The sequence below is a fragment of the Capra hircus genome, chromosome 6, assembly GCF_001704415.2.
Source record: "Capra hircus breed San Clemente chromosome 6, ASM170441v1, whole genome shotgun sequence".
Taxonomy (NCBI): Eukaryota; Metazoa; Chordata; class Mammalia; order Artiodactyla; family Bovidae; genus Capra; species Capra hircus.
Window position 1 is genome coordinate 26,135,641 of NC_030813.1, and position 136,345 is coordinate 26,271,985.

The following is a 136,345-nucleotide window of genomic DNA, read 5'->3' on the forward strand; positions in this document are numbered from 1 at the left end:
CTCAGTTGTGTCCAACTCTTTGCGACCCCATGAACTGTAGCCCACCAGGCTCCTTTGTCCATGGGATTCTCCAGGCAAGAACAGTGGAGTGGGTTGCTATGCCCTCCTCCAGGGGATCTTCCCAACCCAGCGATCAAACCCAGGTCTCCTGCATTGCAGGCGGAGCCTTTACCATCTGAGCCACCACTTTCCTGCTGCTGCTGAGTCGCTTCAGTCATGTCTGACTCTGTGTGACCCCATAGACAGCCCACCAGGCTCCCCCATCCCTGGGATTCTCCAAGCAAGAACACTGGAGTGGGTTGCCATTTCCTTCTCCAGCGCATAAAAGTGAAAAGTGAAAGTGAAGTTGCTCAGTAGTGTCCAACTCTTAGCAACTCCATGGACTGCAGCCTAGCAACTCCATGGACTGCAGCCTACCAGGCTCCTCTGTCCATGGGATTTTCCAGGCAAGAGTACTGGAGTGGGGTGCCATCGCCTTCTCCGCTTTCCTGCTGCTGCTGCTGCTGCTGCTAAGTCGCTTCAGTAATGTCCGACTCTGTGCGACCCCATAGACGGCAGCCCACCAGGCTCCCCCGTCCCTGGGATTCTGCAGGCAAGAACACTGGAGTGGGTTGCCATTTCCTTCTCCAGTGAATGAAAGTGAAGAGTGAAAAGTGAAAGTGAAGTCGCTCAGTCCTGTCTGACTCAGCGACCCCATGGACTGCAGCCCACAAGGCTCCTCTGTCCATGGGATTTTCCAGGCAAGAGTACTGGAGTGGGCTGCCATTGCCTTCTCGGTCTCCACTTTCCTAGGAGGGAGGAAATCTTCCTAGAAGCCCTCTAGTGGACAAGCCTTAATGTTACATTGACCAAGTTTGGAAAACCTTCCCAGTCTGAAACCTAACACTGGAAAATGAATAGCTTAGACCAGTGGTTCTCAGGCTTCCCAGGTGGCTCAGCAGTGGAGAATCCACCTGCCAGTGCAGGAGACGCAGGAGACAAGGGTTTGATCTCTGCGTTGGGAAGATCCCCAGGAGTTAGAAATGGCAGCCCATTCCAGTATGCTTGCTTGAAGCGTTCTGTGGACGGAGGAGCCTGGCGAGCTACAGTCCATGGGGTCACACAGAGTTGGACGTGACTGAGCGCACACGCACCACCCCTGTTTCTCAACCCAGGGTAATTTTGCCTTCCAGGGGGCATTCAGCAATATCTGGAGATATTCTAGTCACACCTGGAGAAAGGGCGCTACTCACATCTTTAGGGTAGAAGCAAACGACACTGCTAAACGTCCTAGAACACACTCGAACAGTCCACCATGACCAAAAATTACGTGACCCCAATGCTTGTGCACTGTTGGTGGGAACGTAGATTGATGCAGTCACTGTGGAAAACAGTATGAAGTCACCTCAAAAAATTAAAAATAGGTCCAGCAATTCCAGTTTTGAATATATGTCCAAAGGAAAAGAAATCACCATGTCTTTTGGAAGATATCTGCACCCCCTTATCTGTGTATATATCTTCCGACAGAGATAGACCCATATATGTGGTCGTAAATGGCAGGATTTCCTTCTTTTTCTTCTTTTTGTGACTAAATAGTATTCCACTATATATAGAAGAGGACAGAAGAGCCTGGAGCACTTCAGTCCATGGGGTCACAAAGAGTTGGACACAACTTTGTGACTGAAAAACAACATACATATATATATATATATATATATATATGGAGGATGTACTGTCAGAAGATATCTGCACCCCCGCACCTCTATTTGTGTGTGCATGTATGTATATTTCTTGCATCTAGCTTTGTATACACACATAGGAGTGCATATACCTTCCGACAGTATATCTTCTCTGTATATATACACGTATATGGGTGTATGTCTGTGTCTGCTCCACAGCAAGAGAAGCCATTGCAATGAGAAGCCCACACTCAGCAGTTAGAGAGTGGCTCCTGCTCACCACAATTGACAAAAAGCCAGAGCAGCAATGAAGACCCAAAGTAGCCAAAAATAAATAAATAAAATTTTTTTAAAAGGAATTGGGAATACCTGATGGCTTTCTAGATGTAGAAAACGGGAGAGAGACTGTCATTGGAGGGATGTTAAGATTTATAGAAAAGACTAACTGGAAAGTGATTTTACTATTAACCAGAATAGAAAATTCAGGAAAAGAAACATGTGTGGTGAGGTCAAGGGAGATTAAGTGCTGTTTTAGGCTCGGCTTGCCTTTGTCAGCATTCCTCTGGAAAGCAATTATCAGGATTAATTTTATAGGGCTGTTTTTGAGTGTTATATACTATTCAATACTATGTGTCAACAATTTTGTAAGCCTGATACAGGGTGGTTCTTGGCTGGCAAGTCAGCTACCCTATTGTGTTCCTGGGCCCTGAATTTGCAAACAATACCCAGTCAAATTTATCTTTCTGGACTTTGCTTTTAATGATGACTGAGAGGCCACTACCAACTCCCACTCCTTTGTTGAATCACAGCAGTTGTTGTTCAGGCAGGATCTATTGCAACTACTTGGTTCTAAGTTTCTCGGTCAAAATCACAGTACAGTTGTGCCTCTCTAATTATACCTAAGCCATCTTGATTGATTTTGGTAATTTCTACTCAGTATTGAGGAAATAGGCTTTGTTTGGGCATTTTCCTCTGACTTATTAAAAAATACTTTGAAACTTACTGAGTCCAAGGAGACCTGTTCTTTTTTTATTTTTTTCAGAATTTTTCTATTTAGTTTTCTTCTGATGTATAGTTGATTTACAATGTTGTCTTAGTTTCATGTGTACATCACAGTGATTCAGTTTCATATCTGTATTGTTTTTCAGATTCTTTTCCCTTGTAGTTTATTACAAAGCATTGAGTATCGTTTCCTGTGCTATACAGTAGGTCCTTGCTGGTTATCTGTTCTATATTTCAGTCGTGTCCAAATCTTTGTGACCCCATGCGCTGTAGCCCACCAGGCTTCTCTGTCCATGGGATTTTTCAGGCAAGAAAAACTGGAATGGGTTGCATTTCCTTCACCAAGGGATCTTCCCAGCCCAGGAATCAAACCCGTGTCTCCTGTGTCTCCTGCACTGCAGTCAGATCCCTTACCCACTGAACCCTCTAGTGTCTAGGTTAATCCCAAACTCGCCAAGGGGGCATGTCCTAATTCCAAACTGTTTAGCTACTGAAGAAGAATTAGAGAAATGGCCCAGTTCACTAACAGTTGTAGTTCAAGGGTGTTATTTTGTCTACTAACAGCAATGATAATCTTGATGGTCTAAATGGAGACAAAATACCTTCTGTGTAGGCCCCAAAGCTATAGCATTTTAACTTATATTTGGGAATACATCCTCCAAAACAAGTGAAAGGTAAAGGGGTAAGGGGGAAAGATTCCTGGGGAGCCACACACTATGCCATGTAGGGCTTGGTTCCTATCCGCAGATGCCCCTTTTCTTCATGGCTAATTTCTGGTGTCCTTCACTGCCAGGGCATCAGTTGAGACAGGCTCAATCCATTAAATAGATGGTAATAAATTGGAATAGTAAAACAGGAGAGGTCAAGGTCTTGGTTCCTTTCTACCCAGGAGACTCCTTTTGCTTTCTATGGAAATTTGCATATGAAGAGGCATTAGGAAGGGCAGGCTTTATCAAGCCACAAAATAAAGGGTAAAGGGTGCCTATATTCTTATATTTACATAACTGAGAGCAGTCACTCCAGCAGTTCCTCTCAGAAAAAGATATGCTCTAAAGGGAAATTCTGTGTTCACACAGAGTAGCAGCTGGCCAATTTTTAATTTTTTTTTTTTTTTTGAAAAAAAAAATCAAGTTCTACCTAATCAGGCAACATGCTATTCTTCCTCATTCCGTTCTCTCATCATTGATGAGCAAACTTATCATTTCACAGCATTCCTTGCTTTTAGATCTTTGAACCACCTACATGTACCCCTTACCCCGTTTTGTTATGTTTTAAATTATTGGTTACAGTTCTACCTTAACAATCTAGGTCTTAGAAATATTTGAACTAGTCCTTACCAACTTTCTCTTGCCTCAGATTCCTCTAATTATTTATTTTTCTTTCTTACCTATCTAGAATCCAGATCACTTAGTGACCTTCTATCAGTATCTTGCTCTTCCCAGGTGGTGAAGAACCCACCTGCCAATGCAGGACGTAAGAGGCGTGTGTTTGATCCCTGAGTCAGGAAGATCCCCTGGAGGAAGGCATGGCAACCCACTCCAGTATCCTTGCCTGGAGGATCTCATGGACAGAGGAGCCTGGTGGGCTACAGTCTGTAAGGACACAACTGAACAACTTAGGACATCAGTATGCTATCAACTGCGTCAGTTTGGATTTCATTTCTCTTGCAGATGTTCTTCTCGCAGAGAGTAAACGTCTATTCTTTCTTCATTTCAAATCTACGGAATCAGTTTCTCTTACAGTCTATGGATTCTTTTTTTTTTTTTTTTAATCACAGATGGCACCTCTTTTAGTTTCTGAGTATTTATCATTCCCCTATTTCTGTTGCTTAAAGGACTTTTAAGGAATCTTAGGTCTTCTCTCTTTTCTCTATATTCAAAAGTTTTGGTACACTACAAATGTAGTCACATTTATAAAAAATTTCAAACACCGTTTAAGTTAGAAAGTCCTCCCGCAACCTTGATCCCTTCCCCTTGCACATTCTCCAGAAATAACCACTGTTAATATAGTGATATATATCCCTCTAGATATTTTCAAATTATCTTTCTTTCAAAATACGCTTTAGTTTTTACTCTTTTATTAGAGATTATGCATTCTATAAGCCTGTTTTGGTTAACCTGGATAATTATTCATCTTTGTATGATATTAAGCTCTTGTCTTGATTTCTTCTATACTAAACACTCTCTTCTTGGTAGCACGTCACTCCTTCCTCTTTTCTGTAACCAACTCTTCCCACTGCTCCAACTCTCTGGCTCACACAGTCATCACATTGTTACACATCCTACCCCTTCCTCTAGGCAGAGTTGACTGGCCCAAGAGTGACTTTATAACCCAAGTTAGAATACCCCCGCACTGCTGAACTTTGTTTGATTGTCAAATGTGGGCACCTGACTTAAAGCTTACAAGCTTTCACACAGCAAAGGATACCATTTTAAAAACTGAAAGACAACCTATGGAATGGGAGAAAATATTTGCAAATTATGTGACTGACAAGGGCTTAGTCTCCAAAATATAAAAACAGCTCATATAACTCAACAAAAAAACAACCAACTCAAGCAAAAAAATGAGCTGAAGACCTTAAAAGACATTTCTCCAAAGAAGACCTGCAGATGGCCAGTAGGCACATGAAAAGATGATCAACATCCCTAATTATTAGAGAAATGCAAATCAAAACTATAATGAGGTACCACCTCATACCAGTCAGAATGGCCGTCATCAAAAAGTATATAAATAACAAATGCTGCAAAGGGTGTGGAGAAATGGGAAGTCTGTTGGTGGGAATGTAAATTTGTGCAGCCACGATAGAAAACAGTATGGAGGTTCCTTAGAAAACTAAAAGAATTCCCTGGTAGTCCAGTGGTTAAGATTCCAGGCTTTCACTGCCAAGAGCATGGGTTAGATCCCGATTGGAGAACTAAGATCCTGCAAGCCAAAGATTGTGGCAAGAAGGAAAGGAAGGGAGGAAGAAAGAAAGCTAAAATAGAATTACCATATGATCCAGCAATCCCACTCTGAGGCATATATTTGAACAAAACTCTAATTCAAAGAGACACATACACCCATATGTTCATAGCAGCATTGTTCACAACAGCCAAAACATGAAGACAGCCTAAACGTCCACTGATAGATTAATGGATAAAGAAGATGTGGACATACATATAATGGAACACTACTCAGCCATAAAAAAGAATGAAATAATGCCATTTGCAGCAACATGGATGCAGCTAGAGGTTATCATACTCTGTGAAGTCATAAGTGTTAGTTGCTCAGTTGTGTCCTACTCTTTGCAACCCCATGTAGCCCATCAGGCTCCACTGTCTATGGGATTCTCCAGACAAGAATACTGGAGTTGGATGCCATGCCCTTCTCTAGGGGATCTTCCTGACTCAGGAATCAAACCTGGGTCTCCTGCATTGCAGGCAGATTCTTTACTGTCTGAGCCACCAGGGAAGTCATAAAGAGAAAAGCAAATATCATGTGGTATCACTTATAAAGAGAATCTAAAGTGGCACAAATGAACACATTTATTAGATAGACGTATACTCACAGACATAGAGATCAGACTTGTGATTGCCAGAGTGATGGAGGGTAGGGAGAAGGATGGACTGGGAGTTTGGAGTTGGTATAAATGCAAACTGTTACATTTAGAATGGATAAATGTAACAACAAAGTTCTACTGTACTGTAAATAGAGGGGAACTATATTCAGTCTCCTGGGATAAACCATAATGGAAAAGAATATTTTTTAAAATGTATATATGTGTATAACTGAGTCACTTTGCTGTACAACAGAGATTGGCACAACATTGTAAATCAACTATACTTCAAATAAAAAAAAAAATTCGTGTGCCCCTTGACTAGGCTAAAGAATTCCTAGATAGCTGGTAAAACATTATTTCTAGAAATGTCTGTGCGGGTGTTTCTGGAAGAGATTAGTGTTTGAATGGTATACCCATTTACGTGGGTGGGCGTCATCCAATCTGCTCAGGGGCTGAACAGAACAAAAAAGTAGAGGAAGGGTGAATTTGCTCTTTATTTGCTTTGAGACATCCATCTTCTGCAGCCTTTGCACTAGGACCCAGACTTAACATCAACTTCTCAATTCTTGGACCTTTGGACGTGGACTGGAACACACAACATTTGCTGCTCTGGTTCTTAGGCCTTCAGAGTAAGAGTGAATTACTCCAGTGGCTTTCCTAATTTTTCAGCTTGCAGACCACAGATTGTGGATCTTCTTGGCCTACATAACTGTGTGAGCTGATTCCTATTTTATATATATATATATATATAAATCCCACTCCAATATTCTTGCCTGGAAAATTCCCATGGACAGAGGAGCCTGGCCGGCTATGGTCCATAGAATCGCAGAGTCAGACATGACTGAAGTGACTGAGTATGTATATATATTCCTGTTTGTATCTCCTATTGATTCTATTTCTCTGGAGAACCCTGACTAATAATCACATAATGTCACTTAGTGGGAAGGTCTGGCCTTCCAGGGTCCAGAATTTGGTGTTGAGGATTGGAGACTATAAGATCAGTTTGTTTAAATGCTGAATTTTTACCAAGCAAAAATAGCAGGGACATTAGAAATAACATTTCAGGATTTTAGCATTTCTAAATATAGATGTAAGTAAGGTATCTATCTAAGTATAATAACATTCAGCCACATTCTCAAACTGTATTATCCTAAATGGCAATAGTAATCCTTCAGGTCATGACATGGATTATTTACAAGCAATTTCTAAAAAATATGTAAATCACAACTTAAGTTTCCAGATGTGTCATTTTGCAAGTTAATACTTTTCATCTTCATTTACATATTCAGCTTAATATATGTACTCAGAGTGTTATGACAAATTATGCCATTATATCTTTTCTAATTCATTCATAAATTATAACAAATTATAAACTTCTCCAAATCAATTCAAATGCTAGTACATGTTCTTTTAAGTTTTTTAAAAATATGCTAAATATAGGTGTTCTTCTATACCTGTGTTTCAAACTATAATTATTCAAAATTTCAAACTGTCATCTATGTATATTGATTGTTACTGGTTGGGTTCCCTGGGAAACAGACTCTGACACAGAGCTTGCGGCAACAAGCCATTCATTAAGTTGAACCTTGGTGGCTCACCATTATGTTGACAGCAGTTTAACCCTTGTGCTGCTTAGATCCACTTCTTCTCATACATTCTGGAACACCTCCTCCCGGATCCAGTAGACCTATTTTTTAGGAGAAGTTTAGAAGTGGAAAGAATTACAGCCCTGATGTCAGGGCCGTGACTGAGTTCATCTTGCCTCTCCTCCGCTATCTGCTGAAGATTCTTGTCATTCTCTGAGAATACCTTTGCTGGTCTCGGCAGTTTGCCTCCTGGTTTGGCTCAGGTCCTTATACTACAAGTCTGATTCCCAGGGAAACACATCTTCTTTGGTACATAATAATTTGTATACTTGTCCATTTGCCATCACAATTGGGCAGGATGTATCAAGAGGTACCCAAGTGGATTTTCTTGGACACCAAGCATATCTGCCCTTCCGGGTTGGTCATCAGAGTCAGTAATTTCTGACAGAATGATGATTCCTCTCTTTGTCTACTAAGTTGGATTTTGCCGATGATGGAGAAGAAAATGGCAACCCACTCCAGTGTTCTTGCCTGGAGAATCCCAGGGACGGCAGAGCCTGGTGGGCTGCCGTCTGTGGGGTCGCACAGAGTTGGATACGACTGAAGCGACTTAGCAACAGCAGCAGCAGCAGTAGATGGATCAGCCTTGGTAAGTGAAATTCATCTTTTTGGGTCCATGTGCAGCCACCATGCATATTCTATTCAAGCACCCACTGGTCAAACACTGAAGTGGCTGATGACAGAGGCTGACTACTATCAAGTGGCCAAGTCGTTTAGTTTCTTAGTTGCTTACGTTTCTTCCATGATGGATACTGTCTGGTGGAGAATAACATAGGATACAAAGATCCTCATATTTTGTGTACACGCTCATCTGTTTATCCATTCTACCCTAGACCTACTCTATTCTAATTTTGTAATCTTCCTTCACATCTCTGCCCAGTTGGCCAAGCCATTCACCATTGACATGAGTTTATATATGTTCTAACCGTGGGCCACTTATCTTTCCACACAAAGTAAAGGAGCCAGGACACAATGTACCCTTGGGGAGGAAATTCACTCAACACCTTTTTTTTTTATTGAGGCCACACTTACGTGGGGCTATAGTGACTCTTCTCTTTTCAGCTTGCATCCACATATTAAGTTAACCCAGCCATGGTTCAAGCTTGAATCTTTCTCCTCCATAAGCTCTTCCTGGGAAATTCCCCATATAGCCATAGTGAAAACGGAAGGAAAGATGCTGGTGCAACCTGCTTGTGCCCATTGGTCCTATTTATGCTGAATCCTAATGTACCACTTTCATCTTGTAATGAATCATTGCTAGCCTGCCTAAGCTTGGACTTGGTGAAGTAGGTCTCACAGAACCCACCTCACCAGGGTAGTTATAAACATATGGTTACTTGGTGTCCAGTAACCATGAGTAAGCCCCTTTTGGGACTTCCCTGGTTGTCCAGTGCACTCTGAACTCTCAATGCAGGGGCACAGGTTTGATCCCTGGTTGAGAATCTAAGATTCCTCATACCGGACGGTGCAGCCTAAAAAAGCAATAACAAGCAAAATAGACCCCTTACTTCTACCAGGGTCTTATAACAGGCCAGAATTTTTTTTCAAGAGTAAAATTTTCTGCTGAAAATGTTGTGGCCTTGCTCTAGAACCCTGGAGGCCTGCATTGTGATTATTCCACTGGGGTTTGAAAAAAGTCCGCATACTTTCACCACCATTGACACATCTAACATCATATGTCTTCCAGGCAGTATAGCCCAAGGCCTGATTGCACCATAGTCTGGTACTACTTCAAAGTCCTTTCTCCTCTGGGCCCTACTCAAAGCTAGCAGCCTTTCTTATCTCTCCCACATGTAGAATATGCTGCCTTTAAAGCCTGAAGAGACATATTTGATGTTGGGCTTCTTTTTTCACTGTGGGGGAATGTGAGATACCATGATTGATCCTTTAGTTTGGAACGCATATCCTGACATACCCTTGACTAAATAATTGTATTTTCATGTTTGATAGAAAACAACAAAATTCTGTAAAGCAATTACCCTTCAGTTAAAAAATAAATAAGTTTTTAAAAAGTTATATTTTCAGGGACTCACCTGGTGGTCCAGTGGCTGAGACTCTCTGTGCAGGGAGGGGATGGAGGTGGAGCCTGGATTTGACCCCTGGTCAGGAAACTAGGGAGAAGGCAATGGCAACCCACTCCAGTACTCTTGCCTGGCAAATCCCATGGACAGAAGAGCCTGGTAGGCTGCAGTCCATTGGGGTCGCTAGGAGTCAGACACGACTGAGCGACTTCACTTTCACTTTTCATTTTCATGCATTGGAGAAGGAAATGGCAACCCACTCCAGTGTTCTTGCCTGGAGAAACCCAGGGACGGGGGAGCCTGGTGGGCTGCTGTCTATGGGGTCACACAGAGTCGGACACAACTAAAACGACTTAGCAGCAGCAGCAGCAGGGAACTAGATCCCATGTGCCACAACCTAAGACTCGGCACAGCCTAAATAAATATATGTATTTTAAAAAACTGTACTTTCATAGCAGGCTCCTGAATCTTAGTACATTTTATTCTCCACTCTTTGATTGCACATATGTCCTGTCAAAGTCTCCAATATTGTAGCCCTTTCGTGCTTAACCAGTTTGATTAGAATGATGTCATTGATACAGTGGGTCAATATGATGTTTGCAGGATTTTCAGACATTCAAAACCTCACTGGGGGAATTCCCTGGTTGTCTAGTGGTTATGACTCTGTGCTTTCACTGCCAGGGCCCAGGTTCGTTCCCTGGTCCGGGAAGATTGCACAAGCTGTACAGTGTGGCCAAAAAACAAACAAAACACCTCATGGGATTATACTAATGCTGTTTTTTGTTGTTGTTGTACAGTCACTAAATTGTGTCCCACTCTTTGCAACTTCGTGGACTGCAGAAGGCCAAGTTTTCCTGTCTTTCACTATCTCCCGGAGGTTGCTGAAACTCATGTCCGTTGAGTCAGTGGTGCCATCCACTCGTCTCATCCTCTGTCACCCCGTTCTCCTCCTGCCCTCAGTCTTTCCCAGCATCAGAGTCTTTTCCAATGAGTTGGCTCTTTACATCAGGTGGCCAAAGTATTGGAGCTTTAGCTTCAGCATCAGTCCTTCCAGTGAATACTCAGGGTTGATTTCCTTTAGCATTGACTGGTTTGACCTCCTTGCAGTCCAAGGGACTCTCAATAGTCTTTTCCAGCACCACAATTCAAGAGCACCAATTCTATGATGTTTGTTATATTGTATTTAAAATGAAACTATTATAAGATTAAATGCATTTTAAAAAGTTACCAAGGGGTAAAAAAGAAAAAAATAATCACCAAGCTGAAAAACAGTACAAAATAAAACAATAAAAATAAAATAATTGTTTAAAGAGTTTTTTTAGTGTGGACCATTTTTAAAGTCTTTATTGAATTTGTTATAATATTGCTTCTGTTTTATGTTTTGGCCCAGAAACAACTGGGATCTTAGCTACCTTGCCCAGGGATGGAACCCACACCCTCCTGCATTGGAAGGGGACGACCTAACCACTGGACTGCCAGGGAAGTAATAAAATAACTTTTTAAATTCCAGTTTTACTCCAAAATTCCTTAATTTTTTTTTTCCTTGGCCATGTGTCTTCAGGGCCCTTAGTTCCTCAACCAGAAATCAAACCTGGGCCTTTGGCAGTGGAAGCAGGAGTCCTAACCACTGGAAAGCCAGGGAATTCCTTCCTTAAACATTTTGAAGGACAAAAGTTTAATTTATAGATTCAAGCCAATTTAAGCTGTTGTCCCATCCCAGCTTCAAATTAAAAAGCAAGTAGAAACATTCCCCTCTGGAAGTAGGTGTGATTTTTTTTTTTTAATGAAGCTAAGCACCAGACGTAGACCTACAAGACCTTCTAGAACTAAGACCAAAAAAAAAGATGTCATGTTCATCATAGGGATTGAAATTCCAAAGTAGAAGTCAAGAGATATCTCGAGTAACAGGCAAGCTTGGTTTTGGAGTACAAAATGAAGCAGGGCAAAGGCTAACAGTTTCACCAAGAGAACGCACTGGTCATAGCAAACACTCTCATCCAATAACACAAGAGATGACTCTACACATGGACAACACCAGACGGTCAATACTGAAATCATATCGATTATATTCTTTGCAGCCGAAAATGGAGACACTATATACAGTCAGCAAAAACAAGACTGGGAGTTGACTGTGGCTCAGATCATGAACTCCTTATACAAAATTCAGACTTAAATTGAAGAAAGTAGGAAAATCCCCTAGGCCATTTGGGTATGACCTAAATAAAACCCCTTACGATTATGCACTGGAGGTGACAAATAGATTCAAGGGATTCGATCTGATAGAGTGCCTGAAGGAACTATGGACAGAGGTTCACAACATTGTACAGGAGGTGGTGATCAAAACCGTTCCCAAGAAAAAGAAATGCAAAAAGGCAAGATGGTTGTCTGAGGAGGCCTTACAAATAGCTGAGAAAAGAAGAGATGCTAAAGGCAAAGGAGAAAAGGAAAGATAGATATACCCGTTTGAATGCAGAGTTCCAAAGAATAGCAAGAAAAGATAAGAAAGACTTCCTAAGTGAACAATGCAAAGAAATAGAAGAAAACAATAGAATGGGAAAGACTAGAGAACTTTTCACAGAGAAAGAAATGGCAACCCACTCCAGTGTTCTTGCCTGGAGAATCCCAGGGACGGGGGAGCCTGGTGGGCTGCCATCTATGGGGTTGCACAGAGTCGGACATGACTGACATGACTTAGCAGCAGCAGCAGAGAACTTTTCAAGAAAATTAGAGATACCAATGGAACATTTCATGCAAAGATTGGCACAATAAAGGACAGAAATGGTATGAACCTAACAGAAGCAGAAAATACTAAGAAAAGGTGGCAAGAATACACAGAAGAACTATTTAGAAAGAAGTCTTAATGACCCGGATAACCATGATGGTGTGATCACTCACCTAGAGCAGACATCCTGGAATGTGAGGTCAAGTGGGCCTTAGGAAGCATCACTAGGAACAAAGCTAGTGGAGGTGATGGAATTCCAGCTGAGCTATTTCAGATCCTGAAAGATGGTGCTTTTGAAGTGTTGCGCTCAAAATGCCAGCAATTTGAAAAACTCATCAGTGACCACAGGACTGAGAAAGGTATTTTCATTCCAATCCCAAAGAATGGCAGTGCCAAAGGATGTTCAAACTACTGCACAGTTGCACTCATTTCACATGCTAGCAAGGTAATGCTCAAAATCCTTCAAGCTAAGCTTCAACAGTACGTGAACAAAGAACTTCCAGATGTGTAATTTGGATTTAGAAAAGGCAGAGGAGCCAGAGATCAAATTGCCATCATCTGTTGGATCATAGAAAAAGCAAGGGAATTTCAGAGAAATATCTACTTCTGTTTCACTGACTATGCTAAAGCCTTTGACTGTGTGGATCACAACAAACAAGGGGAAATTCTTAAAGAGATGGGAATACCAGACTACCTTACCTGCCTCCTGAGAAATCTGTATTCAGGTCAAGAAGCAGCAGTTATAACTGGACATGGAACAACAGACTGGTTCCAAATTGGGAAGGAGTACATCAAGGCTATATATTGCCACCCTGCTTATTTAACTTATATGCAGAGTACCTCATGCAAAATGCTGGGCTGGATGAAGCTCAAGCTGGAGAAATATCAATAACCTTGGATATGCCACCACCCTAATGGCAGAAGGTGAAGAGGAACTAAAGAGCCTCTTGATGAAGGTGAAAGAGCAGAGTGAAAAAGCTGACTTTAAAGTCACTATTCAAAAAACTAAGATCATGGCATCAAGTCCTGTCACTTCGTGACAAATCAATGGGGAAATGATGGAAACAGTGATAGACTATATTTTATTGGGCTCCACAATCACTGCAGATAGAGACTGCAGCCCTGACATTAAAAGATCCTTGCTCCTTGAAGGAAAAGCTATGGAAAACCTAGACAGCATATTAAAAAGCAGAGACATCCGTTTGCCCACAAAGATCTACATAAGTCAAAGCTGTGGTTTTTCCAGTAGTCATGTGTGAATGTGAGAACTGGACTATAAAGAAGGCAGAGTGCCAAAGAATTAATGCTTTTGAACTGTGGTGTTGAAAAAGACTCTTGAGTGTCCTTTGGATGGCAAGGAGATCAAATCAGTCAATATTACAGGAAATCAACCCTGAATATTCATTGGAAGGACTGAAGCTGAAGCTCCAATACTTTGGCCACCTGATGTAAAGAAAGAGCCGACTCATTTAAAAAGACTCTGATGCTGGGAAAAATGGAAGGCAGGAGGAGAAAGGGAGGACATAGGATGAGATGGTTGGATGGCATCACCAACTCAATGGACATGAGTTTGAGCAAACTCTAAGAGACAGTGAAGGACAGGGAAGCCTAGGAGTCCATGGGCTCATTGCAAAAAGTTGGACATGATTTAGCAACTGAGCAGCAATGTCTTCTATCAGATATGTGATTTAATCTCCCAAAATAATAATATAGTTAAGCTGTAGTGTGGTACAGTTGACATATAATATAACATTGCTTTTTAAGACAAAAAAATGTTATTGAGTCACATTTAAATGTTTTCACTCAAATATTTTCAGTCAAGTACTATTGATTGATTTGCTCTTGAAGTATTAATTACATTTAGCTAATCTTTTTTTTGTTACCTGACAAAACAGTAGTTCCCCTTTAGTTTTTCAGTTTCAACAATGACTGCTGACGTTTTCCTGTATATTTCTAAAATATATTTCAGAATGTAAAAATTAAGCTCTAATAAAGGAATAAGATCATGTTTACTTGCCATCTTATTTTATTGAAAAATGAAATAGATATCCCATTTGACTATGACTATCATATGAACCTATTTTCTTACCTTTCAGGAGGGAAAAACATATAGACATAAATGGAAAAATTTTTAAGCAAGGTCAGATTTTTTTTAAGGTTCCATCTCCATAAATTGCCTCACAATTAAACTAACAGGTTTCATAAATCTGCCTCGCATGGTATTTTTTTTTTTTTTCATTTCCCAGAAGTCACTTTTTGTAAACTAAGTACATCCAGAGGAAAAGACCCTGATCCTGGAAAAGACTGAAGGCAAAAGGAGAAGAGAGTGGCAGAGGATGATTGGATAGCATTACCAACTCAACGGACATGAACTTGGGAAAACTCCAGGAGATAGTCAGGGACAGGGAGTCCTGGTATGCCGCAGTCCATAGAGTCAAAAAGAGTCGGACACGTCTTAGTGACTGAACAGCAACAACAGCAACATCCAGTCTGCTAATATGCATATCAGGGTCAAATCCTTTTCCCTTTCTTAAGACCTGGTAATCTCAGGCACTGATGTGAGAAAGCATGGGCCTTTGTTTCCCAGCTTTCCGTTTCAGAGCTGTGAATGCTGTCACAGTTGTACTGAATGCATCCACAGACCTGACAAATGCCCTCCCCAAATACCAAGTCTTTAATAGTGGTTTCTCACTTTTTTAAAAAAGATATAAATGGCTTTCTGGGAGTATAATTATGATTATTTTATTTATTTTTACAAAACAGTAATCACGGTTTTCTGTTAGCTACTTGAAACATATAGGGTAATATCTGAGAATTTCTAGTACATCCCCTGTTTTTAAGAATTTAGAGGCAGATGAATTTAAAAATTTGTAATTCACAAGTCTCCAAAGATGCTGTTGGAGAAGAACACTTGACAAGCCCTAGGGAGGGTAGCCATCCAGACAGTTCCTGTAGATTGGCACTTCAACAGAGAATCATCACAGTCTGAGGACACATAGAAAATCCAGTCCAGACCCTGTATGCAAGACAGGAAAAAAGACACAGATGTGTATAACGGACTTTTGGACTCAGAGGGAGAGGGGGAGGGTGGGATGATTTGGGAGAATGGGAATTCTAACATGTATACTATCATGTAAGAATTGAATCGCCAGTCCATGTCCGACGTAGGGTGCAGCATGCTTGGGGCTGGTGCATGGGGATGACCCAGAGAGATGTTGTGGGGAGGGAGGTGGGAGGGGGGTTCATGTTTGGGAACGCATGTAAGAATTAAAGATTTTAAAATTTAAAAAATTTAAAAAAATAAAATAAAATAAAAAAAGAAAATCCAGTCCACAGGGGTAGTTTTGTTTTAGCCAAGCTACTAGACCATAAGTAAAACAAGCTAAAAAACTTAATGCTATTTTTATTTATTTATTTATTTATTTTTTATATTATAAAATACTTTATTAGATTCTCTCATTTCTAGAAGTGGCTGGGGCAAGAATAAGGATGGAAATGGGGAAGTGACAAGAGAAGGAACCTGGGAAGTAGAAATTAATGATGGTGAGGAAAGAAATATCAAAAAGGAAGCTCCCTGGGGCTTCCCTGGTGGTCCAGTGGTTAAGATGTCACGTTTCCACTGCATGGGGCACAGGTTCGACCCCTGCTCAGGGAGCTAAGATTCTGTGTCACACAACATGGCCAAAAAATAGAAGAGGGGGTGGGGGGAGGAAGCTTCCTAACATTTTTAATGCTATTTTTAAATTGGACTCTGAGCAATGTAACTATTGTGGCCTAGACATTCATGTATCCATATCAACCCTACATATATACAAATCAATACCAGAAGATATGTTTATCATATGGTTGCTTGATAAACCTGGAATCAAAACAAGGCAATTGTATAGTTGTGGTGTCCCCAAGAAACCATTCCCATTGGGGGCCAATGGACCAGAGTTCATATTTTTGTGCCAGGGTACTCTGTCCCCTCAACCCTGAATATTCATTGAAAGGACTGATGCTGAAGCTGAAGCTGAAGCTCCAATACTCTGGCCACCTGATGCGAAAAACTGACTCATTGGAAAAGACCCCGATGCTGGGAAAAATTAAGGGCAAGAGGAGAAGGGGGCAACAGAGGGTGAGATGGTTGGATGGCATCACTGACTCAATGGACATGAGTTTGAGGAAACTCAGAGAGAGAGTGATGGACTGAGAAGCCTGGCATGCTGTAGTTCACAGGGTAGCAAAGAGTCAGACAGGATTTAGCGACTGAACAACAACAACTACTCCATCCCCAGAACAATGCTAGATCATCAAATTTTGTTATCCTGGATTCTTCTGTTACACATGGCAAGCAGATCAACTTCCACCCATTAATACATTTCTTTCTCTAGACAAGTTCAGTGTAAGCAGTTAACTCAGGTATGTAGCAATGAAAATGCAGTCATGGATTTTCAGAAAATCCTCTCTGACGTTCCACCCAAATTTCTGAATTTTGGGTGTTTACAATCATGTGGGTTATTTCTATAGACTACTGATTGCATCCCATACATTTAAATTTTTTTCTAATTTCAATTTTAAAAGGTACATTAAGTGTATTTATAGTAATTATTGGTACTAAACATGAATTTTTCACATCCTCTTTGCAGGTTATTTCTCATTGTTTCCGGTGTCTGACTTTCGTATTAGGCAGTCCAATTACAATCTAGTCAATATCATATATTGTTAAGAGCCCTGAAGGCAGAGCTGTGTTTCTGGGAAAGTTATTTAACCTCAGTTTCATTATCTCAGAAAGTTCTTTTGAAGATAAAATGAGGTATCATCAACACATGTAAACTGCTTAACATGATGCCTGGACATAGAAATTTTTTCTATTGCATTATTAGTCCTGAGGCCAGACTTTGGTGAAGTTTTAAAAATCAGACTTGGGTTTTTCCCAAATATTGATTAGCAATCTACCTGTAAATCATCAAGGAGCTAATATTTTGCTAGTGGAGACAACAGACAATTAAATAATATTTAGTATAATATTGGGTTTAAAGCAAGGGTTACAAAGTGGTCTGATAAAGCAGTGCAAGGGGATAAATAGTAATATACTTCCTTCAGGGGACAGCACTGGAACAGAGATCTGAATGCAATAAGGGAAGAAGCCAAGTGACTGTCTGTATCATTACGTGAATGAGTGTTTATTATGCTGCTTGTTAGCTGCACCCTTTCGGTTCTTAGTCACACTTCTTTATATGGGTAGTGAACTATTTATATACCCATGACTTAGGATGGCAAACAGATTTTACAGGCCAGAAAGGAAGTGCCTGGGCGTCCCATGTCCTTTCAATATCCTTTGAATATTACACATTTCCCATTACTAACATAGTACTTCTTGAATTGTCAAGTTTTGTAATTGAACTTAATATTAAAAGTTCTTCAAAGAGACCTAGGCATTTTGGAAGACCCTGTTGGAGGAAAGCAGCTCTGGTATGGAGGAAAGAATATCTTAGAGTCGAGAGAACTGGGTTTGGATTCCGGCTCACCATTGCCTGGGTGGACTTGCCTGTGTCCTCTAACTGTACTGAGTCTGTCTGTCTATAAGATGGAGGTGATAATGTTTAATTATGCTTAAAGACAGTGAGTGGGGGTTGGTTCTCTGCATAGAATAATTTTTAAGCATATTATACTATACAAAAAGTAGAAATAAGAAATTTATATTCATGTGATATTTTATCATGGTAATTATAGTTAACATAGAGTGCTTACTATGTTCTAAGAACTATTCTAAGCATGTTAATGGGTTAATTTATTTCTCACACTGATAATGCAAGGTAAGTACTATTATTGCCCCATCTAACTCATGACAAAAAATGAGGCAGAAAGAGACAGATATCTCCATATGGTCACACAGTAAATGGTAGAATGAGAATTATGAACCAAGAAAATTTGACATTGGAGCTCATGCTCACAAATACTAAATTGATTGTAATTTAAAAGATTATTCATCATGTTAGAAGCCATCATTTTAGGTCCTTCCTAAAGTAATATCATTGTAGAAAGTGATAGTAGCGATTTAAAAAATAGACTGTCAAGTATACCAAGTTTGAGAGTGAAAAAAGTGAAAAAAAAAAGTGAAATGGTTTTTTAAAAAGTGTTAACTAGAGGTTGATTTAGATTATCTCTAAAATTAATACCAAACATTAAAATATTAAGAATCATTTACTTTATTATGGAATTTCATATCTTCAATCTCAAAACCTACTCATTTTAAGACAAATGATTGCTTTGTACTAGTCAGAGTCTAAGAAAGGGATCTAATTTAAATAGACTGTCTAAAATTCCAAGGCCTATTTAAAAAAATTTCTAGACCGTGTTGCAGTAATATTTTTGAGGGATTGATCATGGTAGATGTGATTAGTTTGAACCAGAGTTAAACAGTGCCCAGTAAAACAATGACTTTGGTTATCTAGAAAATCTAAATAAAATTTGAATGACAAAATACATGATAAAAATGATGTGGTTTTTATTATGTATTTTATTAAATTATTTAAAGTCTTTTTACCAAGAGTTAAATCTATAAAGACTAGTAATGTATCAGGTTCAGGAATATACTATGCAAAGAAAAGATCATGACTAATTACAGATGTTAAATGATAACCAATTATTCCAGGCTTTTAAAACAATAGTTTCACTTCACTTCACCATGATACTGTGCTGGGTCATTAGTTATGTATTAATTATATAACCCCAATAAGTATAAAAGTATTTTAATACCATATCCCATAATAAATATCCTGTTATTACGCTTTAAGTACAAGCACAAAAATGTACATTTTCTGTGGATTAAAAGATAAAGTATAAAATTTCTGCTCTCTGTATTTCAGGTTGCTAAAACAAAACAACCATATATATACATAGATTAAAAACCTAATCACCAAGTCTTTGACATGGCAGAATCTGATGGTAATATTAGGCAAAGACATATGAATGTGCCATAAAACACATGCAACAAAGCTCATACAAAATAGAAATTAGCTGCAAAGAATAGAAGTATATACACATATATTGTAGAAGCACTAAGATGATTGATAAAAGTGAGGTGTGTTTTATCAAGAGCAAAGCTCATAAAATGGAAGCTATCATTAAACACAAGTTTTAAAAACATCACTGGTTTTCGATCCCACATGGGGACTAAAAGCTCTTTAAATTTTAAATCTCTTTTGTTCTGTTATCTTGTAGCACTGGGAAAATAATACATCTATACTATATAGTCAGAGCGGGGAACAGGATACTAATTTTAAACAACAGAAAGTAAGACTGAGATCGACTGTAATTACTTTGCATAGGCTAAAAGTAGATAGTCTCTGTAAATAGAAATCCATATTATCCATTTATTTTTTCAGAATTCTACTTTAAACCTACCAAAGCTAAACTGACTGGTCAGAAGCTTTCATTGTCTCTGACATCCAGGTAAACCAAAGCATATGAACAGGCCATGGTTTTTGAGTTCTTATTACAGCCTCAATTATGTGTTAGTCAACTCAAGCAACCATTATGCACTCAATAATAGGTATGACACAGTTAAGAACATCAGCAACACAGCAAGCAGGCAGGCACAGGCAACCTGCTTTTACTTATTTTTCTGGTGTGAACATTCTTAAAAAGCATGGAAAGTATCATTAAACCTTAGAGTAGCACTCTACTAGATATCTTTACCTCTATTTATAACCGTGCAGAGTAACACTGTCTTGAGAAATGACAGCACAGTATCCTACATGGAAAGGAAATGTAGGATGCCATAGTGGGGATGAATTTCTAATTGCCAGTGATTATTGTGAATATAACAATATTTTCCTGAACATTAAAGTCTCTGTGGAGGGTAGCTACAGTTAAAAAGTGGTGGGGGGGGGGGGTCTTGTCTTGAAACTTTAAAATTGCGTTGGTGTATATGATAATGAAACAAAATACACAAAAGAAAAAAATTTTAATTGTTTAAAAAAAAAACATTAAGGGAAGCCGCTGATCCTTAGGAAGACACGAGGTTGCTTATAGTGAAGCATTTATAGAGTCCGATGCATCTTCAAAACTGGTTACAATCACTAGCACAGCAAACCCTTGTGAGGTAAGTGTATTATTATCTGTGGTTCATAAATGAAAAAGCTGAGGCACTGACTAAGTCGCTTGCCTAACGAGAATGAGTCAACGTCAAGAGTCATAGTTGACCTAGCCTAACGACTCCTGACGGTCAGTCCAGGGCTTAGTCAGCGGGGGCCGGAGTGGCTTCCCTGGCTGGCACCTGGACTTGGGCTGTTTCCGTTCACGCTAAAGCAGAACAGTGGAAGCGAGAGGACACAACTTGCAAATCATTTTTACTTCCACTCAAGATTTAACCCTGAAGTCTTAATTTCAGGAGTTGAAACAGGAAAAGCTGTCGGGTGCATTCCCCCTCCCCCAACCTGTGGCAAGTGGGTACTGTGGGCGGTTCCGCCACCCCCTTTTCGCAGTGATGGCAATGAGTGACCACCAGTGTTAGCGGAGCCAAGCGACCGGGGAGGGTTGAATAATAGTTGCTCAAACAACTATTCTCCATCACCAGCTCTTTTTAAAACTAAGAGAAAATGGTGAGAAGTCAAAAGAAAATTAAATAAACACACAGGCAACTCGTCCTAGGACCTCAACTAAGCAAATGAAGCCTTATTGAGCGTGCTGAGCCTTCGGTTCTCAACCTTCCGGGGAAGATGGGAGGACAGGGCGACAAAGGGCACAGTAGGCATGCTTGGCAGTAAGTGCGACAGCATCTATCCAGGCGGAAGACCAGAGGACTAAAAACCACCCTGCAGAACGCAAGTGTCCGCCGCTCCGAGAACCGCGAACCGTACCCATCGACCACGTGAACAGTTCTTCTTTCTTTTTTTTTTAACTTCTTTGCCTTAAAAAAAAAAAAAAAAAAAAAAAAAAGGAGGGAGCGTGAGAGACTTCACTTCCCAGAAGCCTCTCGTTAAACACGCAGCCGCAGTCTTGCGCAGGCGCCGCCAGGGCCAAACGGATACGTCCGTCACGTGAACAGTAGCCGGCCAATCCGGTTTGAATCTCCTTTTTTTCCTCTCACCCCCCTCCCCCTTCAGGAGCGGTTGTGCGATCAGATCGATCTAAGATGGCGACTGTGGAACCGGTGAGTATTGCCTTTCGCCCCCACCCCCACCGGTCCCCGCGCTCCGTCTCCCTTCGGACTGGGGGACCCCGCGGGACGGCGTTCCCGGCGCGCATGCTACCCCTTGCTGCCCCCTCCCCCTCTTCTTGGGCCTGACCTCCCCGCGGACAACTGGGGGCGCCCCGGAGGTTGGCCGCTACGGCGTGTGGAGCACACGTTCTGATGGGGGCCCGAGAGCTCGGGGAGAGGAGTGGGGGAGGGGCGGCGCGGCGCCTCCGGCGGAGCCTTGAGGGGGCCGCGAGGATGGAGGGTGTTCAGGGCTCTGGGCTAGGGTTGTGGGAATTGTGTTTTCGGGATAGGAGGGCGCGGAGCCGGCTCCGAGCAGGCGTCGGGATCCGCAGGGAGGGTGGGCGGCGAGCCGGCCTGGAATGAGATGGAGGAGGGCGCCCCGGGGCAGCCTTTCCCTCTCTCCCTCCCGAGCCTCTCTCTAGCCCAGGGACTCGGGTGCGGCGCGCGTGCCGGGGTTCATTAGACCGGTGGGCCGGGAGGCCGGTGGGCTCGCGTTGCCAGAGGGTGGGTTGGGCGGGAGTGGTGCCGCGGCACGCGCGGAGAAGCTTCGACCTCGCCGAGGGGAGCCGAGAGGGGCGAGCGCATGTTACTCCAGCGCGTCGGAGAGTTGCCGGGGTTGGCGGCAGGGGAGGCGAGAAAGGTTTGGAGTGGGGAGGCGAACCCCGTGCTGCGCGGTAAACCTCTGAGAGGAGGATGAAAGTTGGGGGGTGGTTAGAAGGGGGACCACATTGTCCTCGCCCCTCCGTGCTCGAGACCGGGCTGTCATGGAGGAGGGAAGGGGGAGGAGCGAGGCCTACGGAGAGCTGCTGCCGGTCTGGTTGCCGGCCGGACCGGCTGCATTTCACACGCGCCTGTCTTCCATTCATTCATCCTTCCGCGCTGTGCGCACGCCTCAGAGAATGTGACTGGGTCTAGATCCGTCTGTTCTTCGAGTCTTTATCGTCTGGAAGATATCACAGAGCAGTTTATTGGAAATAGAAACTTAACTTTTCGAGTTAATTTTCCATTTGATTTTCTCTTTATCCGTTCTACTGGTTTCCCTCCCAATTTAGGTACCATCTTAAACTTCTCTGAAGCAAGTTGATCCCAGAGTACAAAGTTACCGCTCAAAGGAGAGAGTATCTTTGTCATAGTTTGGTTTTGCCTGCACTGGCTCACTAAAACTTCCAGGCTTATGTTGCCGTTTTAGGAATGTCGCCATCTAAGTGATAATTTAGAGGCGTAATACATTCACCAGAAAACCTTTGATATCTGGAACTAATTCCAGACCTTCGTTGCCAGATGTTTTCGTATATCTTAAATGACAGTTTGTGATTTTGATAATGGCTTCCCAATTTGCTTTGACTCTTTAAAGACTTCTATAACTACTTTGAAAACGAGGTATAGAAAGGTCTGTAGAATACAAAAATGCTTATTTTTCATTACATTGATGTGAACTATCCTTAGCTTCCTGCCAGAGTTCAAGGCAGAAAGCTTGATTATTTCTTCTTTTATTGGTACCAGTATGCGTTTATTTTCCTGGAAATTAGATTGACTACAAAACTCTTAAGTTGCTGATACAATTAACTGATTTTTAGAACACTGATGTTAAATAGCTAAACGATAAATATGTAAAACTTTAAACTTAAAACCTTTTAATGGGTTATGGTATTACTTACAACTCTTTTGCCCTCTGTACTAGCATCAGTTAAAAGCTTACAGCTGGTAATAAGGGCAAGGCTAAACCCTCTAAACAAAACAGTAATGTATTCTCTGAAGTTTCAGTAATATTTATTTAGGTCCTTTGGGTTTTGCAAATCTATGCTATTTTGTTTCAACAGCAGGGAGCAAAACTACAAAGTGTTGAAGGAGTGTTTTCAGTCAGTAAATATTTATAGCCCCTGATATGTTTAGGAGTTTGTACCAGGTGCTCTTGAAGATACAAATTATACAAAATGGGATTCTATACCTTGTTCAGTGTAAACTTTTAGAAGCTTAATTTCTAGTGATCCTGGTCAGTGATGCAGTATAGTATTCCTTCTAGTTGCTGACCCTTGGGAGATTTGAACACTGCATTTAAATTTGGGGAGTAGGGAACATAAAAATCTGGTTTGTGAAAGTCGAGAGCCAGATTGAAACTATAGCAGTTTGAGGATGCTTGTAAAATACTTTAAAGGGTTCATTTTTAGTGTAAAAGCGGTTTTTTTTTTGTTTTGTTTTTAGTATTTTTAATGTACCCTTGTCCACAGATTAGTCGTTTAGAATTCTTTTTGGCAGTTTTAAATAGTGGGATTTTTTTTTTTTCAAGCAACTGAATAGTGTTTGTTGCAATTGAAGTATCCCTGTAAAAGCCTACAAAAAAGTGTGTTTATTCATTGCTATTTCAGTTAGCTTGTGAGTTTCCTTATTCCTTTTTTGCTGGGCATAATCATAAGCACCTAAAGACTCATAGGTTTTTCCTGCTTGTCCCACCTTGGTTGGCATTTGGGGAATTTTTGTTTCTGAAAGTTATGTAAAATATCAGTCATTGTCAATTTGATATTATGTGATTATCAAGTGTGTGTATGTGAGATCAGTTAAATGAAGATGTGTCTTAATGAATCTAAAAAACATGATAAAAATGAACTTACTTTCAAAACAGGAATGGACTCGCAGACATAGAAAACAAATTTTTGGTTACCAAAGGAGAAAGGGAGGAGGATGGGATAAATTTGGGATTAACAGAAACACACCATGATATATAAAATAGAGCACAGGGACCTGCTTTATAACGCAGGGAACTATATTCGGTGCCTTGTAATAACTATAACGAAAAAGAAGGTAAATGTATAAATGTGTGTGTGTGTATAGATTTAAAACTTTGCCAGTATACCTCAAATTAGCACAACTTTGTAAATCAACTATACTTAAAAAAAAACACCCACGACAGAACACAGTTCAGTTCAGTTGCTCAGTCGTTTTGGACTCTTTGCCAGCCCATGAATCGCAGCACCTCAGGCCTCCCTGTCCATCACCAACTCCCGGAGTTCACTCAGACTCCCATCCATCGAGTCAGTGATGCCATCCAGCTATGTCATCCTCGGTCGTCCCCTCCTGCCCCCAGTCCCTCCCAGCATCAGAGACTTTTCCAATGAGTCAACTCTTTGCATGAGGTGGCCAAAGTACTGGAGTTTCAGCTTTAGCATCATTCCTTCCAAAGAAATCCCAGGGCTGATCTCCTTCAGAAAGGACTGGTTGGATCTCCTTGCAGTCCAAGGGACTCTCAAGAGACTTCTCCAACACCACAGTTCAAAAGCACAACAGAACACAGGGACACACGAAAGGATACTGAATGATAATAAATTTGTTAAGAAGGTTGATAGGCAAATTAAAGGAACCATTTATCTTAACAGGTACTGTGGTAAAACTTTGAACAATACTCTCCTGTTACTCTGTTGGCATTTGAATTGTGGCCAGGTCAGAATTAGAGCTTGTGAGTAGATCAAAGTTAGATTTAATATCAGTTGATAAAAATGGCAGGCCATCTTGCCTCCAGTGGGACATTGTTTTGGTAGCTTTTATCTTCATTCTGTTTTCTTCATTATTGGGTTGTTTTTTGACTTGTAATTCTTTTAAAGATAAGATATTTTTATTTCTTTAGTTAAACTGAAGGTATATAATTTTACTTGCTTTTACATTGTATCTTTTTAATTTTTTTAAACTATACCTTTGTTTCATAGGTGGAATCCACTTGGACAGTCAGCTAATCTAATGTTTCCTTTTTATCCCTTAGAAACATGTTTTGCAGAGTTTATAAAAAGTAAATCTTAAATTCATGCAGCAAATATGTTATATAAGGTGATGTTTTTTGCTAAACAAAGACTATTGACAAGCAGATCTTGCATATTAATATGGGTGTTTTTGTTTTAAGAAAACGTAGTGTTATCAGAGTTCATTCATCAGTCAAAGAAACTTGGTTCTAGTGTTTATATTTTACATTTTACTTTGTTTTTTACTCTGAATTAATATTATGCCTAATTATTTGACTTAGAGAAGTCCAGCTTAGAAACAGACATAGTTTGCACTCCAAAGTTGCAGAGAATAAGATGTTTAATGAATTATGTAACCATAATCCAGTTTGGATAGAAAACTCTACACACAAAAAAAGTGTTTGTTAAGTATTCTATTTAATTTATATAAGATTAAGAATATAGAAGTACCTGCAGTCCTGGATGTAACAAGGAACCTGTGAAGTAGTAGTTACAGCAGTGGTAATTTTTTCCTCTCCTTCTCTGCTTCTATTGGAAATTTTCTTGCTGTTTTGGAGTTGCTCCATCTTTGTCATAGAGAATTTTTTGAGAAGTGGAAATGAGCCTGAATTTATAGTCTAATTTTAATATCTATGTGACCTTGAAATTTCTAAGGCTAGCTGAAAAATGGGAATATAAGATAGTGATTTTGATTTTCAAATACAATACTCAGAGATGACAGTTCGTCAGTTACGAAGAACTAGATGAAGTTAATATTCCATCGATGTGCTGCATGCAGGTGTGTTCATGCATGGGTATGCTTACCTTTTCATCTCTACTACGAGATTCGCGGAGCTGACTTTATTTTTCTTTTCTTTGCCATTATTCAGAAATACAAAACTTATTACCCATTCAGTATCTTTTCTTTACAGTAAAAATCAGCAGTGTTCTCTTTAAAAGTTCCTATATGTGTCTGGAGAAAAAAGATGACTTTTGTCTCTTAAGTACTATGTAGTCATTTCTAGTCTCTTACTTCTAGAACCTGAGAATGTGATCAGAAAAATAAGATTTTTTTTTCCCCCAGTTGGAGCTTTTGATACATCTTTCATAGAAACAGTGGGAAGCTGTAGTTTTTGCTCACTGTGTTCACTAAGAGTCTGTGGAATTACAACAGATCTAACCAGCTTTGCATTTCCAGGGCTACAGATTTAAAGTTCTAAGCAACTGACTTAATAGAAATGTTCTTTTAAATAATAGTCTGTAATAGTGAACTTTAACTTAAGCAATCTTTATAGCTTAATAGTTAACACAGCACTTACTGTATGTCAGGCACCTTACTAAGTGCTTTACATATATTCATTTAATTTTTTAGCAGCCTTATGAGGTAGGTATTATTCTTATTTCTCAGATAAGGAAACCAAGGCACGGAGAGATGAAGTAACTTTGTGTGACTAACTTCCCCAAGATCGCTCAGCTAAATGAGTGGTGGGGTGGAGTTCAAACTAAAGCAGCCAAGTTCCAGAGTGTGTTAAACGTGACACTGTCTTTCCAACAGGCAGATAATGCGTGTTCCTTGGGTGACTTGGAATGATTAATTTGATAAACTTAATAGATATTTTGCTACAGCTCTAAAAGAAAATATGTGGACGTTTGTTTTTAGTTTCTGTTGTACCACAGTGTTTGCTGATATCCAAAGTATAGAATCTTAAGGAAATAGCAACGTGTCCAAAGTCTGAGGACTAAACAAGTTAGTTATACTGTTCATTCTTCAGTAAATGGTCTAGGACTTTGTGGGTTGATTTCTAAAGAAAGGGAATGATCTCTTCCCTTCTCCCCCTTCTGATTTGATTTCTGGACCTTGTCAATTCAGATGATTTGATAGGTGAAATATTTTGCTAGTTGAAACAGTATAGTAAAATTTTTTTTTAATTTGCAAATATGAAATCTGTTCTCAGCTACCTTTGTACTTTTAGTAATTTTGGTGAAAGGTCTGGCAAAGAGTTAAGCAGTTGTTTTGAAAAAGGTTCAGTTATAATATGTTACTCATCTTAAAAGCTGAATTATTTGGAGGAGGTGGTAGTAATATGGCTAAGATTTCTCTGAGTAATCTTTGCAGCAAATTCTTTGCAGTAATCTATAAAGCTAAAATTTCATTAGTTATGTATTTTAAACTTGTTACTGTAAAATGCTGTGCTTATTACAGTCAATAAGAATTTAATATTTATGTGAACTAAAAAATTGTTATAAAAAATTCTTATGGGGTTTTCCATGGGTCATCTTAGGATAACAGTTTATATAACCACAAAGTCTGATAACTTAAAGTATTAACTAAGGCAAGAAATACTTAAGTAGAGAGAAAATATACACCTTTTTCTTATAGTTTTTAAAAAATTTTAATATGTGGATAAATACTTTTTATTGGTGAGATATTCACATTTCAAGTAACTAAAAAAAAAAATTTCTGCCAGGGTCACATAGTTCCTAAGTGAGAGTGCTGGAACTCAAACCCAGGTTCTGTCTACAAGCTGTATTACTACACTTAGAAAAAACAAACTAAAATTCAACCAACACTCAGAAGTCCAACTCTTTACCTTCAGGAAAAACTCCTACCTTAATGATAGAATTGATTCATAGGTCGCACACAAATAAACATAAAATCAAATCTGAAAGGATGTATGGGTGGTGGCATGATGGGATTATGAGTGATACAGTTTATTTTTTTGTTTTGAACTTGTACAACTTGTATTTTCAACCAGTATTAGTAAAATCACCCTTGGATCTTGATTTATAGTTAATGTTATTTTAGCTTTTTTAATTACTTTTTCCTTAAAGGTGATGGATCCTTTTAGCAGTCTGCTGGAGCCTGTGACCTCATTATCAGAGTATTGTTTTTAAATGCATTAAATAAAATATTAATGCTTAGGATTACAAAGGAAAATAATTGAAGTACAGTAAGGGTTAAAAGCGTTAACATGAAACATTAAGGATGTGCCTGGCACAGGCCAAGTCCTGTCTTACTGGTGTGGAAAACCTATCTCCTATTCTTTCCAACCACCTAGTTCTCTCCAAAGCATTCAGATGTTAACTGGCTTTTTTGAAGATTCTTCTGAAAAAATGCTGTCCAGGAGAATTTTCTGTGATGATCAAAGATTCTATATTTGTGCTTCCAATACAGTAGCCACTAGCTGCACTGTTCAGTCCTTGAAATAAAACTAATCCAACAAAGAAATGATTTTTAAACTTTAAATGTAATTTTTAAATTAAATGTAATTTAATTCCATATGTAGTAAATGGATACTGAATTGGACAGTGGCTCTGGAATCTAGATATATCCTGGTTTATACAAGGATATATTGTATTACATATTGTATTACAACTTTGTAAGGAATAACGATACAACAAATGTCAGTTTCGTTGGGCAAGTTATTGTTTAATTTTATTCTAGGAAGACATCTTTCTAATTTTTCTTCTATATTCAACTTGCAAAGATAATTATTTGGTCTTGACAAAATTGTCAGATGACCTTGTTTTGCTGTTTAAGAAAATATGTGTGTGAATAGCCAGTTGTTGTTTACATTGTCCACAAATCAATTTTTGTACAAAAGAGTACGCAATGAGGTTTGTTCAGGCTGTTCCCATCCAGATGGATCACTTCTAGGGGCAACCAGCAAGGTCAGTTCATATCTTTCTGTAGAGATTTGTATATTCAGTGTCTCTCCCACCCTCACCCCAGATTTCCATCCAAGGATCCAATCAACTGGTCATATTTTGGAGGGCTCTCTGCTTTGCCATTTTATTTAAGGGACTTGAACATCTGTAGATTTTGGTATCTTAGAGGGTCCTGGAACCTATCTGCCACAGATACTGAAGGATATATATATATATATACACACATACTATATTATATATATACACAAGCAAATGTGATATTGACCCTTGAACAACCTGGATTGGAAATGTGGGGCTTCACTTATGTATGGATTTTTTTATTTCACTAAATGCTTTCTATGATACTACATGATCTGCAGTTGAGTCTGCAAATGCCAGGTTTTGGCTGAGAAGAGCTGACTGTAAAGTTGTGTGTGGATTTTTGACTGTATGGGGTCAGTACCCCTACATTGTTGAAGGGTCAGCTGTATATCCTTTACAAAAAATAAGTGATAGCCAACTCCATACACTATTCTGGCCTTTTGTGTTTTTAACTTGCTATGTCTTTTAGAGCATTTCATATCAACAATCAAGTTTTCATTTTTTTTTTTTCTGATGATATAACATGGTTTGATGTTAAAACATTATATTGAGGAACACTTCTTGGGGTCCAGTTAAGGCATATAAGTATATCAAAGTATATAATCCTGAATTGATTATAAGAGGGAATGTGATTGTTAATTTGGGGATGAATTATAGTACCATTTGTGTTTATTGGGCTGTGTTATCCATACCAGGTAAACTGAGGACTAGGTGATAAATTGAATAGTTAGAAAGGTCGGGGAAGTGAAGTGAAGTCGCTTAGTCGTGTCTAACTCTTTGCGACCCCATGGACTGTAGCCTACCATGCTTCTCTGTCCATGGGATTTTTCACTGGGTCTCCCGCATTGTAGGCAGACGCTTTAGCATCTGAGCCACCAGGGTAACTACTGTGATTATTTGAGAAAGGCAATATAAAATTCAAAGGTGTGGAAGATTGTTAGAGTTATGCCCCCTAAAGAATCATACCTCCCTGTATCTGTGTAATCATACTTTTGAGTAGTCTACAGCTCCCCTCCTGTCATACACACACATCCCTTACCTCTCACCCTAATTCTATCCCCAGTTTAGCCATGTAACTTACTTTGGAATTCCAACCATTTGCTAGTTAAGTGCTGTGATGAATAACTCTTACCTGTATTATTCTATACATGAGGTAGTATATCTGTAGAGTGAATGTTTTGGCAACATAAAGCACTTCTATTACTGTAGTTGGCTATCAGGGTACATTTTTTTTCTTTTTAGAACTCCTTTCTAACTGAGATACTTACGTGTAGAAAAATATACACGTCTGTAAGTTTTAGAGTAATGAACTGAAGACCCATCATGTAAGACATCATCAGTGCTTCAGCTTCCCTACTCCATGGTCACATTTCATTTCTCTACCTACTCACTATCCTGACTTTCATGTTAATCATTTCCTTGATTTTTTTGAACAGTCTAATTATCTTTAGAGTTTAATATTCAGTCTGTGTATCTTTCAGCTGTTTTAATTTTGAAAAACTAAAGACTTAGATGATGTATCAGGAAAGCACAGTATTGCTACTGTAGTTGAATACACCTTCTGGGTTATAGCTTGGTTTCAACTTACTGAAATTTCTACTAGAGTTCCTTTTGGGAATACCAATGGGTAAAATTATGTTCTGGGAAACACAGGACTCTATAGTTACCTGGTGGGGCTGTGAAATGGGCCAGGCAGAGAACCTTCAGTTAAGAAAGAGGTCTCTTGGAATGAGTTGTTCTGTATTTAAGAGTAGGTTAACTTTGGTGTCAAATCTTTAGCTGTTCCAGGGAGCAGGGCACAAAAGAAGGGGAGAAGGAGCTTTGTTAGCCTGTGTTTTGAGTTAAGTGTGTATAGACACCCAGGCCAGACACATGTCAATCTGTTTTTTAATAGAAGGTAGCATAGTAAGTAAGCCCTTTGGTCATAACAGATGCAAGATGAATGTAGCCTGAATCCCACTGCTCCAGTCTAGACTGTTGTTCTCTATATCTGGTGCACACCTGTCTTGCTTGGATCCCTTTTGACTACGTTCTTGATTTGTTCTCATGACTTCTGTGTTGCACCCCTCTGTTTGCCGAATCTCTTTGCTTCCTTGGATTATGGTTGCTTGTTTCACTATGGTGGATCACATCTTCCAGAAAATTTTTCAGAAAAGGTGCATGAGAAAGATTTTGAAACCATGCATATTGAACATGTAGTTTGGCTGGGTGTAGTCTTTTCTTTAGAATTTTTAAGTCCCATGGTCATTTTCTCTTATAATTGTTAATTCAGGAATTATTCTGATGACTTTTTTTTTTTACCGTGACCAGTTCCCTTTCCGTTCACCAAAAATTTGTCGAGTTTCCTTGTCCCCATTTCACAGTGACATACTTTAGTATGAATATTATCTGTTGTGCTGGGTACTCATTGAACTTTTTAAATATAGCAACTCATATCCATCTCTTCTGAGAGATCTATTGGTGATTTTCCTATGCCCTTTTTCTCTTTGAAAGAGTAAATTATATATTGGAGTCACTGAGTCGTTCATGTCTGCATGCTCGTGTGTGCTCTCTAAATTAAATCTAAATTTTGCTCTCATTTCCCATCTCTTTTTGTTTTGTTTTCTGTGTGTGCTTAGTCGCTCAGTCGTGTCCAACTCTTTGCGACCCCACCAGGCTCCTCTGTCTATGGGATTCTCCGGGCAAGAATGCTGGACTGGGTTGCCATTTCCTTCTCCAGGCGATCATCCCGACCCAGGGATCAAAGCCCAGTCTCCTGCATTGCATGTGGATTCTTTACCATCTTAGCCACCAGGGAAGCCCTGAAATGGAAGTAGAGGCATAAAACATAAGAGACTCTCATCCTTACTCATAAGTGAAATCGGAATTAAAACTACCTTGAGATACCATTTTTCTATCATTAAATGGGGAAACTCTGAAATATAATTTTTATTGTACCCATATATCCAGTCCAGTGATAGTGGGTTGCCATGCCTCTCCTCCAAGGGATCTCCCCAGTCTAGCAATTGGAACTGCATCTGTTGTGTCTCCTGCATTGGCAGGCAGGGTCTTTACCACTTCCAACCTTTTCTGTCTCAATTTAAATTTCCAGATGTTCTCTCTCTCTCTGATCTTCTGAATGCTCATTTTTAGCTTCCTGGAATAATTGTATGCGTGCACAATCTTAACTTTTGGAGGACGTATATAGGTACATATTTTTAAAGGCATGATCTATCTATCCCTGGCTATTTTCTCCGAGTTGCTTTTTTTCTTTTTATTCAACTCACGGCCACAATCCTAGGGACTTGGAGTGGTTGGGTGGGGCTGGGGATGGAGAGACCTAGTTATTTCAGAAACAGCTTTCACTGGATTCTTTTTATTTATTTTTGGCTATGCTGGGTCTTTGTTGCTGCACATGGGCTTTCTCTAGTTGCAGTAAGTGGGGGCTGCTCTTTGTTGTGGGGTGCAGGCTACTCATTGATATGACTTCTCTTGTGGAGCACAGGTTCTGGGCCCACAAACTTCAGTAGTTGGGGTACATGGTTGCCACGTGGCATGTGGGATCTCCCCGGACCAGGGATTGAACCGGTGTTCATTCGTTGCAAGGCAGATTCTTAACCATTGGACCACCAGGGAAGCCCTCACCAAATTCTTTTTAATTTACTCCCTTCACTCCAACTTATAAAGGTGCTGCCAGGAGACTTTAAGGTGTATATTGATAGTTATCACTTGTCCATCTGTATTCCACTTTCCTTTTTTTTTTTTTCCGATGTTCTCCCCGTGATTGTGGACCTTTTTTTTTTTTTTTTTTAATTCACTGTAGTTTTAGTGCAGTTTTGACTGGGAACAAAATTAGAATCATTTATTTATTCAAACATTTAAGTGCCTATATGTGCCACGCACTCTTGAGTGCTTAACTCAGCTCTCCCTTAACCTACGAGATACTGGATTACTGAATAGAAAAGAAATAACTAATACTTACTATGACATTTAAAAAGTAACTTGTTGCATTCTGATTATAGAATATAATATTAACTATTTTTCTATATAACTGGGCCAAAAATGCCAGGGATAATAACAAACCTAGGAAGTTCTTTGCAGCAATCATATGCTCAAATACCGGAGTCTTTAAGTGCCTAGAAATTATAAATCCTAACAGTTTGCAGGATTCATAAATAAAGTGAGAAATACAGTAGAGGACTTTAATAAGTGAAGAATCATAATTTTTTTTTCAAAGAGTTACTGTTGGAAAGATGTTATTTTTTCCTAAAGTTAATGTGTACATTCCGTATAAACTGAATGAAAATATTTGCTAGTGCAGTGGAAGCTACACTTGATGCTGGGGTTCACAAGCTCGCCTTAGGGCTGCTTTCTTGTGTGGCCTGCTAACTAAGAATGGTTTTTATTTCACAAGATTGTAAAACAAAACAATGAATAAGTGATCAGATTCCCAGCCTAAAATATTTACTCTCCGGCCATTTAAAGAAAAAGTTTGTAAGTTTATTTGAAAGAATAAACAAATGAAAATGGCAGTAAATTTTTGAAAAAGAGGAGAAAGGGGGAAAGAAGAATGTCCCCTGCAAGGAGAAAAAAACATTCAACAAAGGTACTTTTAAAAATGTGATGTTGGTGCAAATGGGGAACTGACATCTCTGGAGCAGACTGAGCAGTCCAGAAGTAGACACTGTATGTATTTGGGCTTCAGTATTAATTTTGTCATAATAAATTTGGAACATTTAGATATGTATGAAGAAAAAAATCGTCTGTAATCCTAACAATATGTTCTCTGGTTTACTTGTTTGTGGGCTCTCCCCACCCCCCATCCCCATCATGGCTCTCTTTGTGCCTTTTCCTATTCCTTTGACTTTTTTTTTAGAGCAATTTTAAGTTCACTACAAAATTGAAAGGAATGTCCAAAGGGTTCTGACATATCTTCTGCCCCAACATGCAGTCTCCCCTGCAGTCCGCGTTCCACACCAGAGTGGTACATTTGTTAACATTGAATGAACCTACATTGACATATCATTAGTACCTGAAGACTGTAGTTGACATCAGGATTCACTCTTATTGTTGCACATTCTGTAGGTTTGGACACTTGACATAACCCATTTACTTTATAGTTTCATACAGATTGTTTCACTGCCCAAAAGTCTTCTGTTTATCCCTCCCTCCTCCACAACCCTTACCAACTACAAATCTTTTTACTATCCTTTGTCTTTCGCAGAAATATAGTAGTTATCATATAGTTGTTAAACAGTATGTACCCTTTAAGGATCCTTTCATTTAATAATATGCATTTAAGATTCCTCCATGTCTTTTCACAGCTTGGTATCTTATTTTCATATTGTAGAATAATATTCTATTATCTGAAGGTATCACAGTGTATTTGGGACTTGTTAAATTTAAACAGTGGCTCCCAGCCCCCTAAAAGTAAAATTCTGTTTATCCAGTCCTGAAATCTTTTTCCGCATTTATGTTAGCATAAATTTTATATATGTTAGCATTTTAAAGTGATTTTTCCAAACTAGTATCATATCATATCATAAACACTGTGATTTATCTGTTACCTTTGGTTGTATCTTTTTTGGCTCTACTTTTGCTTACTAATATATATAAAGCTCCTATTATCCTGAGAGTTCCTTTGAATAAATACAGAATTAAAAGTATGACTGGGTTAAAGATTATAGATGTTTTTATATTTGGAAGTTTGGGTGGTTCATGAAGTGGAAGGATATAACCAAACTCTAACCTGGGAACATTTGAAACAGTGACTACAAAAAAAAAAAAAAAAGAAACAGTGACTACAGTACCTGGTTTTTTAATTTTTAAAGAAATACAGGTTACTTCTTTGGAAGGATGATTCAGATACTCAGAATAAAAGGATAAATCTAATACTCTTATTAAAACCATAGTTTTAGTAAGGAATTTTAACGTTGAAATTTAAAATTTTACCATTTAGCATTCAGTTCAGTCGCTCAGTCATGTCCGACTCTTTGCGACTCCATGGACTGCAGCATGCCAGGCCTCCCTGTCCATCACCAGCTCCTGGAGTTTACACAAAGCTATATCCCCTTGCTATTTAGCATTATAGAACTTAAAATTAACGCATGGAATTTAAAAAGAATTCAACTGCTTGTTTAACTATGACATGTTAAAATTGATTATTTAAACTAACATTTAATCAGTATTGTTACATTTGAGTAACGCTTTTCAAATTAAAAGAAATAAACTTTTTAAAAAATCTTTTTACTTATTTTTTGCTGTGCTGGATCTTCATTGCTGTGTGCGGGCTTCCTCTAGTTGCAACTTGTGAGGGCTCCTTTCCAGTTGCAGTGCTCAGGCTTCTCCTTGCAGTGGCTACTCTTATTCTAGGGCGTGCATATGCAGGCTCAGTAGTTGTAGCTCATGGTCTCTAGAGCACGGGCTCTCAGTTGTGGCACATGGGCTTAGTTGCCCCATGAGATGTGAACTCTCCCTAGACTAGAGATAGAACCTGTGTCTACTGTCTTGGCAGGTGGATCCCCAGGGATGTCCAGGAATAAAGTTTAAAAGAAGCAGCAGTTAAATTCTTTATACTGTTTGCCTTTCAAATTATAATTTAAAAACTTTAAAGAATGAATGAAATATAAATTATTACATTACTGGAACCAGTATAATTTTGTGCCGTGTAGGTGCATGTCCTAACATTTTAATATTAGTGATTTATTTGAAGCACTAATTTTTACTTTTATATGATGTTCAACTTACATAAATTTCTCCATAGCTATTTTTAAGTTTGTCTTGAATTGGAAGATTGGTATACTACTATGGTATACTACTATGTATAAACTAGATAACTAGTGAAAACCTACTGGATAGAACAGGAAATTCATTGCTCTTTGACAACTTGATTGGAAAATCCAAAAGAGAGAGGATATATATGTATATGTATAGCTGGTTCTGCTTATACATATATCCCTTCTTTTTTAGACAGATTTTATTTTCCTGGGCTCCAAAATCACTGTGGATGGTGACTGCAGCCATAAAATTAAAAGATGCTTGCTGTTTGGAAGGAAAGCTATAACAAACCTAGAGAGCGTATTAAAAAGCAGAGACACCACTTTGCTTTTAGATTTGTGTATAGTCAAAGCCATGGTTTTCCCAGTAGTCATGTATGGATATGAGACTTGGATCATAGTGAAGGCTGGAAGTGAAAGTCTCTCAGTCACGTCCAGCTCTTTTTGACAGTCATGGAATTCTCCATGCCAGAATACTGGGGTGGGTAGCTGTTTCCTTCTCCAGGAGAGCTTCCCAACCCAGTGATCAAACCCAGGTCTCCTGCATTGCAGGCAGGTTCTTTACCAGCTGACCTCCAGGGAAGCCCTGAAGGCTGAGCGCTGAGGAATTGATGCTTTTGAATTGTGCTGGAGAAGACTCTTGAGAGTCCTTTAGACTGCAAGGAGATCAAATCAGTCAGTCCTAAGAGAAATCAACCCTGAATATTGAAAGGACTGATGCTGAAGCTGAAGCTTCAATACTTCGGCCACCTGATGTATAGAGCTGACTCATTTGGAAAAGATCCTGATGCTAGGAAAGATTGAAGGCAAAAAAAAGAAGAGAGAGACAAAGGATGAAATGGTTAGATGGCATCACTGATTCAATGGACATGAGTTTGAACAAACTCAAGGAGATCATGAACGACAAGGAAGCCTGGCATGCTGCAGTTCATGGGGTTGCAAAAAATCAGACATGACTTAGCGACTGAACAACGCAACTATAGTTGATTAACTTTGCTTTACAGCAGAAATTAACACAACATTGTTTTATATTCCAGTAAAACCTAAAAAGAATATATGAGTCTTCTGGTTGCCTTTGGTTTAAGTAGCATTAACATTTAAATTTTATTATTAACCTTATTCTAGATCATACATGTTTGTTATTTCTTTAGTCTCTACCACACTTTCTGAATTGGTAGACTTGTCCAAGATGTGCAGAATAATTTGGTTGACAAATATTAATGATATTTTAAGAATTAGTTTATTTTAAATGCCTACAAGTCTTTCTAGTTTTAAAAATTAAGTTCTAGAAGATCAGAAATTCAAGTATGACCTATAGGAATTATTTTATGTAAGTGAAATGTCATTAGATATAGCTTGCTGACTATCCAGAAATACTTATTTTTAGCTATAGCACAGCAAATTGAACTCAAAAATCTAGTGCTAATCTTCAATTTTAGATATTATAACTTGAACAGTTATTAAATTTTACAGTAATTTTGGGACACAATACAGTTTGTGCAGATGGTCACAGCTCTTCCCTCTATCCCTCAATTTTCAATTTTTTTCATTGTTTAGGTGTCAAATTAGTTTAAAAGAACATTAAAAAGTACTGTTTGGAATCAGAGATAATATATAGGATCTCACAGTCCTTTACATGAAAAAATTATCTGAGCAGTGTTTTAAACCGTAGAAGATTTGTATTTTGCTAAATCAATATTTATTGTTTATCTTTTCTTAGCTTTTTAGTTTGTGGCACAAAGGTATCACCAATTTGATCCTTTGATACAGACAGGAAATACTTGCAAAATCCATAGCTATACTTTTCCTGATAAGTGATGCCAGGTTAGCAGATATTCCTTTACTATGGATAATGTAGTTGAAAACTAACACCCAAAAGTAGTTGGTTTAATTATTTGTGGCAGTTTTTACTGTTTATACCAGATTTTTCATTCCTCATAAGGCAGGTGAGGCTATTTGTTTTTGTGTACTAGTTAATTATACTAACTTACATATGGGAGGGTCTGTGGGAAATGCATCTTTGCAAAAAAGAGACCTGGGAACTGAATGTTGGGATAATAAAAGGAAGAGTAAAAGAATCATGAAGTCTATTTACATATGTTGCTGCTGCTAAGTCGCGTCAGTCGTGTCCGACTCTGTGCAGCCCCATAGATGGCAGCCCACCAGGCTTCCCCGTCCCTGGGATTCTCCAGGCAAGAACACTGGAGTGGGTTGCCATTTCCTTCTCCAATGCATGAAAGTGAAAAGTGAAAGTGAAGTCGCTCAGTCGTGTCTGACTCTTAGCAACCCCATGGACCGCAGCCCACCAGGCTCCTCCATCGATGGGATTTTCCAGGCACGAGTACTGGAGTGGGGTGCCATTGCCTTCTCCAATTTACATATGTTATTTATATCAAATAATAATATTCTTAGAGTTAATTATTTGTGTCCATAAAAGAGAGCTTTTATTTATGTTTACCTGTAGCTCTAAGCTATTTTGATCATATAGGTATTTAGTATACTATCTTGCATAATATAAAATCCCTATAATTAATCATTGGCATTTACATAGTTTTTCCTAGTGGAGTGTGTATGTGTGTGTGTTTGTGTGTTGGAAGAGTGAAATGTACTATTCGTGTCTTTTTTGTGGCATGCACTTGGAAGAGAGTGAAGGTGTGGAACCCGAGGCTATGGTATAAAGCATGGTATTAATATATACTGTAGGGTTATACCGCCTGGAACGAGTGTCTTGGTAACCATTCTGGACACTTGGGAGAGTGAATAAGGCCTCTAGTAGTAATAATTACAACAAACAGGTAAAACTTGGAGACATGGTATCCCTATTTGTGAATCTTGACAGTCCTGCTATTTATATATATAGACAGTACATGTTAGTGTCCACGGCTTAAGTTTGAAGAGCAGAGAATAATAGTTTCACAGTATTCTGAAGATTGAATATATTAAGATGAAAGTGAAAGTCGCTTAGTCGTGTCTGACTCTTTGTGACCCCACGGACTATATACAGTCCATGGGATTCTCCAGGCCAGAATACTGGAGTGGGTAGCCATTCCCTTCTCCAGGGGATCTTCCCAACCCAGGGATTGAACCCAGGTCTCCTGCATTGCAGGCAGATTCTTTACCAGCTGAGCCACAAGGGAAGCCCTATAGGCTTCCCTATATTGAGATAATGTATATAAATGTAGCCTATTGCTTGTTAGTAACTGCTTAGTAAGTTACTAAAGCATCTGCCTACAACAGGGGAGACCCGGGTTTGATCCCTGTGTTGGGAAGATCCTCTGCAGAAGGAAATGGCAGCCCACTCCAGTATTCTTGCCTGGAAAATCCCATGGACAGAGGAGCCTGACAGGCTGCAGTCCATGGGGTCGCAGAGAGTCGGACACGACTGAGCGACTTACATATACGTATAACTACTTAGTAAATGTTACCTATCATGTAAAAAAACTCACGGATTGGTGTTACCACTTGAAAAATCATGAAGCACTGCTGTCCTTTTCTGTTCTTTGCTTACCCTTCTGTTCATTATTTCATACCTTTAATATGTAGTGCTTTCAGTTTACTGAAGTACTGGGTTAATAAGCTGAGAGTTGTTGTTCAGTCACTAAGTTGTGTCCGACTCTTTGTGACCCAGTGGACTGCAGCACAGCAGGCTTCCCTGTCCTTCATTATCTCCTGGAGTTTGCTCAACTTGTGTCCGTTGAGTCAAATGATAAATTTGTAATACTATACATTAAATTTTTAAAAATTGAAGTATAGTTAATTTACAACGTCCTGTTTCTGGTGTACAGCCTAGTGATTCAGTTTATTAATATATGTATGTATATGCATATAATGTTATATATTAATATATGTATGTATGTATGTTTGTATATACTTCTCTGCATTCCACTATAGGTTATTGCAAGATATTAAATATAGCTTCATGTACTGTATAGTAGGACCTTGTTTATATTATGTATAGTAGTTTGTATATCTGTTAATTGAAAGCTCTTTCCCTCTCCATTTTTTTTTTTAATTACTTATTTTTGGCTATGCTGGGTCTTTGTTGCTGTGTGCAGGCTTTCTCTAGTTGTGGCGAGCAGTGCACAGGCTTCTCATTGCGGTGGCTTCTCTTGATTCAGGGCACAGGGCTCAAGGGTGTGAGGGCTTCCGTAGTTGGGGCTCGTGAGCTCTAGAGCACGGCGTCTGTAGTTACGGTGCTTGGGCCTAGCTACCCTGCGGCATGTAGGATCTTCCTGGACCAAGGATTGAATCTGAGTCTCCTGCATTGGCAGGTGGATTCCTAACCGCTGGTCCACCAGAGAAGCCCTCTTCTTCAAATATTTTTATTTGAATATCATAAACTCAGCAAATCCAAAACCAGGTTTAATAACTTGTTCTTAAACTGCTTGTCTCTTCTATTCCCTTACTTGTTAGTTGTATTTAATAAATTTGACCTGTCAATTACTGGCTTCCTGAGGCGTTTTACAGTCTTGCTCCAGTGTACTCTTCTAACTCTATCTTTGGTTTCATGAACGCTTACTTTGGACTCCCTGCTTCCTTACTATCTCTAGAGAAAACTCTGTACCATCTCACGGCTTTATTCACCTTTCTACCCACCTGAAATGTGTTATACAGTGGTTTTTCACTTGCAGATTGTCTTTTAGGTTGAAATTGTATTTGATTACTTTGAGAGTAGCCATGGTCTTTAAAATGAGCCTTTCCTGGTTTGTCTGGATAGTTTCTGGATATTTAAAATGTAATTTTCAGTGAAATTTCCTTCTGTGGGGTGACCACCAAGCTGGGTGGTCACCAAGCTGGAGGGATGTTGCAGGACATTGCAGTAGAGAATTCTGTTTGTAAATTGGATGTAGGAAATGCCTTGGCTGTCCAGTCTCTTGGACCGGGGATTGAACCTGGGCCGTGACAGTGAAAGCACTGAGTCCTAACCACTGGACTGCCAGGAAATTCCCCCTTTCAGGGTTCTTTTGAAATATGTTACTTCATTGTTTTTTGTTATATGTCTGTAATTAATTTGGCATATGTCTAAGATTGAAGGCAAAAGGAGAAAAGGGTGGCAGAGGATGAGATGTTTAGCATCACCGACTCAATGGACAAGAATTTGAGCAAACTCTGGGAGATAGTGGAGGACAGTGGAGCCTGGTGTGCTGTATAGTCCATGGGGTCACAAGGAGTCGGATATGACTTAGCAACTGAACAACAACTATAACTGTAAACTAATTTTTGATCAAAGAATTTAATAATACAGCATGGCCATCATTCTGGACATTACTTCTCATTATATGTACTACCACAGATTTAAAAGGTATGGGAGGGACTTCCCTGGTGGTCCAGTGGCTGAGATTCTGCATTCCCAGTTCTGGGGGTCTAAGTTTGATGCTTGGTCAAGGAACTAGATCCCACATGCTGCAGCTAAGACGTGGTCTAGCCAAAAAAAAAAAAAGGATGTTGGAGCTTCCCCGTAGAACAGACCACTGCCATGGAATTAATCATAAAGGTTAAAATAACATCGAACATGGCTACACTTTGGTGTGTTTTCTTGCTTTATCTAAGTTGAAAAAATGCATCCTGGTTATTTTTATCAAAGTTAAGAGATTTTAACGAGAAAATAAAACAGGAAATTGAAAGAATGAACAGAAAATGATTTTACGATGGGCCTGTCTCAGTAGTCTCAAACAAAAATATTTTCCTTTGCAATAATTTACAACATAGTTGTAGAATCAAGAAGCTTTCAGGGTGAAGGATTGATTGTAAGCTTTTTAAAGCTTTGAATTGTTGTGATAAGTAGATGGCCATAGCACAACATGACCTGAGAAAATTTGTACTGAGAAAATACATCCTTATAATATTAATGTTTTCATAAGTCATTTCCATCATGAAAATATTCTTACTAGATTTGGTCTGTGACATATTTTTGTAGAATATTTGAGTAATTTTTATTGTGTCATGGAAACAATTGGCTATTAATCATCTATTAGGATTTGAGAAATTCAAATAAACTTAAAAATTTGAACATCTATCAGACTCTAGATAGTAGCTTAAAAGGCTAAAAAAGACAGGAATTCCCTGGTGGTCCGGTGGTTAGGACTCTGCACTTCCATTGCAAGGGGCACAGCTTCCATCCCTGGTCAGTGTCGCCAAGGAGGGGAAAAGGCTTATATTACAAAACATGTCAAATACTGAAAAGATTGTCTGCAGTTAATAAACATTTTTTCAAAGCATTTTAGAGTGTTTGTCTTAAAACCTAGCTTGTTTGTGTAAAACTGAAAGCAAAGATGAAAGATTTTAAAATAGTGTACTTATTCACACCTACACACATTTATTTAAAGATTAGTAGCTATTTTTATTTCAGTTATAGGAAAACTCCAAAATTGAATATTCTTAATGTAAAGATAAAATTTCAATTAAAATAGAACTTTCAATTTAAAGGAACATTTTTTAAGGAAGTGAGCGTATTTGGTTTTTGTTCTTAAATGTCGAGAGACTTGATACATCTAAGTTTTCCATCATTCTCCTAATGGTGAAGAGAGCAGAATAGGAGAAAAGAATGTACTTGCTTAGGAACTGGCATTATGTATCCTCTGAAACTTGTTATTACTCCTAGTGTAATTCATTGTTTTTTAATGTGCTGCTGAGGTATTGATAAAAGATGTAAACACTGTGGAATTGTACAATTGTGGATTGTAATGAGGATTTTGAATTCATGAGTACATTTTACTAATCATTGTCCTTAGGTAAATAAGAGAATTTGCAGTATTCCTTAACTTTGAGAGGAAGAGTATCTTTTTTAAAAAAAAGTTATTTGCCATGCTGTATGCATGTGGGATCACAGTTCCTCAACCAGGGAATGGCAACCCACTCTAGTATTCTTGCTTGGGGAATCTCATGGACAGAGGAGCCTGGTGGGCTGCAGTCCATGGGGTCACAAGAGAGTCAGACGCAACAACTAAACAAAGTCAAGACTGTCTGCTAGCCCTGTTATCTGGATCATGTGTATGTTATCTAGGTCTCTTTCTATAGACAGTTAAATCTCTTGATCATCAGTTGCTATAGAAGTTTTTTTTTGCATTGTTCCATTGTTTGCTGTGTATTGTTGATAATAATCATAGAGGCTCAGACTTTTCCTGTGAAGAATAGAGTTCAGTCCTTGTGGGGCAGTTAATTTATCAGATTACCTTGATCCTGTCAGGGATTACTTTTAGAATTTGCTAGGCATATAGATTTCTTCTGAAAACAAAGGATTTTCAACCATCCACTCTGGCTGGATCTGAACTTGGTCTTCCAAATGCTGTTCAGCCTCTGAAGTCTTGGCTCAGCTGTTCTCATCTAGGCCACCCGGAGTTGTACTCTGAACATCTCAGTTTAGGAGTCCCAGCCAAGGATTTGAGACATTTATACATAGATTTTTGAGTCTCACTCCTGCAGCTCCCTTTTCTCTGGTACGCTGTTCCTGAAACCCACCTGCCTTATCAGTCCCTAATTGTTTCCTAGTTTCTCTGTTCACTCAGACTGCCCGTGTTTGGAGGCCATCATTAATTTTAAGCTAGTGAAGAATGGCATTTGGTAATGATCATCTATTTGAAGATTTAAATGTGTTGTGATGAGAAAATGCTGGTAAAAATGGTGATATTAAGGCATTGGCTACTATATGTAAATTTTAGGGCCTTAACTACTCTGTAAACATTTAAAATTTAAGGAATCAAGCCAGTAAGTTTCTGTTAGGTGTAGCATTGTCATCATTGGCATTACAATTGTGAGCAGAATCGAGATAAAGCCCTTGCTATGAGTAACTTCATAGGCTAGTAAAAAGTAGTTCCTGGAGGTGTCTTTTTGATTAGAAAAATGAATTTTATTTTGTAAAATATGTGTCATCTGTCTGCTTTGAAATCTTTTAGATCATACATCTCTGATTTAGAAAATGTTAATGTGAATATGTATCTTTATTGTTTTTCTGGTTCAGTTTAAATCTGATATTCAGACACTTGTTGCAGTGCCCTCTTCTTTTATATCAACTTGTTTCAGCTTCTGGTCCCTTTTCTTAGCTATCTTTTTGTTGGTGCCAATTTACAGTAGGGTGAAGAGTTGCATAGGTTAATGTGGGGAATATGCATTATTCTCAGGCTCCATTTTTCCATGACATTTTTAAATGATGATGATAACTATGTTTCAGTTCAGTTCAGTAGGTCAGTTGTGTCCAACTTTTTGCGACCCCATGGACTGCAGCACGCCAGGCCTCTGTGTCCATCACCAACTCCCGGAGTCTACTCAGACTCATGTCCATTGAGTCGGTGATGCCGTCCAACCATTTCATCCTCTGTCATCCCCTTCTCCCGCCTTCAACCTTTCCCAGCATTAGGGTCTTTTCAACTGAGTCAGTTCTCGACATCAGGTGGCCAAAGTATTGGAGTTTCAGCTTCAGCATCAGTCCTTCCAGTGAATATTCAGGACTGATCTCCTTTAGGATGGACTGGTTGGATCTCCTTGCAGTCCAAGGGACTCTCAAGTCTTCTCCAGCAGTTCAAAAGCATCAGTTCTTTGGCGCTCAGCTTTCTTTATAGTCCAACTCTCACATCCATACATGACCACTGGAAAAACAATAGCCTTGACTAGACGGACCTTTGTTGGCAAAGGAATGTCTTTGCTTTTTAATATGCTGTCTAGGTTGGTCATAACTTCTCTTTCAAGGAGCAAGCATCTTTTAATTTCATGGCTGCAGTCACCATCTGCAGTGATTTTGGAGCCCAGAAAAATAAAGCTTCTCGCTGTTTCCACATCTGTTTGCCATGAAGTGATGGGACTGGATGCCATGACCTTATTTTTCTGAATGTTGAGTTTTAAGCCAACTTTCAAACTCTCCTCTTTCACTTTCATCAAGAGGCTCTTTAGTTCTTCACTTTCTGCCATAAGGGTGGTGTCATCTGCATATCTGAAGTTACTGATATTTCTCCCAGCAATCTTGATTCCAGCTGTACTTTATCCAGCCCGGCGTTTCTCATGATGTACTCTGCATATAAGTTAAATAAGCAAGATGGCAATATACAGCCTTGATGTACACCTTTCCCGATTTAGAAGATTTCAATTCAAGCTGGTATCCAGCTTTTTTCCTTAGGATCATTTGAAAATGACAGAAGTTGCTCAACTTTATAAAGTTACCATATATCATAACAGTGTGACATGAAGGCAAGGATCTGTGTAGTATTGCCTTACTCATTTTATAAAGATTTTGTGTGTGTCATGTAATATAGTTAATTATGCTCTCCAAACTTTAGTTGAACTGGCCCTTCCCACTAACCACCCCTGCCATGCACAGCACTTTAATGGGATGTTAAAGATACTTCATTCTCCTATTTTGCATGGTGTCTAACAATCTTATGTTAAATGTGTAAGTGGAAGATAACAATATATATTTTAAATTTGAGAAACATTTTGCTCTTAATGAAGAGATGCTAGAAGAGTCTGGTGCTTTTCTTAGAGTTTGGCTAGTGGTCTACTTTATCAAATGCTTCTCCTATAATTCATTCTTTAAAAAAATGTTATGGACAGTATTGGTTCAGATTTATTTAGAGTATTGCTGTCATAAAGATTAAGTTTTCACAACATTGTAAATTAACTATATTTCAATAAAAATGTACAAATAAATTTCTTAATGTTATTTCTTCATGTTAAGAAGTTTATAATGTTTAATTATTTTTCACTAGGAAACCACCCCTACTCCAAATCCCCCGCCTACAGAAGAAGAGAAAACAGAATCCAATCAGGAGGTTGCTAACCCAGAACACTATATTAAACACCCTTTACAGAACAGGTAAGCTTTCTGACACATAGATTTTTTTGACTTGGGCAACAACATAAATGGTGAATGGGACAGGTTTGGAGGGGAAGGTTAGAATAGACTGGTTTTAGGTATGTTAGGTTGAGGATTCCATTTTCACTTTGATGACCCACATCTGGCAAGCAGTTTTATGTGTGAATCTTGTGCTCAGGAAGTGTAACTTTGAATGGTAGTTGAAACCATAGGAGTAAATGAGTTCTCTTAAGTGAATCTGACTCACAACAGAGGCTTGGAATATTAGCACATGGGGATGTTTTTTGGGTAAGAATGACTATGAAGATAACAGACGTGGTGCAAAGAGAGAGGGGGTTGGGCAGGGATGAACTGGTAGTTTGGAGTTAACAGATGCAAATTATTATATATAGAGAGTGGATAAACAACAAGGTCCTACTGTATAGCCCAGAGAACTATATAGTTAATATCCTATGATAAACCATAATGGAGAAGAATATGAAAATATATATACATATGTATAGCTAAGTCACTTTGCTGTACAGCAGAAATTACCATAACATTGTAAATCAACTGTACTTTAATAAAATTTTTTAAGAATGCCTGTGGAAGAGTATAGACATATATACTGCATAAACTAGGGCAGAGTGTTAGTCATGGAAACCAAGAAAATGGTTTAAGGACAAGGTACAGCATATATGCCCCCAAAAGGTCAAATATTCATTGGATTGAACAATAAGTCTTTGCTAACACTGGAGAAAGTTAGTAGAGTAGATGATAGAAAAAGATTGGTGTAGTTTGAAGAGTGAATAGAAATATACAAATGTATAGAGCAGGAATAGACAATTTGAAGGAGAAAGTTGAGATGGTCTGTGAAGGAGAAAGAACCTAGGGTATGTGGAGTCTGAATATTGGTTGGTTTGTATTTTAAGAGAAGTTTAGAAGAGGAAAAGAGAGTTTAGGATGAGTTAAGTTTTCATAGTTGCAATGTAGTAGTTTAATACTTCAGTATATGTTTTTTCCTATCTCCACCCTACCACTTCCCAGTATGTGCTTTTACTTAATTACCTTTCTGGTTTATCTGATAAAACTTAACTTTAATTCACTGAGAGCTGATGGTGGGAACACTTAGAAACATTGTAAGAGTCTGGAGGAAAGTAAATTGGATAAATTAACTTTCAAGGATCTGTAATTCCTTTCATTCCCCCTCTCCCAGACCCTACTAGTCTATAATTAGGTTTCATTTATCTGAAAAGTGTGTTGTTCCTTTATGTCCTTTTTTTTTCTTCATTATCATTGTAGACCTTCTGAAGTAATAGTCCAAATATGCTTTAGTAGTTTTTTCATAGAAGGTGGGTGATTCAGCGTACCCTCCAGGGAGGAACAAGTCAGTTCTCTAGGTACTGTGGATTGTCAGCCAATGTGTGAAATACCGAAGGTAGAATAGTTGATAAAAGGAAAAAATTCTTCCTCAGGAAAGATTGTGCCAAACTAATACTAAGTTGGACAATTGATGAGTGGCAGTTTTATACAGTTCATCCTAGCAGCAGTACTAAAACCTTTAAAGTATTTTCCCCCCATCTTTTCAGTGGTATCATATAAAAAGCTCACTGTCTTCTCTCTGTGAACACAGTTCTTCATGTTGCTGTTATTGTGGGAGATCAAGGCATATATCCGTCATAGCTTAAGATGAAATCTGAGATTCCTGAAAGGTGCCCTTATCAGTGAACAAACTGATTAAATCCTAAAATGAACTCTGAAGATTTTAATTTCTCTATAATTTCTTATTTCTTGTGTAAAATAATATCACATTGAAAACTGTTCTAAGACATTTTTGGTTCTGATTTTGGTGATTTCTTCATTTACTTTTTGTAAATAATTTTGTAAGGAATTATGTTTTCTTTAAAATAAAAACCGATATAGTAGTATAAGAACGATTAAATCATTGAGGCTCTAAGTATACAAAGTTTTAAATTCTCTGTATTTCTCTGATACCTTCTTCCTCATTTTGTTTTGCTCCACTCCCCAAAATAGTCTGTTAAAAATTTGGTTTGTATTTTTCCAAAACCTTTCAATGTACATATATATACTTTTTTAATCTATACAGATTGCAGATTGCCATACTATTAAGTCTTTATTTTAATCCACAGCTTTGTTTTAAATGAATATATAGTCATATTTTATCAGGCTTACATTAATGAGTATGCAGAGTTTTAAATTTACAAACAGTACTAATGTATGCATCCTTTTTTTTTTTTTTTTCTTTTTGCACTTGTGTGAATATAGTGGTATATCTATATGGTAAAATTTCCGAGTTCTTAGATTTAAGACTGCTCATTATCTACCTTTGTAGACAATGCCAAATTATCCTCCTTTATCTGCTTAGACTTACTGATTTCTACATCCTTGCCAACTGGTACCGTCAGTCTTTTAAATTTAATTGCCTGTCAGGTTGGTTCTAGCCTAATTTGCGAAAACAATGTCTTATTGTTTTGAATGTGCATTTCTTCTATTGAAGTTTCAAACAGTTTTGTTCAAGACAATTGCTTATTTGTGTTTTTACCTGTGAGAAGTCTGTTCAGTTCTTATTGTCTGTTATTTTCTTTTTGGTTATCTTTTCAAGTTTATTTCTAAGCATTGTACATTAGGGATGCTAACCGATCCAAGGGGGGATTAGGTTGAAATACACTTGCAAATCATTTGTCTTTTAACATTGTCTAAAGAGTTGTGTTATTTTAAAGGTTTTTTATTTTCATATAATCAAATGCCAACTTTCCTCCATGGTTTCTGGGTTTCATGTCAGTCTTAAGAGAATTTTACCCACATACTTATCCTTTTTTTTTTTTAACCCACACAATTAACACATTTAATAGTGGCCTAGAAGTCTTCTTGCATGTATATATTATGTTTATTATATTTTTAAAATTATTTATTGTAATTATTTAAATCTCACTTCTTTGGGCTCATGACCCCTTTACATTCTTAAAAATTATTGAGGATTCCACAGTGTTTTACAGGTTATGTAGATTTTCATCTATTTTCATTTGCTATATTAGAAAATAAATCTCAAAAAATATAAAATTACATATGTACTTAACCCATTGCATTTTAATGTAAATGATTTTTATGGAAAAAATTTATTCAAAATAAAAAATAAATAATGAGAAGAACAGCGTTTTTGTGAATATGTTTAATTGCCTGGCTTAATAGAAATCAGCTAGGTTTTCATAGCTGGTTCTGCATTTTCAAGTCTTTGGAGATACGTTGTTTCAGAGGAAGTTTAAGGATAAAATATGACCTCAAATATACCATGGTTGGAAAAGGAAAAATTTTAATGGCCTTTTATAATTATGAATATCTCCTTCCTTTGATACTAGGTTTCTTGCAGGTTAGTTGCAATATAGAATCTGAAACCACATCTAAGAACTTTTTTCTACTCTGTTACTTTAAAATCCATTGATCTGTCTTGCATTTGAAATATATATATCCTTCTTCACTCATGAATACCACTGGTCATTTAGAAAATACTGGTTCAGTGAGTTTGTATTGGCATTTATCATTATTTTCATTATATGAAATTTTTCATTATATGATGTCAAAACAATAACATTATCATTACTAAATGCCTCAGAAATATACCCAAGTTTTGTTAAATTGTCATGCTCAGTGACACCTGCAGGCTTTCCAAAATTCTGATTTTTCTCCTGAAAGCTTAAATTTTAGCTACATGCTCACTCTTCATTTTTCAAGAAGTAACCATGATTGATCAGCCTATTCTTCCAAGTAAAAGTGGTGTTCTTTGAGAAAGCGACTAGTTCTCCTCACAACTCAATGCCTAAGCATTGTCTTTGGTATGCAGAAGTATTTTTTATGCAGAAAAAACATGTACACAGATTGAAATTTAATAAAACAAGTATTTTATTACTGCTTCATCAGTGGCATTCTTACAGGAAACTGGCAGTTACTCTTCTGAGAGTTGATTATAATACAGGAACAGTGACAAATGGTAGACATGGGTGCCACTGTATGATTCTTGTTATGTACATCACTGCTAGGTTTACTGTTGTTTTTGCATCATCAGTGAAAATGTTAACACAGTGAAAAATAAAATATCTTAGGATTTTTATGAAATAGTTTTTACTCATCAGTGCTCCGGAAAGGGTCTTAAGATGCCTAAGGGGATTTATAAACCACATTCTAGAACTGTTGATAGGCGCTTATGATGTTTCCAGTTTTCCAAATTTAAGAACGTTATTGTACAGATATTTTTGCTTAGTCATCCAGTCATTTTCTAGAATAAATCTTTAATGGCTGCAATTTTTTTTAATGGAATGGAATTTTATTATTTTCAGTTGAAGTGTAACAATTTCAAATGTACAGCACAGTGATTCAGTATTTGTATGTATTGTGAAATCATAATCAACATCTATCACAATACATACTTATAATATATTTTTTTATAATGAGCGCTTTTAAGATTTAGGCTCTTCACAACTTTCACATTTGCAGTGCAGTGTTATGAACTGTATTTACTTGGTTGTACGTTGCATCCCCATGATTTATTTTATAACTGGAAGTTTGTTCCACTTGACCCCCTTCATGCATTTCCTCACCCCTTTGCCTCTGGGAACCACCAGTCTGTTCTCTGTATCAGTGAGCTTGGGGTGGGTTTTTCTCCTTTTTTAAAGTTTTTTTTAGATTTCATGTATAAGCAAAATCATATAGTATTTGCTTTTCCTGTCTAGTGTGTGATTTATTTAACTTGTTACAAAGTCCTATGGTCCATCCATGTTGGAAATAGCAAAATTTCCTTCTCTTTTATGACTGAATAATCCATTGAATATACACATTCATACATACATACATATTTTCTTTTTTCACTCCTTGATGAACATTTAAGTTGTTTCTGTATCTTAAGCTCTTGTAAAGCTGTACTAATCATGGGAATTCATATATCTTTTTCAAGTTAGTATTTTCATTTTTTCAGATAATATCCAGAAGTGAAATTGCTGGATCAAATGGTAGTTCTGTTTTTTTATTTTTTCAGGAAAGACTGAATTAGTTTTAGAAATCCAGGGTACAGTACTTGATACTGTATGTTTAGTAGTTTTTCTGCCTTTGCTTTTTCAAAATATTTTTTTCCTTGATCACAGGTTGGCAAATACAAATTACCAGGTAGGTGTTGAAATGCATCTCATTTTATATGTCTGAAATTATCAAGCATTAATCATGAAGTTGTAAAATATATGTCTACTTGGAAAACTCTTCAGACAACATTTTTATTAATAAGTGAACTCACTGCTGCTTTGAACATGGATGTAAAACTTCTGTTGACACTTTCTGTTTTTTAGATGGGCACTCTGGTTTTTTAAAAATGATAAAAGCAAAACTTGGCAAGCAAACCTTCGATTGATCTCTAAGTTTGATACTGTTGAAGACTTTTGGGCGTAAGTAACCATTTTAGGATGTTTGTTTTATTGTGTACATTTTTATTTTAAGTTGTATTCGCAAAAAGAAGGGTAAGGTGAACAGTTGATATTTACTTTTTTGCTTGTTCGTCTCACAACTGTTAGAATTGGTGATTATTTCTCAACAGTTTTAGAAAGCTTCCATCTTGTCATCATTTAGCTCTGCCTATTCTCTATTCCTTGTCCTAAGATATCATTCATTGAGAATCCTTTATTGTCACTGGAACTTCTGACAACTTTTAGGACCTTGTCCCCTTTCTTGGTTACCTAGGCAAATTTGCTCTATTTTTTTTCCAGAGCTTTCTTAGGAAAAGAATGCTTTTCTTAGCATTTCTGCAGATTCTTTTTTGTATAAACTGTGGATTTCCTGTGATAAAGATTCTGAGATTTCAAAGGCTGAACTGCTCATAAATCAGGGTTTGTCAAAGAATGACAGTATCTGTGATGATAGATAATTTTATTGCACTTTGTAAATAAAACTTAAGAATACTTGAAATATTTTTGAGATTTTGTTTCAGATTTAGCTATATAATTTAATTTAGAGCTATAAAGTTCTGTGCAAGAAGTTTTAGAATATTGATTCTTTAAAACAGTTTATTTAGTTATGTCTTATTTGCTTGAAAAATATTTAGGGAGAAACTGTTGGAGAACATGAAAGATACAGCTTATTAAAAACATGTTTAAGAGCTGTAAATTATCTAGCAGTTATCTAAGTATTCTAATTTGTTCAGTTCGTGTATTTTGGATCATATCAGTGATGTGATTCCTGTGTTTTAATGTTAATACTTGGGTGTATCACACAGATAGATTATGGTTAGAAAATTATAAATTAATAGATTATGATTTAAAATTTTATACATATGTATACTTCCAGCATATTAGGCATTTAGTGTGCATTTGAATCACTGAAAACAAAGCATAGAATAATTAAAGAAAACTATGTTGAGATCACTTTGGTAAGAAAACTATGTTGAGATCACTTTGGTCACTTTTAATTGAACTTACGGGTTTTTTTTTTTTTTATTTAGTGAAAACATTTTTAAAAAATGAACTACATTTGAAACTCCTAGTAATTCATAGGCCTAGTTAAATTATGGTTCTGTTTTGCCCTTCATCAAAACATTGAGTGTTTTTCTTCTCTAATTGTATTTATTCAAGAGTTTTCTGAAGCATAATAGTCTCCAGTATCCTGTGGAGGAGGGGAGAGCAAGAGTTCTGAGCCATTCTCCCAGTGAATAAGATTTGCATTTATCTAAGTTTGTTTGGCTGTCACCAGTTTTACATAATTATATATTTAAGTGACCTCTAATTAGAACATGACGCCACAGTTTTTAGGTATGTTGTAAGCAATATTATTGCTGAGTGGATTTTTATGCCATAATTGAAAGATAAACCCTTAAGCTTTCTGTCTTTGTCACTTAGTTTCTCCCTTTTGGGGGACAAATTTAATGAAACAGCTATTGAGGTTTATTTTTTTTTAAATCTAGTCTTGTCTGTAGCATTAGGATTCTATTTAAGTGTGCCATTAACAGATTCTAATTGTAAACTTAGTAAGAGACCTTAGAGCATGATTAAGGAGAAAGAAGACAGCAGAAAGAATCGTTGGTCTTTTTTACTTTGAACGCCATTGAAGAATGTCCCTTCCACACTAGACATTAATTGCATAGAAATGGTGGTTCTAATTCTGTAGTTACTGTTAGTATCCATGTCTCTCTTCTTGCCTAGTGGAATCTTGTCAGTGATAATCTAGTTTGGAAAGAGTTACTACTAGATAGAATAACCCAACAAGCTGTATGCTGTCTTAATGCTCTCTCATTCAAATTGGATTTGTTGTTAAACTGTGAGATGTCATCCAAAGAATCCTTGACTCTTTCTTAAAACTCTACTTGAAATACTCACAGACTAGGTTAAAATAGCAGTAAGAAAATCTTAATAAGGGAAATAACCATCCGTGTGGTATTATTGCTAGTTGTATAAGATCATCACTTCGGATCCAATCTAGCATTCTGCCTTCAGGCTAGTGGAATACCTAATTCATCCAAAGTGTTAATCTGTTACATTGCTATTTGGGAAATAGTTTAGAAATACACATTCTGTGGTTCCAGCCTGTATTTAAGGAATTAAAATTCTAAGAAGTAGGATGTAGAACTATTCTGTCTTTAAAAGTTCCCCCAAAGATTATTGTGCTTGCTGACTTAAACTAGTAATGGTGTGTAGTGTTTGGGGACTGTTGATCTTTTCCACTCTTTGGTACTTTCACAGATAATAGTAATGTTGACTTAGTTTAGTCATGCAATACTGATGATCAGGGAGTTTTGTCTTACTTTCTCTAGATTTGTCTTTTTGTGTGTTTAAAATGGCTTATTAGCCTCCTGGATTCTTTCATTTACTTAAAGGCATCTGGTACCTCTCTTCTCAGTTTCTTGTAATAATGTGTATATATTAAGTTAACTAATACACCAAAATTGTCAGGATAAAATCACTGAATATATTTCTAAAAATCATCAGATGTTGATTCTTAAAGCTGACTGTTATTAAGATCTGTTTGGTCTGTTTCAGAAATTGACTCCATAGTGGGAAAAAAGTAAATGAGTTTTTATCTTGTTTATTTTTATCATATTCTCTGAATGTACATATAAACACCTAAACTCTACACTACATTTTCTATGTTTATAACTGTTCTTTTCTTTTACCTAGTCTGTACAACCATATCCAGTTGTCTAGTAATTTAATGCCTGGCTGTGACTACTCACTTTTTAAGGTATGCTTAATTGGTGACTTCATATATTTTTTATAAGACTGGACCATTCAGGTATTCATTAAAATCTTACCATGTAGAAATAGTTAATGTTGTGATGCTTGGAGAATAATTGTATTAGCTTTACCATATTTTAGCATAAGTATATTTTGGCTTCTTTTAGTATAAATAATTGAAATTAAGTGAGAATTTGGCTGTATGGACACATACTATGATTGATTTTGAGGAGAGCTTTGATTATCCACTCTTATTTCTTCTTTATATACTTGAGTAGACCGAAGTGCAGTTTGTCAGGAGTATGTGCGTCCTTGAGATACTTAAACGAGTTTTGTCAGCTGTTAGTGGGTGGGACAGTCATTAGCTCTCTGAAGTGGTATAGCTTTCATATGTATTTTTTAGATGTAGAAATGTGTATGGCTTCTAAAAGGTGTCTGTTACTCAGAACCTCCAAAGTATATTACTTTAGAACCTCCAAATTAAGTCAAACCCCAGATTTGATAGCTATTAAGTGCCCTAGTCAAGGCTCTGTTTTTGTAATCCCATGCCTCTGGCTTTAAGTTTTGTGTGCTTTCGCACTACCTCAATAACAGTTTTATGAGTATAAAGTAAACAATTAACACAGTTGTTGCTTACTGTTTTTAGTCATTATCTTAAGTTAAACTAACAATATTGTCTCATATTGTTGTACCCCTAACCTTGTAGGATGGTATTGAGCCTATGTGGGAAGATGAGAAAAACAAACGAGGAGGACGATGGCTAATTACACTGAACAAACAGCAGAGACGAAGTGACCTCGATCGTTTTTGGCTAGAGACAGTAAGGTTTTAAAATTATAAAGCTGTTTTTGAATACTAAAACTTTATTGTTGTTGTTCAGTTCAGTTCAGTCGCGTCCGACTGTATGCGACCCCATGAATCGCAGCACGCCAGGCCTCCCTGTCCATCACCAACTCCCGGAGTTCACTCAGACTCATGTCCATCAAGTCAATGATGCCATCCAGCCATCTCATCCTCTGTCGTCCCCTTCTCCTTGTGCTCCCAATCCCTCCCAGCATCAGTCTTTTCCAGTGAGTCAGCTCTTTGCATGAGGTGGCCAAAGTACTGGAGTTTCAGCTTCAGCATCATTCCTTCCAAAGAAAGCCCAGGGTTGATCTTCAGAATGGATTGGTTGGATCTCCTTGCAGTCCAAGGGACTCTCAAGAGTCTTCTCCAACACCACAGTTCAAAAGCATCAATTCTTCGGCACTCAGCTTTCTTCACAGTCCAACTCGCACATCCATACATGACCACAGGAAAAACCATAGCCTTGACTAGATGGACCTTAGTTGGCAAAGTAATGTCTCTGCTCTTGAATATGCTGTCTAGGTTGGTCATAACTTTTCTTCCAAGTTGTTGTTGTTATTCAGTTGCTAAGTTGTGTCTGACTCTGTGACCCCATGAACTACAGCACTCTAGGCTTCCCTGTCCTTCACTATCTCCCATAGTTTGTTCAAACTCGTGTCCATTGAGTCAGTGACACCATCCAACCATTTCATCCTCTGTTGCCCTCTTCTCCTCTTGCCTTTAATTTTTCCCATCATCAGGGTCTTCTATAATGAGTCAGCTTTTTGCATCATGTATCCAAAGTATTGGCGCCTCAGCAGCAGTCCTTTCAGTGAATATTCAGGGTTGGTTTCCTTTAGGATTGATTGGCATGATCTCCTTGCTGTCCACAGGACTCTCTTCAAGAGTCTTCTGTAGCACCACAAGAGTCTTCTCCAGCACCGCAGTTGGAAAGCATCAATTCTTCGGTGCTCACCCTTCTTTATAGTCCACCTCTAACATCCATACATGACCACTGGATAAACTATAGCTTTGATTATACGGACCTTTGTCCGCAAAGTGATGTCTCTGCTTTTTAATATGTTGTCTAGGTTTGTCTAGGTTTGTCAGGTTGTCTAGGTTTGCCTAGGTTTGTCTAGGTTTCCCAGGAGCAAGTGTCTTTTAATTTCGTGGCTGCAGTGACCGTCCACAGTGATTATGGAGCCCTAGAAAATGAAATCTGACTCTTGTTTCCCACATTTTCCCCATCTGTTTGCCATGAAGTGATAGGACCAGATGTCATTATTTTCGTTTTTCTGAATGTTGAGCTTTAAGCCAGCTTTTTCACTGTCCTCTTTAACCTTCATCAAGAGGCTCTTCCTCTTCACCTTCTGCCATTGAAGTGGTAGAAAACTTTGTTCCTTTTTCGTTGGTTACTCAAAGAGAAGATAAGGATACCCACTCTAGAAATATAGACCAGCACTTAATTTTGTTCTACCATGTGAATGAATCTTGTGTACTTTTTACATACTAATACAGTAAAATGCCCTGCTACATATTACAAATCCAGAAAATGATTGGCAGTTGACTGACTTTACACGATAAGGTCATCCTTGTCATTTCATTAAGTTCAGAATTGTGGTAACTTTCACATTTTGTATGATACAAGTTTTTACAGTCCTTAGAGTATTGCTTTGTGTACTAAACTTTTTAGATTTGTGAAGGAAATAGTGAAATTGTAGCTTGATATCATTCAGCTTATATGCTGTGATATAATTTGGAACTTTTGGCTTCACACGACATTTATTAAATTGAGATAATAGACGTTTTCTCTAGTGAAAGGTTTTAAACCCCAGGCTTTTAAGATCAGGGATTATAGTCTTTTTGTATCTTGAACACTGGTCTGGTCTGTAGTTAGCATATTAAGCGTGCCACATGGCATGCACAGTCTTAGTTCCCTGACCAGGGACCCAACCTGAGCCCCCTGCCGTGGAGGCTTGGAGTCTTAACCACTGGACCACCAGGGAAGTTCCTGGTTAGCACTTACTAAATTGAGCAATAATAAATATTTCAGTAAATGGCTTTTATTGAGGAAAAACTTAATTTTCTTTTGGGAGAGATTATCAGTAAATACCATTTTAGAACTCTTTATTAAGTCATTTCAGTTTTGCAAGATGACAAAAGTTGTGGAGACGGATGGTGGTACTGAATATACTTAATGTCACTAAGCCTCAAAAATGGTTAAAATGGTAAATTTTATGTTATGTATTTACCATATATATATTTTTTAATTAGGGAAAGTTCATGAAAAGCAACAGGAACAGGAGGCATTTCATCCATGAGCAGCTTTTTCATTTATTCCATTAAAACTTGTTTACTGGCAAGTGTAGCAGCAGAGCAAATGAATATTAATAATAATTCACCTTTTTTGTGCCCTGACATCAGTTGCCCAGTTTACTGGAAAAGTTAGCAAAACTGTTAATGTTTTTGGTATTAAAGAATCAAATTAACAATTTTTTAAAGGCAGGAGGACAAAAAATTATATATATATAAAACCCTTCATTTTAAAAACTTTCTTAGCTTTGTATATAAATATATGAGACATTTTGCAACTTAAAGAAGCTGTTTATAATCTGTTGAATATAATTTGAAATTGAGTTTTTTCTTTTAAGCTGCTGTGCCTTATTGGAGAATCTTTTGATGACTACAGTGATGATGTATGTGGAGCTGTTGTTAATGTTAGAGCTAAAGGTGATAAAATAGCAATATGGACTACTGAATGTGAAAACAGAGAAGCTGTTACACATATAGGGTAAGTTTTGCTGTTTTTTACTTTTAAAATAGATAACTAAGAGCAGAACTACTTTTTTAAAAATATGTTTATGTAGATCATTATTTTTCTTGTTTTCATGAACACTTTTATAACCTTGAACAGCTGTATTGATATTCTATGTCTGGTTCGTCCTTTTTCATTTCTGTAAAATTTCTTTTTCCTATCAATGGAGTATAGAATCACTGGAACACTGTTTTAGCACGTCACATTTTATTTATCAAATGAGAATGTCTCTTTTCCTTAATGTACTTTAAAAACCACAGTACGTATGTATAATACTCAATATGTTGGTGAATATTGGCAAATGGTATATGTGTATTTTGCCACATATGTGTACACTTACATGAAAGTTCCATTGAGATATAAGTGACAGTAGCTTGGTTTTGTCCATGCTTAAAACCTACATGTATATATTTTAAAACTTTTTGGCAAATATTACTATTTGCAAAAATTGCTTATCATTTTTTCCCCCTCAAATGTCAGTCAGTGTTAATTTTTACTAAATTTAAGTTAGTAAAATTGAACTTTAAATTTTATATTGAAATTAAGTGTACAGGTCATAGGTCTCAATATGTTTGATTTGCCCCTTTGTATGTTGATTTTTCCAACAGTATGAATTCTGTGAACATAATTCCTTTCTGTATTAAAAGGTGTGGGGATTTTCCAGGTTTCATTTTCCAGAGGGTTTCTATAAGAGAAAATTGATAATTGATTGTCATCATATTCCTGATCTTTTTGTCAGCATTGAATCTTATCGATTGTGAGGATCTCATATTTCTTTGAAAATGCATTAAAGGAATTAGATATGAATTTCTTTCCTTGGGAAGATTTTTAATTGTGTCAGTGTTAACAATTTTTGAAATCTTTATTTAAACATTTGGCTTCAGTTTTTCAAGGAAGGATATTTTTCCGCCCGTTTAAGCTGCATGGCTCTTGCTTTCTGGCATTTTTAGTGATTAAGTATAATTGAAGGTACATTGCATCCTAATGTCAACTTGATATTAATTGTAATTTTAGTTATCACAAAATTATTTTTAAATACCTTATTCTAGGGAAGGTACTGAAATCTTCTGGAGGATACAGTATGAATAAATTTTCCTAGTATACTGGAGGATTCAGTTCCATGAAAATATATATATATCTTTATTTTTGTTTCATTTGGTGCTTATTTTAAAATTTTGCTATTCTCAGATACCAGATTTCTAGCCTGACCTATGATGTTCTCAGATTATATGGTGATCTGTGCCCAGTTTTACCTTGTCAGCCTTATCTCTCATATTTACTTTTCTTGCTAGCTGTAGCCACTGAGCTTTATTGTTATTTCTCAGCCTTCAGATGTGCTTAATTAATTCTCTTAGCATTATACTTTTGACCTCATACATTTTAAAGGGGAGATTTCTTTGATTTCCAGGAGATTAGATCCTTCTTGTTAATGATATTGCAGCCCCTGTACTTACCCTCCTTGATACTCATCATATTTGACTTAAAATAGAATCACATATGATTTGAAAATATTACAAATTGCCTTCGAACTGTTTAATTTTTGAATGTGCTTTCTTGTCAGTAATAGATAAGGTAAATGTAATTGCAGTAACATAAAATATATACTAAAGTTTATATGTACAATATAATTGAAGCATGTTAGATCAAAAAATTAAAATATGTGCATGTAATTGATTATATACAAATTAATTTTGCATGTGATATAGCTCCACCATATATATTTGTGATTATTTGTTTGGAAATAATCAAATACTCTAAACTATAAATACCATAACCCCAGGGACTGTCCCTGCTTTGCTTATTATTAATTTATTGATAATTAAATTTAGCAACATTTACCACAGTACCTGGTACATAGATTCTCAAATATTGGTTAAGTGATTAACCAAGATTGTAGTGAAAAGGAAGAGTATTTTGTTAAAAGGAAAATGTGCAGTTTCTTATTTCACTCTCCAGTTGTTGTTTTTTTTTTTTTTTAATAAACAATAGTATTGCTGGATTTGGGATGTATGTTTGAATAAAAATTAATGGCTACTTTTCTTTTTCTTCCTATAGGAGGGTATACAAGGAAAGGTTAGGACTTCCTCCAAAGATAGTGATTGGTTATCAGTCCCATGCAGACACAGCTACTAAGAGCGGCTCCACCACTAAAAATAGGTTTGTTGTTTAAGAAGACACCTTCTGAGTATTCTCATAGGAGACTGCGTCAAGCAATCGAGATTTGGGAGCTGAACCAAAGCCTCTTCAAAAGCAGAGTGGACTGCATTTAAATTTGATTTCCATCTAAATGTTGCTAAGATATAAGAGAAGTCTCATTCGCCTTTGTCTTGTACTTCTGTGTTCATATTTTCTTTTTTTTTTTTGGCTAGAGTGTCCATTATCTCAATCAAAGAATTACAGTACACATCATCCCCAGAATCCATAAATGTGTTCCTGGCCCACTCTGTAATAGCTTAATAGAAATAACCATTACAAACACATTTGACCCATCTACAATATTAAAAAAAAAGAACTTGCATTTCTGTACCTTACAAGAGAATGATTTTGTTTACGTTCCATTGTATGCAGGAGCATATTTTGCTGGTTTGAAAGAGTATGATGCATACAGTTTTCTGGCAATTTTCTTTGATTCTTTTTACAGCATTATCTGTGCTGTACTCTTGCTGATGGCTGCTAGATTTTAATTTATTTGTTTCCCTACTTGATAACATTAGTGATTCTGATTTCAGTTTTTCATTTGTTTTGCTTTAGTTTTTCTTTCTCATGTAACATTGGTGAAGGATCCAGGAATATGACACAAAGGTGGAATAAACATTAATTTTGTGCATTCTTTGGTAATTTTTTTTTAACTTAAAATTACAATGCTTTGCTACAAATTTATGCATTTCATTCAAATCAGTGATCTATGTTTGTGTGATTTCCTAAACTTAATTGTGGATTATAAAAAATGTAACATCATAATTACATTCCTAATTAGAATTAGTATGTCTGTTTTTGTATCTTTATGCTGTATTTTAACACTTTGTATTACTTAGGTTATTTTGCTTTGGTTAAAAAATTGGCTCAAGTAGAAAAGCGGTCCCATTCATATTGAGACAGTGTACAAAACTGTAAATAAAATGTGTACAGTGAATTGTCTTTTAGACAACTAGAATTGTCCTTTTATTTCTCCATCTATGTAGAAGGAATTTGTATTTCTTATTGCAAGGCAGTCTCTATTGTGTCTTCTCTTGTAGTGTCTTCCACATGAATAGCATAAGTTTGGAGCATTAGTTTGGTTATTTTGTTTATTTTAATTTTTAATAAATTGAATAGGTAGCATCATATATATGAAATTAAATTGATGTGGCTTTTTTTTTTTAATAAGGCGCAGTCCTTTAGGCTTAGGTAAATAATGTACTCTTAATATCTTAAAACTCATGAAAATTGGAACCTTGATGCATCACCATTTGATTGGTAGGGATAGTAGTTACAAAACTTGGTTGTTAAGATGATGTTCTTTAAGTGTCAAAATAATAACATAGGGAAAGACTTGTAGGTGATGGGGGTGTATGCATTAAGAATTTTGTTAGTGTTGCTGTCTAAAGAGAATTGGAATAAACAGGTTATGAAGACTCATATTTTTAATGATAAACTGGTGTATGGCTTTATGTAAAATTGAAAACTTGATCTACTCTTTGAGCAAATTTGAAAACAGCTTGTTTGTAATGCATAATTGTATATTTCAGATTCGATAAAATGAAATATAACTATTGTAGACAGAAGAGTGTGCTGAACTGTAGGTAGAATAACCATTAGTTGAGAGGAAATTTTGTCTCTAGATGGTGATTATGAATTAATCATTTAAAACTGGTAAGTTTGACAAAAATCCTGTGTAAAATAAACGTGAAATTAATTATACTGATTTTATTGAAGAATTTAAAACAGTTTAAAGGGTACCACAAGCTACCATCTGAGTATTCTCAATACCACAAACACCCCTTGTTCAGTATTCTATAAATACTGTGTCTTTTATATTTATAATCTCAATATATGTACCTAATAATATCTTGTTTAAATTTGGGTGATTGGTTAAGGTGACTTATTGTCTTTTGGTATATGTAGTTTGTGAGCACTTCAAGAGCTTGCTTAAAAGTAACAGTGGTAGTATTAGTATGTTGGCAGTGGGTGGCATTGGAGGAATGCATCAGAAATCAGTGCTTTATTAATTCTAGCATGCAGTCCATTTTAAGAAGTATCAGCCTATGAGAGTTGAGAAATAATGCATTAAATGTACACAGTTCTAAATTGTTAAGAATCCTAATTTATGGCATTTTATTATCCTCCTCATTATCAGCTGAGAATCACAATTGGTTTTAAGTCTTTTTTTCCAGTGTGTGTGGAATGATTCTGAGTGTCTTTTGGCAAATATCACTTAAATATCACAATAACTTGCAAATATTTATAACTATTAGCATCTTTTCTAAATATAAGATTAGATTGTACATGATTTTCTAATTTACTTTTTCCTTTCTGTTCAACAGGATATTATAGCTTAAATATATTTTCATAATAGATTAATAAAATAACCTTTAATGGATAATTAGTATTTCATCATAAGGATATGCCATATTTCATTTAACCAATTTAATTGTTAAAATTATAGTTCTTCAGAAGGATTTGAGTTATACTATGAAAGAATCAAAAAGTTAAAATCCTTACTTAGTACTTACTGTATGCCAGGCAGTGTTCTAAGCACTTCACATGCACTTTAACCTGCACAATAATCCTTTGATGTAGGTGCTCTTATCCCCTTTTTACAGATGAAGAAAGAGAAACAGTGAGGATTTAAGTCACTTAGTATGGATTTGAGTCCTAGAAGTTTTGTTCCAGAAATTCTGTAAAGCACATGAAACAGTCTCAGAGGTGTGGAGCCTACCTCATGGGCTACAGTAAATTGTACCAGATTGTAGTCAGTGTATATAGGTCAGAACATTTTAAATTTTGCTTCCTTTGATAATGAAACGTATAAGAGATAGGGAATCCCCTGAGGGTACTCTGTTCACACTCAGTTAATCATTTGGCTTTTTTTCCTGAGAACATGGAAACAAAGGTACAGGAGTTTAGAGATACGTAGATCAAGTGAATATTTTCATATCCGGTTTTAAGTATCTGTGTCCTGTTATCTTCTAAGATAAATGGCAAAATAAAGTGAAGCTTTCAAGTTGAGATTCTTAAATGCTGAAGTTTGCATTCAAAAGGACAATTTTAATTTACTAAGGTAGTGTGATAATGTGATGTTTTACATTTTAAAATTAAAACAAGTTAATGACAAGTCTCTGTGCTACTTTTTATCTGATTGTTGGATTGGATTGTCTTCATTTACTGAGTAGAAGGGGAAAAGACCTGAATTTTCTCACTCAAGAGTTAGACCCGGATAAATGCAAGGTTTCAGATCCAACTGACGTTAAGAAACAAAACCCTAGGTAGTGCTAGCAGGTGTCTCTCTAGACCAGTATAGAAGCTGAGTATCTAGAAACGTCTACAGAAATCAGATATTGCTGTGACATTGTGTGTGTGGAAGTTGCTTCAGTTGTATCTGACTGTAGCCTACCAGGCTCCTCTGTCTGTGGAATTCTCCAAGCAAGAAGACTGACTGGAAATGGGTTGCCATGCCCTCCTCCAGGGGGTCTTCCGACCCACGAATCACACCTATGTCTCATGTCTCCTGCATTGGCAAGTGGGTTCTTCACCTCTAGCACCACTCGGGAAGAAGTATGTGATATATATATATCAGTCGCTAAAAACAACCAGCTTGTTATCTCTACTTTTCGTTTCAGCCCCAGTCTGTAGCATCTTTCAATAATACTTTTTTATATCTTGCTTACTGTAAATTTCAAAGTAGACATGAGGTAGTCATCCTAACACCTTGGATAGTTTCATGTTTTAATATTCATGTGATTATTTTACTGCCAGAAGCAAAAAAACTGAAACTGGGTGTGAGATGAAATATGCTATGCCTTTCCCAATTCACAGGAACCAGATTCCATGTTTTTAATCTTGCCCCCTTTTACTTCTGAGCTTATAAATTCTTAATAGTTTTGCACAGAAGTTATGTCCCTACTTTGTCTCCAAAAAATGCATTTTGAGTACCTCAGTTTATTGTGCTGTAGATGCTGGATGTACAGAAGAAAACAAAATAGACTGGTCCTTGCTCTAAACTTCTAAAAGCAGGTATCTATCAAAAATAATTCTGCATTTCCATGGTTTCTGCAAATAGCTTGTATTATTGTAAAAGAACTAGTTTCTGTTACTAGGGATTAGTCTAGAGGTAAATATAAAACACCCTTTCAACACTAACTTACAGCAAGTCTAAATGGATCACACTACATAGGACTCGACCAAACCCTCATGTGTAAATTACAGCTTTTGCAAGACTTCTGCTTTACATTGCTGAAATCTGTATGACTGTCCAAGTAGTTTTGTGGATGTGGCTCTTTTTCAGTTATGAAATTTTGCTTTTAAAAAGCTTCGTTGTTTTAGCATACTTTTGAATTTGTTGAAGCATTTTCAGTGTGATTGTGTCTGCTTTGGTATGGTTTTGTAGATAACAGTTCTCCGTTCAGCCTGTTTTGTTTTTTTTTTCAATGTTTGACCAGACATAACACATAACCTATTTTGACTACAGAAAGGTAGTCTTTCTACAGAAGGTGACAATTTCCTACCTTCTTCAATCCTACTTTTCTTTTTCAAGGTACCACTCAAATTTCTTATATATGTCTAAGAATTTTCAGTGCATACACCAGGTACGTGTGCCCTTTTTTTGGACCCAGATCGTTCAGCATTGCTTTCTCATTTAATAATCTTGGAAAGTTCAGTTTTACATGTCATAACATAAACTTTTATATTCTAGTGATTATATGAATGTATGCCTTGCTGGAGGACTGACTTCCTTCCTTGCTTGCTTGTAATTTTTGCATTCACAGTTTCCCAGTGTAAATTGTAGTCTTATCTTTGCATAGTATTTTTTTGATATGTGCAAAAAAAGCAGTTTCCTTTTTGTTGTTGTTTAGTTGCTAAGTCGTGTCCAGCCCTTTGCAAGTCTGGGCTGAAGCCAGCCAGGCCCCTCTGTCTGTGGGATTTCCCAGGCAAGAATACTGCAGTGGGTTCCCATTTCCTACTCCAGGGGTCTTCCAAAACCAGGGATCGAACCTGCGTCTCGTGGTCAGGTAGATTCTCTACCACTAAGCGACTTGGGAATCCCTTTTCTTTAGCACTCACCAGATGGCCCTTAGTCTCTATGCATTCCAAACCCAGACTGTTCTAACGTACATAAAAGGATCATCTTCAGTGTTGTAGTTTTGTTCTACAGAATGCCGCTTAGCAAGTTTTTCAGTTTTGGTCCTCATGATATTTTTATGATCAATACTGTTTTATTTTCTTCTAATGAGCCAGTATTGTTTTAAAATAGAAGTAAAATAGTTCTCTAGATTGAACTTCTTCCAAAGGATAAGCATTAAGTTGTTAAATCTGTTTTAGGCCTATAAACATTTAAAAAGCTTGAATCAGCACTGATAAGAGGACCGAGTTTTGTTTTGAAGCCTCAGATTGAATTTAACTTTGCAGTTTTTTTAAATTGAGAACATTTCCCAGATTCATCTTTATATTGTTATAAAAAGTTTCTTTCAGCACTTGTTCTGATTTTAAGAATGTTTGTTTTTCATAAGTTCCCATTTTGCACATTTTTTCTCCTTTCAGAAAATCATTATTTACCTTCTCCATGCTTTTTTCAAGTGTTGCTATTTTATAAGAATTCTGTCTTTAAATGTTCATATCTTCCATCTTTACTATTCTTAGGTCATGCGTACTGTCACTTTGTGACAGTAGCTTCCAAATCTCTGTCTTTAGCCACGACCTTCCTCTTGTGTTTCAGATCCATGTTTCCTCGTGCCTACTGAACCTCTTGTCAGGGCAGCAAACTATACCTCATAGGTCATATTTGGCACGCGTTCTGTTTTGTAATTGCTGTAAAGTTTTATTAAAACGTGCACTTGCCCATTTGTTCACGTCTTTTTTTTTTTTTTTTTTCCCTCTTTGATGTGTGTTCTATAATGACAGTTGACTAGTGTGACTAAGACAGGCATACAAAGTGTAAGGTAGTGCTATCGGGACCTTTGTAGAAGTTTGCTGATCCTTACTCTAAACGTATTTTGGTGACTGTCAGTAAATGTAAATGTCTTAACCTGTTTCATTTCCTTTTCACTTCCAGCAGGCCCCTAACCCCATTCCCACCTGATGACTGCATTAATCCAGTCAACAAAGTGTGATTTGCCTCGATATCTAGTTTTTTCCTCTCTGCTTGTCCTTGAGTCCATTGCAGTTTCTCTTGATTGTCCGTGGTATTGTCTGGCTTCTTAGCTTAAAGACATGCCACTGAGCCCTGTTTTACGTTTTCCATGTCCTCAAATGCTCATTGTTTATCTGTATGTTAAGATTTCTTTTACTTTCTGAAAAGCAGCCAAGGTAACCAGAGGTCTGTAACTGGGAAATACTGGAGCTTATGTACTTGTTCTAGAATGATGATAATTGGGATTTTAACTATAAAAGTGATTACACAGTAGTTTCTTCATTTAGCAAAGCTTTAGGACTGTCTTAATAATACATTTTTTTGTGTTACCTAAAGCAGCATGTGGTATGCTTTTCTTGCTTTATTATAGAGGTGAAAAAATAAAGATAGAATGTTAGAAGAAATTAAGCCAGAAGTGAGGTTAGCATGCAAAATGCATTCCATAAAGCCCATTCTAATCAAATAAAATGGAGAAGCAAGTCCTTCAATGATGCTGTCATGCTTGGGCAGTTGCCTTTTGTGGGACACAATTTTTGTGTTAAGTATCTAGCTGGCTAGATGGTCGAAGACAGGAAGTCAGTAGATGCTCCACAGTAAAGGTGAAGACTGCGTGGCAACCTGCTCTGGAAAAGTACACACATGCTTTGGTGTCCGATAGCCTCACTTCACATTCTAGTTCTGCAGTCTATTTGATGTATGAACCTAGTCAAGTTAGTTGAGATTTCTAAGCCAGTTTTTGTCATCTCTGAAATGAGGAGTGATACCTATATCAGAGGGCAGTCATGAGACGAGATTGGTTGTATATAGTTCAGTGCTTCAGCTCAGTTCAGTTGTTCAGTCGTGTCCGACTCTTTGCAACCCCATGAATCGCAGCACGCCAGGCCTCCCTGTCCATCACCAACTCCTGGAGTTCACTCAGACTCAGGTCCATCGAGTCTGTGATGCCATCCAGCCATTTCATCTTCTGTCATCCCCTTCTCGTGCCCCCAATCCCTCCCAGCATCAGAGTCTTTTCCAATGAGTCAACTCTTTGCATGAGGTGGCCAAAGTACTGGAGTTTCAGTTTTAGCATCATTCCTTCCAAAGAAATCCCAGGGTTGATCTTCAGAATGGACTGGTTGGGTCTCCTTGCAATCCAAGGGACTCTCAAGAGTCTTCTCCAACACCACAGTTCAAAAGCATCAATTCTTTGGTGCTCAGCTTTTTTCACAGTCTAACTCACATCCACACTTGACCACTGGAAAAACCTCAGCCTTGACTAGACTAACGTTTGTTGGCAATGTCTGCTTTTCAACATGCTATCTAGGTTGGTCATAATTTTTCTTCCAAGGAGCAAGCGTCTTTTAATTTCATGGCTGCAGTCACCATCTGCAGTGATTTTGGAGCCCCCAAGAATAAAGTCTGACACTGTTTCCACTGTGTCCCCATCTATTTCCCATGAAGAGATGGGACCAGATTCCATGGTCTTTGTTTTCTGAATGTTGAGCTTTAAGCCAACTTTTCCACTCTCCACTTTCACTTTCATCAAGAGGCTCTTTAGTTCCTCTTCACTTTCTGCCATAAGGGTGGTGTCTTCTGCATATCTGAGGTTATTGATATTTTTCCCAGCAGTCTTGATTCTAGCTTCCAGCCCAGCATTTCTCATGATATACTCTGCATATAAGTTAAATAAGCAGGGTGACAATATACAGTCTTGACGTACTCCTTTTCTTATTTGGAACCAGTCTGTTCCATGTCCAGTTCTAATAATTGCTTCCTGACCTGCATACAGATTTCTCAAGAGGCAGGTCAGGTGGTCTGGTATTCCCATCTCTTTCAGAATTTTCCACAGTTTATTGTGATCTGCACAGTCAAAGGCTTTAGATAGTCAATAAAGCAGAAATAGATGTTTTTCGGGAATTCTCTTGCTTTTTCGATGATCCAGCAGATGTTGGCAATTTGATCTTTGGTTCCTGTCTTTTCGAAAACCAACTTGAACATCTGAAAGTTCACGGTTCACGAATTGCTGAAGCCTGGCTTGGAGAATTTTGAGCATTACTTTACTAGCATGTGAGATGAGTGCAATTGTGCGGTAGTTTGAGCATTCTTTGGCATTACCTTTCTTTGGGATTGGAATGAAAACTGACCTTTTCCAGTCCTGTGGCCACTGCTGAGTTTTCCAAATTTGCTGGCATATTGAGTGCAGCACTTTCACAGCATCATCATTCAGGATTTGAAATAGCTCAACTGGAATTTCATCACCTCCACTAGCTTTGTTTTAGTGATGCTTTCTAAGGCCCACTTCACATTCCAGGATGTCTGGCTCTAGGTGAGTGATCACACCATCATGATTATCTTGGTCGTGAAGATCTTTTTTGTACAGTTCTGTGTATTCTTGCCACCTCTTCTTAATATCTTCTGCTTCTGTTAGGTCCAGACCATTTCTGTCCTTTATCAAGCCCATCTTTGCATGAAATATTGCCTTGGTATCTCTAATTTTCTTGAAGAGATCTCTAGTCTCCCATTCTGTTTGCCTCTATTTCTTTGCATTGATCGCTGAGGAAGGCTGTCTTATCTCTTGCTATTCTTTCGAACTCCGCATTCAAATGCTTATATCTTTCCTTTTCTCCTTTGCTTTTCACTTCTCTTCTTTTCACAGCTGTTTGTAAGGCCTCCTCAGACAGCCATTTTGCTTTTTTGCATTTCTTTTCCATGGGGATGGTCTTGATCCCTATCTCCTGTACAATGTTACGAACCTCCGTCCATAATTCAACAGGCACTCTATCAGATCTAGTCCCTTAAATCTATTTCTCACTTCCACTGTATAATCATAAGGGATTTGAATGATGCTAAAGCTGAAACTCCAGTGCTTTGGCCACCTCATGCAAAGAGTTGACTCATTGAAAAAGACTCCGACAGAGGATGAGATGGCTAGATGGCATGACTGACTCGATGGACGTGAGTCTGAGTGAACTCTGGGAGTTGGTGATGGAGAGGGAGGCCTGGCGTGCTGCAATTCATGGGGTCGCAAAGAGTCGGATATGACTGAGTGAGCTGAACTGAACTGAACTAAATGGTCTAGTGGTTTTCCCTACTTTCTTCAATTTAAGTCTGTATTTGGCAATAAGGAGTTCATGATCTGAGCCACAGTCAGCTCCTGATCTTGTTTTTGTTGACTGTATAGAGCCTTCTCCATCTTGGTTGCAAAGAATATAATCAGTCTGATTTTGATGTTGACCATCTGGTGATGTCCATGTGTAGAGTCTTCTCTTGTGTTATTGGAAGGGGAGTTGAGTTCAGTGGTTGATGCAGAGCAAATCTGTAATGAGCTCTAGCTTTTTGTAGGTCTTCCTTAAAAAAACTCCTGCAGTGTACATCATGCAGTGACTGACACTGCAGTAATTCTAGCTTTTATAGGATTGTTTTTTAATAGCCAGTGTAGGCTGGTAAAATGATGCAAATTGCAATTCCATAAATGAAATTGTGTATGGGGCTTGACCACAGTTTGAGATCCAAGTTTATAATTCAGCCCATTGTATATAGTTCCATGGTGTGATGTTCTTAATCTAACAGTTTTGGTTGGATGTGAGTTATGTGTTAACCCCTCACGGTGGCTATATGTATGTATCAAGTTGTATTATTTAGAGTTTCTATTGTTGTAAAGCCATTGTATGGTTTCCTTGGGCTGAATGTCCTTGTATTCTCGTATCAAGGACCCCTGAACTAGGGGAATGGTAGGGGCTGCATACTCATTATCCTCAAGTGAAATTCATAGGTAATATAACTTGCTTACCACTTATTTAAGAAAAAAATTCCCTATCTACAATAATAGAGCTAATAATAGAATAAGAGGGGAAATTAGAGGGAAGTTTCTAGGAAAATAATTTTAGCTCAAATGTAATTATTTAAGGAAAGTAATCAGATATTTGAACACATACCCAGTATCAGTGTGAACATAACTCTTAATGTAAGTTAGCAAATTACTATGAAATGGTAAACAATGCTTAGTTAAGTTCTAGACAAATGTATGCCTTTTTTCATGTTATACAAGATATTTCTGGAAAATTCAGTATGTTAAAATTGTGCAGATTATTTGGTGTTACATGTTAGGTAATACAGTTTGATTCAAATTTCAATATTAGAAGTAGACTTAAAAATCTTTTATATGAATGACTGGCAGGGTGTTTGAATGTCATTTGGGATACCCGCTCTTAGGTGTGTACATCTGTGTATTGCTCATCCCTAATAAATCCAGATGTACCTCACCTATAATTGTTACAATCCAAGTGTCCCATAAATTTCTACTGGTTATGGTAGTCAGTGGTACTGTGTCCCTTGAGAACCAATCCTTTTCAAATTTCACTGTGCACATGAATCAGTGGTCAATCTGAAAGATTATTGCTGGAGTCAGGCCTTAATTCTACATTTCTAAGAAACTCCTAAGTGGATCTTGTGATGATTAATGTGACCCAGGGACCATACTGTATGACATAATCTATATCTACAGTGTTCAAAACAATAGCTCAGATATTGGGCATTCTGTCATTGCTTTAATAAGTTTCAAATAGCAGTGAGTTTTACTTTACTTTTGAGTAGGTATCTGAAGAACTAACGTGCTGTACTCAGTATGTCAGCTAATTTGAAAAGCTCAGCAGTGTGGCTACAGGACTGGAAAGTTCAATTTCCATTCCAGACCCAAAGAAGGGCAATGCCAAAGAATGTTCAAACTACCATACAGTTGTGCTCATTTCGCATGATAGGAGGGTTATGCTCAAGATCCTTCAAGTTAGGCTTCAATAGTAACATGAACAGAGAACTTCCAGATACCCAAGTTGAGTTTAGAAAAGAGAGGAACCGGAGATCAAATTCCTAACCTTCATTGAATCATAGAGAAAGCAAGGGAATTCCAGAAAACATGTGCTGCTTCATTGACTACGCTAAACTCTTTGTGTACATCACAACAAACCGGAAAATTGTTAGAGACTGCCTTACCTGTCTCCTAAGAAACCTGCGTGTGCTTCAAGAAGCAGCTAGAACTGGACATGGAACTACTGACTGGTTCAAAATGGGGGAAGGGGTACAACAAGACTGAATTCCGTCACCCTGTTTGTTTAGTATACATGCAGAGTATGTCATTCGAAATGCCAGGCTAGATGAATCAAGCTGGAATATCAACAGCCTCTTACAGATAATGCAGATGGTACCACTCTAATGACAGCGAAGAGGAGCTAAAAAGTCTCTTGATTAGGATCAAAGAAGGAAAGCTATGACAAACCTAGGTAGCATATTTAAAAGCAGAGACATTACTTTGCCAACGAAGAGCTTGCTCATTGGAAAACACTCCAATACTGGGAAAGATTGAAGGCAAAAGAAGAGGGCAGCAGAGGATGAGATGGTTAGATAGCATCACTGACTCAGTGGACGTGAATTTGAGCAAACTCCAGTAAACAATGGAGGACAGGGGAGCCTGGCATGCTGCAGTCCATGAGTTCTCAAAAAGTGGGACAACAGCAACAAGAAATATACTTTAGAAGCAGAGTTTCATATTTTTCTTGTGAAGGTTGAGCTTGATAAAAACGTGCCTGAGTGGAATGTCATCAAATCTGCAGATGGGTCTACCTCTACTGAGAGATTGTTCTAAAGTATCAAACAGCATTTGTCAGTATATTTCTTACTGTAGCCTACAATAACATTTTATGTTGTGGCTTTGTTTATATATGTATATACCAAAAGTTTCACTCAGCTGTATTCTACCATAGGGAATGAAGGCATCTTGAGATTTTTCTATGCTAGTCTATTTTAAAATTTTGGTCTCGGTCCTTTTCAGATAGTCACAATCTGTAGTTTGAAAAAAATACCATGGAAAGTGTCCTTAGTAATGTGAACCTATTAAATTTATAAAGCAGTTTATATCAGTTGGCATTTTAAAAAAAGTCTCTCTAAATCCTCTATTGATGGTTTACACTTGGTTAATTTAATTTTTTTTAATTATTTTTTTTTTTTACTTTACTTTACAATACTGTATTGGTTTTGCCATACATTAACATGAATCCACCACAGGTGTACATACGTTCCCAAACATGAACCCCCCTCCCAATTTAATTTTTAATTAGAGTCTTAAGTACAAAATACATCCCTAGGTAGCTGAATGAGTTATCTTGCCACTTGGCATTAACTCTTAATCAGTTAAATAGTTTAGACATTCTCCAAAGTAATAATGCTGGTTTTGTGCTGATAGGTACTCTGTGGAATGTGGATTTTCAAGACAGCTATTTAAGATCACATGGTTCACGACTGATAAACCAATCATTTGCAACAACATGGATACTTAATTTGTATAGCCAAAGAGCCTGTATTAGTCTTACCCAAGTGTGGTATCAGCTTCCTAAATTAAAAATTAGAAGGTGGAGGAAATATGTGCGTTAGTTTATCACACCATAATTCTAATCTATTAAAGATATTTCAGTGTCCCACAAGTATGAAAGTGCAGATTCAGTCTTTAGTTGTTCAACAATGTTGATTGAGCACCTATTACATACCAGCCATTGCTGTTGAATAGACACGAGAACAGAATAGACATGATTCCACCCTGATGATGACCATAATCCGTGAGTTTATATAACGTAAATGTGTGAAAGTACCTTACTAAATGGTTGCTATGTGCCAGACTAGTTTATACTAATAGAACAAAAATCTCTTCCCCTAATGATGCTTTTGCTCTAATAATAGATTTGTAGATATGTTCATTTTCTACATGTATTTCTAACGGTTTTTGCTTTGTACAGTTCAATGCAATGTTACTCGATGCTAAAAGATGACAGTTTTCATTGTGCTTTATCATACAGGGAAATGGCTATTTTTCCATTGCAGTAGACATCATTGATGTTACCTGCTCAGAACCTTTTGCTTCTAGAACTGTTGCTTCTCTCTACTCCCTGAGGTCCACTTGGCTTTAGGTCTGACTCTTAAATGAATAGATTTCATTTCAGACCAATAAAAGTTATCTATGTATGAACTACAGATAAGCATTTTAAAACTTTTAATTTTGACATAATTTCAAAGTTATAGAAAATTTGCAAGAATAATATAAAGAATTTCCATATACCCTTCACCCAGATTCATAGATGTTAACATTTTACCCATTTTATCTTATTTTGATTTTTTCGCCATGCCATGGTGCATGCAGGATCTTAGTTCCCCAGTCAGGAATGGAACCCGTACCCCATGCATTGGAAGCACAGCATCACTGATAGGGAATTCCTGCCACTTATTTAAAATATGTTTCTAAACCACTTGAGAGTAAGCTGATGTCCCACTCTGTCCTAAACACATCAGTGTGTTTCCTAAAATTTTTGGTGTATATTTTCTAAAAACAACATTTTCTTACATAACCACAATGCAATGATCAAATCAGGAAATAAGGGTTATTATAGTAATATAATCTGTAAATTTTATTCAGATTTAACCATCATTATTTTACTGGACAGTTTCCTTGATACCAAATGAACGCCTCCATTTATACCTTGCATTCAGCTATCAATATTCCTTTGGTCTCTTTATATGAAACAAGTCCTCAGTCCTCTATGTTTAAGGAGATAACATTTTTGAAAAGTATGTGCCAGTATCTTGTATAATATCTCTTTCTGGGTTTGAATGTTTGCTCATGATTAGAATCAGGCTATGACCTTAGGGCAAATATAGAATAAATATGTTTCTCAGGGCATCTTAACCAGGGAGCACATGAAGTTTGTTCGATTGCTGGTGTTGGTAACTTTGACTGCTTGATTAAGGTGATGTCTGTGAGTATCTCCATTATAAACCTGTGATTTTTCCTTTGTAGTAGTTAAATCTCTTGTAGCAGAACTTCCTGTTTTTCTATAATTATCCTCAAAGTTTTGATGCCCATTGATGGTCTCATTTTCAGTTACGATTGGCAAGTGGTGATTTTTCTATTTCCGTCATCACTGTATTCATTAGTTTTCTTCTTATTGTAAGAGCTTTATAGTGCAGACTCAAGATTTTTTTCTTACAGCCAAAAGATAAAAATAAAAATTCTCCCCAGTATTTGATTGCTACTTCTTTTTTCGGTGTTTAAACTATTTTCTTTGCTTTTGTCTTTATAAAATGTATATTTTATTTTTGCTTCTTGCAGTGGATATTTTAAGTTTTCAAAGCATTCTTGTGTTCTTTGCAAATGTTAACTATTCCATGACATGTAATATTTTTAGCCCTTTTTAAGATAACCCTTATGGCAGAAAGTGAAGAGGAACTAAAAAGCCTCTTGATAAAAGTGAAAGAGGACCCAGCAATTCCACTGTTGGGCATGCACACCGAGGAAACCAGAATAGAAAGAGACACATGTACCCCAATGTTCATCGCAGCACTGTTTATAATAGCCAGGACATGGAAACAACCTAGATGTCCATCAGTAGATGAATGGATAAGAAAGCTGTGGTACATATACACAATGGAGTATTACTCAGCCATTAAAAAGAATACATTTGAATCAGTTCTGTTGAGATGGATGAAACTGGAGCCGATTATACAGAGTGAAGTAAGCCAGAAAGAAAAACATCAATACAGTATACTAACACATATATATGGAATTTAGAAAGATGGCAGTGATGACCCTGTATGCAAGACAGCAAAAAGACACAGATGTGTATAGTGGACTTTGGGACTCAGAGGGAGAGGGAGAGGGTGGGATGATTTGGGAGAATGGCATTGAAACATGTATACTATCATGTAAGAATTGAATCACCAATCTATATCTGATGCAGGATACAGCATGCTTGGGGCTGGTGCACGGGGATGACCCAGAGGGATGTTGTGGGGAGGGAGGTGGGAGGGGGGTTCATGTGTGGGATCGCATGTACACCCGTTGTGGATTCATGTCAATGTATGGTGAAACCAACACAGTATTGTAAAGTAAAATAAAGTAAAAATAAAAATTAAAAAGTGAAAGAGGAGAGTGAAAAAGTTGGCTTAAAGCTCAACATTCAGAAAACGAAGATCATGGCATCTGGTCCCATCACTTCATGGGAAATAGATGGGGAAACAGTGTCAGACTTTACTTTTTGGGGCTCCAAAATCACTGCAGATGGTGACTGCAGCCATGAAATTAAAAGACGCTTACTCCTTGGAAGAAAAGTTATGACCAACCTAGATAGCGTATTGAAAAGCAGAAACATTACTTTGCCAACAAAGGTCCATCTAGTCAAGGCTATGGTTTTTCCAGTGGTCATGTATGGATGCGAGAGTTGGACTGTGAAGAAAGCTGAGCGCCAAAGAATTGATGCTTTTGAAGTGTGGTGTTGGAGAAGACTCTTGAGAGTCCCTTGGACTGCAAGGAGATCCAACCAGTACATTCTAAAGGAGATCAGCCCTGGGTGTTCTCCGGAAGGAATGATGCTACAGCTGAAACTCCAGTACTTTGGCCACCTCATGCAAAGAGTTGATTCATTGGAAAAGACTCTGACGCTGGGAGAGATTGGGGGCAGGAGGAGAAGGGGATGACAGAGGATGAGATGGCTGGATGGCATCACCAGCTTGATGGACATGAGTTTGAGTGAACTCTGGGAGTTGGTGATGGACAGGGAGGCCTGGCATGCTGCAATTCATGGGGTCACAAAGAGTCAGATGCGACTGAGCGACTGAACTGAACTGAACTGAAAGTTTTACAATTTTCAGTTTTTCAAGAGGCTAGTTAGATTATTTTTACACTGCATTTTCTCAATGAGTAATAATTTTAATAATTTATACTGTTACATAATCACATTTTCAATATTTAATGTTTATCTCTGACCCCGAAGTCATCACTTTTAAAAATAGTGAAATCAGCTTTATTATTTTGATCTGACTATAAAATAGTTGCTTATTAAAGATTCAAACAATTTAAACAGGTTATATGAGAACTACTGTTAATGTTTTGATGGTCAAATTTTCTTGTATTCATAAACACCCACATATACACAGAACTACCCCATACACAAATATGGGGCTACAATTGACTCAAATATTTTGCTAAAAGTAATACTAACTATATAGGTTTATTAATTAAATATAGTATGAAGGCTAGAGGTTGGTGGTTATAGGATTTAGAGCAGTTTATCAATGTCAAGACTTTGTACTGACTTTTGATTTTCTTGGCTTTCCTTTCATAGTCACAAGATGGCTCTCACAGCTCCAGCCATACCTTCCTCAGATAACTTATGTTCAACAGCAGGAAATAAGCTTCTTCTCCTTATATCCCTCTTTTCAAGGAGTAAAGAAATCTTTCCTAGGAGACCCTAGCAGATTTTTACTTTACATTGATCAGAGTACATGGCCATGCCTCAACCTCAAGAGAGGCTGGGAAAGAGTGCTTCTGGCATTTTCTGCTTCTCTATTGAGAGGTAGAAAGATAGCAAGAAAGAATGAAAGGGGAGGGCTGTTGGATGGACAGCCAATATCTGTCATATTTGTAACTGTTTATAAGGTGGCCATGTCTTGTGTTTATTTTGGTGTGGACATTTTTTCAAAAGAATTCTTTTCCTTACCAAACTCAAACTGCACATAACTATTATTTAAAATCTATTACCTCAGCTTTCATCATGCTTATTTATGCACACAAATATAGAGAGGAGGTTTCATTGGTTTGTAAAATGAGCTCACATTGTATACATTTATCTGAATATTGCTTTTCTTGATTACTATTTAATACAAATCCTCCTGTCAATAGGCACAGATCTAATTTCAGCTATTTTAAAGCTTACATGGTCTCTGCTGTCTAGGTACCATGTTTTATCCAACCATATCCTTATTGGTGAGCATTTTTTTCTTGTCTCCAGTTTTTATCCTCTACAAATAGTATCATTACACACATCCTTCTTATGTATATGTCCTTATATTTTGAAACTTTATTTAGATTATATGGATGCTGACCCATTAAAAGTTAAAGGAGATATTGTCATACATGTGCATAATTTTATATAAATTTTAAAATGTATAAATCCATATGTTCTTCTTTAGAAGAGTTCCATTTTCTTAGCACCTTTACTCATGGTTGTTTGCTCTTGGTATGTTTGTTCATTCCACCAACAGATTTTGAGTATTTCTGCCATGAATCTGGCATTATTCTAGATACTAGATTGAAAAAAAGGTTCTGCTTTCCTGGAGTCTAGAGTCTACTGAGAAAGAGAAGCAATAAGCAAATACATTACAACGATTATAATAAACAATTCTATAAATATAGCACAAATGCAATAAGACAATCAGTTACACTAGGTAACTGATAAGTGTAAGGAAGAATAGAGTAAGATAAGCAGAGGAAGCTTTGTGGGAGAGGAGGATGATGTATTAAGTGATAAGGGCACCTTTCTGAGCGGTTGACTTTGGAGCAAAGACCTGATGTAAGTGAAGGAGAAAGCCATGATAATATCTTAAGGAGAGAGTGTTTAGGCAGAAGGATCAGTGTTTTTTTACATTTGAAGATGCATTTGAAGCTGGACAGTGGCTGAGTGATAGAGAAGAAAGCAAAGAAGAGAGGTCAGAAGGGGCAAGTCTCGACTAAGGTAGGCCTGGTCAGTCATAGGGGCTTCTTTGATAGCTCAGTGGTACATAATCCACCTGCAGGAGGAAATGGCAACCCACTCCAATATTCTTGCCTGGAAAATATGGACAGAGGAGCCTGGTGAATTACAGGCCCATAGACTCACAAAGAGTCGAACACAACTGAGCACGAGCCAGTCAGCCACAGGAAGACCTTGCGTAAGGTGTTAACTGAGGCTCGTCATTCTTGACAGTTTGATAGATGTAATACATCATTGTTTTATTTCTCTGTATATTAGTGTCTTGAAAATATTTTCTTAGGTGTCTTTGGATTGACTCATCTGCCTATTAACATTTATTCTTCTGCATATTTATATTCATAGTCCACTTTCCTGTCAAGTTGCTTTTTTACTGTTGTTTTCAATGAAATTACTTACTTGTTTTGCATTATAGTTTTATAAGTACTATATTTTCTCATCCACAAATTGTAAACTTTTTTCAAGACACAACTATTTGTGTTGTTGGAGCTTACAGATTTATGATCATTGTACTAGTTGCTTTTTCTATAATGTGTCTTTTTATTTTGCTTATGACTTAAAAAAATTTTTTTAATTCATTTTTAAATTTTTCAGCCACATCTTAGTTCCCCGACTAGGGATTGAATCTGTGCCCCCTTCAGTGGAAACACAGAGTCTTAACCACTGGACCACCGGGCAAGTCCCTGCTTAGAAGTTTTAATATTATATTGTACCTTGGCTGATGTGAGTAGAGAGAAAAGGTTTCACCACTTACCAGCTTGTGACTTTGGACAAACCCCTCTGCTTTCTTTCCTAATCTATAAAATAAGGATTATAATAACATCTATCTCATGGAGTTGTTGTGAGCATTAAAAGAATTAATACCTTTATGTAGAACAATGTCTGGCACACTATGTATTATACAAGTGTCTGTCATCCTTCATTATTTTAGTGGGAAAAAATATCCCAGAAGGGAAATATTCAGAAACTCTACCAGCCATCTACACCATCTTAGCAAATACTCAGGAAAAGACTAAAATTTAAGAAAGAAGCTAAACTAATTTTATTTTGTATTGTTAAAAAAGAAAAATCTAACACTGATCTTTTTCAAGGGGTGGGATAGGAAGATGATTCTTTTTTTCTTTCCCACAATCTTTTTTCCCTTTATCCTAGAAGCTTGTATGATTTTATCCTTGAAATAATCAAGTTTTATGAAGCTAATCTAGATGTGTGGATTTTCTCAAAACAGCCTTAACTGGGGCTCCTGACCCCTTTAATCTACAAGTTTACATTTTCTTTTACAATCTTTTTTGGGTTTTTTTGGCCTTACCTTGTGGCTTGTGGGATCTTAGATGCCCTACAAGGGACTGAACCTGGCTGAGCCCTTGGCAGTGGGAGTGTGGTATGCTAACCACTGAACTGCCGGAATTCCCCATGAATTTGTTCCCCATTGCCTTTCCTTCATCTTTATTTCCTTAATTTCTCCTGGTACTCCATGATTTTTTATGAGAGATGCCTTTGGATCTGTCCAGCTTAGTTGTCGTCTTTGCTCTGGAGTCCCATTTTTTGCATGCTGCTAATGTTTTGAGATAGGCCTCTGACCTGACCTATAATTAATCGAGGTCTAAACAGTGACCTTTCTCTAATTAAAAAAATTTTTAAATTTAAATCCGTGGTTTGTGATCTGTAGTCAGATTTTCTTAAGCACTTTCATTTTGTGTGTTTCAGGTCACTTCTTTGCCCTCCAGTAGCTCTGTTCTTCCTCACTCTGGCTGCTTAATTAGGGGCCTTGTTAGTTCCTTTTGCCTCTGTAGGCTTCCACCCTTGCTTGGGGTTCAAGTCTTACTGCTGATATACCTGCAACTCTACTAGTTCTGAGAGGCACCGGGTTTTCTGTCTTGCAGTCTGCTGGCACTCAAGCCAGAAGGTTGTTTATCCCCTACTCAGAGCTCTCTGCTTGCCTGAATCCTCAGATTCTGGGAGCAGGAAGGATGCAGTTAGTGAGTCATTTCCCCATTTATCCCTAAGAGCCAAACATGTGAAAGGACTGAGACTGGTCATGTACCCCAAGGCTCTTTCTCTTTCTACAAGACTCCCAGGTTTTGTCAGGCCTGAAAGGGCAAGTCCAGACTTCACTGTCTTCAGAAGAGATCTAAGGAAATTTGAAATCTAACTTATGTACACAACCTGCCCACTTGGGAGAAGTAGTGGGTATTTGGGTTGCAGTTCAAAGAGTTGAGCAGTAGGAAATGCATTAACACTGCCATCTTCCCAGAAATTTCCCAGTCTTGAACTCTTAGTTTTGGGTTACTTGTTAGACATCTCTTTATGTACCTTTTCGAAAAAGGATTCATGATATATTTTCTCAGTCTTTGCATATCTGAAATGATCTTTTGGTTTCTTTTTACATGTTAAAGGAAACTTGAATATATATAAATGGCTAATGATTCTAGAATTGCAGTTTTCTCTGAACACTATAGATACTGCTTAATTACTCTTGGTATGTGAAATTACAGTCAGGCCCACCACTGATGTTTACAGGACCCAAGGCAAGAGGTTGAATGGAGATCCATATGTCTAAATATTTTAAATGTTTGAATCATAACAAACTTAAAATATCCTCTTACCTTGGCAAATAAAGTTTTATTGTAATAAAATAGAAAAAGATGTGCAGTGCTATGGTTTTTATATGACAAAGTATAAAATATCGAAGATGACTGAATTTCATTATTGCACATATCTGAGTGTTTAACAGCAGTGTTTGGGTGAGTAATAAAGACATATGCCTTTGAATAATGATTCTGTTTCAGGAGTCTCCTTTAGGAACACTGCTTATTTTGATTCTATTCTCTACATATTTATATATTCATTTATTGTTTTTTTTTATCTTTTCCAAATCTAAAAAAATTTTCCCATTTTTCTTACTTTAACTCTAATGAAATCACTGATTATATTCTTATAAGAATTTGCTCACAGTATCTATTGGCAGTGAAGTATAAAAAATGTATTCTAGGTATATAATATTTAAACATTTCATAAAAATGAAATTAAATATTAAAATTATTTTTATATTTTAAAAAGTCTTAAAATATTCAAAATATTAAAATTAGGCAGATATGAATATAATTATTATCTCAATTTTAAATAAACATTAAATAACAATTTTTGGAAACTTTAATGAAATGTAATTAAATAGTTTTATAAATAAAACTCCTTGCAGTTCTAATGTTCAATGTCCATCTTGTTGCTAATGTAAAAAATCAGTTACACACTTTACATGTTACTTATTATTTCTACAACTACTTATACAGAAATGTAAGAGTAATAATAAGTTGTTTAACATTGCAAAGTGTTGAACTTTATGTACCTGGTGTGAATGCCTTACTATTTGTGAATCATTGTTATTTTAAAATCTATTCTTATTTAGTCCCTTAACCTAGAATACCTTTGTCAATTTTCCTCCTTAGATTGCCATTAGACGAAACCAGATCAGTTGTCTTCTAGGATGTTGCATATTCTGGATTGGTCTGATTGTTTAACTTAATCCTTTAAACTCCCACATTCCTATTAGCTGGAGGGTTAGCCCAAAGGTTTGGCTAGAAACACATTAAACGTTTTGTGTTTTGGCAAGAATGCTTCATGGTTAATGTTGTGTATTTAATATTGCATCCCATCAGTGAGCACATAATGTCAAGTTTGTCACTTGGCTGAGATGATAATGCCAGCTCAATCAGTTGTAGGATACATTTTTCCTTTTCAATAAGCAAGTAGTCTGTGGGGTGATACTTGACTCTGTGCCAATATCATCTTCAACAACCTTTTACCCAATGGTTTTAACATCTTGTCTGAATTAATTATTTCACTAAGAATTGCAGAAAGATTTTCCAGTTAAACAATTCCTTCTACATTTATTAGCTGACATTCTTCTGTAAAGAATTTTCCCTCACCAACAAAATATGTTATAGTTCTTCCCCAAAAGCAGGATAAATGTTTAATTCTTTACAGAGTGAAAAAATTGTTACCTATAATGGATGAAGGGGGCATAGGAACAGGAGGACAGAAGAAAGACTTCTCTGAGTATAACTTCTTTTTCCCCTTTTTAAAAAACCATTAATAAGTTAAAGTATAGTTAATTTGTAATATATTAGTTTCAGGTATACAGCAAAGTGATTCAGTTATATGTATGTATATATGAGTAACTTTTAATATAGTTTTTATTTTCTCTTACAAATGTGTCATATAGTAAACATTACATTTAGAAGAAATATAAAATGCAGACATCCAAATTTAACTTCAATAATCAAAAGGCCTATTTTTATTTTATTTTGGTAGAATCTACACAGAGAAAAATAAGTATTCCAAGTGAATGTTGAATCTAATACTCTATACATGCTTAATGGAACATATCCCTGAAGAAGGAAATGGTATTCCAGACCAGGGTTTGGGAATCTCTGGGGAATCCCATGGACAAAGGAATGTGTTGAGCTACAGTCCATGGGGTCACAAAAGAGTCTGACACGACTAAGTGACTAAACAACAACAAAAGGGATATATTCTAAGGACAAAAAGAACCGCAAATAAATTTTGAAATTTCACTAGGTAATTTTATTGCTGATAATAATAGATCCAAGATTTTCACTGCCAGAGAAAAGATACACAAAGATAGACCCAAAAGTCCAGAAAGTCCCTACAATATCAAATATGATAAATATTATTATGAAGTCATTTAAAAATATTTAAGAATTATTTCCTAGTTATACCCATTGAAAGAACATAAAACTAGTGATACTCCAACTGGTAAAATAAGATTCCCAGGTATATATGATCTCATTCATAAAACTGACATTCTGTGGGAAAACTGTAAAGCTGGTTAATTTAGTGCTCTACTCCTTAGGTGCCTGCATAAGTGGAGAACACACCACACTAACTGAATGCATCACCCAAGTCCTCCTACATTAACGACAAGTAGGTGAAGTGGTCTAGATGCTTTGGAAAACAGTTTCTCAAAATGTTGAATATAGAGTTAATGATTGACCTAGTATGTCCACTTCCAGGTTTATATCCAGGAAAATTACAATATGCACACCAAAATCTGTACATGGATGTTTGTAGAAGCATTATTCATTACTTTTCTTATGTTTGATGTTTAACCTGCTCTTCTGAGAGACAAGAATAATATAGTCTTACAAGGGAGTATAGTGGTTTTTCTATTTAATTATCAAAAACCAAAATAAAACATCTTGTGAGGAAAATAATATACTGGTATTGGCAGGTGAAAAGAAAAATCTTGGGGAAAAATGTAGCAATTCTGCTAAATCATGACCCCATGTTAACACAGACATAGATCTTTTCCCACCTCTCTCATATCAGAATAGTATAAGTTCCCATGGAAACATTACACTGACTTTTATAGTGAGACAGCAATTTTTGAAAGGTGATTGCACCCCACTCCAGTACTCTTGCCTGGAAAACCTCATGGGCAGAGGAGCTTGGTGGGCTGCAATCCATGGGGTCGCTAAGAGTCGGACACGACTGAGCGACTTCCCTTTCACTTTTCACTTTCATGCACTGGAGAAGGAAATGGCAATCCACTCCAGTGTTCTTGCCTGGAGAATCCCCGGGACTGGGGAGCCTGGTGGGCTGCCGTCTATGGGGTCACACAGAATCGGACACGACTGAAGCGACTTAGCAGCAGTAGCAGCAGCAACCTTAAACGGGCCTCAGTGATACCTCATGGTTGAAGTACATACAGCTCCTTGGTCCATTCACTGTACTACCCTTCTGATTATTTCACACTTCTCTTTTCCCCTACTTCCAAATCACTTCCTCTAGCCTCACTCTGCCAGTTTCACTTCCTAATTCTCTGAAAAGATGGAAACAATCAGAAAAGAACTTCCTAGGCTCTCATCACATCTTATCCCACCTTGCACAGGACATAACTCCAGCATTTTCTCTTCATCATTGTCCCTCACTGCTGAGTTATTCCTGCTGCTGCTCAGTCACTTCAGTCGTGCCCAACTCTGTGCGACCGTATAGACAGCAGCCCACCAGGCTCCCATCCATGGGATTCTCCAGGCAAGAACACTGGAGTGGGTTGCCATTTCCTTCTCCAGTGCATGAAAGTGAAAAGTGAAAGTGAAGTTGCTCAGTCATGTCCAACTCTCAGCAACCTCATGGACTGCAGCCTACCAGGCTCCTCCGTCCATCGGATTTTCCAGGCAAGAGTACTGGAGTGGGGTGCCATTGCCTTCTCCGAGTTATTCCTATCAGCATATATATATATATATATGTTATTTCCCCAGTCCTTTAAGAAATTTCTAACCCCACCTTCTCTGCTACATACTGCCTTGATTCTTTGCTTGGCAGCAAAACTCAAAAGAATTATCTGTATATTCCATAGGACCCATATAAATTTATGGAATACTTCATCTCTCCAGAAGTATCATGCCCGTTCCTACTCAACACATCCTCAAAAGGTAATCGATATTCTGACTTCTACTGTTATTTGCTTTGCCTAACCTTAAACTTCATATAAATGCATCATCAGTATGTACTGTTGTGACTACTTTCACTTAATACAATGTCTGTAGTCTTCATTCATTTTGTTGCACATATCAATAGGTTTGGGGTTTTTAATTAAATTATTATGTAGTATTCCATGTAAGACTCTACCATATTTGATTCATTCTTCTGTTGATGGACATATGGGTGGCTTCTATTTTGACTATTTTGAATAATGCCGCTGTGAATATTCTTAAAAATATATTCTGATAGAAAGGTGCACTCATTTTTTGCGGGTATGTATCTAAGGGCAGAATTGCTACTTTGAGGGGTAGGTGTATGTTTCATTTTACTACATAGTATCATTAATTTTTCTATTGCCTAACTATTTTCCAAAGTGTTTGAAATAATTTACCTTACCATAAGTAATATATGAGAGTTCCAACTATTGCCTCTTATCCTTATATTATTTGACAGTAATAGTCCTTTAAATTTTAGTCACTGTAATCTCATTATACTCTATTATTTCTGTGACAAATAATTAAACACCATTTCATTTGCTTGTTGGCCTTTTGAATGGCCTCTTTTGTGACAGACCTCTTCAGGACTTTTACCTATTAAAAAAAAAAATAAGTTATGGTCATTTTCTTACTGATTTGGATATGTTGAATTTATGTCATGAAGATCTCTGTGTCTGTGATTTGCCTTTTTTTCCTTGCTTAATTTTGTCTTTTGATGAGTATAGTTCTTAATTTTAATGAAGTCAGCCTTTTATGGTTAGTGTTTTGTGTGTTCTACTTAAGACTGTCACGAGGAAACTTTCTTGTTTTGGTCTAAAGGCTTTATTCTTTTACAGATTTACAATTGTGATGCATCTCAAATTAAATTTTACATGTCACGTTTGGTAGGGATCAAGTTATGTTTTGGTCTGTAAAATGTTCCAATACCCCTTACTGAGAAACCATTCATTTCCTCATCAGCTCAGCTCAGCTCAGCTCAGCTCAGCTGCTCAGTCGTGTCTGACTCTGAGACCCATGAATTGCAGCATGCCAGGCCTCCCTGTCCATTACCAACTCCCGGAGTTCACCCAAACTCATGTCCATCGAGTCAGTGATGCCATCCAGCCATCTCATCCTCGGTCGTCCCCTTCTCCTCTTGCCCCCAATCCCTCCCAGCATCAGAGTCTTTTCCACCTCACATGAGGTGGCCAAAGTACTGGAGTTTCAGCTTTAGCATCATTCCCTCAAAAGAACACCCAGGGCTGATCTCCTTTAGGATGGACTGGTTGGATCTCCTTGCAGTCCAAGGGACTCTCAAGAGTCTTCTCCAACACCACAGTTCAAAAGCATCAATTCTTTGGTGCTCAGCTTTCCTCACAGTCCAGCTCTCACATCCACACATGACCACAGGAAAAACCATAGCCTCTTAGACCTGCCCTAATTAACCTAGGTCTTTTTCCGACTATTCTGTCCCATTGGTCTGTTTGTATATCTTGTGCCAGTCCCACACTATCTTAACTACTGTAACTTTGTTCTCATTCTTGAATTCAAATATGTTCTTTTCAAGCTTAATTGGGCTCTTCTGGTTCTGATTTTTTTGATACCTTAAAGTAATACATATTTATGCACCCAATGTGAAGAAGACCCAATTTAGGTTATCAGCAATCAGTTGATAGAAAAAATCCCTATATGGTGCTTGAGCAAATATTTTGAAAAACTTTAGATGGCAAAATCTCACCACTAGTATTTTAAGTTTCCTTAATACATCTGTTCTCATTCCTTCCTTCTCCCTATTCCTATGATGTATAGAAATGTACCAGGTTTTACAGTGAAGGTGAAGTTATTGCTTTATACCGGATCCTTGATGTTCATTTTGAGACTAGTGGTAAGAAGAGAAGGGTTAAGAATGATTACCTATGACAAAAGCACAGAAGAAAGATAGGTAACAAGTTCCCAGCTTTATCCCATGTATTATCATTGATACCACAAAAGCATTTATTAAATAATGTATTGAGAAACTTTACATTTATACCAGCGGTTCTCAACTAGGGAGTGATTTTTACCTCCTGGGGGATGTCTGACAATGTCTAGAGACATTCTTTTGGTCATGATTGGAGCAGGAAGTGGGAGGGAGAGGAAGGTACTTCTGACTTCTAGTGGGTCCTGGCCAAGAATGTAAGAACTGTACCAGACAACAAAGGATTATCCAGCCGAAAAATGTCAGCCTGCAGAGATTAAGAAACCCTGATCTGGATCTGCATCTTTCTCCAAAAGAAAGATCTTTGAGTCAATACCTCACCCATTTAACTCTGCTATGGTTTATGTAAATAAAGTTAAAGACAGCAACCAGGCAGTGTGTGCCTTGATGAGTGAATATGCTGCAGAAGGATGGAGCGGTAGGATTTAAATGTTAAGATAAATCACATCCAGTTAACTGGAGAAAAAAATCAAGAACAGAAGGAGGAAATGGTAGTAATGTGAACTAGGCGGGTCATAGCATCCCCCAACCCCAACACAACCATGGAGTTTAAAGTTGACAAACTGTCTCGCACCTTGGGGATAACTATTCTCTCCTGACATCATTGTTTTGTGGAAGGGGATGGAGATATACCACCTTACTCTCAGGTATTCAGAGAGAAATGGTTTTTTGGTTTTTTTTTTTTTGATAGCTACAATTTGAAGCCAGAGACTACATTACATGTCTACATATTGTTTTTTAACAGTCACATATTTTTCCTGCTCTTCTGTTCCTTCTCTTTCACTGGTTGCTTCTCTCTCCTAGAGTTTAGAATCCCAGGTTTTGGAACCACCAATGTATTTTTTCTCTTCTATTGGGTCATTTATATTAGCATATAAATACAACCTTGGTCAGCAAAGGTCTGTCTAGTCAAAGCTATGATTTTTCCAGAGTCATGTATGGATGTGAGAGCTGGGGCATAAAGGAGACTGAGCGCTGAAGAATTGATGCCTTTCAACTGTGGTGCTGGACAAGACTCCTGAGAGTCCTTTGGACTGCAAGATCAAACCAGTCAATCCCTAAAGGAAGTCAGTCCTGAATATTCATTGGAAGGACTGATGCTGAAGCTGAAGCTCCAATACTTTGTCCACCTGATGTAAAAAGCCAAGTCATTAGAAAAGACCCGGATGCTGGGAAAGATTGAAGGCAGGAGGAGAAGGAGACAACAGAGAACAATATTGCTGGATGGCATCACTGACTTACTGGACATGAGTTTAAGTAAGTTCTGGGAGATGGTGAAGGACAGGGAAGCCTGGTGTGCTGCAGTCCGCGGGGTCTCAAAGAGTCGGACACGACTGAGGAACTGAACAACAACAACATAATTACAACACTATTATGTCTGCCAACTTAAAACATTAAACTTTTGCTTGAATCATTCTCTGTTCCCCTTTTCAGCAAAGCTCAGAAAGGTTGTGTTTACTCATTGTATCCAATTTCTTTCTTCAAATTTTTCCTGAAGTCACTTCAGTAAGACTCAGCCTGGGCTTCCCTGGCAGTCTAATGATTAGGACTCCACAGTTACATTGCAGAGGGCATGGGTTTGATCCCTGATCAGGGAACTGGGAAACCACATGCCACATGGTGTGACCAAAATAAATAATAAGGCTCAGCTTACATTCTGACTTCTCTCTCTACTTCCATCCTCGATCCTGTACGTTCAGTACTCTGTGTTGTATTTCCAGATCTCTTTCTTTCCATAGTGCTCAGCAACTTCTAAAATTCTTGTTTACTTATTCAACATTTATTGATCACCTACTGTGTGCCAGGCATAGTAGCAGTTGCTGGGGATATATCAGTGAACAAAATGGACAAAGATATCTTACTTCATATAGCTTATATTTCATAGGGAGGAGACAAGATAAACATAAGGAAATCATATGGTTTTAAAAAAACCAAATGAACAGTGGATGATCATCAGAATAACTGTTGTTGTTGTTGTTCAGTTGCTCAGTTGTGTCTGATTCTTTGTGACCCCACGGACTGCAGCACACCACGCTTCCCTGTCCTTCACCACCTGCCGGAGCTTGCTCAAACTCACATCCGTCGAGTCGGTGATGCCATCCAACCATCTCATTCTCTGACATCCGCTTCTCCTCCTGCCTTCGATCTTTCCCAGCATCAGAGTCTTTTCCAATGAGTCGACGCTTCACATCAGGTGGCCAAAGTATTGGAGCTTTAGCATAGCAATTGAAAAAACCCCACTGATCTTGGTCTCACTTTAGACGTACTAAATCAGAACCATTAGGGTGTGGTCTAGGACCTATATTTTTTAAAACTCTAGTTTATTCAGAACATTGGGATAAATGTTTTAAAGTATAATTATGTGTCAGAACCAAGAATAATGGCACATTTGTTCTTTAACAATTTATTCACATTATACTTATATCTTGATAGAGAAGAAAAAAGAGACCTCTCCTCGTGGCTCAGATGGTAAAGAATCCACCTGCAATGTGGGAGACCTGGGTTCAATCTCTAGGTTGGGAAGATCCCCTGGAGGAGGACATGGCAACCCATTCCAATATTCTTGCCTGGAGAATCCCCATGGACAGAAGAGCCTGGCAGGCTACACTCCATGGGATCACAAAGAGTCTGAGTGACTAAGCACAGCAATACATGGGGAGTATGGTAAGTATTCTAAAACTTAGATTTCTGGATGATTTTCTCCTGAGCCAGGGCTTTTTCCACTGGATGGGTATTATTTGGGAAAATAGTCATTAGGGAAGTAGTGAGGGCAGACCATCATTCAGGAAGAGGAATGAAAACTTTCAGAGTCTGGGTAAGAGGCAATGATCTTATGGTTAAAGTAATGAAAAAGATGGGGCTTCCCTGGTGGCTCAGTAGTAAAGAATTCACCTGCAGTGCAGGAGACCAGGGTCCAATCCCGGGGTTGGGAAGATCCCCTGGAGAAGGGAAAAGCTACCCACTCCAGTATTCTGGCCTGGAGAATTCCATGGACAGAAGAGCCTGGCAGGCTATAGTCCATAGAGTCACAAAAAGTCAGATGCTACTGAAGAAACTGAGCATGCAGTGAACAAGATCCATGATGGGGAGAGAAATGTTTTGGAGACGTGACTCTCAGCAATTGTTTTGGGAGCAAGGTATATGAAACTTGGTATTAGTTATCTATTTAGTAAAAAAAAAAAAAGACTCCAAAACTTATTGAGGTAAAAACAAACATTTGTTATTGCATTGTTTCTATGGTTTAGGAGTAAAGGAGTGGCTTAATTGGTGGTTTAGCTTGAGATGTCTTATGAGGTTGCAGGCAAAATATTGGCTGTAGTTGTGGTCATCTGACATTTCACTGAGGTTGAAGGATCCATTGCCAAGATAATTCATTCCTATGCCTGTTGGCAGGAGACTTCCAACACAGTAATTCTTCACCATGTAACCCTCTCCATTGAGCTGCTTGTGTGACCTGCAACTACAACATCTCTCATGACTTAGGCTTAGAAATCTGCCCTCTTACTATTTGCAATGTCTTATGGCTATCCTCCCATCAGAAGAAGACCCAGTTTCCCCCTCAGTCAGTCTCTCCCATCAGGAAGGTTCCATAAGCCTCTTATCCTTCTCCATCCGAGGGCAGACAGACTGAAAGCCACAATTACAGGAAACTAACCAATCTGATCACATGGACCACAGCCTTGTCTAACTCAGTGAAACTATGAGCCATGCCATGTAGGGCCACCCAAGACAGATGGGTCATGGCGGAGAGTTCTGACAAAACGTGGTCCACTGGAGGAGAGAAAGGCGAACCACTTCAGTATTCTTGCCTTGAGAACCCCATGAACAGTATGAAGAGGCAAAAAGATAGGACACTGAAAGATGAACTCCCCAGGTCAGTAGTTGCCCAATATGCTACTGGAGATCAGTGGAGAAATAACTCCAGAAAGAATGAAGAAATGGAGCCAAAGCAAAAACAACACCCAGTTGTGGATGTGACTGGTGATAGAAGTAAAGTCCGATGCTATAAAGAGCAATGTTACATAGGAACCTGGAATATTAGGTCCATGAATCAAGGCCAATTGGAAGTGGTCAAACAGGAGATGGCAAGAGTGAACATCGACATTTTAGAAATCAGTGAACTAAAATGGACTGGAATAGGTGAATTTAACTCAGTTGACCATTATATCTACTACTATGGGCAAGAATCCCTTAGAAGAAATGGAGTAGCCATCATAATCAACAAAAGAATATGAAATGCAGTACTTGGATGCAATCTCAAAAATGACAGAAGATCTCTGTTCATTTCCAAGGCAAACCATTCAATATCCCAGTAATCCAAGTTTATACCCTGACCAGTAATGCTGAAGAAGCTGAAGTTGAGCAGTTCTATGAAGACCTACAAAACTTTCTAGAACGAACACCCCAAAAGATGTCCTTTTTGTTATAGGAGACTGGAATGCAAAAGTAGGAAGTCAAAAATTATCTGGAGTAACAAGCAAACTTAGCCTTGGAGTACAGAATGAAGCAGGGCAAAGGCTAATAGAATTTTGCCAAGAGAACACACTGGTCATAGCAAACACTCTCTTCCAACAACACAAGAGAAGACTCTACACATGGACATCACCAGATGGTCAACACCAAAAACAGATTGATTATATTCTTTGCAACCAAAGATGGAGAAGCTCTATACAGTCATCAAAAACAAGAATGGGAGCTGACTGTGACTCAGACCATGAACTCTTAATTGCCAAATTCACACTTAAAATGAAGAAAGTAAGGAAAATCACTAGACCATTCAGATATGACCTAAAATCAAATCCTTTACGATTATACAGTGTAAATGACAAATAGATTTAAGGGATTAGATCTGATAGACAGAATGCCTGAAGAACTATGGATGGAGGTTTGTGACATAGTACAGGAGGCAGGGATGAAGATCATCCCCAAGGAAAAGAAGTCCAAAAAGGCCATATGGTTGTCTGAGGAAGTCTTACAAATAGCTGTGAATAGAAGGGAAGTGAAAGGTAAAGGAGAAAAGGAAAGATCTATCCAATTGAATGCAGAGTTCCAAAGAATAGCAAGGAGAGATAAGAAATACTTCCTCAGTAATCAATGCAAAGAAATAGAGGAAAACAAAACAATGGGAAAGACTAGAGATCTCTTCAAGAAAATTAGAGATACCGAGGGAACATTTCATGCAAAGATTGGCTCAATAAAGGACAGAAAAGGGATGGACCTAACAGAAGCAAAAGATACTAAGAAGAGGTGGCAACAATATACAGAACAACTATACAAAAAAGATCTTCACCACCCAGATAATCACAATGGTGTGATCACTCACCTAGAGCCAGACATCCTGGAATGTGAAGTCAAGTGGGCCTTTGGAAGCATCACTATGAACAAAGCTAGTGAAGGTGATGGAATTCCAGTGGAGCTATGTCAAATCCTAAAAGATGATGCTGTGAAAGTGCTGCACCTAATATGCCAGCAAATTTGGAAAACTCAGCAGTGGCCACGGGACTGGAAAAGGTCAGTTTTCATTCCAATCCCAAAGAAAGGCAATGCCAAAGAATGCTCACAGTACTACACAACTGCACTCATCTCACACGCTAGTAAAGTAATGCTCAAAGTTCTCCAAGCCAATCTTCAACAGTACATGAACCATTAAATTCCACATGTTCAAGCTGGATTTAGAGAAGTAGAAAAGGCAGAGGCACCGGAGATCAAATTGCCAACATCCTCTGGATCATCAAAAAAGCAAGAGAGTTCCCGAAAAACATCTGCTTTATTGACTATGCCAAAGCCTTTGAGTGTGTGGACCACAGCAAACTGTGGAAAATTCTGAAAGAGATGGGAATCCCATACCACCTGATCTGCCTCTTGAGAAATCTGTATGCTGGTCAGGAAGCAACAGTTACAGCTGAACATGGAACAACAGACTGGTTCCAAATAGGAAAAGGAGTACGTCAAGGCTGTATATTGTCACCTTGCTTATTTAACTTCTATGCAGAGTACATCATGAGAAACGCTGGGCTGGAAGAAGCACAAGCTGCAATCAAGATTGCCAGGAGAAATATCAATAACCTCAGATATGCAGATGACACCACCCTTATGGCAGAAAGTGAAAAGGAACGAAAAAGCCTTTTGATGAAAATGAAAGAGGAGAGTGAAAAAGTTGGCTTAAAGCTCAACATTCAGAAAATGAAGATCATGGCATCTGGTCCCATCTCTTCATGGCAAATAGATGAGGAAACAGTGGAAACAGTGAGAGACTTAATTTTTGGGGGGCTCCAAAATCACTGCAGATGGTGACTGTAGCCATGAAATTAAAAGATACTTGCTCCTTGAAAGAAAAGTTATAACCTGCCTAGACAGCATATTAAAAAGCATAGACATTATTTTGCCAACAAAAGTCTGTATAGTCAAAGCTCTAATTTTTCCAGTAATCATGTATGGATGTGAGAGTTGGACTATAAAGAAAGCTGAACACTGAAGAATTGATGCTTTTGAATTGTGATGTTGGAGAAGACTCTTGAGAGTCCCTTGGACTGCAAGGAAATCAGTCCTGAATATTCATTGAAAGGACTGATACTGAAGCTGAAACTCCAATACTTTGGGCACCTGATGCGAAGAACTGATGCATTTGAAAAGACCCTGATGCTGGGAAAGATGGAAGGCAGGAGGAGAAAGGGACAACAGAGGATGAGATGGTTGCATGTCATCACCGACTCAATGGACATGAGTTTGAGTAAGCTCTGAGAATTGGTGATGGACAGGGGAGCCTGGCATGCTGCAGTCCATGGGGTCGCAGAGAGTCGGACATGACTGAGCAACTGAACTGAACAGTAGAAAAACACAAAAAGATGATAAAATAACCTCAGCAACTTGTCTGTGCCTTTAGAGTTTTCCTATAGGAGACTGAAGTGATATGAGCCTTCTCTTCTCCTTAAGATCACCCAAGTTGTCTCTTATAGGACAACTAGAAACCATACCACAATAATGTGGGCTTCCCTGGTGGCTCAGACGGTAAAGAACCCTCCTGGAATGTGGATTCGATCCCTGGGTTGGGAACATCCCCTAGAGGAGGGCATGGCAACCCACTCCAGTATTCTTGCCTGGAGAATTCCCATGGACAGAGGAGCCTGGCAGGCTACACCCCATGGGAGGTCACAAAGAATCAGTGACTAAGCACAGTACGATAAAGCAATAATAATCTATGCTGCCGGGGGCCAGCGTGAGGAACTCCGCCCATGGCAAAGGTCATGAGGAAGGAGGCTTGGCATACGCAAAGGCGTGATCAAGCCTCAGGAAACCCCCTGTTCCCGAGCATCTAACCCCAAAACCAGAGTCTGTTTTATGCTCTCACCTACACCTCTGACTTTACGGGGGCCTCTCCCCCATAACCATTTCTCTCAGAGAAGGAATAAACGTGCAGCTCCAAGGCAATAAAAATTCTTGGGCGTGACAAGAGTGGTTCAGCTTACGGACTCCTCTGAAGGTTATCTAGCCCACCTGTATAGGTTTGTCCGGCCACATGTGATTGTTTACAGTCTCCCAACCTGAGAGGCATGAGATGTTTTAGACTTACTAAAGGCAAATTCTTTGGGGGAGTTGGAAATTATTAGTACAGTGGGTTGGTTAGGAATTATATTGGTGAAGGGTTTTTCATTTGTTGTGTCAATAATTGCTGCTAATTCCCTGCTCTGGGTGGGACAAGGATGTCTCAGGTCAAACCTCTCTGCTGACAGACTACCTTGTGTGACAGGATTATCCATACTCCTTCCACATGATTGTTTACTACCTCTCAACCATAAACAGCACAGAGAGTTTTGGAGTATTTTGAGAGTCTTAATTAGCATAGGGCTTTTTCTTCTTGTTGAGTCAATGATTGCCGCCAGGCCTCCATATCCTTAGGCACCTGAGAATATATTAATCAATGTATTTGGAATATAGAAAAGGAAACATAGTAGTTTTTAAGGTTAGCAATACTAGACTTTTTGAGTTAATGAATTTTCTCTTTTGTAATAGATCACTGTACTTTGTTATAAATCACTGTGTCCTTGCTATGCAAAAATGTAACTTTATCACTATCTTAAGACTAAATAGATCTTAAGGGGAACATTGGTGAAAGGATTTTCATTTGTTGGGCTGATGTTTGCTGCTAAATCTCCATGTTCCCTGCCCTTATAATGAATATAACTAGCATATAGGAGAAATAAGTATTAACCTTTAAGATTAATCATGTTAACCTCGGGTTAAATAAATTCCTTTCTTGATTGTAACTCACTACACCCTCACCCTATAGGAATGTAACTTTATTTGGAGGGTGGTACCTGGTTTAAGAAAAAACACCCTTGGAAGAAATAAGTTTTTTGGTTATCAGAAAGAAAGAATCATAAAATGCCAGCAGGTCTCACTCATGGCCAGAAGATGATGTAATATCCCTAAGACCTTTTTTTTATACACTTATGTGAAGCACATGATTTTGATAAAGGTCAGGACTGCTGACTCCCGCGTGACTCTATATTCATCCCTATGTGTAACAAAAGGTATATAAGCAAACCCAAAAAATAAAGAAATCGGATCAGTTTCCGGAAAGACTGATTCCCCCATGTCGCTTCTTTCTTGCTCCCGTTTTTCTGGCTGAATTCCCATCTGGAGCATGGATGCTATTCCACGTAGCCCAAGTTATTCAGCCTCTTTTTCTACACTATCTCCTACTACACTATCCGTTTCTAATCTCTCTATATATCTGTAATTAAATGTGTATTTTTCCAAAGACGCCGATGCCGTGCCCCCACCTTCGAATCACCCTGGATTCACCGGGGCTGGACCCCGGCACTATGCCCTTACTGGATTCGTACCAGGAATGCAACGAAAGTTACTAAAACAAAAATAATAACTAAACAGATTAATAAAGGAGAGAGTCATAGGAGTACCTCTGCAGATATATACAGGCATTTTTATAAAATTTGACATCTATTATTGATTTTAAAAATACACTAACAGCATAAGAGATTGGTAGAGATTTCCTTAACATATTATAAAAGAATTCATGTATAGGCTGGATTGGGCTTTATCTTAGAGGTTCTGGAGAAGAATCCTCTTTCAGCCTTTTCAGGTTGTTGGCAGCATTCTGCTCCTTGCGGTTACAGAACTGATTCCCATTTCCTTGCTAGCCGTCAGCTGGGGGCAGCTCTCAGCTTCCAGAGACTGTTCATATTCCTTACCACATGGTCCACTCCATTTTCAAAGGCAGGAAACTCATGTCCAATCCTTCACACATTTGGAATCTCTCTGACTCCCATTTATATTACCAGCTGTAGAAAATTCTATGCTTTTATATGGCTCATGTGATTAGGTTGCTGCTGCTGCTGCTGCTGCTGCTGCTGCTAAGTCACTTCAGTAGTGTCCAACTCTGTGCAACCCCATAGATGGCAGCCGACCAGGCTCCCCCGTCCCTGGGATTCTCCAGGCAAGAACACTGGAGTAGGTTGCCATTTCCTTCTTGAATGCATGAAAGTGAAAAGTGAAAGTGAAGTCACTCAGTCGTCTCCAATCCTCAGCAACCCCATGGACTGCAGCCTTCCAGGCTCCTCCATCCATGGGATTTTCCAGGCAAGAGTACTGGAGTGGGGTGCCATTGCCTTCTCTGTGTGATTAGGTTAAGCCCACTTATATCCTCTCTCTATCTTAAGGTCAAGTAACTAGTACACTTAATTGCACCTGCCAAATCCTTTTGCTATGTAGCCTGTATAATCATGGGGAAAACGTTAAAGGGCAGAGACCATAGAGACCATTAGAATTATGCCTGCAACAGAAGTTTAGAGGAGCAAGGATGGGATTCTGAAGGTGGAATGCATAAATGTGCAATAAACAGAGAAGTAACATGAGGCTATAAAGAAATTTTAACACACTCTTCCTCTGAAATTTAAATATAGTCACAGTTGGGAAAAAAATTGTTCTTATAAAGAGAAAGCATTAAAAGAAAAAAAGATGGATTGTAAGTTACAAATATTAAATTGCATATTTTTGGAATAAAGAGTCACTAACCACTTCTGTCATTAATTATATAAATTATATGAAGACTATTCTGAAGTGCTATTCTCTAACCATTAAAAGATTTTTATGAGGGATAATTTGGAGATGTGTTTTGCAAAAAACATTTACAAAGCTTTCTCTTCTTTTCTATTTTGAGTATTTTTTTATTTTTGAAGTATAGTTGATGTATAGTATTGTCTAAGTTACAGGTGTACGATGTGGTGATTCATAATTTTAAAAGGTTATATAGTTCATTTATGGTTTTTATATAATATTGGCTATATTCCCTGTGCTGTATCCTAATACCTTATTTTCTACTGAAGTAGAGTTGATTTACAGTGTTTCCAGCATACAGCAAGTGATTCAGTTTTATATGTATATGTAATTATATAAATAGATTCTTTTTCAGATTCTTTTCCATTTAGGTTATTACTAGATATTGAATATAGTTCCTTGTGTTCCTTGTAGCTTATTTTATACACAATAGTTTGTACCTCTTAATCCCCTGCATCTATCCTGTCCCTTACAAAGCTTTCCTAATGACTGTGTAGTACTAGTGTGTGCTCAGTTGCTCAGTTGTGTCTGGTTCTGCAGCCCTATGGACTGTAGCCTGCCAGACTCCTCTGTCCATGAGATTTCCCAAGCAGAAGTACTCGAGTGGGTTGCCGTTTCCTTCCCCAGGGAATCTTTCCAGCCCAGGGATCAAACCCACATCTCCTGTGTCTCCTGCATTGCCGGTGGATTCTTTATTGCTGAGCCACTGGGGAAGCCCTATCTCTTTAAATACAGAGAAAAGAACTATCGAGTTTGAAGTATGTTTATCTTTCTTTTCTTAATCCACTGGTACAAAATGGGTTACTGAGTCCTTTTTCAAGAGACTGCTGAAAACTACTCAGATGTATTATAATTAACCATCTCACAATATTCCAAAGTAACAGGAACTGTGTGACTAATTCTAGTCTCATAGGAGATGCTAATGCTATATATGGAGAAGGCAATGGCACTCCACTCCAGTACTCTTGCATGGAAAATCCCAAGGATGGAGGAGCCTGGTGGGCTGCAGTTCATGGTGTCACTAAGAGTCGGACACGACTGAGCGACTTCACTTTCACTTTTCACTGTCATGCACTGGAGAAGGAACTGGCAACCCACTCCAGTGTTCTTGCCTGGAGAATCCCAGGGACGGGGGAGCCTGGTGGGCTGCCGTCTATGGGGTCACACAGAGTCGGACACGACTGAAGCGACTTAGCAGCAGCAATGCTATATAACAATTATTCAAACATTTTTAAAGTATTTTTTAAAATTAAGGTTTATCAAAGTTTAGATATTTATAAATGAAAAGGCTACTAGGGATTACTAAATAAGCATGTGGAGTGCTTACACTGTATAGCGTGTTACTCTGTATTCTAAGGATCTCTTGTTAGGTCAACGTCCAGAATAACCTATGACACAGAGTACCCAAGTTCATACTTTCTCAATCCATTACATGTGGATCCTTAGATACACAGGGCTTCAGTGTTTTACTTAGAAGCTAACATCTTTGTCTTCTCTTTTCATACATTAAAACATAATCTGAATAACAGTAGCCTGAGGAAAAAGTAATTTTCCTACACCATCCACCAATTATAAGCCTCCCTTCTTCCTTATCTATGCACACACTTCCAAGTTTTAAGAAATGTTCTGATAATATCAACTGGAAAGGAATGGAAATTGGTAGGAACACACTTTGTATCCACTTAAGTTTTCTGTTTCATTTTCATAACAAGATTTCCATAATAATTTCCAAACTTTTTATGAGGTAGAACAAAGGCAGCGTGTCATAATAGAAAGTGCCCTGTGTTAGATCCAGGGAACCTGGGTTTCTAGTCCTGATTGCTAAGGTTTTCTTGGGCAATCTTGACCAAGTCTCAACTTTTCTCTGGTCCTAATTTTTCAACCAATAAAATATTAATAGCTTGAATTAGATAATTATTTCTCAGAGTGTGTTTCATTCATGAATGTTCAATGCTAAAGAAAGTCTGGGAAAACTGTATTAAGCCAGCCTGAAGGGATTTTTTGTTTTTAGTGCAGAACTTCTTAGAACCTTTAATGTGCCAATGTGTATTGTGAATTTCCAAGGGGGAAATAAATTATTCAGGATTTTCTAAACTTGCCTGACTATACAACTCTTGTATTGAGAGCACTTAATAGAAACACTGTTGAGAAATGCTGAACCAAGAAATTTCTGAATTTTTGTACAGTACTGTGATTCTATAATGATACCCAAGCCATTGTTCTAATCCTTTAGGGACCACATTCACATCTCGGTGTTGGACTTAAGGTCTGCTGTCTCAGAAATTTGTCCAGGGAGTAAGGGATGTGGGTAAACAGACTTAAAGCTTTTTATGTTGTAGACTTGAATACTGAAACATGTCAGAAGGAATATGTAGAGACTTATGCTGTTACTGACATTATTACCATTTATGGATAAAATACAATTTTTCTGACCATAGGAATGAAAAATTTTAGATCTTACATTAATGTTTTGCTCTGACTTTACTGAAGTTTTTGAAATAAAAGTAAATTGTTTAGTTTTTTTTTTTTAAAGATGATTGTTAAAACTATTCAAGCAAAAAAAAAAAGATTTATGAAGCTAGAAATCTTTAACAACAAATAGACTATTTTTCTATTTCTTAAAAAATTTTTTGTCTTTTGAACCTTTTATTTTGTATTGGGTATAGCCAATTAACAGTGTTGTTTGCTCAATGTCATGTGACAGCCTGGATGGGAGGGGGGCTTTGAGAGAGAACGGATACATGTATGTGTATGGCTGAGTCCCTTAGCTCTTCACCTGAAACTATTACAATATAATAACAAATAGACTTTTAAAAATAGCAAACAGACTTTTCATTAACTCGTCCTGCCTAATTTTTTGAGGAGTGACATGTTTGCACATCATTTACAATTTAAAAGGATTATTTTTACACCTGCTTAGCTGCTCCACTGTTATTTTTGATATTCATTTGAAGTATGTTTTCTACTATAATGATATCTGTTTTGAACACATTTTATTGACACTGGATTCAACTTCCTGTGGAGCCTCTTTGGCAGACATTTTAGAACAATGTTTTTCAGGTTATTGTATTTCATGGGTCAGTAAGATACATATTTCTAAAATTGGGCAAGGAAGCTTCCCAACTTTTTAATTTTGCAAATGGGGCAAAATAAAAGCAACTAGCAAAAATAGTTAATAGAAAAAAAATAGTAAGGAAGAATAGTTTTTATTAAGTGCTTTTCAATGAAAGAGTTGTATAATCAGGCAAGTTTAGAAGATCCTGAATAATGTATTTCCCCCATGGAAGTTTAAAAGTCACTAGCAAGAGGCCCCCTAAAAACAAACAAAGAAATAGGGCACCAGCATCTACTATCTCCATAAGATGAAAGAAGGCCATTTTAATATCACAAATTTAGAAAATCATAACATCAGAATGAAAGAGTTATTTCAATTTTAGTTTCCTAAGAAGTTAGCTGCATTGGACTCTTTTTCCTCAGTGGTCTACCCTGCTGTGGCAGGGAATGGGGAAGAAGGTTTCTTGTTCACCCACATGGACAGGAACAACTTTATCACAAACTCCTTTGGTCCAGGGATCGATTACAGTTTCTGATAGCTGAGAGGGGCAGGAAGCCTGGGGGGCTGCTGTTTAGCTGCTCAGTCATGTCTGACTCTTTGTGACCCCATGGTCTATAGCCCACCAGGCTCCTCTGTCCATAGCATTCTCCTGAGGTCCTGGTAAATCTATGTGCATGGCTGAGGCAGTGGTTCAGCAGCTGCTTCTATGCTGCAGGGTTTGAGAGAAGAGGCGGGAAGGCAGGGCAGGATGGGTGTCCTAAATGTCCTTTTTGAATTTGATATGTTAAATGCCTCTCACCATTGCCTTGGCCTTTGCCTGCTCAGCAAGGAAGCACTTTGAGTCAATTATTCTCTGAAATATTATTTTCAGTGCCACTGAGATTTGGTGACATTTTCCTTGGCTGCGTCTCATGACCTATTTATAATATGTGTTTTAAAAATATGCCTGGTTTGACAATTCAGTGTCTGTTGAAAACATGGAAACATGAGTAGAAAAGGGTATGAAAACTAACAAAACATACACAAGCCTAATGTATAGTTTTAGCATTAAGAGTCGTACTAAAATCTCGACCTCCCTGGTCCCAGATAGCAGAGTCAAGGTGAAAGCTACTGAGCTGTGTTTCCATTTCTCCATTGGGTCTGTGTCCAAGAGGCAAAGATGAGGTCATTTTGAAGAGGCACAAGCTGGGGATCAGCACAAACCTGTTTGTGTTTGCACTGGCAGACACCATTATATGTGACCAGCCCCACCTCATCGGGGGAGGAGACGTGCCCCTGAGACAATGAAAAAGACATTCTTTAACATCAGAAATACTGGTCAGCATGAGCTTTCCACCCAGACTGTCCTCAGGGCTATGTGCCCATCATATGAGCCCCAGATGCTGGGGAGGTGTTTACTGATGGCATTGCCTCCCTTTCCACATCCACAATTCTTCACAGATCAAGTCTGCCCCTGTCCTCTTGAACCCTACAGTCTCCTGATGGGCAAACAATCTATTTCATGCAAAAGAACCAAGAACATGGTTGGAGAGATCATACTTTCTGGGTGTGTCACTTGCTTTGGAGAAAATTTTTCCATCTAATTAGGGTAATTTCCATTCCTTTCATCAGTTGTGAAGCAGATGATACATGAATTCAGTCTTGTGTCTTCTATCACCTTCTATGCAGCTCTCAATTAACTGCCCAGAATCAAATAGAGATGCTTTTATTTACTTTTATTTTTATTTGAATAGAGAATGTAAATCCTATGGTTTAAAATTTGAAAATACAAAAGTACTTGGTTTCCTTCAATCCATGTCTCTTAGCCACCTAGTTTTGTTGATGTTGTTTAGTCACTAAGTCATGCCCAACTCTTGTGATCCCATGGGGTTTAGCTTGCCAGGCTCCTCTGTCCATGGGATTTCCCAGGCAGGAATACTGGAGTGGGTTACCATTTCCTTTCCCAGGGGATCTTCCCAACCCAGGGATCAAATCCACGTCTCCTGCAAGTGGATTCTTTACCACTGAACTAGTACCTGTTCCTAGTTAGTAGTTTCTGGTCTACCCTGCTGTGGCAGGGAATGGGGAAGAAGGTTTCTTGTTCACCCACAAGATTTACACGAAGAGGGTTGATTTCTAACTCTCCTGTCCTTTGACTCTATCTTGTGCTCCTTCCTAAGAATGGAGTGGACTACATGATTGATGAGTTTAAGAAAAAATTGGTATGTGGAGTTCAGTCCTTGCCTTCAAGGGAAGGAAAGCCAAGATGACTCCAGCAAAGACTTTTTACTCCTCAACTTCATGTTGGAAAATGTACAGGCTGGCTCGCACCTCATAAGCTCACAGAGGCTTATGAGGGCCCAGCTTAAATGGATGAGATTGCTTGCTTGTGGTTTCAGTATCGAGTAACCCTACTGTTGACATGTTTCTGAGTTTCATTCTCTGATATTAGCTTTGACGATAATGAAGATAATGTTTTGGATTCCTTTGCCACTTTTTGTTTCCTATCAGCCACAACATATAGACTATATCTAGAGATATAGACACAAGTAAATTCTTTCTTCCTTTCTTTGAAAAATAAGTGGTGGTATGTTAAGCACACTGTTTTGTATCTAGGAGATTATTTATTATCAGTATATAAAGAATATTCTCATTTTTCTCTATGAATGCATAGAATTCCATTGTGTGGAAGAATCATTATTGACTTAATCAGTCCCCTATTAATGAATATTTAAACAAATCCTAATCTTTTGATATTATTTATATGCTATATAGTAAATGACCTTATACATATGTCATCTTGCTTCCCCGCAAATATTACCTAGTTGACAAAATTCTACAATTAGTATTGCTAGGTCAAAAATCTGCATGTGCATTTGACGTATTTCTGGTCTTTGAAATTAGTCTCTTGAGTAGTCTACCTGGTCATAAAACATTACTCAACTGTGGCTTTCTAATAAAATTTAATATCCAGTTCAGTTCAGTTCAGTTCAGTCACTCAGTTGTGTCTGACTCTTTGTGACTCCATGAATAGCAGCACGCCAGGCCTCCCTGTCCATCACCAACTCCCGGAGTCTACTCAAACTCATGTCCATAGAGTTGGTGATGCCATCCAGCCATCTCATCCTCTGTCATCCCCTTCTCCTCTTGCCCCCAATCCCTCCCAGAATCAGGGCCTTTTCCAATGAGTCAACTCTTCACATCAGGTAGCCAAAATACTGGAATTTCAGCTTTAGCATCAGTCCTTTCAATGAACACCCAGGACTGATCTCCTTTAGGATGGACTGGTTGGACCTCCTTGCAGTCCAAGGGACTCTCAAGAGTCTTCTCCAACACTACACTTCAAAAGCATCAATTCTTCGGTGCTCAGCTTTCTTCATAGTCCAACTCTCACATCCATACATGACCACTGGAAAAACCACAGCCTTGGCTAGACGGACCTTTGTTGGCAAAGTAATGCCTCTGCTTTTGAATATGCTATCTAGGTTGGTCATAACTTTCCTTCCAAGGAGTAAGCGTCTTTTAATTTCATGGCTGCAGTCGCCATCTGCAGCAATTTTGGAGCCCCCCAAAATAAAGTCTGACACTGTTTCCGCTGTTTTCCCATCTATTTGCCATGAAGTGATGGGACCAGATGCCATGATCTTCGTTTTCTGAATGTTGAGCTTTAAGCCAACTTTTTCACTCTCGTCTTTCACTTTCATCAAGAGGCTTTTAGTTCCTCTTCACTTTCTGCTATAAGGGCGGTGTCATCTGCATATCTGAGGTTATTGATATTTCTCCCTGCAATCTTGATTCCAGCTTGTGCTTCTTCCAGCCCAGCGTTTCTCATGATGTACTCTGCATAGAAGTTAAATAAGCAGGGTGACAATGTACAGCCTTGACATACTCCTTTTCCTATTTGAAGCCAGTCTGTTGTTCCATATCCAGTTCTAACTGTTGCTTCCTGACCTGAATATAGGTTTCTCAAGAGGCAGATCAGAAGGTATTCCCATCTCTTTCAGAATTTTCCACAGTTTGTTGTGATCCACACAGTCAAAGGCTTTGGATAGTCAATAAAGCAGAAATAGATGTTTTTCGGGAACTCCCTTGCTTTTTTGATGATCCAGTGGATGTTGGCAATTTGATCTCTGGTTCCTCTGCCTTTTCTCAAACCAGCTTGAACATCTGGATGTTCACAGTTCATGTATTGCTGAAGCCTGGCTTGGAGAATTTTGAGCATTACTTTATTAGCATGTGAGATGAGTGCAATTGTGCAATAGTTTGAGCATTCTTTGGCATTGCCTTTCTTTGGGATTGGAATGAAAACTGACCTTTTCCAGACCTGTGGCCACTGCTGAGTTTTCCAAATTTGCTGGCATATTGAGTGCAGCACTTTCACAGCATCATCTTTCAGGATTTGAAATAGCTGAACTGGAATTCCATCACCTCCACTAGCTTTGTTTTAGTGATGCTTTCTAAGGCCCACTTGACTTCACATTCTAGGACATCTGGCTCTAGGTGAGTGATCACACGATCGTGATTATCTGGGTCGTGAATATGGTATTTAAAAAAAGATTTCCTACTGTTTTTCCTATTTGTATTTTGAGATTGCATTGAATTTTTGCACTTACTTGAGGGGAACATCTTTTTAAATTTTTATTTATTTTTGGCGTCACTGTGTGGGGCTTTTCTCAGTTTCAGTGAACGGGGCTACCAGTCAGGGGGCTACTGTCTCGTTGCTGTGCGCAGGCTTCTCATGCAGTGGCTTCTCTTGTTGCGGAGCATGGGCTCTAGGGCACGCAGGCTTCAGCAGCTGTGGCACACAGGCTTAGTTGCCCTGAGACATGTGGGATCTTCCCAGATCATGGATTGAACACAAGATCGAACCCAACTCCTGAACTGGCAGGCGGATTCTTTACCACCAAGCCACCAGGGAAGCCCAGGAGAACATCTTAATGAAATACTTCTCCCTATGATATTCTTTTAGTTATTTAAGATTCTTCTTGTATCCCTTGGTGAAGTTTTATTTATAGAGATTGTGAACATTTCTTATATTTATTACCAAATATTTGATATTTTAAATTTTTAAAAAATTTTTTGTTTTTTATTTTAAAAAATTCAAACTTATAGGGAAGTTGGAAAATAATACAAAGAGTTCTCATAGTCCCTTACCAGTTTCACCAATATTCAACATTTTGCCACATTTACTTTATTATTGTCTTTCTTGATGTCATTTTTTTCCCTGAAGTTTTTGGGGATATATTGTGATTATCTTGTCCCATACTTCTTTAATTTTGTTCAAGGTAATAATGTTCTAGGGCTTCCCAGGTGGTTCAGTGGTAAAGAATCCAACTGCCAAGCAGGGGAGGTGGGTTTGATCCCTGAGTTGGGAAGATCCCCTGCAGAAGGGAATGGCAACCCACTCCAGTATTCTTGCCTGGAGAATCCCATGGACACAGGAGCCTGGCAGTCTATGGGTCACAAAAGAGTCTGACACAACTCAGCAACTAAAGAACAACAACAGCAATACTATTGTTTAATCTGAAGCCCATATTCCAACTTGTCAATTGTCCCAATATTGTCGTTTGTAGCAACTTTTTCTTTCCTGAGACAGGATCCACCTAGTCCAGGATCATGAATTGCATCAGTTGTCATGACTCTTCACCTTCCTTCCAGTGAACAGTCCCTCAGTCCTGGTCTTTCATGAGGATGACGTGTTTGAAGAACATAGGTCAGTTGATTTATACTTTGGGTTTGTCTGCTGTTTCCTCAAGGTTCCAGTTAGGATATGAACTTTCGGCTGAAAATAACACAAATACTACTGTATTCTCAGGGTTTCATATTCAGAGGCTCATTTGTGTTCATTGTTTCTTATTTTGATGATATTAATTTCAATCTTTATTTCACCTATATCCTCTAATTAGTTAATGTATGCATACATGTGTTTCTGCACATCTTGTGAGCAGAGGCACTGCCTGCCTCTGTCTGGATACTCTTCTTTTCAAGTTGTAGTGAACAGCTTGGAAAATAGAGATGGTGCCATTCTTTGTAGCAGAGGAAAATTTCATTTACTGTCCAGTATTGTGACTTTTGAAAGGAATCTGTATTACATATTTGGCCTTCTGGACCCTTTCAGTCTGAGAATAGTACAGTTTTCATCGCAAAAGCCATTCAACAATAGGCTAATTTTCAAGAAATTCAATGGACCTTTCATGTTCCCTACTGTCTACAGGTGTCTGGTATTGCTGAGTGTTGGAATGACCCCCAAAAACTTCTGCTCAAAAATATTTCTGATTCTATCTCCTTTACCTTTCTGCTCCACATACCTTAATAAGGCAGTTGGGTCGCTGAATGTAGCTGTCCCCAGAAAAGGATCATTTCCTATCGGTGTGCTCCTGGGTGAAGATCAGGGATGGAGGATTAGATAGACTTACCTGGACTCTATCCTGACCATTTCTAGGCATGATGCACTCTTTCTTTCCCCTAACAGCAATCCTGGGCCAGCCTGAGTGGTACACCCTCTAAGTGGCAGCCCTGCCCAAAAGGGGGCACAGAGGATAAACTTCATCTGGTTCAGGTACTCGGGTTCTCTTTGGACTGAAAAGGTCTTAAATTGTAGGATAATGACTACCTAGTTGAGCACACTATTCATCAGGTCCCTGTGCAGACCAGAGTGGAGGACATACGAGTCTTTGTAAATTTTACTTTTTAAAATTTACCTTAATTAATGTTGTTTTGGCTGTGCTGGGTCTTCATTGCTTTGGGTGGGTTTTTCTAGTTGCAGGAAGCGGGGGCTACTCTTCATTGAGGTACGTGTGCAGGTTTCTCATTGTGGTGGTTTCTCTTGTTGTGGAGCACAGATTCTAGGCCCGTGGGCTTCAGCAGTTATGGCACATGGGCTTAACTGCTCCTTGGCATGTGGAATCTTCCCGGACCAGGGATCGAACCCATGTCCCCTATATTAGCTTATCTACCATGCCCCCAGGGAACTCTCTGTAAATTTTATTTTAAGATAGCCTTGTCCATCTTACACCTGATCTTTCCAGACAAAATATCTGAGTACAAGTAGAGTATGACTGGAAAGAAGATGAAGTTATAGCTGCTGGACTGGGACACAAAGATTTTGTTGCAGTGGAGAGAGAACAACAACCCAGCCTCTAAAGGAACACCTTAGGGCCCAGTGGTATGGAGGAGGGAAAGACCTTAAGTGACCTTTTTCTTTCAGAATCATCTCTGGCACTTTGCTCATGAAAGCCTCAAAAATGCTCTGTTGTGGCTCCCAAACTGTCACAAGTACCTTGACTTTAATTGACTGCTGGGTCTGTCATCTCCCACCAGATACAAGGGAAGCCAAGAAAGTGTGATGTCCTAAAAGGCAAGTAAAAAAAGTGTTTCAAGAAGTATGGAAAGAATCAACTGTGCAAATGCTGCTGCCAGTGTGAGTAAGAGGAGGACTTAGTACTGGTCACTGTTACGGTAATATAGAGGCCACTGGTCATATCATCTCTTACAGTTTCAGTGATAGAGACCTGGCAGTGAGAAAGAAATGCTAAGGAGAGATGGGTGTTTCTCAAGTTTTCGAGGCTGTGGGGAAGAAATGAAAGCTAAATTCTCATCTTCCCTGGTGGGAAGTGAATAGATGATATATAACTCCACTATTTTGATTAGATCAATATTCAGAGTTTAATTTATTATGACTATGTAAACTTTATATGTAGATGAAACAGGTATTAAACTATGATTATTTTTCCTTTGCTGTCCAAGTTTTTGCAGAATGCAAAAGGAATTGGTATCTAATCTACAAGTGGAGAATTTGACCCTAGAATTAGTTTTCTAATGTACTTTCTACTACTGAAACTCTAAACTCTCCGCCACTGTCTAAATCTCTTTTCAAAACTTTCATAAGGGTTAGATAGTCCCACACATTAACAAAATTGGTTCATCCACTGAAATCAAAAAGAAGGCAGAATGCATGCCTCTAGGTGAAGGTAAGTTGGTAGATTTGTTGGAAGGATCTTGAGAAAGTTATTTTATGATTGCAGCTGTTTTCTCAATGGAATAAGAAGCAAGTTCATCAGTGAGAGTGAGAAAGGTCAAGGGGTGAGAAATTTAAGAGAGAGGAAAGTGTGAACAGTTGTGGAGGAAACCAGGAGAGTAAATAGACAAGGAGATGAAATTTGGTTTCCCAGGTATATTGGGGGCCCTCTTGAGGCTTGTGATCACCAGTTTAAAGTGATGCCTCTCAGCATGGCCTGTGATTTCTTTCTAGGCATGTTCAAGTGCTCAGATTTTGGAACAGAGTAGGCAGAGCATTAGATCAGGATTGTATTAATAACTTTGCCAGACAAGCACAGCAAAAGGCAGAAGGGATGGGAGTGGAGGTGTTATGCAAGAGAATGGTGATAATGATGATGATGAACCATGGCATCTAAGCTGGATAAGGAAGGAAATGCAGATGTCAAGGGGTGACTGGACCATCACCAGGTAGTGGAGTGGAGGGAGTGGATATTCTGGGGAAGGCAAAGAATTGTTGGAGTAATGTTAAGGGAATGAAATGAAATAAAAGATTTGAAGATAATTTCAGGTTGTTGGGAATGACAGTGTCTAGATATAACCATGAATGAGGTCGAGGGTGGGGGAAAGTGGTAGAATCCTGCAGTCGCTTGATCTGTAGAGCAAACAACAGTGATGACATGTAAAGAACACTTTACTGGTGGTACTAACTCCATCTACTTTAATGAAGAATTTTGTTATGGCTTATCTTAGGAGAACCAAATGAACATAGCACACTGCTATGGATAAGGTAGCTGAAGGGAAAAAAAGCAAGGTCCACCTAAATAAATATCACTCTAAGTACTCAAAACTATTTTAAAAATACCTGTTCAGTTCAGTTCAGTCACTCAGTCGTGTCCAATTCTTTGCAACCCCATGGACTGCAGCACGCCAGGCCTCCCAGTCCATCATCAACTCCTGGAGTTTACCCAAACTCATGTCAATTGAGTCGGTGATGCCATCCAACCATCTCATCCTCTGTCATCCCCTTCTCCTCCTGCCCTCAATCTTTCCCAGCATCAGGGTCTTTTCTTTTTTTTTTTTTTTTTGTGTGTTTATTTTATTTTTTTTTTTTTTATTTATTTATTTTTTTTTAATTTTAAAATCTTTAATTCTTACATGCGTTCCCAAACTCAGGGTCTTTTCAAATGAGTCAGCTCTTTGCATCAGGTTGCCAAAGTATTGGAGTTGCAGCTTCAATATCAGAACTTCCAGTAAACACCCAGGACTGATCTCCTTTAGGATGGACTGGTTGGATCTCCTTGCAGTCCAATGGACACTCAAGAGTCTTCTCCAGCACCACAGTTCAAAAGCATCAATTCTTTTGGTGCTCAGCTTTCTTCACAGTCCAACTCCCACATCCATACATGACCACTGGAAAAACCACAGCCTTGACTAGATGGACCTTTGTTGACAAAGTAATGTCTCTGCTTTTTAATATGCTGTCTAGGGTGGTCATAACTTTCCTTCCAAGGAGTAAGCGTCTTTTAATTTCATGGCTGCAGTCACCATCTGCAGTGATTTTGGAGCCGCCAAAATAAAATCTGTCACTGTTTCCACTGTTTCTCCATCTATTTGCCATGAAGTGATGGGACCAGATGCCATGATCTTAGGTTTCTGAATGTTGAGCTTTAAGCCAACTTTTTCACTCTCCTCTTTTACTTTCATCAAGAGCCTCTTTAGTTCTTCACTTTCTGCCATAAGGTGGTGTCATCTGCAAATCTGAGGTTATTGGTATTTCCCCAGGCAATCTTGATTCCAGCTTGTGCTTCATCCAGCCCAGCATTTTGCATGATGTACTCCGCATAGAAGTTAAATAAGCAGAGTGACAATATACAGCCTTGACATACTCCTTTTCCTATTTGGAACCAGTCTGTTTTTACATGTCCAGTTCTAACTGCTGCTTCCTGACCTACATATGGGTTTCTCAAGAGGCAGGTCAAATGGTCTGGTATTCCCATCTCTTTCAGAATTTTCCACAGTTTATTGTGATCCACACAATCACAGGCTTTTGGCATAGTCCATAAAGCAGAAATAGATATTTTTCTGGAACTCCCTTGCTTTTTCAGTGATCCATCAGATGTTGGCAATTTGATCTCTGGTTCCTCTGCCTTTTCTAAATCCAGCTTGAACATGCGGAAGTTCACAGTTCACATATTGCTGAAGCCTGGCTTGGAGAATTTTGAGCATTGCTTTACTAGTGTGTGAGATGAGTGCAATTGTGCAGTAGCGTGAGCATTCTTTGGCATTGCCTTTCTTTGGGATTGGAATGAAACTGACCTTTTCCAGTCCTGTGGCCACTGCTGAGTTTTCCAAATTTGCTGGCATATTGAGTGCAGCACTTTCACAGCATCATCTTTTAGGATTTGAAAGAGCTCAACTGGAACTCCATCACCTCCACTAGGTTTGTTCATAGTGATACTTTCTAAGGCCCAGTTGGCCTCGCATTCCAGGATGTCTGGCTCTAGGTGAGTGATCACACCATTGTGATTATCTGGGTCTGAAGATATTTTTTGCATAGTTCTTCTGTGTATTCTTGCCACCTCTTCTTAATATCTTCTGCTTCTGTTAAGTCCATCCCTTTTCTATCCTTTATTGAGCCCATCTTTGAATGAAATGTTCCCTTGGTATCTCTAATTTTCTTGAAGAGATCTCTAGTCTTTCCCATTCTATTGTTTTCCTCTATTTCTTTGCACTGGTCACTGAGGAAGGCTTTCTTATCTCTCCTTGCTATTCTTTGGAACTCTGCATTCAGTTGGGTATATCTTTCCTTTTCTCCTTTGCTTTTGGCTTCTCTTCTTTTCACAGATATTTGTATGGCCTCCTCAGACAGCCATTTTGCTTTTTTGCTTTTCTTCATCTTAGGGATGGCCTTGCTCCCTGTCTCTTGTACAATGTCACGAACCTCCATCCATAGTTCATCAGGCACTCTGTCTATCAGATCTAGTCCCTTAAATTTATTTCTCACTTGCACTGTATAATCATAAGGGATTTGATTTAGGTCATACCTGAATGGTCTAGTGGTTTTCCCTACTTTCTTCAATTTAAATCTGAATTTGGCAATAAGGAGTTCATGATCCAAGCCACAGTAAACTCCAGGTCTTGTTTTTGCTGACTGTATAGAGCTGTAAATATCCATTAATGGATTAAATAGATAAATAGAATGTGTTATATCTATAAATTGAAATATCACTTGGCAATAAAAAGGAATCAAATTTTGATACATGTTGGGCTTCCCTGGTGGCTCAGATTGTAAAGAATCTACATGCTTCAAAGCAGATATACCTTGAAGACGTTACGCTAAGTGAAAGAAATCATTCACAAACCACCTCATATCATATGATTCTGTTTATATGAAATGTCTAGGGTAGATGAATCTACGGATCAGTAGGTAGGCAGGAAATAGGTAGGTGATTTCCTAAGGCTGGAGGAGGGAGGGTGAGGGGACATGTTGGGTGATTGTTAATGGGCATGATGAACTCTGTGACTACACCAGAATTCCCGGATTGTGCACTTTCAATGGATGAACCACCTGTATGCTGTGTATATTGCATCTCAATAAGTATGTTATTTTTAGAAATGAGAAATAAATCTTCAAATAATCAGCAATTGAGTAACACATATGAAGAAACTGAGTTTTAAGCGATTTGCTTAAAGGCCGTTGCTTAGAGCCAAGATTTAAACCGGGGTAAACTGGGGTTGTCAGCTCTGAGATCAGACTCCTGACTTCATAGCACACTGTGAACCGACATTGCCAATTTCATTTTCTGTTTCATATTTCATACCTATGAGTAGAATAACTATCCTCAGTGAGAATATTCTGGCGAAGGGCTGAGGAGGGACTGTGAATGTGGTGAGGGGACTATTCTCTAAATTTTGAATTGTTTCTTCTAGTGTGTGATTGTGTATGAGTGTTCTGTGGGTTTGAGGTCTTTTGTATTCAGTATATTGTGTTTTTTCCTTTATGAATTCAACAAAAAGTTTTGGGCATCTATAATATGCCAGAAACCATCTCCTGTAAGAGAAATTACTGGTGCCTATCTACTCCTTCCTCCTAGAAATTTCGGGAGAACTCGGCTTGTACCTGTTGATAACTGTACTTGAACTACAAATTCATAATCTTGAGTTCTGCAACTTATAAACCAATTTTCTAAACCTATATGAAATGAATCTCTCCTAAGTAGTCTTTTAAAACTGTTTCTAGTAAAGAGAGTATACTTAAAACTGTCCAATGGTAGTTTTTTTCTTTTTGTTGAATAAGAATGGGTTGGTTATTTTCAGCATTTGAATTGCTTTTTATGGAAATGCTGTGGGTTTTAGCACTATTAGCATTATTAAATACAGTGTAATCTACTTGTACATGTGTACAAGATCCAATAACCAGATGGTGGTTTAGTTGCTAAGTTGTGTCCTACTCTTTGGAACCCCATGGCTCCTCTGTCCATGGGATTTCCCAGGAAGAATACTGGAACGTGTTGCTGTTTCCTTCTGCAGGGGATCTTCCCAGACCAGGGATCGAACCTGGGTCTCCTGCATTGCAAGTGGATTCTTTACAACTGAGCCACCAGGGAGTTCCTCAATAACCAGAAGTCTCTACTTGTCTATATCTGTCGATACAACTTTTTAAGATTATAAACCTATTCTATGGTTAACAAGATGATAAAATCATAGGAACTGATGGCACCTTAAAAATGCTCCAGTCCAGTTCTCCTGTATCATGGTTGAGGAAACTGAGGTTCAGAGAAACTGGGATTTGCTGTGAGCATCTGCCCTCTGGGGGAGTCTATTGTCTTCACTGACCATTATTTTAAAATTTCAACAGCATGGTATGACAAAGGCATTTGTGATGAATGGTTCCATCTTTTCTACCAAGAGAAGTTTAGGTGAGGAAACTGGATCAACACAATGAATTGGAGCTATACTTTTTCTTTACACTGTACAAGATTTTGAGAAAATATCAGTTGTGAATATCAAATAAAAGGGGTTAGGCTGAAAAATCCCCAATCACCCTTTTTGGTGCAGCCATTATTTACTTTCATTATAAATTGTGTTTATTAAGAGTTATTCTTAATTAATCTTACTCCCATCTCCCAAATTTATTTTAGTGTTTTCCCAGTACAAAAATAAAACACATGCTCATTACAGGAAAATTAGCCAAACAAAAAATTATATAGAACATTGATCATCCCACATTTTCTAGAGCCATCCACTTTCTAGTTTGTTTCATATATTTTTAGTATACAAATATATTATATAAATGAGATTATATTATAAGTTGCTTTTTAAATTTAATTATAAGTTTTGAGAATCTTTCCATGCTTAGCAGTATATTTTTCTGCCCATTGGGGTTTTTGTTGATTTGCTTTTATGTTAGAAAAATACCTCCAAGGGAGCATTCTTATATTCAGCAGATACTGATTAATCACCTGCTATGTGCTATGCCGGCCCAAGGATGATACAATAGTGAACAGGACAGATATAGTCCTTATATCCTACAGGGGAACACAAGCAATATAAAGTACATACAAAATAATTGATAGTTTAAGATAAATGAAGTCAATAAGAAGTGAGCTCCAGTAGAGTCAGAAGGCATCAGTTTTAGGGAGAGTGATCAGGAGAAGCCTCTGAAGACATGCATGACACAGACAGGAGGAGGAGGAGAAGTTTCCAGATATAAATAGCATGCACAGTCATGTGACAAGCATTCCAGGGTGAAGCACTTCACTGCCAAAGCCCTGAGTGCTGGGAAGAACTTAATTCATCAAATTCACTCAGGGAAGGGACTTCTCTGGTGATCCAGTGGCTAAGTCACCGTGCTCCCAAAGTAGGTGCGTGAGTTTGATCCCTGGTGCCCTGGTTGGGGAACTAGATCCCATATGCTACGACTAAAAGTCCTGAATACTGAAAGTAAGATCCAGCACAGCGCCCCCTGCCGCCCCTCCACCCCCGTCCCTATTTTTCAATCAGGGAAAAAAGCACATGAACTGAAAAAATGATTTAAGGTGCCATTCCATGCATTCATTGTGTGGATTTAGACAAAATCATTTTGTCTGTTTCAGCCTTAACAATACTGAGTGGATGGTAGGGAAGCATCCTTCTGGGCTTAAGATGAGACAGAACCCATGTCAGAACTTAAAAGTCAGTCCAGGACTCTTTCTACTGTTGATCACATGTGTCACCTTGTTCAGATGGACTCAGATCTGAATCCCTTATCAGTGAAACAGAGCAGAAAGAGCATGTAAGATGAAGTCTGGCCTGGGTCTGAATCTGAGCTACATACTAGTGTAATCATGGACAGATTATTTAGTCCTTTAAATCTCAGTCTTCTCATGTATAAGGCAGCAGGCATGCTTCCTGCCTCCTGTGGCTCTTGTGGAGATGAAAGAAGATGAGGTGGGTGAGCGCTTAGCACAGGCCCTGGCGCATAGCAGGCGCTCCAGAAGTTCATACCAGATTCATCAGAGAATTCAGTGTTAGATCAGATCTATCTCTGTGTGTGTTAGTTGCTCAATCGTGTCCGACTCTTTGCGACCCTGTAGTCTGTGGCCCTCCAAGCTCCTCTGTCCATGGAATTCTCCAGGCAAGAACACTGGAGTGGGTTGTCATTCCCTGCTTCAGAGGATCTTCCCAACCCAGGGATCGCACACAGGTTTCCTACACTGCAGGCAGATTCTTTACCATCTGAACCACCAGGAATCTCTTAAATAAACTTTCTATACATTTGTTTCTGAGGTTATTGAGGTTATTAGAAGAAAGTTAGCACTTACATGAATATGCTTGGAAACACAGGGTATTTTATTTTGGTGGTATTTTAAAGCTGAACGGTCATAATGTTTTAGAAGCTGAGCCCCTCCCTCACAGAGAGTTCGTAATTCCTGGTCTATATTTCTGCTTGGCTCAGAAGTATTCCTGTCCTACTTTTGCAGCTTTGGTCATTTCTAATTTTTTTCTCCTGAATCTAGTCTCTTTCTTCTAAACAGTATACCCTTCAGTTCAGTTCAATTCAGTTCACACACTCAGTCGTGTCTGACTCTTTGCGACCCCATAGACTGCAGCACGCCAGGCTTCTCTGTCCATCACCAACTCCCAGAGCCTACTCATAAACAGTATAACCTTCAAGTTAACAAACAAACAAAAAAAGACAATGCCGACCACATTTGAAAGAGCAGAAATGCTTATCAAATATGCTGCAGTGTCCTCAGGAACCTGGGGGCACTTTCCCCGTGGAGGGCCTGGGGTCGCTGTGGGTACTGAGCGCACACGTGGACCGGGAAAGCTTCACAGGCACACATAACATTGTGCATTCAAGTTCGTGTTGTTTGCTGCCTTTTGAAAAGCATAAGCGCTTTTCTTTTTGAAAGTGAGCATGCGTATATAATGGGGTTTCCCAGGTGGCACAGTGGTAAAGAATCTACCTGCCAATACAGGAGACACAGGAGACTCGGGTCCAATTTCTGGGTTGGGAATATCCCCTGGAGTAGGAAATGGCAACCCACTCCAGTATTCTTGTCTGGAAAATTCCACTGACAGAGAGGCCTGGCAGGCTACAGTCCATGGGGTTGCAAAGAGTTAGATGCGACTGAGCATGCAGGCATATATAGTACATTTGTTTGTTGGTCTTTCTTGTCTTTTTTGTTTGGTTTGGTTTTTAATCAGACTTCAATCAATGAATCTTCTCCTTGGGGAAAAAAAATCATCTTCCACGCTTTAAAAATCAATTTAGTCATAGGAAATATAAAATAACTAACCCCCATTCATAGGCAATAACTCTGCCTTGAACTAATAATATAGACAAAGGGGATTTTCCTTTTCTGGTGCTGAATACTTCAGTAACTCCTTACACTTCTTTCCTCATTCACCCAAAGCACTTCTGCTTTATTTATTTATTTTAAAAATTTTTGTTGGAGTATAGTTGTTTACAGAATTGTGTTAGTTTATGCTGTACAGCAAAGTGAATCAGTTATACATATATACATATCCACTCTTTGATTTTTATTTATTTTTTGGCTGTTCCATGGGGCATATGGGATCTTAGTTCCCCAATCAGGAATTGAATCAGTGACCCCTGCAGTGGAAGCGAGGAGTCTTAACCACTGGACCATCAGGGAAGGCTCTGTCCACTCTTTTTTAGATTATATTCCCATATAGGTCATTATAGAGTATTGAGTAGAGTTCCCTGTGCTCTACAGTATGTCCTTATTAGTCATCTAATGTATATATGACTTCCCTGGTGGCTCAGACGGTAAAGCGTCTGCCTACAATGAGAGAGACCTGGGTTTGATCTCTGGGTCAGGAAGATTCCCTGGAGAAGGAAATGGCAACCCAGTACTCTTGCCTGGAGAATCCCATGGATGGAGGAGCCTGGTGGGCTACAGTCCATGGGGTCGCAAAGAGTCGGACAGGACTAAGAGACTTCACTTTCACCGTCTTTTCGTTTTCAGTGTATATACGTCAATCCCGATCTCCGAGTTTATCCCACTCCATTTCCCCCCTGGGCTTCCTAGGTGGCACACTGGTAAAGAACCCACCTGCCATTGCAGAGGACTCAGGTACTCAGGTTTGATCCCTGGGTCAGGAAGATCCCCTGGAGAAGGAAACAGCAACCTGCTCCAGTATTCTTTCTTGGAAAATTCCCTGGACAGAGGAGCCTGGTGGGCTATAATCCATGGAGTCTCAAAGAATCGGACTTGACTGAGCACACACACACACCATTTCCCCCTGTCGTAAATTTGTTTTCTATATCTGAAAGCACCTCTGCTTTATTTTAGGGAGGGGAAGAACTAATATTTAAAGGACATTTGTAGTTTTTATTGACCCCAGCTAATCAAAGAATCATGTGAACTAGCCCATACTTTATTTCTTCACAAAAACATACACACCCACACCCACACACACACACACACACACACACACACACACACACACACACACACACGGAGAACATGAAAGCTATAAAACATCAACATTTTGAGAGACAGGAAGATGAAGAATCTAGACAAAAAGGGGGTTGAAATGGACAGTGAGGAGAAGACAGAGAGGTCTCACTATTTCTCAGTGTGGAAGAGAGAGGGTGTTAAGAAAGACAGCATGGTGGGAGAGAGTCATGGCCAACGACAAGAAAATGCAGAGACAGAAGAGAGTGGGAAAGAAGGAAAAAGGAAACGCGGGGAAAGCAAATTAGACCAGTACTTGATCTGATTTTGAGTCACTGATATAGCTTTCACCAGCTGTTCCCTTGTTTGGCAGGGGGGGTCTCCTAGCTTCAGTGCAGGATACCCATGATCCCAAAATGCTGCTTGTGTTTTTAACTTCTATACTTGTTTCTCTGATTGCTCTAAACTTCAGTTTTAAACAGCTTCCTACGTAGAAATTATCTGCCAAATGTGTTGTCATTAGTATAGTAGTATCTTGATCTGGTCGCTTGAGCTCAAGGTTTTTTGTTCTTTCAAGCTAGAGTTCAGATTTTTTAACCTGGAATCTAAGGACTTACCTGATTGATCTCTGCTCAACCTCCCTTGTTACCCTAGCAAATGTCAGCTACTTTGGCAAGGACAAGCTGCTTTTTCTCCTGCCAACTTTGTGCCATTCCCTCCTTTCAGGAATTGGCTTCCTTTCCCACTCCTCCTTTGGGGTCTTGTCCCAAACTCATGTCTTCCATGATTTCTGATCATTCCAGCCTAAGGCACTCTTTTTCTCCACTGAGATCTTGTAACATTTATGATTTGTAGCATTAATCTGGTGCTTAACCACATATGACATCATCTTGCTAGTGCTAACTGAATTGTAGCTCCCTAAAGACAAGATTTTGGAGAAGGAAATGGCAACCCACTCCAGTGTTCTTGCCTGGAGAATCCCAGGGATGGGGGAGCCTGGTGGGCTGCCGTCTATGGGGTTGCACAAAGTCGGAGACGACTGAAGTGACTTAGCCCCAGCAAAGACAAGGTTAGGTCTTATTTGTTTTATAAGATAACACCCAGAAAAGTATTCTGTCAGACAATCAGAATCCAGTGGAGGGTACCTTGGCCACATTTATAAATGATCCTAGTCTCAGTTTGTTCATCTGTAAAATGGAAATAATAATAATTCCTCTATGAGGGTGAGATTTAAGTGAGATTGAAACAAATTGCAGAGTGTTAGCACATAGAGTTGGTTCTAAAGTACTAATTTTTATGATAATAATAGTTTCTATTAATGTTATTAACGTAACAATTGATTAAGAGTTTATTTGCCATCATTACTGTGATAATCCCTGCCATTTGATCAGAGAAAACACATAATTAAAAAGCCTTCTTTTTTTCTTAATTCTAGAGTTTGATTTCTTTGTCCTTTCTTTAGATTTCAGATGCTTTCTCTAGTTGGTCAGTTGGTGGTCATTCAACAGGCTTTGACAAGGTCCATTTTGTATGCTGGTGGTGCCTATACCAAACCACCTGTCAGAAATTTTAGCAAAAATTGTGATCCAATATACCCACTATATTGATAAGCTCTCTTCATTAAAATAGAAAAATAACTTAATCTAGCTATGTAATAGATTAGCTAATTGATCATCTCTAGCCTCATGTATTTGGGAGATGTAGGTAACTTCATCTTCAGGTACAGCTAGATCAAGGATGAAATGATGCTATCGAGGCTCATTCTTGCTCTGCTGTCCTGTAGTTGGCCTCATATCTTTTCATTGCAGACCAGCTTTCTCCATTCAGTTAGAGAAGACATCTTCTGGCAGCTCCAAGTTTACTGCTTCAGCTTCCTCAGAGTTCTGTAGCTCTCACCATGTAGCTTGGACATCCTGGACGAATACAGTGCTCTCATTGGTCATGCTTGAGTCACATGCCTATTTGTATATTTTGTGGGCTGGTTCCACAGGAACCAGATGGATCAAGAGTAAGGAAGTGGTGATATTTCAAAGGAAAATCTACCAGGTGAAGGAGGAATGGATACCTGCTGTTGCTGCTAAGTCGCTTCAGTTGTGTCTGACTCTGTGCAATCCCATAGACGGCAGCCCACCAGGCTCCCCCATCCCTGGGATTCTCCAGGCAAGAACACTGGAGTGGGTTGCCATTTCCTTCTCCAGTGCATGAAAGTGAAAAGTGAAAGTGAAGTCGCTCAGTCGTGTCCGACTCCTAGCGACCCCATGGACTGCAGCCCACCAGGCTCCTCTGTCCTTGGGATTTTCCAGGCAAGAGTACTGGAGTGGGTTGCCATTGCCTTCTCCAGAATGGATACCTATCAGGCCTCAACTTCAGGTATTCATCACAATCACCTGTTACACCTGTAGTCATTTATATTTCTACTTAGTGGCAACTCTCACTTTTTGGAATATGAGAAGAGCCTCATTCAGAGTTCTTGGCATAACAGGGTTCCGGTTAACATCTAGCATTTTGTTAATGAGACAAAGAACAAAAAAAGACCTTTTCCTGCGTCTCTGTTTCTCACCCTACCTCTTCACGGAGGCCAAGTGGGAAGGAATCTAGAGATTATTATACAGAGGGTAGAAGAGAAGATGAACCTGACACGGGCCATCTGGGCTCTGCTTTCCCCCATAGACTGCCGGGCCTGTTTCTTCCCATCTCTATTCTGAGAAAGCAAGAGCTTTACGGCTCCCATGGCAACCATCAACCTGGTCCGTTTAACCAGCAGTACTTTCATTTCCCAGGTTAGGGACTACTGGGTCCTTTTCGCACATTCTCATACACAGTCATGGCCGTTGCCACAGCTACATCATAGAGTTTCCTCCTCAGCTGAATTAAGGTCAGATTTTACCACCATTACCCCTGCCTTGAAGCTTCCCTGACCTGGGTTTCATGTCATTTCCTCCTGCCAAAGAAACGGTTGTTCCAGGTGGGGCTCTCTCGCCTTCAGCACCTGTGAAGGCAGGCAGACATATCAGTGTCCCTTACTGTGCTGTGAGAGGGTCTTCATCGCTGACACCATGTGCATTTTGTTCATTGCTTTCTTACAGAGCTTTTATGTTCTGATCCTCTTTTCTAATCATATCATTTTCCAGAGAATTGGGAAATCGGGTAATCTTTCTCTCATCAATGAAAAAAACACTAAAACATTGGTTCTTTGTATTTACAAAAAAAAAAAAATCACATGCACTATTTGTTGTGGGTCTTTGTTGCTCAATCCTCACGTCTGGTATTCTGTTTCATTTGCCATGGAAATGGGAAGTACTCTATGTAGCTATGGAAATGGTGATCTACTGTTTTCAGCTGTATTAACAGCCCATTCTGATATGAGTAACTGTGACAAGCCTGTAGCTCTTCCCTGGTGGCTTGGTGGTAAAGAACTTGCCTTCCAATGCAGGACACATGGGTTTGATCCCTGGGCTGGGAAGAACCCCTGGAGAAGGAAATGGCAACCCACTCCAGTATTCTTGCTTGGGAAATTCCCTTGACAGAGGAGCCCGACCCCATTCCATGGGGTCACAAAAGAGTTGGATATGACTTGTGACTAAACAACAAAAACAAGCCAGTAGTTTTCTAAATCAGTGGTCAAAGCTAAACCATCTTCCGTTAGTCGTTTTATATAAAAAGACACTCCTTGGAAGAAAAGCTATTACCAGCCTAGACAGCGTATTAAAAAGCAGAGACATTACTTTGCAGACAAAGGTCCATCTAATCAAAGCTCTGATTTTTCCAGTAGTCATGTATGGATGTGAGAGTTAGACTGTAAAGAAAGCTGAGCACTGAAGAACTGATGCTTTTGAACTGTGGTGTTGGAGAAGACTCTTGAGAGTCCCTTGGACTGCAAGGAGATCAAATCAGTCAAAGGAATGGTTAAGATCAAACCTAAAGGAAATCAATCCTGAATATTTATTGGAGGGACTGATGCTAAAGCTGAAGCTCCAATACTTCGGCCACCTGATGCAAAGAACTGACTCATTTGAAAAGACCCTGATACTGGGAAAGATTGAAGGCAGGAGGAGAAGGGGACGACAGAGGATGAGATGGTTGGATGGCATCACCGACTCAATGGACATGAGTTTGAGCAAGTACTGGAAGTTGGGGGTAGGCAGGGAAGCCTGGCATGCTACAGTCCATGGAGTCACAAAGAGAGACATGACTGAGCAATTGAACTGAGTTGAACTGATTAATAGGTATGACCTGTGTTTATCCTGGAACTCACACTCAGTGAAGGGAGAGGATCTTTGCCATTTCCCGCATTACCTTCTGTAGGGACATGACTTGCACTGGCCCTACCTAAAGCAGGTGCCCAATAATTGCTGATCAAGATGCTGGCACTTCGGCTCTCCACTTGGTGCTTTCGTTTCTCTATAAATAGCATATGTGTCATATGACATGTCTTCCTCCTTTCTTTGGAGAAAAGTGGTGAAGACAGTTCATAGTATGGCTTGAATCTTATTTTTCTTATTTTATTAATTTAAAGAATACAACGAAGTAGGTTTTAGTGTATTCACAAAGTTGCATTACATCAAATTCCAGGAAATTTTCATCTCTCTCAAAAGAAACTGTACCCACTATCTGTCATTCCCCATTTCCCATCCTTCCTAGCCTCTGGAAATCACCATTTTACTTCCTTTCTCTATGGATATGTCTATTCTGGACGTTTTGTAGACATGGAATCACATACTATGTAGATTTTTGTGTATAACTCCTTTCACTTACCATGTTTTCAAGGTTCATCCACGTATTCAGTTCAGTTCAGTTGCTCAGTCGTGTCCGACTCTTTGTGATCCCATGAATTGCAGCACACCAGGCCTCCCTGTCCATCACCAACTCCCGGAGTTCACACAGACTCAGGTCCATCGAGTCAGTGATGCCATCCAGCCATCTCATCCTCTGTCGTCCCCTTCTCCTGCCCCCAACCCCTCCCAGCATCAGAGTCTTTTCCAATGAGTCAACTCTTCGCGTAAGGTGGCCAAAGTACTGGAGTTTCCATGTATCAATACTTCATTCTCTTTTATAGCTGAATAATATTCCATTATATGGATATACTACATTTGGTTTATCCATTCATCAGTTGATGGATATTTGGATTGTTTCCATGGTTCAGCTATTATGAATAATGCTATGAACTCCTGTGTACAATTTTTGTGTGGACAGACATTTTCAGTTCTCCTGGGTATATACCCAGGAGTGGTATTGCTAGGTCATACAGTAGCTCCATGTTTAACTTTTTGAGGAACTGCCAAATTATTTCCTATTACATTATCAAATATTTTAAAAATTATAGCTATACATTTGAGTTTAGTGCACTTTATTGAATGCATGTTAAGCTCCATTTGACAAAATTCTATGCAATGATGTTAGTTTAGAAAGAAAGGCACTTTCATGATTTGCTAGTGATAATTTGTTGCAAATTATCTAGAAAGCAATATGGCTAGTTATCAAGAGCATTAATAATGTTCAAATACTTTATCCTTGGATTTCCACCTCTAAAATATGATGAAAGTTTACACACAAAGACACGCCTTATATGAATGAAAACCTGGAGCACAGAAATGTGCAATAGGCTAATGCTTACAAGTATTATGATAAATCTGCTTGGTACGATTTTTAAGAATCTATCAAATATTGGTTTGCCAAGTTTTTAAATGATGGAACATGTTTTGAGAATAAACAACATACAAAGTTATAATTCTGGAAGAAACAAAATTTTATATTCAAATACATAGGAAAAGAACATAAATGATTATGGCAGAGTAATTATTGCTGCTGTTGTGTCTAGATGTTGAAGTTATGGGTCATTAGGGTTTTTTTTAAACTTCTTTATAATTTTTAGTTACATTCCATATTTTCTATATTAATACTCAGTAGTTGAATAATCTATAATAAAACTGATAAGTAAGTAAACAAAAAATTAACACCCAGTTTCTGGAATCCTCTATTTCCTGTTATCTTTTCTGCTAGACTCTTAAGCATCTTGCAAGGTGCCAGTCAAAGGTCACCTCGTCTGTGGAAATCATCCTAGAACCTTGGGAACAGTTAGTCACTCTCTCCTTTGTGTTTGTCAACTCCTTGCATGGAGCTTTCCCCTTCAGATATCACAGTGACGTGACTGTCTCTCCCACTAGACTGAGGATAAGGAGCCAGGTTTTGCCATCTTGTGTCTGTGGTATCCAGGACAGCATCTGGTATAAAATAGATACTTACTTCATCATTATTATGGCTGTTAACCATCTTAGTTCACTATCCCCTCATGCTCATGCTTGAGATACACATCCCAGGCGATAGTCCCAAGAAACCAAAGAGCTAGAAGCCATGGGGACAAAGATATTTCTCAGCTCCATCGAGGATTGACTTGATGTTTTCCTGCTCGTGGTCACGTGATCCAAGGTGAGTGTCATTTCTGTCCCTGGCAGGAGGAATATCATCTTCTGAAACAGAATGAGTAATTTGTGGCTGATTTCTGCTATAGCTGAACTCTGATCTTTTCCATAGTGAATGGATTAGACTGCTCTAAATAAAAAACTTTTAGGTGAAAACATCATCATGCCTTAGGTCTCCTCTCTGGCAATCTTAAGATCTAGTCCTGAGAGTAGCCTTTTTGGATTCAGCTCTGTAACGTAGATGGGCCTAGATTTTCTTACTCCATGAATACCCAGTAAGAAACTTTCTCACATGTGTTATGCTAATGAGTTAGTTACAAAATGCATTAGCTATGTGGCAAAATGAGATCCAAACTGGATGATGTTTTCTCATCCAATTTTGAATCTCAACTTTTCATCCAAAGTTAGAGGCTGTTTTTCTCTCCTAAAAGTGAAAACCAGGTAAAAAAATGAGGTAAAATATACACAATAGTGAATGACATGAGACCAAAGTGAATGATCTCATATCCAAATTCTATGCCTGTGTACAACCCAATGACAGTGGATTCTCTTTTCCCTTTGTGAAGGTTAATTTCGTATGTCAGCTTGGCTAGGTCATAGTATTCAGATACTTGGTTAAACATTTTTCTAGAAGCTTCTGTGAAGGCATTTTTTTAGTGAGATTAACATTTTAATCTTTATGTGGTGTATACACACACAAACACACACACACACAGTGGAATACTACTCAGCCACAGAAAAGAATGAAATTTTGCTATCTGCAACAACACGGATGGACTTGGAGGGCATTATGTTAAGTGATATAAGACAAAGAAAGACAAATGCTATATGATATCATTTAGATGTGGAGTCTAAAAATACAGCAAACCAGTGAATATAACAAAAAAGAAGCAGACTCATAGATTTAGAGAATAAACTGGTAGCTGCCAGTGGGGAGAGGCAATATAGGGGTAGAGGTTTAAAAGGTATAAACTATTAAGCATTAAATAAGCTCCAAGGATATATTGTACAACACAGGGAACACAGCAAATATTTTATAATGAGTATAAATAGAAATGTTGAGTTTCAAGCCAGCTTTTTTCATTCTCCTCTTTTACCCTCACCAAGAGGCTGTTTAGTTCCTCTTCACTTTCTACCATTAGAGTGGTATCATCTACATAGAAAATTCTGAAAGAGATGGGAATATCAGACCACCTTACCTATCTCCTGAGAAACCTGTATGCAGGTCAAGAAGCATTAGTTAGAACCGGACTTGGAACGACGGACTGGTTCCAAATTGGGAAAGGAGTACCAAGGAGTCACCTTGCTTACTTAACTTATGTGCAGAGAACATCATATGAAATGCTGGGCTGGATGAATCACAAGCTGGAATCAAGATTGTTGGGAGAAATATCAACAACCTCAGATATAACTTGCAACATATATATGTTATGCCTGTATACTTCAATTAAAAAATTAAGAAAAGTATTTTAAAAATGTAAATCTTTAATAACCTGCCACAGATTACCTTCCACAGCATAGGTGGCTCTCATCTAAACAGATGAAGGCCTTAATAGGAAAAGACTGACATTCCCAAGCAAGAAGGCATTCTGCCTGCAGACTGCTTTTAGACTCAAATTGCAATTCCTCCCTGAGTCTCCAGTCTGCCAGCCTACCCTGCAGATTTTGGACTTGCCAGGCCTCCAAATCATGTGAGCTGATTTCTTAAAATAAATCTCTATATATATACACATGATGTTCCTTCTGTTTCTCTGGATAACCCTGTCTAATACACCCTCCTACAGCTGAATTGTGAGTCAAGTGAAACCCCTACTATTGTGGTGTCCTACTATTGGGAAATAAATTTAATAAAGTTGTGTAAAATAATTTCAAGCTGTGGATGAAAGGAGAGTACAATCCTTAATTATTAATAAGGACATTGACCTCTTCAAGAATGTGAAGCCCTTTTCCTGAGGATCCCGGATTCCTTTAGTAGAGAATACTATTTGGAAGCTAAGACCTGTATGCTGGATTTGGTCATTTCCATTGGGCAATTGCTACACCCAAGCCCTTTCAGGGAAGAGAATTAGGAAATTTATATATAAACATATGTTTACAATTATATTTATTTATCTACCTGTATATATTGAAGACCATGTGTTCACATTAATATCTCCAATTCCAATCCAACAAAACAAAATTTATTCCAATTTTCTCCCTTTCCATGTTTGTAGCTCCCTTCTCTGAGAGTGAGAAACTTGACTCCCATTATCCCTAATGTAAATACTTATTTGATCAAGTATCCTCATCCTGTCCAGACTCTCACACCCTGCTTTGGGCTATAGCAACTCCTCTTTACACCTTTGTCAAATGCCTACCTTTCTTGGCTCCTTATAATGGTTTTGAACTGAACTGTTCAGAAAAGAAAGGGAAGGTAGATGGTGGGAAGCTGCTATATTGTTTAGGGAGCTCAGCTGGGTGTTCTGTGGTGACCTAGAGGGGTGGGCTGAGGGCATGGGAGAAGGTCCAAGAGGGAGGGGATATATGTATACATACAGCTGATTCGTTTTGTTATATAGCAGAAACTAGCACAACATTGTAAAGCAGTTATACTCCAGTAAAAAATAATAAAGGGAAAAAAAGGGAAGAGAAGTGAAAGAGGATGTGAAAAATAGTAGCCAATTTTTGTTAAAAGTGCATCATTGGCAAGGGATTATGCTGGGTGCTGTTTGGGATACAAACAATAATATTAGTAAAATACATCAGAGCTTATGGATTTAGCAGTCAGCTGGACTAGGTTATACTCCAATATCAAGCGGCTCGTATGTCTCAGAGGCTTAAGACTGCAAAGGTCTATTTCTCACTCACATGTTGTGTCCTTCGTGTCTCTGTTCTATTTTGTCTTTATTCCAGGATGAGGCTAAAGGAGCAAACCATTCCTGAGATGTGCTAATCTGGAGATGGTCTTGCAATAGACGAAATAGCAAGATGATTGGAACCACATGATGGGTCTTGAAGTTTCTGATTGGAAGTGGCCTTTGTCATTTCTGCTCACATTTCACTGACCAGTGTAAGTTATAAGACCAGACTTGGTATTATTGGGGCAAAGAGGTACAAACCTTCTACAGAGAGAGGAAGTGAATATTTGAAAAATATAATGCAATAAACCACATGGATCTGTGGATCTATACCCTTAACTAGCAGGCACAATATAATACAGGAAAATGCCTACTCCATTTGACCCCTTTTTGCATTAAGATGGGGGGGTGGGGAAGATAGCAAACTGAAAGGTATAGCCCTATGTGATCAAGATATTTTGTGGTCTTGAAGAAAAAATGATTTCAGGTGAAAGGGAGAAATAGATAAAACTGGCAGTAAAGACTCTTGCCTGGGTAGGACAGAGAGAGGACCTAAGCAAAGCAGCATGTTCTTCAAGATCTGGAGAAGGAACATAATATGCAACATTCCTGAGAAGGTTGGTGTTCAGCTTAATAATCTAGGTTTGCACTCTCCTCTCACCCACAGCCCTAAAGGGGTCTGTGGAGCTTTATCAGATTCATTTCCCAGCAGGGGAGTTCCAGAGGAGCGTTTCTTGCAATTTGTTCATATCACGGGAAGAAAGAACCCACTATCACTGGACTGGACTGGATGTATAGATACAATAAAAATTATATTTCAGAGTTTCCCCATTTAATATTTGAAAAGTAGTATCTCAGTGTAGTTTTAATTCAGATTTCACTTATTATGAGGAAGGATGAGAGTCTCTTATGTTTTATGCCTCTACTTCCATTTCAGGGCCTCTCTGGTGGCTCAGATAGTAAAGAATCTGCATGCAATGCAGGAGACTGGGGTTCGATCCCTGGTTGGGGAAGATCCCCTGGAGAAGGAAATAGCAACCCACTCCATATTCTTGCCTGGAGAATCCCATGGACAGAGGGGACTAGTGGGTTATAGTCCATGGGGCTGCAAAAGAGTCAGACACGACTGAGTGACTAGCACACACACTTCCATTTCAGTGGGTGTGTTTTTATTCATTTGTTGTTTTTCAGTCGCTCAGTCATGTCTGACTCTTTGTGACCCCCATGGATCGCAGGATGACAGACTTCCCCGTCCTTCACTATCTCCCAGAGCTTGCTCAAACTCATGTCCATATGACTGTTTTTTTTCTGTTGGGCTTTGAGTCTTTTTCTAACTTATTTCTAGGAAAGGTTGAGAAGGATTTTTTTGATCTGGGCTGCAATGAGGAATTCTGCCAGAACTGAGCCAGGAAGGGATGGGACACAGTCCTTGGGATGTATTACCCAGTCTGTGGGGAAGGCGTGTTGATCACAAGCGGGAAGCCTCAGCTGTTTCCAATATTTGGGAAATAGCACCTTGTCCCAGGGTGGGGCTTAGGGCTTGTGTGGCCTGGAAGAAGTGCCGTCCCACCCTGGGCAAAGAGAAGTTCTGTCAGGTTTCCTAGGAGTAGACTCTGAGATGGCTGCTCCCTTTCAAGCAATTTTTTTGAGTCCTTTCTGGAGAAGATGAGTGAAAGAACCAGGATGGGTGAAAGGAGGAAAACTAAGCAGGAATGTGGTCTCTGTGGGAGAAGAGGGCAAGCTCTAGAGGAGGAATCACACCCCAAAGCCAGCCATCCCCCCGCAGCAGAGGCTTACTCTTTCCTCTCTATGTCGGTAAGTCCTTGGCAAGGGGAAAGTATGTAATATGGTACAATGAGATTGCCAGTAAAACACATATTTGGCCAAACCAAACATTATACATTATTGGAAATGAAGTATCACCTGGTTGCAATGAAATAGTAATTTATGAGTGCATGTAAAAGTAAATTCAGATTTCAAATCCACCTGGTAGGCAGGTTTGGCCTATATGTTTTATCGGCAGCACTAGAAGTATATACTGTTAAATGTGTTTGAGATTTTACTTTGAAGGATACGTGCAAACAAATATAGCTCTATATACATGAGCCTGGTTTCTGGCACCATTGTGCAATTACAGAAAAATATACATGTTAAATTGCTGTATCTAAGTAAAAAATATTGCCAGGGTTCGTATAAATCTTACTACCCAACCTTCACTGCAAGACCTGAAAGTGAAATAAATTCAGAATTTCATTAAAAAAAAAAAAAAGGTGGGGAGGGTACAGCTTCCAGGTCAAGATGGTTTGGGTGTGGCAGAGGACAGAGCGTAGGAGAAGGGCACAGCTGTGGGTCATTAGCCATCCCCACCCAACCTCCACTCGCAGCAGCTGAGGGCTGGTGCAGTCGCCCCTAAAGGGCATCTGGGCGGGGCCCCAACAGCTTCCCTTCACATATTGTAGGATCTGGAGTTCCTCCTAGAATTCTGCATTATTTCCCAATGTGCAGGTCCAAGTGCGCACTTGAATGTCCCCTAAAAATATTCTCAAATAGCAAGTGAGAGGGCGTTCAACAAAACCTAATGGATACAGCCCAGAAACATACCTGGGAAACTCATGAATCATGAGTTAGATGATTGTCAGTTAGACTTGTAGTTCCATTGTCTAGGATAATCATTTGTTATTTCCAGCCAGATACTCTGCTGGGACCCAAGTGTTAGCTGATGAACGTTTTGATTATTGAGTCCCAGCTGTGAATTGCCAGCAGCTTGACTCTTCAAATATATCACACTGTTACAGGCGGTAATGGCTCCGATGATGGTGGCAGAGTGTAGCCCAAGCAAATATTTGTAATTGACAATGAATGTGTGAGCAGGATGCTAATGAATAGACGTGCTGATTATTTTTCCCCGTCACTAACATTAGCTCTTGTTGGGTTTAACTGTCAATCAGAATCAGATGCTGTAGATTAGAATGCTGGCCAAGATCCACAGTGGGGAAGAACATAAGAAAATTTGCAAATTGTATAACGTTTGATAAGTCTATTGCTAAATATGAATTGCTTGTGGATGTTAGCAGGAGGTCGTGGCTTCATTATAGACCTAAACTCAAAGCATTTAGATTTATAAGTACAGTGAGATTTCTGAAGGCTTTCATTTTAGAACAGGAAGCCAAGCTGATGACATTTTGTTGGATTCAGGTGGATGCCTTGAACTAAACAGTGAACTTTCAGATTAGATGTATCCACAAAACACATGTTTTGTTCTCTTCGGTTTCCTTTCTTGTTATAAACATCAGCATTCAGTTTTTTATTATAACGTCTGATGTCCTTTATGTATACTTGCATATCTTTGGTGGGTTTGTTGGTAACATTGTCTGTGTATTCTTGGTGGTCTTAGCATTATCATTATCATTCATGACAGTGACCACTATTTCCAGCAGAGTTTGTATTCGTGGGCTTAGCTTGTGATGCTTTTTGTGTTTGAATGTAAAAGCTGCCGCATCTGTCTTGCCTTTAATGTCATGTGTTAGCTCTTAGTGACGGGGCCCTGAATGACCAGGTGTGGGGTGTGCCGCCCGGGCAGGAGTGTCCCTTGTAGCTATGACATGACACACAGACCCTGAGCTTAACCTGTTCCTCGTGGGTGACTTGGTGGACCTTTGGTCCTCCAGCAACCCTCCCAACCTGCTTATTCGATGGGTTGTCTCTTCGTACATCAGTGGGTCACAAAGGGGCCATTGAATGTCAGAAGCAGGTGTGGTGACAGTGTACATAGGGGGGCTTGTAAGGAGTGACAATCCATGGACTCTCTCCTTTGTGAATCTGCCAGGTCCCCTTTGGAACCTTCTTCATCTCAGCAGCAGGACTTACCTTTAAGGTGTTTTAAAAAGCTCGCTTATCAAGAGTGAGAAGAGGGCAAATGGAACCAGCAGCTGTGTTCACGGATAGGGTAAAGTGGGCTTTTGATCACAGCTTTGCCCAGAAGAATAGCTGCACAGGGATGTGTGTACCTTACTGTTTTCAAACTCAGACACAGCTGTGCAGCTTTGCTTTAAGATGGAGCGTGCTGCCTTCCCCTTCAGTCACTCTGTGTGTTCCTCCAGAAACTTAGAACAGCAGCAGCAGGCAACATTTCACATCGTGGCAGCTCAAGGGCTCCTTTACTGAGGACATACTCTGTGCCGGGCACTGTGGCAAGGAAAATGCTTATCCAATCCTTCTAGCCATTCAGTGTTGCACTAAAGGTACTAGAAGTAAGCGCCTTCAGGATCCTTCCTTTGCCGTCTAGAAGGTAGAAGCTTGTAGGAAATTAAATAAGTTTGCTGAGGTCACACAGTTAGCAAGAGAGGAGCTGGAATTCCACCCTAACCTTCCTGACATCAAAACCCTTGGTCTTAACCACTAGGCTAACTGCTCCCACCGTCCATGCCTGCACGGCTGGCAGCAGCCTGCTCTGTGTCTGGGTGGGGGCAGCGCCTGGTGGTCTGCTCTGATAGAGGACCACTTAGCATTATACCTTTTTCATAATTTGTCATCATAGGACTTGGACTGGCATATTTATTCAGGAGGAGCTCAGGACTTGTTGTCCTCGTCTTCTACTCTGTAAATTCAGGCTGATTCCAGAGTCTGTTCTGTCCCTTTCCCAACCCCTGGGATCAATTTCTCAGCCCTGCCACAGGCTACTAGACAAGGCTCAGGTCAGGCCATGTCCTCAGACTTCTTATCCCCCACCTTCCCAGTGGAGCCCAAATCCTTCCAGACTATTCTCTCCATTGCTGCCAACGTGTTGCTCCACTGTGGGACTTGCTGGTTATTCTCCACTGAGTGGAAATTGGAGCCATAGTTTTTGTTTTGTTTTGTTTTTTTTTAACTTTCCTTCTCGGGTTCAGAGAGCATGCTGTTGCTTTTCTTTTCTCCTTTGTGCTGCCCAGGCCTACTTCTCACCACTTCTGCCATTGCTACCCTATTCTAAATTGTCTCCACTACAGCAATGGCCTTTAACTGGTCTTTTAAAAATTTTTATTTATTTATTGGAGCATAATTGTTTACAATGTTGTTTTAGTTTCTGCCGTACAGTAATGTGAATCAGCTATTGGGAGTGTGTGCAGGCATGCTCTGCCGTGTCTGACTCTTTGTGACCCCATGGACTGCAGCTCCTCAATCAGCTATAAGTAAACATATATCACCTCTCTCTTGAGCTTCCCTCACACTCCTCATCCCACCCCTCTAGGTCATCGCAGAGCACTGAGCTGAGCCCCGTGTGCTATACAGCAGGTTCCCGCTAGCTATTTATGTTACACGTGTATAGATGTCAGTCCTAATCTCCCAATTCATCCCACCCTTCTCTTCCCGCTCTGTGTCTGCAAGTGGGTTCCCTACATCTGCGTCGCTATTCCTGCCCTGGAGCTGTGCTCATCTGTACCATCTTCTAGATTTCACTACATGTGTTAATATATGATGCTTCCTTGTCTCTTTCTGACTTACTTAACTCTGTGTGACGACTCTAGCTCCATCCACATCTCTACAAATGACCCATTTCGTTCTTTTTTATGACCGAGTAATATTCCACTGTATATACGTACCACCTCTTTATCCATTCATCTGCCATTGGCCACTTAGGTTGTTTCTATGTCCTGGCTATTGTAGACAGTGCTGTGATGAATATTGGGTTACATCTTTCTGCTTCTACTCTTACTCTCCTGTATGAGTTATCTACTGTTGTGTAACAAGTTATCCCAAAACATAGTAGCAAAAATGACATACAGTGTTTTACAGTTTCTGTGAGTCAGGAAGCGGGAGAGCCACTGAGCTGGCTGCCTCCAGCTCAATGCTTCTCGTTAAGCTGCAGCCCACCTGCGGGTCAGGGCTGCAGTTACCTGTAGGACTGGGCAAAAGGATCTGCTTCCAAGGTCACTCACCTGGCTGTCACAGGCTTCAGATCCCATGGGCTTTGGAGTGTGGGCCACTGTTCCTGGTCACCTGGTGTGGACACCTCCATAAGGTGACTTGCAGTATGGCAGCTGGCTTCCCCCAGAGTGAGTGATCTGCGAGAGGGAGAGGGCAAGAGCAAGCAAGAGAGAATGCTCCGGGTGGAAGCCACAGTCTTTTTGCTGCCTAATCTCTGAAGGGTCATCCAACTACTTCTGTCATATCCTATTTATTACATGCGAGTCCCTAAGTGCAGCCTTCTTCCCCGTCTTCACAGGGAGGCATTATAGAAGGGCAGCGACACGGAAGGTGGGGGTCATTTGGGGTCATCTAAGAGTCTGCCTACCACATCCCCTATGGTCTCCTCTCCACCTGACAGCCAGAGACTGCATTTTAAAAACTTGATATTATGAGATAATTATAGATTCCAAAGATTGTCTTTTTCATGTGTGTTTTAATTTTGGCATCTGAAGCTATGTAAAGGTACACTTACAAATTTCATGGGACAGTTGTACACACTCAGTAAAGCAAAAACTGTGCAATATCACTTAGTATCTCAAAATCAGGAACCTACTTTTCAATTGTTTAAACACAATCCAAGAATTAAAAGCAAAATCAGAATCCATCTGGTCATACTAATCGTCAATTAAAAATGCCACCACTTACTATTTGGTAAAACATTCAGTATCTAGGATCAGATCTAGTAGGGGATATGGGAAGGTCTCTTGAGTAGCTATGGGACCAACCAAAGGTGGGTACAACCAGCTCTAGAACAGCAAGTAAGGTTCCACCACAGTTCCTATAGCTTTCACTCTTTTCCTTTGTCAGTTAGAAGTGAACAGCAAGAATTAAATATTTATCTTTTCACATACACAAGGTATGTTGTGAAAGCATGTGAAGTGAAGTTGCTCAGTCGTGTCCAACTCTTTGTGACCCCATGGACTGTAGCCTACTATGCTCCTCTGTCCATGGGATTTTCCAGGCAAGAGTACTGGAGTGGGTTGCCATTTCCTTCTCCAGGGGATCTTCCCAACCCAGGTATCGAACCCAGGTCTCCCACATTGTAGGCAGATGCTTTAACCTCTGAGCCACCAGGGAAGTCATAGTTGCCTATAAACATGTGCTGTGCTAAGTCACTTCATTTGTGTCTGGCTCTTTACGACCCCATGGACTATAGCCCTCCAGGCTCCTCTATCTATGGGGATTCTCCAGGCAAGAATATTGGAGTGGGTTGCCATGCCCTCCTGCAGGGGATCTTCCTGACCCAGGGATCAAAACCATGCCTCTTCAGCCTCCTGCACTGGGAGGCGGATTCTTTACCACTAGCGCCACCTGGAAGCCCCAGTAGTACTGCTAGGCTGCGCTGACTGCCTTCAGAGCTTGAAGGAGACACCCTAATGAAGGCCGTGAGGGTAGCAGAAAACTTCCTGAAAGAGCTCATACCTGTGCTGAACACTAAAAAGGTACACTAGGAGTTGCTTAACAAGATAAGAGGGTTAGGAAATGTTCTAGGCAAGAAATAAAAACAGGTGCCAAAGCACAGAAGTGAGAGAGAACTGTTTAAAGGAATGTTTATATCTTAAGTAGTTTAAAAAATGATGCATAAATGTATATAGCAAAAGCATTAATCATCTCTGACCCTGGAAAGATCAATTATGTCTTTTATATTACAAACAAAAACAGCTTTAGTTTTTTTTTAAAGACCTTATCCAGTAATACTTGAAAAGGAAAACAGAAATTATGTATTTTTACTCTCAACATGTCTGTGAAAAGAATTAAGTTAAAAAACTAAGAACACTGAAATACCCATGTCTAGAATGAATGCAAATATTTTGTCACATAAAATATTATCTTTAAGGGTACGTTTGATAATAAAGGCTATACATGCAGTTTTAAAATCTATGAATACAAAAGGCAGTTTTGTATTTTGACCACAAAAGATGTCATTTTAAAATGTAAATCATTTTACATATCATGTCAGCCACCTGCTCAAAATCTGTCAGTGGCTTCCCAGGGTCCAAAGTCCTTATCATGACCCACGAAATCCTTTAGGAATCTCCGCAATTTTTCCGACCCCCTTTTCTTCCACTCTCCCCAGTGCTTCCTTCCTTTCTGGGACAGGCCTCCATTATTTCTGTCAAACCTACTCCATCTCAGAGCCTTGACCTTGCTGTTCTCTCTGTACAGGACCCACCTCCTGGAGGAACCACAGGCTCCATTCAGATCTCTTTGGAAGTGGCCACTCCTCAGGTGCCACCCCTTGCCACCCTAATGGAAACCACCTTTGGTTTCCTCTCCCTTGTGTGTGTAAGTCGCTCGGTTGTGTCCGACTCTTTGCGACCCCATGGACTGTAGCCCTCCAGACTCTTCTGTCCATGGGATTCTCCAGGCAAGAGTACCGGAGTAGGTAGCCGTTCTCTTCTCCAGGGCTCTTCCTGACCCAGGGATCAAACCTGTGTCACCTGCATTGCAGGAAGATTCTTTAACATCCGAGCCACCTTTTTCTGCGTCATATACAACTGACTTGACTTGTATATCTCTTGTATCCTCCAGTAGAACATTAAACTCCCAGAGTGCAGGACTTGGTTTTGTATTTGCCTAGGACAATGTCCTCTGTGCCCAGGACAATGCCTTGCCGTAAACAGGTGACAAATATAATGTGTCTGTCTGGATTGAATCATGTGGAAGTGATAAAGTTCATATACACCAAAAGACAAAGGAGGGATAAAGTGATTTCCATGGTGTCCTTCCCCTGTGCCCACAGGCCATCTTCTGTCCTTGGGCTAGTGGTTTAGTCACTCCAGTCCACCAAGACCACAAGGAGATTTTATCTCAAGATGTCTGAATTTGGATGCTGTCCTGCTAGGGTGTTGAAAATCCAGAGTCTGAATGGCTAATTTATGGGGAAACTATTTTCAATCTCTTTCAATCTCCTTTGTTTCAGAATGAGAAACAGTACCCCTTCTCTTGGGAGCTCCTTGGTGAGGGGTAACACCTTTTACGGCTGAGAGAGAGGAGGCAGAAAACACGGGCTGATGGAGATGTCAGCTGGGGCAACAGGGAATCAAAAGGTCAGTCTTGTGGGCATTTGTTGTAAGCACCATAACTTCACTTCAAGCCTCCTGCACAGTGATGGGGGGGAAAGCCAAAGGCTGAATGGTTTCTGTTATTGTCTTTGCTTCAGTAATAAAACATTTTAGTGGAGAGTTTCTGATACACCTTTTATATGTCAGGCTTTTATCCTGGACTCTGTCCTAACTTGTGAGGAGATGCTGGAGGATAGTGCAAGGGCTGGTAAAGAGAGAGACTGTAGGATTTTTATCATCGTATGGTGAGGGAAAAAAGGGCTCTCCTGTGTCAAGGAGGAGCCTTTGCTTTATACACATTGCAGCTGAGAAATTGACAGGAACGGGAGAGGAGCCTATGGCTGCTATCGTTTTACAGAATTTTTCTTCCTTTAAAATGACAGAATCTTTTACATAGCCCATGGATTATTTTTTTCTGAGTAGCACCTGAATGTGAGAAGCATCACTATGGAGTAAATAGAATAATCTCTGTGGAATAAATTGTATGTCAGCATCTTCATTTTCTAGGCCTGGTGGACTTTCAGAGGACTTTTCTTTTTTTTAAATTTGTCTTTCTTCTCAAAGCCATAACATTAGAAAACAGCTGCTCCAGTGTATCTAGAAATCAATTAAAATAGAGAATACTAGTTTGTCTTAGTCTGTGTTTTCTCACCTTTAAAATGGGGTTGGACACCTGAAACTAACGTAATATTGTGAATTGACTATAGTTCACTTTAAAAAATGGGCTTGATAGTCACACTGTATATGATTATCAGGAAGATTAGACAGTATAGCCACAGCTCTACATGCAAGAGTTTTATAAATAGTGGTCCTTCCATAAATTGTTCTCATCATTGTTTTAATATTATTGTTAGAAGGCAGAAGACTGAAGGGTTTAAATCATAGCCTTAAACAGCAGTTTAAGGAAGGAGTAATTCCAAAGACTAAATGACCAAAGAGAAAGCGAGTTGGTGGTGATTCTGAATCAGTTTGTACAACCTTCAGCTGTAACCCAGTAAAGTATTGCTTTCTTTCTATTATTCAGTAGTTAAATATGAAAGACAATTAATTGGTGTGCTTTTCAACTTTTTGCATAATGTGTGTTAGTCACTCATTCGTGTCCGACTCTTTGTGACCCCATGGATTGTAGCCTGCCAGGCTCCTCTGTCCATGGGATTCTCCAGGCAAGAATACTGGAGTGGGCTGCCATGCCCTTCTCCAGGGGATCTTCCTGACCCAGAGATCAAACCCAGGTGTCCTGCATTGCTGGCAGATTCTTTACTGTTTGAGCCACCAGGGAAGCCTTTTACTTAATGCTTTAAAAAACAAATTTTACTTAAAAATAGATTTTGTATTAACATGGTTCAAAATTCAAATGCCTCAAAGGGTGTATAGCAATCATTCTTCTGTCCTCATGCCTGTCTGGAGGCAGCCATGCTACTGATTTCCTAATAGCCTAATTCTATACAAAAACTTGTATATATTTCCTCCTCCACACAAACTGAAGCACAAAATAGCACTTGCCTTTCTGCATCTTTCTTTTTTCCACTTAGAAAATTTTACCCACAATGATCCTCATTTTTTATGGTTATGTGTAATTCTTTGCATGGAGGAACAAACTTTACATCTTCCATTAATGACCATCAGGTTGTTTCAGTCTGTTGCTATCACAGAGAGTGTTGCAGTGAATAATCTTGTGAATATCTCATTTCTCGAAAGTGCAAGGATACCTGAAGGATGAAGTCACAGAGGAAGATACTGATGGGAATGACCAAGTGCACTCCAGAGCACTCACATCAGTCTTTCCCACCAGCCATGTGTGAACAGGCCTGTTTCCACCCCCACACCAGCTCAGTGCCATACCAGGTGTTCTTCACCTTTGCTATTTTGATGGGTAACCCTTTAATTTGCATTTCTCTTGTTATGAGTATAATTGAACATCTAAAATATATGCTTAAGAACCTTTTCTGCAGACTGTTGGTCCTCTCCTTTGCCCATTTCTCTACTGGGCTATTGGTAAATGGGATATTAAAGGTTAGAGTGAACTGAATAGTGGGAAGAAAGAGTTCTTTTTTTTAAAGATTTTTTTTTTTATGTGGACCATTTTAGAAGTACTTATTGTA

At 38.7% G+C, this 136,345-nt stretch overlaps 1 protein-coding gene across 1 annotated transcript; it reads left to right on the plus strand.

The window, feature by feature from the left end:
- On the plus strand, positions 21,680-61,529 carry EIF4E (eukaryotic translation initiation factor 4E). The gene is made up of 7 exons (XM_018049295.1): positions 21,680-21,726; positions 45,682-45,788; positions 51,119-51,214; positions 53,933-53,996; positions 54,696-54,809; positions 57,466-57,605; positions 59,685-61,529. The coding sequence occupies exons 1-7, from the start codon at positions 21,709-21,711 to the stop codon at positions 59,797-59,799; spliced, it is 654 nt and encodes a 217-aa protein (XP_017904784.1). The 5' UTR covers positions 21,680-21,708; the 3' UTR covers positions 59,800-61,529.

Bases quoted from the DNA above. Each gene is read 5' to 3' on its own strand.
- EIF4E (XM_018049295.1), top strand. The intron at 51,215-53,932 runs GTAAGTAACCAT...TCTTTTACCTAG, and splicing joins ACTGTTGAAGACTTTTGGGC to TCTGTACAACCATATCCAGT. The intron at 53,997-54,695 runs GTATGCTTAATT...CTAACCTTGTAG, and splicing joins GTGACTACTCACTTTTTAAG to GATGGTATTGAGCCTATGTG.